The 144,179-nt window shown below is 39.0% G+C and overlaps 6 protein-coding genes and 1 long non-coding RNA gene across 9 annotated transcripts; 4 read left to right on the top strand and 3 right to left on the bottom strand.

Moving 5' to 3' along the window:
• Window positions 1-9,360: 9,360 nt before the first annotated feature.
• Window positions 9,361-19,933, bottom strand: LOC124137142. Its single transcript, XM_046503327.2, has 6 exons — window positions 19,736-19,933; window positions 18,349-18,381; window positions 17,440-17,769; window positions 13,403-13,750; window positions 12,862-12,942; window positions 9,361-12,252 (listed from the first exon to the last, which is right to left on the bottom strand). The coding sequence occupies exons 1-5, from the start codon at window positions 19,806-19,808 to the stop codon at window positions 12,899-12,901; spliced, it is 828 nt and encodes a 275-aa protein (XP_046359283.1). The 5' UTR covers window positions 19,809-19,933; the 3' UTR covers window positions 9,361-12,252; window positions 12,862-12,898.
• A 9,745-nt stretch (window positions 19,934-29,678) lies between these two features.
• LOC124137141 (membrane-associated tyrosine- and threonine-specific cdc2-inhibitory kinase-like) lies at window positions 29,679-31,061 on the bottom strand. The gene has a single exon (XM_046503326.2). It carries the CDS (start codon window positions 30,959-30,961, stop codon window positions 30,041-30,043), a length of 921 nt encoding a protein of 306 aa, XP_046359282.2. The 5' UTR covers window positions 30,962-31,061; the 3' UTR covers window positions 29,679-30,040.
• An 8,868-nt stretch (window positions 31,062-39,929) lies between these two features.
• On the top strand, window positions 39,930-55,434 carry LOC125373419. Its single transcript, XM_048384474.1, has 6 exons — window positions 39,930-40,104; window positions 50,775-50,807; window positions 51,029-51,346; window positions 52,064-52,360; window positions 54,010-54,085; window positions 54,363-55,434. The coding sequence occupies exons 1-6, from the start codon at window positions 40,047-40,049 to the stop codon at window positions 54,568-54,570; spliced, it is 990 nt and encodes a 329-aa protein (XP_048240431.1). The 5' UTR covers window positions 39,930-40,046; the 3' UTR covers window positions 54,571-55,434.
• A 3,470-nt stretch (window positions 55,435-58,904) lies between these two features.
• On the top strand, window positions 58,905-79,221 carry LOC124137139 (flocculation protein FLO11-like). Of its 2 annotated transcripts, none has more exons than XM_048384376.1 (7): window positions 58,905-59,207; window positions 69,051-69,126; window positions 72,598-72,630; window positions 73,297-73,614; window positions 74,006-74,479; window positions 75,372-75,450; window positions 76,895-79,221. In XM_048384376.1, the coding sequence occupies exons 1-7, from the start codon at window positions 59,124-59,126 to the stop codon at window positions 77,394-77,396; spliced, it is 1,566 nt and encodes a 521-aa protein (XP_048240333.1). In that variant the 5' UTR covers window positions 58,905-59,123; the 3' UTR covers window positions 77,397-79,221. The 2 variants fall into 2 exon arrangements, with proteins under 2 accessions (XP_048240333.1, XP_048240334.1); XM_048384377.1 differs by having other exon boundaries at window positions 58,906-59,202.
• A 5,695-nt stretch (window positions 79,222-84,916) lies between these two features.
• Window positions 84,917-103,278, top strand: LOC124137143 (mucin-7-like). Its single transcript, XM_046503329.2, has 6 exons — window positions 84,917-85,231; window positions 96,062-96,088; window positions 96,892-97,230; window positions 97,565-98,014; window positions 100,436-100,517; window positions 101,536-103,278. Exons 1-6 carry the CDS (start codon window positions 85,162-85,164, stop codon window positions 101,789-101,791), a joined length of 1,224 nt encoding a protein of 407 aa, XP_046359285.1. The 5' UTR covers window positions 84,917-85,161; the 3' UTR covers window positions 101,792-103,278.
• An 11,556-nt stretch (window positions 103,279-114,834) lies between these two features.
• On the bottom strand, window positions 114,835-129,384 carry LOC124137145. Its single transcript, XM_046503330.2, has 9 exons — window positions 129,284-129,384; window positions 122,654-122,737; window positions 122,299-122,361; window positions 122,067-122,126; window positions 121,479-121,538; window positions 118,522-118,587; window positions 117,691-117,989; window positions 116,394-116,498; window positions 114,835-115,508 (listed from the first exon to the last, which is right to left on the bottom strand). The coding sequence occupies exons 1-9, from the start codon at window positions 129,327-129,329 to the stop codon at window positions 114,975-114,977; spliced, it is 1,317 nt and encodes a 438-aa protein (XP_046359286.2). The 5' UTR covers window positions 129,330-129,384; the 3' UTR covers window positions 114,835-114,974.
• A 5,685-nt stretch (window positions 129,385-135,069) lies between these two features.
• LOC124150970 lies at window positions 135,070-138,841 on the top strand. 2 transcript variants are annotated; one of them, XR_007218362.1, is made up of 5 exons: window positions 135,070-135,635; window positions 135,761-135,838; window positions 137,675-137,731; window positions 138,115-138,373; window positions 138,579-138,841. It is a non-coding gene; the product is annotated as an uncharacterized LOC124150970 (long non-coding RNA). The 2 variants fall into 2 exon arrangements; XR_007218361.1 differs by having other exon boundaries at window positions 135,075-135,838.
• The last annotated feature ends 5,338 nt before the right edge of the window (window positions 138,842-144,179 follow it).

The raw sequence follows: 144,179 nt of genomic DNA, 5'->3' as shown, positions 1-144,179 counted from the left end.
AGTCCATCAAAGAAGGAACTTATTGATGAAAGAACTGATGATGCTAGTAATGAAAATACGGATACATGCTTCGTCGATTGTGGAAAAGTTGAGGCTGCTGCTTGTGACATGACAGAAAACGATATCTACTGTAGCGGACCCGCAACCCATGAAACTCCTGCCAACGGGAGCTTAGAATGCGGAGATATGCCCAAAGAAAAATGTTGCATGGTAGAAAATGACATCTACGTTTCGTGACTGACAAACAGTGCTGGTCATATCCACTGTACTTTTACAGTGTCAGATGCAGGGGATGGGCATGTGACATGTGCACAATTGAACATGTCTCTGACTTCGTCTGTTTCTGTAATGATTTAGCTTTTTCGATATTGGACAGATTTTCATAATATATTTTGACATTGTGTTTTCGATTATCAAGGCAGATACATCCTCGGATATTATAATTACTTATAGTGAACGCACCAACCCAAGAGAAAACTCGAGTCATTAATCACGTGCTTCGTTCAACAGGAGCAAAGCGTGATGTCCCTATTACCTATTTCCTAACTACACTCAGTTTCGAAAGCAATCACACGATATTTATTTGAATTCTTTTTGTAGAACTTATAATTTATCATAGCTACTTTTGCCCGTCGGTTTATGAATTAGACGAATCCTCATCTCCGGTCAAAAAAGTGTTTTTAATTTGATAATAACTGTGAGGCTTGTCAGTGGGCTGTCATTGGAAGTAGTATATTGATTTATTTTGATTTGATATTTGTTGTGCAATTGTAACATATAATGGTATGTTGATGTATAAATGTTTTTTGTTGCATGTTTTATTCTCAAATGTCTATTTTATTCACTAACACCGTTGTGCAATTCGTTTACCATAGGACTTGACTATGTGTCAGATATTTCTAGTATTATTCAATATAGAATGATATGTATGCAATGTTACACTCTGTATTAACTACACATAATTTGATAACACATGTGTCATGAAAAACTGAATATCTGAAACCAGCCTGCATGAATATCTCACGCAGTTGTATATTTTAATGTAGACCGAATATGGCTGTCTAATTTATTGTGTTGTTTGTTTCCACCGCGGATCCAAAATTACCGCCCCGTCCAAAATATAATAAAATCGTTTCGCCTGCATGGGATATCATTACTCTAAGAATAAAATTACGAATTTCCCGTTTGACAAAGAATCTAACTGAATTTCATCGGAAGGATATCCGCAATAGGAAATAACAAGACATGCAAGTTTATTCTGAACCAAAGGCGTCATTTTCCTATCTTTTCCTTTTGCCTTCGCATCGTCCAACCCCTCTGAAACTGAGAATGGAGATAAGCAACATACATTTTAATATGGATGGCCTAAGCTTAAATGCATGTTACAACCTGAACAATGATCCTTTCTGTCATGAAGATATCGGAATTGAATACCCTGGCCACGTCCCTCAAACTATGAACTGTTTATATGTCTACATTATGATCGTCATTTTGTAGCTCTGTTACAAAGTAGGATGAGAACTTACTCCCAAGCTGTTCAAAGTGAGTGAACGAGTGGGTGTTGTTTAACACCACAGTCAGAAATATAACAGCTGTATCATTGTGGCTTGTAAATGATTTCTGTCTGGGCACAACAGTTATTGAAAACATGAGCAAGTCACCCACTGTAAACATCGGGAACTAAAGAAAATTTATTGGCCATTTGTGACAAGCTTGGGAAAATCGGGACCTATCTTACCTAGGTGTATTTCAAAGAATGGTCGGATTCGTATGTAATCTCAAGATTATACTAACACGAAGGAGGTATTGTAGCACGCGATCACGTGCACGAGGAAATGATTGCACGGGCTGTGAGAACGCGTTGACTTAACGCTGTACAAATGTACATATATTAATAATATTATTATCATTATTATTATTATTATTATTAACAATGCTGTATTACTGTTTCATTTGTTCAACAGGCTATTAATAGAATTGACAGTTTTAATCAAACGGAACTTCAGTGTATATGCTCAAGATATGATTGAACTGACACGGAACATGAGACTAACAGAATTTTCCTGTCAAGATGTGTTTCGATTTGTTCGAACTTTCAAATATCAGGTTAATAAGCTTTATCAGGTTCCAAGGCACGAGTTTCCTCGTCTTTAGTATTGTCTACGAACAATGCATACAAAGGAAAGTATGAACAAATTACACTAACTAATACAATATTGTTATACGCGATGTTATAGAGCCCTGTTTGATCGACCGTGTCTTCACGCACATTGACAAATATTAAAGCTGGATTATTTTTGATAATGTGTCATATACTGTATTTTGCATTGATTTCGTTTTTCAATCACAAACGTTAAGCATTGGGCTCATGCTCTGTGAGGGTTTATGAAAGGTCATACGCTATATATAAGTTCATTTGAAGTTTGATTCTCTATTTTTGCACATATAATAAAACACAGTTGATAATGGAAGTACACGATGTAAATATGCTATCCGTAAGTTGTTCTGCACACTATATGATAGGGTTAGACATGAAGCGTGTAGTTTTATTCACTTTATTTGCTAACTGATTTCTTATGATAATGTACATGTTATTGTCGCTATTTTGGCAATCGTGCCGACTGTTTCAATTATAACATTGATGTCTTGCAGTGATGCACACACCAGCCACATTTCTCCTTATAGTCATACATCGTTAGGAAGGGGGATATTGTTTCTATTATTTTTCACAATAAAATAGTTTATGCAGTTTAGGCGTTTGCTCCTTTAATATACCGTATAGTTCAAATTAAAAGAGTGAGTCGGCGAAATTCCAGCTATATTTCTGGGGAGGACACTGCGCTGCACACACTATGGCCATGTTGGCAATAGGACGCAGTTTCAGTGTGGACAACCAAAGTATTAACCACCTGGATGTCTCAACGTCCAACACTCTCATGCACAAATAGACGTTTCTGTCATACGATTCAGTCAGTACTGCAAGTACAGACAAACGTTGACATTCAAAACTTTGACAGATAAGAAAACCTGTGAAAGGCAACCTTGCAAATATGATTTGTTTGTTTGTTTGTTGTTTAACGCCTCACTCGCAATATTCCAGTTATATGATGGCGGTCTGTAAATTATCGATTCTGGATAAGACAATCCAGAGATTGACATCATGAACATCGAAATACGCAATTGGGATAAAATGACATGCATCAATCAAGTTTGCGAGCCTGACCACTCGATCCCGTCAGTCGCCTCATGAGAAGCATGAGTTCCTGGAGACCAATTCTAACCCGGATCGTCACGAGTGGCGCAAATATGAAAACGGATGCACCTAGAACAGGAACACAGGAAAAACTCTGTAAAATGAACATACTGCATGTCTTCATGAACAACTAGTGAGCAAGTGAGTAACAGTGAACATTGATGTCAGCAGCAATCCAGCATTATCACGGCCACAAGCACATGATCGAGTCTTGACTAGACTAATAGCTGACGACTACTTACACAGCTCATTACACCAGCTAGTATCGATGGGCCTAGCAGATATTAACCCCTATACCGTGACAATGTGTCCATAATCGAACATGCGTTTCGAGTATTTTTGTTATTATTTTGTATAATGGCCTTTGCTGATAGCCTTATTCAGCTTTTGAATAAACTACTACTATTAACCCGTGGACTGTCATGACGTAGATCGACCTACTACCCACAGGTGCAGATTGGACAAAATGTATAAAGGAAAGTCAGGCAAGCATTGATTAAAACCTTCTAAACCTGACCTGACTGATAACGTTATTTCTAAAATTAAAATGAAAGTGGCAACACTTGAAATGAAAGTGAGAGATTGATTAACCTCCTGTTAATGGGTTGAGAAAAGCGTGAAACTTGTAAATGTTGGGTATGACAAATGGAACTTAAAAACAATACAAACGGAAGTTCAACATGATCTGAAAACTGTACAGACTAAGTCTTCAGTAGGGTTACCGGATTAGGAGTCACCGTCCACTAATATTATCATTCATGTATAGTTCCATTGAGCATTTGTCAGTTAATGTGACCATAGATATAGTTACATCTCAAGTTAAGGATAATGTGTCAAAATTAAAGAAAATTTCATCTGGAATATACGAAGAAAATAATATGTGAAATGTTTGACTTCCACGGAGTTAACATTTTTCTGAACTGTGGGAGTAGGACATTTAGATATTACAGAAGTTGGCATCCCCATGGGTACCGGTTGTATTCCCCTCCTTGCTCATCTGTTTCGTAATGCAGAAGTACTGTCTTGATTGGCAAAGTCAAAACAAGGGAATTTGGCCAAGAGATTAACAGAAATTATAATCGTCATGTATATCGATGATCTGATAGCCTTCAATAATTGTAAAATGGCTAACCCCGTTCCACTGATTTACCAACATAGAAACAGAAAATAAGAGAGACCCCTGAAACCGCGTATCATGTTTTATATGTGATTCATAAACCTCCATTGACTTCATCGCATTGTCATTTGATCTTTTTATATCTTCAAACAACCTATATTGATGTCATCCTATTATTTTACGGTGCCTTGTTTTCTATCTCCAGAGTATCCTTCTATCCCAGGGATATTCCATAGAAAATCCCACACTCCAATAGATATATTTAGCTGTTAAACAGAATTCATAGAGCACATAATATAATGATAACTTCAGGAAATGTGCGGATTAATGTTAAATCAAAAGACAAATGTAACTTATATTTCAGTGGCATCGAACCTACAAGCTTCGTATCAGTAGCGCAGTGAGTGATCCACTTTTGCTTTTAGGAATGTCTCTTTCAAATACATGTACGCTAGCAAGATATATTTTACTCCCGTTTCCTAAGGTTCATGAAATGTATTCTGGAAAATTAAATTATCGTTTCAGTAAAAACACTGTGCCTCGGGTTTGGTTAAAACAATGTAAACCCTCGGCGTTGGGAGCAACCTTTTGTTGTTCGGATCCCGTCACATTTTCGGGAAAACCTGGTATCCTCACTATTTAAAGTCGGAATCGTACGACAGATTGCCTTTAGCAGAGATTTTGTCATCATTATGGAAAAGGGTTTTGGGGTTTTGGTTACCTCACACATGATCCAAATGTGCTAGATTCGTTGTTGCACTTTACTCTGATTTTATTAAATATGGTCGTCACGATAAGGCTAAAATATTGCCGAGGTGACGTAAAATATTAACTGACTCACTATCAAATATGGCTCCCACCAGAATACGATTCGTGATGACAACATGATGCAGTTGGTCCTGGGGTTCAACTTTTAACATATCATGTTGACAGATAAATGTTGTATAAACGTTGATTTTTTAATCAGTTGCAACTTCCAATTGGATGTCTTTGCAGGATGAATGGAATGGAACAATCAGTTCTCATGATTTGTATATTTCAGCTTTGTAAATGTAAACCGTCAATCCCAGAGAATAACCAGTCTTGATTATCCACTGAAACAGATTCCACTTCGCATTGAGGGCACATAGCTGTGGAAATTACATGAATGGACCACTAAACATCAGGGATGACACCAGGTGATTGCGAAAAGAGTCAGCATGTCCTGCCCTACCGGTAGCACCCGCCATTCACACAATTTGTATCTGTATTAAGTAGTTATTGACAGACAGTATTCCTTTCATCCGACGGAGGCCTGTAAAACCAACATGTTTAACATCAAGGATGTGGATATTCATAGCTTCTGTGACCCCTGTCATAAAGCAGCAGAAGAAAATATGCGGTCCCTATCACAAATCTCACCCCTACCCCACCCCCAAATCTAAATTGGCCCGTCCTTAATATGCATATGTTATAACCTTGAAATCACAAGGTACTGGTTTAGATGGTCGCTCACAACACACACGAATAAACTTTTTTAAAAATGATTCTTCGTGTGGTTTTGATCTTTTTTATAATTATGTTTTACATGTTCACCTGTTACAGATGGAGGGGAAGTCGATGCCTGGGTTACTTTTGTTGTTGAATCCATTTACGCATCCTCTGACAGAACAAATACTCTCGGTATGCACAGCATGGTGCATTGATTTGTTTAAACATTGTGTATTCCGTATCATTTGAACCTTTCGAAATTCTGATCTAAGAAGGATGTTTCAGAAAGATATAATATATTCTTAATGAAATAAATTGGTTGAAATATAATTATTATTATTATTTGCTACTAATCTAATGAGTTGTCACGATGCAGCGTGAAAGATTCAAACTACTGTATACATAATTGTATACATGTATAAGTAAATCCCTAGCCTCCCTTGTCTACAGAATGTACAGGCGCCGTAAACTTTATATAAACTGTTAGCTTTTATTTTTAATTACTTTTTATCCCATCCATAATGTTATGCATTGTCTTATATATGCACGTAGGTGTGTAGGCGGGTGTGTTTATGTACGTTAGTACACAGTGCCTCTCATTTATATCATCTGTTGTATTTAATGTATGTTCATACTGTATTCAGTACGACACTTGTATGGTTGTATGTGTATATGTATATGTATATATGGACTGAGGTGTGAATGGATGGATATAGGTATGGTTGTATGTGTATATGTATATGTATATATGGACTGAGGTGTGAATGGATGGATATAGGTATGGTTGTATGTGTGTATGTACATATGGATCGATATGTGTATGGATGAATATAGGTATGGATGTATGGTCGTATGTGTGTTAGTATATTTGGATTGAGGTGTGTTTAAACGGACATAGGTATGGATGGACCTGTGTATGTATAATAAGGATTGATTTATGTTTGATGAATATAGGTATGTATATAGGTTGGTATGTTAGTATGTATGCTAGTTATACATGTAGGTTAGTATACACGATTGATGTATAAAGTTGTGTGTATATGGACGCATATGTGTATAAATGTATGACATGTATGAGAATGCCGTGAGTGTTTTGTATGAGATTGCTGCGAGTGTTCTGAATGAGATTGTTGTGAGTGTTCTGTATGAAATTGTTGTGAGTGCTCTGAATGAGATTGCTGTGAGTGTTCTGTATGAAACTGCTGTGAGTGTCCTGTATGAGATTGCTGTGAGCGTCCTGTATGCTTACCTGTTTGTATGCTTACCTGTTTGAATGCTTTGAGCGGGATTTTAATGCGGATGTGTGTGTGGGTGTATCGGTGTGAGTGTGGGTGTAGTAATATACAAAGTTGCAAATAATTTTCCCTTTTTTTTTTCTTTAATTTTTAATTATTTTTTTTAATTTTTTATTTTATTTTATTTTTTTTTATTTTTATTTTTTTTTTATTTTTTTTTTTATTTATTTTTTTAAATATTTTAAATGTACCATTATGTAATTAGTGTCTCGTAGGCCAACTGGCCGGGTGCTGTTTTTTAATGAAATGTTTATATGTCCATATATTTAGTACTGCAGCATGTGACACTTTAATAAAACAATTTTCTTCTTCTTCATAATTACTGCAAAATGTTGAGCAATTACTGACCCTGTTAAAGACTTAATGGCAGAATAACCAATGAATGAACCAGCTATCGTGTTGTGACGCCGTTTCATTTATTATGCATAAGTTTGTTTGGTATGAGCATGAAGTGTTATATGTACATAAATAGAATAGATGGACACATTTCATTAACGAGAAAGAACTGGAAATGAATTGGGTTTGATAAGAGTTGACACATAACCATTGTTTCTTTTCAGTTCCATCAAAGAAAATCAGCTTTGATGTCATGTTGAGAGACTACAAAAAGAAATTAAGTGATGTGGTAACATAACAAGTTTAACCACTCAACAAACAGGATACACCAACCAAAAAAAACCATATATCAATATCCACAAATTCTTATCAGAAACCATATTTTCGTTGGTGACAAAAAATGAACGAAACATAAGATAAATAAAGGACTCTGATACATGTCTCTTGTTATGACACGTCACTGCTCACACGAGTACATTATCTGTTGATTCATTTCCAAAACATAAAGGTTACACACGTAATAGTGTACATATACCTAAAACATAACTTACACCTTTAGGTCGCTGGAATGTATATATAAAATCTGCATACCGTGCATCGTATTTGTTTTTAAATGGGATTACCAATTAGCTTAGAAATAGTTTCCCTTTTCTCAAATAACAATCATAGATATTGATATCAAGAAAGATTAAATATGAATAAATGGCACTGATCCATGCCACTTATTACGCCATATAATTCAAACTAGACATTGCTGACAGACCTAGAGTTGCACACTCAAAGAATTGCAGCAAAATAGGAAGTGGGATTAAAACAGTGTTCCAAGTTCTTGCAGACGAATATTTATCTCACTACCAGGTTTGAAAACCGCAGGACCGTGGAAGGCGAATACGTTTAACCTTGTGAAAAGGAAGCACAGCCAGGTGAGATCGTTTCCCTTAAATGACTTTCAATGCCCACAGTTCGTTGCTGCAGATTTTCTTAACATGACCAATAACATTCATTTCAAGTAAGGCACGTGTGGAATCTAGTTGCCCTAAACCCAAAACCAAAACACCTGACGAAAGCTTCAACAATGTCTTGTCTACCATGTCAGGACTGGACCACGAGGATCTCAGCCTCTTAATGGGGCTATTCCCTGAGCCCCCTACCGGCTGGAGGGTAATGATTAATAACTACACATTTGTGTTCTATGATCTGTTGTCATGGCAGCAAAAACAGGTGATTCCATTACCATTGCAACAAGGACAATTGTAGTAATACATCAACAATAAAACAAAAGTTATTATTTTCCACAACGTGTGTGTGTATATACTTCATCACTTTTCTAAGGCTAACTGAGTAGCATGTTAAAGACTGCATACTTAATAGAAGGTACACGTGTCACTTGTTCCACCTTACCATGCAAAGGCAAAACAATAAATATACAGACATTAAGGCTAGATTGCCATTATCTTTACACACTGTGGTCAGATATGTTTTACTTCTGCACTGTTATGAATAGGTTCATTTAGTTTTGGTTCTGTGTTGTCATTCCGGTTGTATACAGGAGTGATGAAAAGATTCACACCGAAATGTGAGTTTGACACGTGAGGTTGACACGTGGTCATCGTGAGAATTACTTTCAAGAACTGGAACGAAATGCAAGTACATGGAAAACAACAAAACGATCATCACCAGCGGCCGTTTTGTTTCACTGGTTCATGTAAAGCAGGAGCAATTCTGATCAGCTCATTCATGTTCTTAAACAGCAAATTACATGTGTTTACGTAATAAAAGCAAGTTCTCAGTAATACTGTGATTTGTTGAGAGATGAAAAAAAGGCAATAAAATACAACAATGACAACAGATAGGAGTGTTTTAGTCAACATTTTATTGTACACACAATAGGCGTGTAAGATAAAACAAGCATCGCATAAGGGATACACAACTTATACAGGGTGTGATGTAAATGTACATCTGGCTCATAAAGATTTTGACACGAAAAATATTTCTCCTGACATAGTCGAACCTCTTTCTGTGGAACTTAGATGTGTAGAATTCATGGTTGTCGCGAATGCACCAACCGTTTCATGCGATTCCTATTATATTCAACATCATTTATCCTCGGATCTGTCGAATTGGATGTGTCGAAATCCTGGTTGTCTCGAACTCATTTGGGAGTCCCAAGTATCCATATTAAGCATACAAAACCCCTAAATGCTCGAACAGTTAAAAAACCCAATTAGGTCCTCACATTCACACTCGCATAACTTCCAACTTCCAACTGTGACGGCGCGCGACATTGCGATCGATGCTACGCCTGAGTTGAAACTCTCCTTTAGTTGCAGGCGAATTTCATTATTTGTTAAAACATAGACTTGAATACTAGCAATTGCTTACAAGAATGAATGGCCTAATTTGTATACATTTAAGAGGTTATTGTCCAGTCAAAACGCCAGAGATGTTATGAACCTGAAATATTTAAAGCAGTATGAAAAAGCAAAGCAGAAAATATATGATATAAGTTGAGTTGAATTTTTTGGGTTTAATGACTTCCTTCCATCAGTGTGAAAGCATCACCTACAGATCTCCAGAGAAGGAATGATTGAAGACCATAATAATTACCCTGAAGCACGAATACTAAGCATGATCACAAATCATATCTACAGTCAGACAACATGGCAATCTATATTCATTTCCTCCTTTGGTATGACGCGTCCGGGGATCAAACCCCGGACCTTCCGCTTTCCGGGCGGACGCTCTACCGCTAGAGAACGGAGGCGGCTTTAGTATAATAAGAAATATGACAGATTGTTTGATTTAAATGATTTTACATATTGAAAAGGGCGGGGATATTGATGACTTTATCTTCTTGTTCAGTGTACATACGATAGTCGATAGTATACAATAACCATGCAGTTTCAAAATAGTGTTCTATTTACGGCATATAATTTTATAATTAGAAGATAAACATACTATGTTTCAATAGGAAGATAGGTTACCTGTAGATGTCACCGCGCTTTTGCAACCGAACTCGCAGGTGTTTTAATTTTACTGGAATATTGGTGTCTGTTAGTAATGGAAATTAAGAATACGTCCCTTAAAGGTTTTGTATTGAATCTGTTTGATACGGCCCTTAAGCCAAACCATGTGAAAACTTTTACTGAAATCAATAAATATATGTATTGTGTATTGTTTGTGCACCTGTGCTGTTTTAACATCTTGTTCTTAATGTAAAATGTTGTCAAAAGTTTGCCGGTTGGAGCGAAGCCATTCTGGTTCGGGTTAATGAGGTTGTGTTTTGAAATTTGGAATTTGACCCTGTTTCCATGAATTTACAAGAACGTGGTAAAATTAAAAACAAAATGATTCCGAAACTGTTAGATGATCTGTGTCACTGATTATGTCTAAAGTGAAGATGGCACCAGCATAACATCGAACTCAATATTAACCTAAGGCCTTCTTCTCGCAGTTAAAGTTACACTGACATGCCTATAGCAATAAAACCTAAATGCCAGTAGCATACAAGAGGCGTGCACGTATTATCGTTGTATTGGATAATTTCCAGAGTCAAGATACATGTATCTTCAGATATTTACACGGATCAATGACATATGTGCAACACAGGACCACACAGTCTTTCTATGTGTATCATAAAACGCCCCTAACAATAGCTGGGTATTGGCGTCAACTTGTCGCGTAAATGAATTGATTTTTCCTGACACTTGCTTTAACATTTTATTTATTTAGGTCTTTCACAATCATGAATAGGTTTGAATTGAAGCAAATCGATTTCAAATAGAAGTATTTCCACACTTGGAAATGAAATATATGTATTCATTGTATACTTTTGGAATACCCTTAACATGAATTAAAAGTATATTGGGTATTGTAAAACTGTTTAGACTGACGAGAGAGGGAAACGATTTGGCAGAATAGATTAAGAAAATATACGGTTAAAAGAAAATATACGGTTAAAAGAAAATGTACGGTTAAAATGTACTTTCGCGTCACAAGTGCTATCAATACAAGTCAAAAGTAAGGCGCTTGATGCCAAAAGAGTAGTTGCTATTGATCTGTAGGTTGATTGCAATGCCAAATGAATATTGCAGTGTGTAGTTAGACATGTGTTTGTTCAAGCTAAGTACATGTCTTATACAAAAAAGCAACACAAAGTAAAGAAATTGAATTCCGCAGGTTATCTACTTCAGCATCATGACGACACTCATTAGGTAAGGCCAGTGTAAGTATGAAATCAAAATTAAATTAACATGATTTATTCATGAGGGAAAAAGTCATATCATCAATCAAATAAACATTGTATAAGTTCTACTAAGCCACATGTACATGTACACTATTGTTGCGTTACTTCGCCATTCATATACTTGTCTCGTGGATAAACGTAGTTGTCTGTTGACGAGCTATCCTGGTTGGATTGAGGTTATACATGTATTGTCCGTGTACTTAATTGTCCTCAGAAATCCCAGCTGAGACATCTCTCTCAATAGTACTGACCATGCATGTCAGCCGTTTTGTCGCCGTAAATAGTAACAATGTGTTTCATCAATCATAACAACTAAATGTCAAATATGAATTGTTGGCATTCCCGAACCGAATTTAGCATATTGCAGCGTTTAACAGACGTTATCGGATATATTTCGATTTGGGGGCAACTATTGATACATATTGTTGCATTAAGGAGTATGGCCATTGTGTTCTTGAAGTGTTGTAGATATAATTTATCATGTCCACTGCGAAAACTCTGTTCATCCCTGCATTTGACTATTCTGGATCTGGCCCTGAAAACAAAAAATGTTTTTGTGTAAGATAGTAAGTAGATATTAAAATGTTGCTCATTGTTGACGATACATATTATGTGTACATACACTCACTACATGATCGTAAAGATGACTGCATGCATTACATCGAGGACATTTCTATTCATCAAATATTCCTTCAATAAATTTGAAAGTGGAATTGAAACATGAATCAAGAAATGTGTGATAAGAAGAGCTTAAACGTGACCTCCTGGTGTCATTGTCATTTGTGGAACTAATGTAGGTCCTGCATTTTACGATTCAATCTTCATTTGACTCCTGGGGGCACGGGTGGCCCAGTCGTCTAAGGCGCCGCGATTCACTGTGCAGAGTTGGTGATTGTGGGTTCGAATCCCGGTTCGCCCCGATTATGTTTCTAGGTTTGTCAACACCATACCCGTTCTCGTGGGTTTCACTGAAGAGGTAAACGTCTGAGACCTGTCTCACTTCGGGCTTTTCTCCCACATTAGGGAATAATGTTAAAAGCGGCGTTACTCACACATTTGTCTCATTGTGACAGAAACACAAACATGAATACCCCTTGGAGATCTGCTTGAAGATCTGGATTGTTCGAATTTTTTAAACTCTTACCTGCATAAACTCCATATCCGTTATACACGTAGTTTCATTACGGCACGATTGCAGCAACGACCCCAACAACGACAAAGCTGACTAGAATGGAAAATGGAACACATTAATAAGACAACGCAAGAAAACATTAATTTTCATGTAACTTTAGACTCTAAAACAGTATCAACAATGGAAATTACCCGTAACATGTGTCTACTTTTATTAGTTTCTAATTATAAAAATGTTAAATAGTATTATCTACTACCACAGGCAGGCAATTCAAGATACTATAACTATACTTGACTTAAACTCCTAAACGTAGGTATCATGTTATTCATGTACAAAATGCTGGTCAGAATAGTTAGACATATACATTAAACTATTGAATTTCCGACATATGGGAGTACAACCAATAAATATAAACAGTTGAAATAGAAAATAACATGTTCGAAGACGTATATTTCCAGTACTTTGAATTTGTGTGAGGATTGTTTTCTAAATTGGATTTAGATAAATGATGACTCAAACAAAAGCTGTTAGTATATACAATGCTGATTCTTACCTCCAATAACTGACTGAGGGGTCGCTGTGTTATTATGACCTGTGATTCCAGAAGGTGTTATATGTGGGTTTTCCTCGGTTGAATCTTTGCTCTCTGTTACTGTCGTAGTAGTATTGTCCCCGGGTGAATCTTTGCTCTCTGTTGCTGTAGTAGTCGTATTGTCCCCGGATGAATCTTTGCTCTCTGTTGCTGTAGTGGTTGTATTGTCCCCGGATGAATCTTTGCCTTCAGTAACAGAAGTATCCGAAGTGGTGACGCTACTTGTGACGTTGATTGGCGGGGATGTTGTTGTTGAGGTGTTGGCTGATTTCAATGTGCCTCTAAAGCAGGCCAGATTAAGTGATCCAGCTGAAAATTATACACATATATGAAAACAAGGAACAATATGCAAGCACTGTCTCGCACTCAGCACTTAAACTAAACAGAACACAATACGTATACCACCTTGTAAAATTATAATTGGGCAATGCCACTGGTTAATTTTTATAACAAATGACTCTTATAAAAAGCAAACTAATCATGTAAACCATATAAACAAACCATAGTATTCTGCCTCTGGTACATTGCAAGATATTCCGTTGGCCTCATTACACTGTTATCAACATTTGAATTCTCTTCAAACAACATGTCCTAATATGATGTCACCTGGTCGTTATTTTGCTCGTGTCACGGTCGATCTCCCTGCTCCCCGCTTTTATTTCTGACACCTCTCGGCAAAGGCCGGCGGTCGTCGTTGTAAGGGGTCATTACATTCTGTTAGGGAATTAGTGGCCCGATTATTTCATTCTCTTGTGATTAAATGGCACTCTGAAACCATGTAATGACTTGATGTAAGTTATCTCTGATATATTCGCTACCTTATTCGTGTATTGCAAATGTTTTTGTAACTATGATTTTCAAACAATAAGTGTATTTATATGTACACTCATATGTTTCTCATGTATTTTGCCTCATCAATAATTGGACAGAGCTTGTTGTAAATCTGTAATGATGATACCATAGAATAGCTTATATATGTTCAGCGCATTATTTTGATACTTACATCTTCAGTATAGATATAGTATTTAGTTTGCTATTCGTGTTTTTCCAATGTTTAGAAACACAGTTTGGCCAAGCCCTCAGACTGTTGTTTTCCCCGGCTGTCCAGGAGAGATTGGCCTCTCTGAGGTTCGCGCGCAGTAAATGTAGACTTCTGTCAAATCTTGTGTCTTTACCCCCCAGGATTCATTAGGCCGCTTGTACGGGTCGGTATGGTACGGGAGGTCACGTTCGAAACTCAGGTTTCGTTAGTGGTTTCGGGACACGTTCCAATTCTTACAGACTTACTCTGGTTGTATTGAGCTAAACTTAGTAGCTGGGGTTTGTTATACTCAGTTTTTCAAGTAATCCGCAGAAAACCAAACTTTCCGTGATTGTCTAGCTTTTGTGGAATTCTAGTATTCCCTTGCTCATTCAATGTGATTCAATCTTTAGTCGATTAGACAAGTTTGATATTCAGACGTACGTGTCTGTTTTATAGTCCAAGTGAGTTATTTAGGAATAGGCCCTCTGTGTCTATTTCCCGTTATTTAACCCAGCCGAGATAATTCACTCATTAGAGTGCTGAGTTAATTAACTCGGGTGTTAATTGGTCGCAGCCGACTTAATTGGCTGTCTTCGCATCTGGCCATGGTCGGTATCTTGTCAAAGTGTTGTTTTAGCACTCATACTATTAACTGTAATACGGTTGCTTAGCTAAGATGCTTGTGTATTTATGCGGATTTAATTAATCAGTGATCTTTATCCGCGCAGATTGGGTTTATTTGATCCTTTTATTGTCTTCTATTGCTACAAGCAGTTGATAGTAATAAACTTGTGAACCTATTACCACGTTTTCTTTATTACTTTATTCTTGTTAAATGACACCGCTGATCATTGGAGCACAGCTCTGTGACATATGGTTTAACAGAAGCCTTTAACGAGGCAGCACCATTTTCTCATCAATCCCCGTGGTTCTTATCATTATCGTTGGTGACAATCTCGGAAGGCAAGACGTGCATCTCATAACCTCCTCAAACTTTCACTTCATGGACTGCATAAGGTATGACAGCAATGTTTCCCACAAAGGCTGGGAAAAGTTATCACAGACGCGTTTAGGAGACCACGCCGAAGAAATATCTAACCATAACACAAGAAGACTTTCATAATGATCATGTGACGTGACAAACTTGTATTTGGCCAGTTCTTACCCATTACATTAATTTAAGAAAAGTGCTCAGTTGGTAAGCAAGGCAAAGGTTATCATTGTATTGACAACATTATAATCGAGACCCAGCTGTGATGGGATCAGTAGAAGGGGTATGGTTAAAGTGGGTGTCCATAATCCAACCAAACAATCCCTTTGCCATTCACAGCTCGTAGAACAAGAGAGGGGCGTTTATGTACCAAGAAGTACCGAATTTTGTCAGACGGAGACTACTGTTCAGACACACGAATACCGCTCTCCATTGTTAGTCTATACATTCCCAGTCTAAAAGGATAAAGAAGTTTTGTTCGGTCATCCATATCAAATCTTGAACATTTTGTAATGGGGGGACCAGGTACTGGATCTGTTCGAATAGGATGTGCTACATGTATCTCAAGGACACCTCCTTTGTGATACCAATAAACCATGCAGACCTGAGGATCATGTTACACGGAAAACATCTATATGCTTCATGAACATTCTCAAACAGAAAATCCATTTGGATGGACTGTCAAAGCAGTATAGGTCAGTAGGAATGAATACATACTGATATCCTCTTGTTGCAGGAACCAAGTGTAGTGGTAAATGTAAGTGGAAATAATTATAGGATGGGGAAATCATAATATAAACAAGAAAGAAAGGTTGTCAATACTATAAACACTTCAACAAGAAAACACTTCAGGTTCAGGTGATCCCCAATTGTCGATTCAGTGCGGGTTTCTCCAGATGAACCACAAAAATGTTCCAGTGAGCCAAATGACCAAAGTCTTTGTGAATGCAGAGATTACACTGACTGCAAAAATCTCACCAGAGGAACTGAACGTACGGGCAGATTGGCAATCATAGAAAGTCACTCAACTTGGCTCACTCGGTATCTGGTATCTTGTATTCATTAGTATTAGTATAAGTGTTAGTAGTATTAGTAGTATTAGTAGTATTAGTAGTATTAGTAGTATCAGTAGTATTAGTAGCAGTAAAATGGTTATTAAAGTGCCACACGCACAACATGTACAATATAAAATTGATACACACAAGACAAAAGATGTATGGAGTGCGTCCAGCCAGACATTGGCTTAAGAGACACTATATACAATATAAACAAAACATATACATACATATGTGAGAGCTAGGAAATTTAGCTACGCTTTAAGAAGACCTACAGGAGACAATAACAATCGGCAAGCATTTTTTGTAAAATGTTTGAATCCATTAAGTATAATAAAGTTCTCTTCTTCGTATATGGCATTAAAATTTCATTGTAGTAAAAAGTGAAATTCATCTTCCACCAAATCACAATCGCAATATTTACATAACCTCTCCGATAGTGCTATAGAAGGCTCGTTGGAATATCTACCTGTCAACAAACAAAGGTAAAATTCCACCTCTAAACTTGGCTAAGATACGGCGGTGGTCTCTGTACATAATACTTTTAACATTGTAATCAACAGAAGGTGTACATTCATATTTTCTGTAAGTATGTAACTTATTTCCATTGACATTACCCGTATCATTCCAATGAGAAGTGTGCCAATTAGCTACGTCATCCTGAAATAAAACGTCATGATACCTTGGTCTGTTGTTCATAGTTTGAGGCTTAAATAAACTGTAACTGTATGGATATTTATGCATGCGTCGGTGCAGACAACAAAACGATTACAACGAAAACCTGTTTTGACATAATGAACTGTTTCGTCTTGTATGTAGTATTGATATCCGTCTGGTTCTAATCTAATCTAGCATAACCCATCTTGCTTCAACTTAATTATCTAGACTCAGACTGTGTTCAAGATTGAGTTAGAATATGTGAGCTTACCTGCTGATGATATCTGCACTAAATGGACACAGAAATCGGTGACCTCAGATCTTTTGACGAGAGTAAGGAAAACCACTTGTCCTGGCCCGATCCGGCCTGTAGTATTTGAGGATGCCTTGTCTGCACATTTATATGTGTAATCAATAGGCGGAGGGAAATACAGGATAGCGTCACAGTCTTTGTGGACTCCTTGTACTGACAACTGGAGATCAACAGCGCCACCTTGTGCCCTGAGGTCACATAGACAGTTGCCTTCATAGTTGACAGCCTTAAAGGTGTCCAGATAGATGGATGCTCCACTGGCAAAGTTGTCCTCACACACGTGTACAACTGATCATGAAGTACAATATAAACTGATGATTAATACATAAGCACCTAAAAGAAGTAGTACATTGTCTTTGCAGTTACATATACAGACTGTTGCTTCATTTTCAACGTTTATTGTTGTTATCTGATTGTTAAAATGAATTAATGACACCTTATGACATAGTGATTTTATTATTTTACCCTTTTCACTTAGAACACTTGTATATATTTCCTTTTATTATCAATATGATAGACGGTAAATGTAAACATATAGGAAGCATATTACAGATACATATGGAAGCATATTACAGCGCTATTAAAGATACTGTTGACGCATGACGTGTAGTGACATCACAGCCTACTTTTTTTGACGTCATGTTAACATTGTTGACATTATAAATACCATTACTTAGTCACTACAGCCTTTCCAAATGTGTATATTATTACACGTATTACCATGTGTGTGTAGTCATATTGACTTTATAATGACATACGTATGTGAGACTATTTCCTTGATCACAAGACTTGTTTTAATCTGTATTCGTCCACTATATGGATGACGTAAATGAAATTCATAATGACTTAATGTGAATAAGTACATACCCTTTTCTCCAGATGCCGTTGGACATATGTTGCCTGTAACACGGAATACCAAATTAGACAATGTCTACGTTTCTCACTTTTTATCCAAACTTCCCATAATCTACCATTATATAAGTAGCGAAACGCGAATAATACATTTAAAAGTTGTCAGGAGGATATTGTGGATACAACTGTACTTGTGTTGTGGTGTTAGTCATGAGTAAAATCTGAATAAGTGAAATGGTCTCCTCTGGTTTGTACCGAAACTTTTTTCAAAGATAGATGTGAATGTGATAATGTTTATAGAAATACATAAATGTTCAAATCGAAACAGAAGGATGTCAGTGTGAATTCTATTGCGCTATTGTCACTAAACCTTCAAGAAATACTCACACTTTTATACATGTAGCGGATATTCACCGCGATTCGAAATAAAAAGAATAATTAATAATAGTTACTCTTTTAACCATTAATGGAAAGAGGTTTATTTGCAAAAAAATCCCCACCATCTATATGTTATTGAGCTATTGTTTTGCGTAAATCGATGACGACATTCCCTGATGACGACTGACAGTGATATGACGTCACACGGCGAGGTTACAATAGTTAAGAGACTTTATAGTTTAAAGAACCCCCAGTTGTGTTTGTCATAAGCAAAATGTAACGCCTTATCTGTTTGATTTGATTTTTAGTCAAAACCTATCGGCTTAGACACTTATATTGCCAAGTTGCGCAATGAAAATTAAATGATACAAGCAGACACCCTTAAACGTGAACATAAACTATCGTAATTAGAAATTACCAGGCACTGATCATGATATTCATAGCAGAGATGGGAACAAATAAAGGACCTCACTTTATATAAACATTTATATTTTGGACAGTGATCACAAGAGCTGATTGCCTGTCTCGAAGATGAACCGTAATTATCATACTACCAAGGAAGAACATTCTTTATATTTACAGGAAATATTTGAGACAAGAGGAACCAATACCATGTTGCTTCTGCCCCCCCCCCCCCCCCCCCACCATTTTGACACATATGTTTTTCAACACCACTATCCCACAAATTTGATTTCTTGAACCTTTGGATTTTGTTACAACACGTGGTGACCATAAATATAGATACATCTTCAGAGGGTTCACCGCTATTTGTTAAAAGGGAAAGCAAATACTATCTGAAGTTTACCGATAAAACACTATGTGAAATGCTGGACACAAGATTGATGCATCAGTGACAAAAATGATTTCCGATATAACTCCCTACTTTCACATTTTAACGAAAATCAGAGAAGCGATCTAATGGCTGAGCATTAATTTTATGTTGAAAAAAATATATTCTTATGGATATTGTAAACACGACAACATAGACGATTGCAACTGAACACAATATCAAACAATCTCTTACCATGTGTGAAATATAAACACGGCAAAATAAACACGATAACTGTCCGGACACTGGTGACGATCCTGATGCCCATCTTTGAGAAGTAAGACCTAATGTGTTCCTTTCAGGAAGTTATTATCTGGGTGTTCAGAACAATTATTCATTTTTTCAATGCCAGCAGTCAGTGCGATCCAGCCACAGTGTATTGCATAACAGTGAACGCAGACACGAGTATATCGCGCAGTAAAACTACTATGGCAGTATACTGGTATCCATTAATTAACCATTATCCATCAGTTACTGTACACGCCTAGTGCATTAAAGGGGCATAATGCGTGACATCGTTATATACCACAATGCACACATTCGCAGCTCATTCTCTCTTCTCACACACTTAGATCAATGACAGACATTCGCAATGGGCGGAGTCATCAATTATCTGTTGATTTAAAAAGGTACAGACAATTACTGGATATTGACTACAACTTGTCACTTGTTAACGTCATTGATTTTTCGTCACAGTAAGCCTTCAATGTCAACATTATGCAATTGATTCCTAACAGTAAAACTATTTGGGATAAAATAAAAACTTTTTTCTCGAAGTTTGTGCGAAGGTTTATGCGCAACGTGATCGGCGTAGTCGCATTATGTGGAACGTATAGTAGTCATGCAGCTGTACAGTCGGTATTTATTGGAAAGTAATGGTATGTGGTTTGTCAAACAACACGACCCTCAATAGTAAGTCCTAGCCGAGTAAGCAGAAGTAGACGAATGGTACAAGCCTTTCAGCGAAATTATGCCGGGCGCATAATGAAGGTGATTTATTACACAATACAGAATAGGCTGTGACTCAGCTTTTCCTCAAGATATTGGGCAAGGGTGAACCAGCTACCTAAGGTGCCGTGAACACAATATGTTGGGATGCCTATGCATTCGACAAATCAATGATCATGCATTAATGATTCACCCTCATTATGCTCCTTCGTTTGTCAGTACCACACCCGTGCCCGAGGGTTTCACAAAATCTAAGGCTTGTATTATTTTGGGCTTACCTTGGACAGATTAACATACTGTGATAAAACTACAATTCTGAGCTAAGGGGCGAAATCACGACTAGTCTACCTTATTCATCGTTCATTATATCGCAAATATCAACGGAATACAGAACAATGAATTATCTAACACGTACCATGAATTTATAACTTATTAAATATGTATGCGAACCATATACTGTAAATCTTGAAATTAACGCAAGCGTGATGCGAAAAATGCGAGTTGTCGTTCGCATTAATTATATTAATTCCATTTATGTCTCCACAATGACTATCAACAATATGACGTTATTACTTGATGTGACGACTATGTAGACATATTTCAAATATTCCCACTATACAAATAATAGCCAGCTCAAATCTACCTTATCAGTTACAATGTATGAATTGTCATCTTGAAATAATTTATACAAATACTAGTCTGATAGCCATGTCGAGCTTAAATGATACCGACTACATTTGAAGAATGGCTGGGTTCAAACTTCACGTGCAACGGTACGAAAAAAGCTAAAGCATCATATGTTAACTTAATGTGTGGGGAAAAAATGACATGGACGACTTTGGTACCATGTACTTCTTTTGTATATCTTTTATAAAACTCCAGGCAAATGTATGGTAAAAGACCAAAGTTTCGAAAGAACGACCAGCTCATGCTAGGATCCAGGCAACACTACTCTGCCTAGCGAAGTGCAACATCGATTGTTTACGTTGGGAGATAAAAACGTTGGGGTTATATTTGCATGCCATCATAGTGAACAGCAAAAAGATGCCCAAGGCAACAACGCCATCGGCTAACTGCAAACAGGATAATCGGCTGCAGCTATAGTCAGGTTTCATTACGTAGCACCAAGCACCATTACAAGACTGTGGACAAAACGTGATATTCCCAGATCCAGACGACCACGTATCACTCCTAGAGCTAAGGACAGGTTCACACGGCTACGTCACGTTCGTGGAAGAATCACCCCGGCCACCTCAACAACTACGGCAATACCAGGATTGCGTTTGATATCAGCCCTGGCTGTGAGTTACCGTTTACGCGCTGAAGGTATTCTCGCTGGACGACCAGTTCCAGGTGTCAGTTTGACGGACCTGCATCGTCGGCTGCGACGGCAATGGTATCATGGTCACAGAGTATGGCAACGACTGCGATCAAACTGCGTTTGGTTTAGTGACGAGTCATGTTTTATGCTTGGCCGTGCGGATGATCGTGCCTACAGTCGTCGCGAGGAACGTTGTGCCCGAAACTGTATACAGGACGTGGACAGATTTGGTGGTGGTTGTGTGATGATGTGGGCATCCATCTCCGACACTGGTAGAACAAATTTGGTGCACGTTCTGTGGAATGTAACTGCACAATGTTATAAATACACGGATGAAATTCTTCGGGCACACATCCTTCCAATTATGCAGGAAACACCGAGGTCTTCGGGATTACATGGTTTAATTCGCAATATGAAACACGAAACAAACACACACGTACGCACGCACACACACGCGCGCTAAATAAACATGCGGATTAATAAATAATGCTGACAGATTTATAAATACATTTAATAACATATATTCAGAGGAATAATGCTTAATAATATATAGAAGAGACGCAGTCATGGGTTCGCGCTTAAGAGATATTAGTAATACTATGATACTGATAAATACAGTATTAAGAACAGTGGGTGTTGAATGCAGCATTTGTCAGACTTCTTAACTGGTTGAACTATATACAACCACACGGCTGTGATTATATGATGGAAACAAGGTCCAAGTGGTGCGACGTGATGTCCAAATTGAAACACAAAGCTTAACCCAGATATCGGTACCAACAGAACTAAATTGTGAAATGAGAAGATAACCACACAAGATCAATGAATAATCAATAACTTTGTATTGAAACACACTGTTTTAAGTAAATACTCGTAAAAGCAATACGATAGGTAAAATAAGCAGCAGCAATAAGTAACAGCCCAAGAATTCACGTGAGGCCAATCACAAAGGTTCACAGTCGAATTACATGAAACAAGCCTGATCCCCCAAAAGCGTCGGAAGCTTGTTGCATGTCTGTCAGGGCATTCAATTATCCACTAATGATGGGATCATCCAAGGTGTGTACGGCAACAACAAGAGAGAATCGGTCAAATTCAAAACGAGACGGTGCCCCTGACATCCGCAAGGGCAAAAGATCCGTGACAGAGGCAAGCAAATGAAGAGATGGGTTATGTACTTCTCAAATCTGCTCAAGGGAAAACGGCATCTCTGATTCTACACTTGAAGCCATTTAGCACCAGTGAGTAATGAAGGAGGAGGACAAAATATATCCTCCATGTAGGAGCTGAGCAAGGACGCGTTTGAGGTATTGTTCTGTTAATCTCAATTGGATTATACTGGGTCGCGTATATGTCTGCCTTTTCACACAAGACACTCACATTTGAACAAGTAATAAATAAAAAATACTAATTTCATGAAACTACTGAATAGTTCGCACGTCAGATACCAAAACAATCCACTCGTATAGTATTCTATATGTTGCTATCTAACATATCGTCCCAGCGTATTTCTAATGTCATTAATCACCGAGGGTGAGTATGTTTGTGGTGTTCAGCTACCAAAGTCTGCTGTTGTTAGGGAGGAGTATTTACCTTCTATTCCAAAACGTTATATTTATGTGCCTCTTAAATGAATCCTGATTACGAGCCATTACCATTGAGACTAGAGGGGCAGTCTTTATTGTTAGAAGGCGTCTTGTTTTACGTTTACAGAAGTGTCTTCTGCTAACTCAGATATTATATTTGAGGATATTGGTGGATTGTTTGTGCACCTTTTCATTTTGTTGATTTGCATTCAAATTTGTTGTCATATTTGGTGAATTAAAGTTTTTGTGAAGAAAACTGTCGCAGTTCCAGGAACTGACTTGGTTGTTTGTAGTGCGGTGCAAGGCATGGGCTGATCCGTGTGTTATCATTGAACCAAGCAGTGAGAGCACAGAATCACTTCAGGAAGAATGTCCAGGGACATGTCCTTACGTGCTGTGACTCGTTCTAGGCTAACAAGATCTTACACAAGATTTCGAAAGAGAATGATCTACATTGGGCATTTTCAGGGCCCCGACCCTGTACTCCCTGTACTCTCAGGAATATATAAAATACGTAAGCACATATTTTCAAAAAGGCATAACTGTTTTCAAGACAGCAGGTGTTCTTTATACATGTATTAGTTTATATATTCGCTTTTATTAAACATGCTGACTGGCTGTGCGTTTGAAAATAATATAGTGAACGAGTTTCAGCAATATCAGTCCGTGCCAGCTTGGTGTGGGAGAAAGCCCGAATCTACGTTTACCACTATGGTGAAACTAAGGAGCATGCCTGCCACAAACACTACCAAATGCTAACCCGCCTGCCCTAAACATCGCGATAGGCTGCCCTGCCTACCCTAAACACTACCATAGGCTTCAACTTTATTCTCAACACCGCCATGTCCTTCTACCAACCTAACCAAAATGCTTCCATAGCCTACCCCGCCTACCCCGAACACCACCACCGCCTGCTATAAACACCCAAATAGACTACTCCGTCAGCCATTAATACCTACATCGGCTATCCTGGACACCGATATATGCTATCCAGCCTGACCTAAGATATCAACTTTAGAGTAAATATATGTTTTCAACGTATTTTAAAGATTATAACGTTAAATCCTAAGGTTTGTCGTACTCGATCCTGTCGTAATCCTAAACCCAAACAAGCTCGGTAACCTAGTGGTTAAAGTGTTCGCTCGTCCAGCCGGAGCAATGACTTCTATTCTCCACATGGGTAAAATATCGAAAGTCCAATTCCCTGCCGTATTGCAACTGGACTATTGCGAAAAGCTGGGTGAAACCATACTCAGTCACTCGTAAGGCTCAGCCTAAGAGTCATTGTGAAATACCAGGTGTTTCATCTTCGGAAAAATAGTCTCAGTACCATCACCTCTAAAACGTTCTACAACCAAGACCAACAAAATATTTCCCCCGGAAATACAGATGTGACGAAGCGAAATAGGGTTTCAACTTCGCGTTGAAGATTATTTCTCATATAGCTCTGTGCATGCACGCATATGTGCGGTTGCTTGTACTAGACCTGTATTAGGTCGGTTTTACAGTGCTTGCCTACCGAGACACCATATTGCAGATTAACACGGATAGCATGCTCTGACTCATTATGCTGACTCCGAACTGACCAGTCCTTGATTTAGCCCAGCCGTGCAACAACAAGTATCATCTTTTGGTACATCGTTGACAGGGGATCGAACCACAAGCCTTCCGCTCTCCTCACAGCCGCCCCATCCACTACACCGTGCTGTTATACGTAAACAAATAGTTTCGCGATTAAGGATGAACGGTCATTGGGTCAAACTATCTTTATAGTTATCCCTAAAAGGATCTCCTACAGTTATCATCATTCGAGTCGAAATGGGCTCCAGCTAGAGCTGGCAACAGATGGCAGTCTGACGGAGCCAGATCTGGAAAATAAGGATGGTTCAAGGAGTTCAAAGCTACACTCATGGATTGTAGACATGACAAAGACTAATTTGTGCACTGGCGCATTTTTGTGAAGGAAAAGCGCACCTTTTCGCAGCTTCCCACGTCTCTTAGTCTTAATTTCACCCCTTAATTGTCTCAGTTTTGATTGTTGTTTGAACTCATTCGCCGGGCGGTCATTATCATTTTGTGGATTCTCTTGATCATTTCTGGTGTTGGTCAGGACTCCCTGAACGGGGTTGTTTTCAATGCTCTCCCTACCAGGCTTACACTCTGCTGACTACCTCATTACGGTGGGGGCGCGGTCGGGTAGCCTAGTGGTTAAAGCGTTCGCTCGTCACGCCGAAGACCCGGGTTCGATTCCCGACATTAGTACAATGTGTAAAGCCCATTTATGGTTTCCCCCGCCGTGATATTTCTGGAATATTTCTACAAGCTGCGTAAAACCATACTCACTCACTTTTCGGTGGCATAGGTAGGGGCATTCTTCCCTAGTCTTGTACTCATATATGTTCATGGTTGGCTTATGGTTTTGGGCCCTTTTTCGACAAGACCTCGATCATTCTACGTTCCTAAAGTTTATTCATTTTCAAAAGGTCACAGACCCCTGTTTATTTTACTGACTTGTCACAGCGAAACAATTTGCTCAATAGACTAAAGTTTTTGTGGATTTGCCTGTATGAAATCATGTAATGTTCACAACTAAATATATCACTATTACGCAATTCCGTCTATGTGAGGCCCAGAATTTATCACTCAACCCTCGTGTGGCAGTCTACAAGAAACAAAAATGGTGATTAATGTCAGGCATATTTACTTAAGTATCTTTACAGGATCCTCTGATCAAATTTTCGCCCGATACATTGAAACTGTACTGCCTTTGGTACTGAAGCAATACAATCCCGGCATAGGAGCCATTGCATGGCCTGTATAAACAAACCAGTAGTATCTCATTTGCAGAGAATCAATAACGCCTCGATTAACTTTCTATTCACATTGCCAGTAAACAGTATCAGTACATCGGTACCTGAGCGAAACAAGCCTTGGGTCGGTAACGGTTAAATAGCATGTAGTATTAACGCAATAAAACATGATAATTCTGTGCCGGTACAAATAAACCGGTAAAGACACATTACCATTATGTACTGTATTGAGCCGGTTTGGTCCAGAACTGTTATCGCTATGATCTGCAGGCAGTATTGACCAGATTATGTGTTCCTAGCTCGGCATTGTCTAAACTGTAAACAAGTGAAATATGTTAAAATTATTAGAGTTGATATTTTGAGATTTAGAGATTTTATAACAGGTTAGTGTAGTATATGTACTGGTGACGTTGAAAGGGAGGCTACCCATACACGACACGCCAATCTAAATTACACCCAAATCGCCCATAAAATATGTTATAGCTTTCACAACGATACACTTCTGCTATAAACTGCATTGCGTGAGAGAGTCAGGAGGGCCAATGTCCGCAGTATTCCAGCCATCCCATCAGTGAATACCAATAACAGGAATGAAGAATGTGTGACCTGGCTGAATGTGTGTCAAAGAACCCAGACAGCTCATGCTGTAAATACCTATATCATCCCTGGTTGGCCTGTGTCAGTTCTGAGTGTGTATTGACAGACTGGATACCATCTTGAATACTAGTACAACTGACTGCGGCACACTAGCAGATTCACTCACTCCATCTCAATATTCCGATAATAGAAATGTTCTTTGAAAATAAATAAAGTGAGTGCAGAAACACATTCCAAGGTATTAATGAAGTCTTGTGGTGTATATACTGTATGATGAAGATAAGTTTAATAAACAAGATAAGATAAGTTAAGCATTATTGTACCCAATAGATATGCTACGTCTTTAAATGTACTCCTCATTACCTTATTTCCATGTTGTAAACGTCAACGCATTGTATATTGTGTAGGTGTATAGTCAGTATCAGATAAGATATGTTTTAAAAGCGAGAGAAGATACATATTTTTAGGAAGATATTTATGGATGTCAACTTTTTAATTGTAAGGAACACAACGCTTCGGAGTATATACTTACTCCTTCATCATTCACATGATGAATGAATAAGTATATACTCCGAAACGTTGTGTTCCTTATGATAAAGACGCTGACATCCATAAATTCTCATCCTTATGTGTATCACTCCTAAATGCCTTTCAAAGATAAGCTTCTCCATCAGCGGCATGCATTCTATGTTGCACACGTTAACACACTGACAAGATTCCCATGTCCGTGTACACATGTGTTCATACTTATGTGTGACATGTCCCTGAGGTAAACTGCGACTGATTTGATACCCTTATTCACACGTTAACACACTGACAAGATTCCCACGTCCGTGTACACATTTATGTGTAACATGTCCCTGAGGTAAACTGCGACTGATGTACATGTGATACCCTTATTCACACGTTAACACGCTGACAAGATTCCCATGTCCGTGTACACGTGTGTTCATACTTATGTGTAACATGTCCCTGAGGTAAACTGCGACTGATTTGATACCCGTAAATAATGATGTGTGTTTAACTAGTTCACTAACTACATGTATATGGACAGTGTTTATAATTTATTTTAAAGTAGATTGTTGTTATGTTGTCCTTCACTGTATATAAAGGGCCTACTGGAGATTGTCAGGAATACGTGTTCAGTGCGAGTTTAAGTGAGTGAATTGGGTTGAGCACCATGCTGTACAGAATTTCAGTTAACATTACGGCGTGACAGCTTCATGCGAGAGGAAAGCCAAAATCATCACAGATCGTCATGCATGAGAATGTATATGGTGCTACCAAATGGAACCTATGATCATCATCGGGAATTCATCGGATCCTGGCATGGTTAAGGGGCACAACTCAGGACAGTCATTGAAAAACAATCGATTGTCGTCTCGATATCTGTAAGTTCATTTGAAACCAAACTCGTCGGTATGTGTACTATGGATACACAAAGAGCCCTTGGGTAGTCAGGGTTAGAACAGGTGGTTCCAAACATCCCATGCTTGTCGCAAAAGGTCACTGTATAGATCGGGTGGATAGGCTGAGTCATTTGGTAGATTGGGTGGCATCGTACCCCGACGACCCGAGACGTTGCTCATAATATCAGTCACTGGTCCACATCAGATCATTTTTTCAGGCCGCCGTGATGTAGTTACAGCTTTAAACTAAAAACAAAACCTCTGTGTACAAGGACATTTGAACCCTTGAGCCATGTATGATTACATGGAACACGTCAAATGAGACGGGGTCTAGCTGCAGGTCAATAATAAGTGGTCAAATATGTTCATGTTTCTACTTTGCATTAGCTTTCGATTATCTACGGTCAAATGATATAACTTGCCACTGTAATTTCTTTAACAATGAAGACAAAGCCCAACGGGCCATGGTAATATGTTACATCGTTTATAACTGTTTCAAGTGCTGCAGAGATTGTTTTAGACATTATACCATCCGTATTTGTGTAATTTGTCGTCATGTTACAAAGTATGAAAACATGTCTCATGTGTGCAGGCATGGAGTGAGTGAGTGCGAATTATGCTATGAATGTCTGACACAAATAGATAAATGCTTTTCACACATGTAGGCATCTTGGATTTTGAGGAGGCTGACATTTTGTTCTTAATGGACATACCTATAGGACTACTGATGTAAAATTTCGTCATAATTAATTGACAGTACCCCTATATTTGGCACGGGAGTATTCGTAGTCAAGTGAGGTATTGAAACAGTATCTTTGTGTTTGACAAACCAGTCAGTATGAGAGGTGAGGTGACATGTTGTTTAATGTTGCGTTTAAGATTATTTTACTTTAGGTTATAGTGTATGCGTGACTGCTCGTATTGATCCGCATTGATTTTATAGTGCCAGCCCACTGAGATACCATGCTGCAGTTTAAGATGGATACAGCACTCAGACACTAATTATACTGACTCCGAGTCGCCAGTCCCTGTTCAATCTCCTTAATGCCGAGCACCGCGTAGGGTAACAACAAGTATATTAATCTTTTAGCGTATTTTGGTATGACGCAGCCAGGGAATCGAATCACCGACATTCCGCGGTCCGAGCAGACGCTCCACATATTATACATATACACCACGGAGGCGGTTCCAGGCAGTATGTGTGTACCGTTATATCAACACACTGACGTACCCTGACTGCCGACATGGTTATGTCTACTACAACTGTTTATGTCTAACTCTTCCTCCACGTGTACACATCCAGACATGGCGCTCTCACATCTGATTCATTTGCCGATCTCAACAAACTTCCCTTGCCGTAGTACCAAATTAACTACACACGATGTATGTTATTCTAAAACCAAGGGGGATGTTCGTCCATTAAGGAAATACACACGGAGACACCAATTACAAAAACAAACACTTACATTCAGGAAGATATTGTATCCGGTATCGGGTCTTACTGACATTAGTACATATGAGAAAAGTTTTTAGCCATATGCCCATACATATGCTACCATATGCTTCATACTGTCCACATGAAATATGCTCACAAACATGACAAATTAAATACACGACCGGTTATGTAATATGTATGGATTCATGTGCTCAAACACAATTCCCATTTAAGTTAAATATGGGAAGGCCCGGAGAGAATACATGCATACAGGTATACGATCGATCACTCACGCTAAATTGAAACCCGCTAATCAATCTTTGAGTGTGTCATGCTGTGTTTGTATTTCACATGATATACAAATAAACCGTGTCACAGCTGCTGGGATGTTACTCTACTGAATATGTCCATTTGAAATACGGCACGTGGTGTTATCGTCTTTGTCGGAAGATATCGCACATGCAAATAATTCATACAGCTTCTCCAACACAGTGCAAATAGTGTACCGATCGCTAGGCGTCTTCTTCAACATCGAGATAACCAAATCTCGGTTAAGTTGACCTCGTATATATCGCTTGATCTCAGTTTCAACAATGCTGTCTGGGGCTGTGAACATAGGATATCCGTGAGCGTGGGGTTCGAGGACTTTCCGCCCTTTGAACTCTGTCACGTGACGCGAGTACATTACGAAATACAACATGCCAAGTGAAAATATGTCACAAGCTAAAGTATATAATCCAGACGTGACCTCTGGTGCCATGTACATCATTGGTCCGTCATCTGATGCTGGGGGATCGTTATCACATCGCTGTCCAACCACACCACCCTTATCACAATACCTGGCCAAACCGAAGTCACAAATCTTGCATGTTGGAATTCCAAACTTGCCAGGCGATAGCAACACGTTATCTGGTTTAATGTCACGGTGAACTATATTATATCGGTGGATGTGCTGCAGGCCTCTCGCTGTGTCAAACATAAAATACAGGAGTGCCTGGTCAGACACGTCGTTCCTTATGATGTAGTCATTCAATGTTCCAAGAGAACAAAATTCCAACACGATATAGAGTTTGAACTCACGTTTGAAACATTCAATGAATCTGACGATATTTCTATGGTAAGGCAGCTGTTCGTGGATGTTAACCTCCCTGTGTAAGGAGTCCAAGCCGTTGGGACTTTTTCCTCGGTAGATTTCTTTAAGTGCATATGCTTTGGCGTCGGTCTTGCTTTTTATTTTATAAACAACACCAAAACACCCACCTCCAAGTCTCGTGGAGACACGATATCCTGTTATCCTCGTGGAAGTATTTCCCATATTCACTCACACAGTCCATGCATGTTCGCCTTACAGCTGTTGCAATGACATTGTTGTCTCACGCCTGCGTTTTGTTTAATGCACTTCGACCGGCTCTCAGTTAACAATGGTGTGTTCTGGAGACACGCGTATCAGTTTGGAAACGCGTTTTACTGATATGAGTGAGTGAATGGGTATGATGCCGCTTTGAACAATATCTCAGATATATCACGGCCTGCCAACTTATACTCCAGCGTTACCGATATTTGGTGAAACCCAAGATGCTAAGAAAACCTTGGTTTTGAAAATGCGACGAGCTTATTTAGATGCGACCAAAGGGACGCTACCCTTAAATTCAAATGTTGATGTGTTATACTAATGGGCTACTCTAGTCTCTTCCTGAAGTCAATACATTTTGCTGACGTCACAGGGTCTTAAAACAAACATTTCGGCTGCATTTTGTGACAAATACGTCAAATGAACTAATATAATAAAAAAAACTCTCCTTCCCACGCATATTCATATTCAACTGTGGCGTTTTATAAAATGTCTCATTAAGAAGATGAACATAAAATAATATACACGTTTTCGTGAAAACGGGGCATAGCATTGCATAATATTTCCGATTACATGGTATGAACCACTTTAGATTTAATACCCGGTTGTGACAGCACAAACGCAACACCTTGTGGCCTATTTACCGCACGCAACAATTGTTTAATCTTGATGGCAGACATGAGAAGTCAGGGGTATCAACATCAAGTACGATGTAGTCTGTATTAAAACCAAATCTGGTCTACATATGCAGCCAGGTGATATATTTCAGAGATATTGATATTTTGAGGGTCATCGATTTTGCTAGGGTTTGGAGATGACAAATGATGTGTCAAGTAACTGTAAATTTGTTTTAGTAAGGATATACGGAAGGGACTCCACGTAATACCAGATTACCCACAATGCATTGCCGGTGGCCATTGGGGTAGGCTATCGAAGGTCAACGCACGCTTACTGTAGTGAATGTTTAAGTCATCCAATGCGCGATAATGACGACTACTAATTGTTTGATTGGCATTCTAGAAGTTGGTGAGTTAGTAAGAAAACGTGCAACTTTAGGGATTTGAACTTCTGGTTTATTACATATAGCGATGTTTTGATGTAGATTCATTCACCGTTATCCAGCTGGAGTGACAACAACCAAGAGATTAGACGTATATGTATGATATGTCGTGATAAGCAGAATATTAAGTTTCACAACAACAGATGATAGATAACAAGTAGCATACAGATAACTGGATGAAGCCAAAGGTACAGTAAGAATAACTAATAGCAAACAGGTAATGAAGCACACGGGTTTGTTGTTTGTTTGTTGTTTAACGCCGCACTCAGCATTATTCCAGCTATATGACGGCGTTCTGTATATAATAAAGTCTTGACCATACAATCCAGCGATTTACACCATGAGCATCGATCTACGCAATTGGGATACGATGACATGCATCAACCAAGTAAGCAAGGCTGACCACCCGATCCCGTTAGTCGCCTCTTACGACAAAAATGGGTTGCTGAAGACCAATTCTAACCCGGAATCTTCACAGGACAAGCACACGGGTAATGAAGCCAGACGTACAGTAAGGATACAGATTAAAAGGAGTAATTAGCGCAGGAAACAAACTTGGCTCGCCATTCCATTCCGATTTACCCATCTGATAAGGTTTTTCTATATCCGATAAACGCATTCCCCCAACCAATACCTGGCATGCACATGCTTATCTAAGCTGTGAGCAAACTTTTCCATCATACGATCATACAAGTTGTTGATGATTCACAAACACACGTACAACACGTATTTATACGAAAGAGTCGAGAGATATTCCTGCCGAGTGTTTAGTGTATTTGCCGGGTATTGTGCAGTACAATGTGAGCCGGGCAAAAAATGGCGGGTTACTATTTTTAGCATAAAACACGCAGCCTTTTATAAATTGTGAATTCACGGTGCAACTGAATCAGATTATCCCTGACCTTACGAAATCCCAATGTCCCAATGTTGCAAGTAAGCGATTAAGTGATTATAAGTGATTTGTCGTTCAGCGCCGCTTTTATCATATATTGGGTATTTCAACCGTGGGGAGACAGCCAAAAGTGTACCGGGTAATGCAATGATTCGGGAGTATATCGCTGTGTGTGTGTGTGTGAGAGTGTGTGCGTGTGTGTGTGTGCGTGCGTGCGTGCGTGCGTGCGTGTGTGACGACGTGAGCGTTACGCCGTGAGTGTGAGGACGTACTACGACAAGGATGGAGATATGCCATTATGTCGTTAGAATAATAGTTTTTTTCATGTACAAGCAAGGAGGAAAATGCACTACTCCCTGTTCCTTTGTGTTTAATCCGACCACGAAATTTTCCTTGTTAACTGCATAACTTTGCTGATTGTGAATTTTCATAATGCCCTCAGTGATATTATCGTGATGACCTACTTATTGAGGACTAGGCCAAGCACACCAGCGGTTGTTACAATGCCAAGGCCCCTGGTATACCAGGAAAGAAAGTGACAAATCCCTTCCATAGTCGATGGAATAGTTTATGAAATCGCTGCCAAACGCAGAGTCGATTGTATGACTCCGACTATATCATGAGTATGTGTTTTTGAATCACTATCAAAATAGTGATGATACCAGCTGTTCACGAAAAGGTGAACGCGTCCACCCCACGGTGACATCCGTCACAAACACCTGCAAAGGCAAGTCAATTGTTCACCTAACAAAATATTGTACAATTCAAAATAGGGAATTGCATGGGACATAAGTTTTGATATTTTGAAACAGACAACAGAAGTCAGACTAATGAAGCACAGGGACTCGATCACGGTGATATTGAGTAACACACTACGGCACCCCTTGTAATTCCAATGGGTTTATAAATTATGCAATCACATATTGTATGTGTTAATTATTTCGACAAGTGTGTACATACCTTATATTGGCTTCTTCTGTTGACATAATACGATTTCATGTCCTGTGGTAAGTTGAGCAATAATTCACCTATATCAGCAATAATTTGCATTGATGTAAATCTCGGCATTATTGTCCAGGTTGTATTGATGAGGATGTAGATACGTGCAACTCTACACCGGGAAATCAGGATGTATTCACAAAGATATAAATCCTGTTTAGTATTGACTATTTCTGTATTTACGATCTTCAGTGTGTTTCACCAGACGCAGAAACATACATTAAATGACGTGTGCAGATAACAAACGATGGGGCTATATGGTCTATGGTTCTTTACTACATTTATGACAAAATCTTAGTTTGTAAGTTCTCCACATGTACAGGACGCCTACAATGTACATTTTGTCTTTTAGAAGACACATACATATGACATTTTCGACAAGACCGGCAACTGGTTGTGACTCGAACAAATCGTATCACTATGTTGAGTAGCATCAATGGCTATTATGACCCCAATGTAGAAGCTTACAATTGCAACCATTTTCCCAATAAACGCATTGTGGCATCCAAAGAAGGGTTAATGTCGCCTGAGGATGTTGGTCTCCTTTGTGTCACGATATGCACCTTTACAGCTAAAATGGAGAGAATTATCATTAAACCGCCCGCATGTTATCAGAAATGAACGTGCCACTGTAACTTTATAATGCCCTCATATTGCTTGACGACGGGTCATTATCACGCCCGTTGTTAGGTGACGTTATAGGACAGGGATAAGTGACGTCACATTGAATAGCGACGTCATATGGTTTGTTCTATCACATTTTCATATTTGTAAAAGTGGGTCAGTAACATTCGTGTTGATTGCAGTAAATGTTTCAAAACCGATATTGTTGTTCCTTTTTATTTCATAACAAATTCGATCCATTTTAGCTATAATAACGGTACCGCTATTTTTCAGGGCACTATCATTTGCAGAGGCTCTCGGTCTTTTCAACCGCAGTTAATGGAATGGACCTCGGGCTTCTGCAAATGTTAAAGCTCTGAAAAATAGCGCTTCCTTTATATTAAAGCATACCACAAGCATGCATTGTCATTATTGTCAATCGATGGAAAAGTGTTCTTTGGCACGAGCGAATGACCTGAAATTGTGGTGACGAACATCGTCCTGATTGGGTGGTGGATAGCAATGTTTCTGTGTAAATGTTTGAAACCATTCACAATTCATGTGTTTGTGTCCCTTCGCACCTTTCAAAGGGTGCAGATCAGGGTCCAATAGTTGTTGCTATATAACGAGAGCTGATAGCCGTTTCCTGTGAATGAGTGAGTGAGTTAATATTTAACGTCACATCAGCAGTATTTCAGCCATATCGTGACAGTTAGGAATGAATCGGATCGGATACAGCTATGGGTAGTGCGGGTATTGCTAGGGATAGCCACGTATCTAGGTGGAGTAGACTATGGAAGCCCTGGTGGATGTGTAGCTATAGCCATGGATTAAGGTGAAGTAGGTAATGAATACCCTGAATACCGGTTTAACGTCGTGTCCAAGATTATTGCACTTATATAGCGCCGTGCATGCACGTGTGTGTATGCGTGTATGTGTGTGTATGCGTGTATGTGTGTGTATGCGTTTGTGTGTGTGCGCGTGCGTGCGTGCATGTTGCGTGCGTGCGTGCGTGCGTGTGTGGCTGCTGATGCCGAGTTATAGTGCTGGCCGCAGTTTAACAGACCAGTCCTTGTTTTAGCCCCTTAATGCCAATCGCAAGTACCATCTTTACGACGGGCCCGGGGATCTTCCCTGGACCTTCCGCTCTCCGGGCGGACGCTCTACCACTAGACCACTGAGGCGGTCTTATGTCAGTTATGAATGTCTTGGATCGGATATAGCGCTGGGTGTCCAGGTGAACTGATCTGTGAATGCCCTGGTCCTGTTGTAGCCTTGGTTGGCCGTGTATCGAGGTGACATAGGTGATGGAAGCCCTGATGGATGTATACATGTAGCTGTGGGTAGCCATGGGCACAGGTGAAGTAAGTGATGGAAGATCTGGTTTTGGCATAGCTATGGGTAGCCATATAGCCAGTTGAAACTGAGTTATTGAGGGTAGAAGCACGGTTAGCCATGTATGTATAATATGTGTAGCCATGTGACATGGGTTGTCATTTCCCTGCTTGGGATTTAGTTATAGATTGCCACTTTTCTTGGTGATGTGGGTTATGATTATTATACTGCCCTGCTTCGGATATCGCAATAGACAGCCATGTATTTTGTTGAAATGACTTATGAATGCCCTTGTGCGGGTTTGATGCTATTGGTAGCCATGAATCTAGGTGAAGTAATTGCTGAATACCCTTGTGTGGATATTTCTATGCGGATGCTAATCTTTGTGAAAGTGGCTGACTGTTAGTGATGATTGACCTTTGGTTAGCAATGTATCCAGGTGAAGTAGGGAACGCGTGCTCTGGTACTGGTGCAGCTATGTGAAGTATGTGACGAATGCACTGGTGTCCGTATAGGTATGGGTAGTCATGTGTCAAGGTTCGAAACGTAATAGGTCAAATAGTTAACATATTCACTGCCCCTACCTCCAGATCTGTCTCGGCAGCTTGAACACGTTTAGTGACCTTAGTGCTTTCGGATACAGGAAGTCCGGATTATTCACATTTTACTATATATGCCAAGTTGCTGATGAACGTAATCTGGATTAGCCCTGGTTTAATAGATTCCACTGATACAACAATAGTGTGACACTCTCGTCATTACAATAGTAACTACAGCGAGGGACTTTACATATAAAGAAAAAGTAAACTAAAATTGATAAAGCAGTTCATAATTATGATCACATATTCTCCAAGAGTAACGGAAATGTGTGTCCGCACAGAAAGCAAAACGTGCATACAGTATAGGGACAGAGCTGATTATATGAGTGTGTGTAAAACTAACTTTACAAGAACGAGATCAGGCTGAGAGATGGGCGACTGGGCGAAGGTAATAGTAGGATTCTGCCTCACGTTTTCTTAAATAGGTATGATCATGATACCCACACGAATGTTATATTATTACTGTCCCTGTTATAGTCACTGTTACTACAAAGCAGTGCTGCTCTATATGCGAGTGAGTGCGTATACATTGTAGGTTTGCCCCGCTTTTGTACATATGTGGGCCTGCTTTATAATGAGACGTTCAATATACAGGCAAACAGGTATATTCGTTACTCATAATTTCCGTCGAGGCTGCAATACAATCGGTCTGTATATGTTATGCGGTTTCATATTTATCCATTTACTCAAATATGAAAACCAGCTTCAAATTTAAGTATGAATAAATTCGACTACTGATACTGAATACACCCAGATAGACAACAGCTTGATGTACCAGATGCAGTTTCAAGTGATATTTTATTACCGCTTCTTACTGTTTTATTAAATGGACGTTTTGAGGGTGGTCGATCTGACTATAGAGGTATAACAATTTTGAGTGTTTACAGTAAAATATATATTTCAGTTTTGAATGCTGGGTTAAGATTTTGGTGTGATGCAGGTTTTGGTTTCCGGCAGGGTTATTCAGCTATTATTTGTGGATTTCGCTAAGGCTTTCGTAAGTTAATCGTTCTAAATTATGGTCAGTCCTACAACACATGGGCGTTTCGCCAAAAATTGTTGGGTTGTATCAAGTCTATTTATGAAAATAAAATCGTGCGTTAGATTTATCATTTTAGTATCAGACATGTTTCACTGTAGCGTAGGACTTCGTCAGGGATGTGTCTCATCCCCCTGCTGTTTTCATTGTTTATTAATGAACTTGTTGATGAAGTTGGAAATCATGCTGTCCTGGCATCGAGTTACATCCAGACTTGACTTATTTATTCTAACTTTTGTTTGCGGATGGCGTTGTCCTTTTATCAGGCAGTATTGCAGGTTTACAAAAACGAATTAACGTGTCATCACAGTATTGTCATCAATATGACATAAACGTAAATCTAGATAAAACTAAAGTTGTGTTTTTCCTTTCTAGGCCTGAGAAATGGTATTTTGAGGACAATCGCATCTGTCATCTTACAAATATTTGGGTAATACTGTCATATATTCTTGGAACTTAACCTGGAATTATTCTTCGTTGCAATCTAGAAAAGCATTATTTGGTTCTTAAAATATCGGTCGAAACTTAGACCCTTGCCATATGTTGTTTTCTTCAAAGTTTTAGATATTCAAGTGGTGTCAATTTTATTGTATGGTGCTGAAATATGAGGGACTAGAAATTGACTCATGTCCAGGCATTCAAATATTCTCTTGCTGTGAAGTCGTCGACTGCAAAGCATGTTGTTTGTGGTGAATGTGGGAGATACCCTGTATATATCTATGCCTATTGACATCATGAGCATCGATCCACGCAATTGGGATACGGTGACATGCATCAACCAAGACAGCGAGCCTGAACACCCGATCTCGTTCAACCCTAAAATGTAACGCATAGCTGTACTCTGAAGGACATTAATACAGGACATGTCATAGGTAACCCCGATAGATGCACCATAATCAGTAACAGTGAGTGAGTTAAAGTTTAACGTCACATCGGCAATATTTCAGCCATATCGTGACGATAATCAGTAACAGACAATACCATGTTGTCATATAAATTGGTAAAAGTTTAGAATTCCCTACTACATAACAATTCATATTTTACAATTCTAAATCAAGTGCTCTACTAGCAGAGCTTGTTGCAGCCTTCGCCATACCATTATAATCTAATCATAGCATCAAAAGTTAAGATGATCAGACAAAAGTAAGCCAAAAAAGAAATATAGTCAGATACTACTAAAATTGTATCACAACGTACAAATTTGTCTCTAAAATGAAATATTTTTTATTGTGCAAAATTTATATTTTGGAATATCAGTAATTATTAAAGTTATCCGCATATATTTACAATACAACGTATCAGATATGTCAATTAAAGCGTACGTAATATCATAATATTCCTTGAGTTCGAGCTGGACCAGAGATGGATGTCAACGATAACACGAGTTTCTTAGTGTAACAGACCGGATAGGGCTTATGAGACACGATGAAAACATATAAAACATATAATTCATAAAATGTATGAAGCTATAACAATTTCATCACTATATAAGTATTGTTAAAAACAATTCCTTTAAAAGATAAGAATCGTTTAATATACATTCCTAAAATGGTCTTAGATAAACAATACTTTAAGTCGTCCGATATTTTAATATAAGACATAACTTATGCATATCATCAAGGGTATAAAAACTCTGGGATACATTTAAAGCTTCATAAAATAATTCATATCTTAAATCTTCATAAACACATACATAACATATAAGAAAGTGCTTTTCATCTTCAACAGTGCAGATATTTAAAGTAATAAAACAGTATAAATTCTATTACATAGTAGGGTTGGTGGTTGAGAATAGCGTCCAGTTTTTAAAGCAAGCGGTTAACTTCCACATTGGAGCAAAGCTAAAACACGGCGTTGGGCCTTATATCTAAGCTCGAAAACATTATTTTCAACAGTCAAGTCTGATATATATGTTAAAGTCGACGTGTAAAATCAGTCAAGTTGATTCACAAAGGCAATTTACAAAATGCGTAAATAAGTTCAATCGTTTTACAAACTGACGAATACATTGGTCAGTATATTTGACAGATTGACTGATATTTATTACGAAGCTCAAGAGGGCTTAACGAAACCACAATAAACTAACCATGTTAGGAATAGAAGCCAGGTACAGGTATCATTGTTTAGCTAATCATAAACTTCACCGTAATCACACATTGTGTTGATAGCTAACTGTAATCTGTCTGATGTTGTAGCAACACTCCTGGACTATAAATACGAATACACCAATACACACTATTAACCTCCCACAAGTGCACTGCATTTGCTAGGATTGTCACTAGGTTGTCTACACTAGGATCTGTATCCATAAATAAATCCAATACTTCCGTTTAAAAGGCCCAATGCATTTGTCGTTCACGGTTGACTTGTGTACGTTGTAGTTTTTTATACTGTCTAGTTGAAACACACTGTTCATCTGTCCCACCAACAAGGAAGTAGAAGAAGAAATAGCTGCAGTATCGCTGTTGATGTTGTCATGTTGTAATAATCTGTGAAGGTAAAACGAACGTTCAAGATCGAGTATGACCATTCCACGCATCATGATTTGCTTGTTTCACCTGACAAGTATGATTAAGAAAGGTAATGTGAAATATCTCCTTTATTACTGATATGCTGTGAGGTGCTACTGACACGGTGAATGTTCATTGTTTGTAAAAGTGTTGATGTTTATGCTGTACTGTGGTTGACGGAATTTCGTATGTTAGTATAATAAGTATATTGTCTGTGTCTTCTTCATTGTCGTGAGGTAAAAATAAGAATATGTATGCGAGATCATCAACATGTCTAGTTTGTTCTTGTTTAACGCCGCACGCATCAACATTCCAGCTCTATGTCGGTGGTCTATAAATAATCGAGTCTGGACCAGTGATTGACTTCATGAGCATCGATTCACGAAATTCGGATACGATGGCATGCATCAACCAAGTCAGCGAGCCTGACCACCTGATCCCGTAGGTCGCCTCTTACGACAAGGATAGTCGCCTTTTGAAGCAAATATACAAGGGTTGCTGAAGACCTATTCTACTAGGATCTTCACGGGTGTGAGAATGTTAAATGAACACGTCCCATTTTAATTCTGGAAACCCAAAAGTCCAGAAACTCTACGGTCTTTGCCCAGTCTCGGTTAAAGGTATTTACAAAATTAAACATGCCGTTTTCATGGGAACATACCAAGGAAGAAAAAATGAAAAAAAAAATGTTTAAAAACTTAATATTTAGACTATGTCGCCCATGGGCGAGAATATGTTCCTTTACTTAAAACTCATGATTTTGTTTCGCAAATACATTAAATGTATTTATTGAAGTATCATGACACAAAATTTAACTCATTTTAACTTATTTCAACTATTTTATAGCGATATTGAAATATTTCGCCCATGGGCGAGAAAAAGGTTTGGCCCATGGGTAGGCCCATGGGCAGGCCCATGGGCGAGAATATGTTCCTTTACTTAAAACTCATGTTTTTGTTTCGCAAATACATTAAATGTATTTATTGAAGTATCATGACACAAAATTTAACTCATTTTAACTTATTTCAACTATTTTATAGCGATATTGAAATATTTCGCCCATGGGCGAGAAAAAGGTTTGGCCCATGGGCGAGAATATGTTCCTTTACTTAAAACTCATGATTTTGTTTCGCAAATACATTAAATGTATTTATTGAAGTATCATGACACAAAATTTAACTCATTTTTACTTAATTCAACTATTTTACGGCGTTATTAAAATATTTCGTCCATGTTTACGTCAGTCCCTTTCAAGCATCAACTAACTGTTTGCAAAGTATATTGTATCATGTGAAATATACTTTATATTATATCATTACATTACTATTTAAAAAGGGCATTTGGTTGGATGTTTCCTTTAGTTCTACAAATTTCACCTGTTTTACATATTGTAGCGATCTTTAATGAACCCGGCCTTACCTCTCAAAACGTTTTGACAGTTTATCATACGAAATCATGTGCGTGTACTCCAATTCATTGGAGTTATTTTCCACAACATTAAATTTTAGTTAGTTTCTATTTCATTTCCCATTTGATGTCCCGTTGATACATCACACTGGGCAATTACGTGACACCAGGTATGCAATATACAGGTACGCGTGCGCGTATTTTAATGAAAAAAACTATTCGTATTTTATTGCATAACGTTTGGCTGAATATCTTACATTCTAACGAAATCTCGAAATAATTATTTAATTACATGCGGTTTCGAACTGACCAGTGGGAATTATGTTTCAATGCGATTGAGGAAAACGTGAGTGAATATTGTGACACTAAAGCAACTTTTAACTGCATTGTCACTTTTGGTATGAAAATGGTAACAGTTCAGAAAAAACAACAGCCTCCTTATGATAATTCTCATTAGTACGTTGTATCTAATTACAGTGTCGGCCTTATTTACAGGTGATTCTACAATACCTGCTCTCGGTCAATTACGATCTACCACACCACGCGTGAATAAACAGTTATGCAGGTGTTGCTGTGGGCAAATACCTAGCCTGAAAATGTTTTTTTTTTTTAGGATACATGTTTTACAAATGTTCGTTGATATGTGGATATATTAAGCACAAAGACAAAAAAATGTTTATGAAAGATGAATTAGTGCCTTGATATATTCATCGAGATGTGTATTATCGTTTAAGGGGGTCATTCAATAAACGTATGTTTGGAGGAGATATCAAAGGAGCCGCCCAATATACACAGTGTCGTCCGGTGAACTACCACCCCACCCTGTCCATTAGAGTTATGTAATCGGTACACAAATATATTTGATGCGGTGTCAGTGCGGAAGGAGTTTGAATTACGTCCGCCAGTTGTCACAGAAATCCTCAAAGTATAGAAACAATAAACAAGGTCAATCCGTACTAATTACCTAGTGACGCACGTAACAACGACTGTCAATAGGGAAAATGGTGAAAACAAATTGAAATAGATTTTAATAAAACATTACTGTACTTCATAACTCGCAAAAGCGGTGCCTAAAATTTTTGACCGTGTTATGTGTGTTGTAAACTGACGAATAGCAAGTAATTGTCATGCTGTACGCATGGTTCCATATACAAATTCAGTTATACAACCGGTATGAAACTGAGAACTGAGATACCAAGTACAACCTGCATTCACACACGGAAGCAATATACTTGTGTGTATGCCCTCTCCTCTAAAAAATGTATCACTAAAGTATTAACATTGTAATAAATATAGTAATGATAAAACTTGGTAATTTGGTAGGTCTCCGACAGATATGATTTTCAGTTTTTTTACACCTTTGATTGATACGGATTACGTACCTGTAGTCTAGTCACTGTCTCTAATGTATCTGCTTGTTAGAAATTCCAAATGTCTTGTTATAGCACTGTTCCTAAAATACGGCAGTTTCTTTTATCGGGTATAAATAGTTGATTCGTCTTGTCACGCAGTCATTTTTTACTTGATCGAATGATTTCCACAAAAAATTACGGCAGAGAGTTTTGTATTTTATTATATTTTTAGAAGATTTTAGAAGATGCTTACATCACTGTATCTCAGAACGTAAAACTGATAACATTCAAACATGTAATTAGTACACAGTTAATTGTTACATATAATTTCCTGCATATTCCTTTTTGAACAAAAAGCCTACATGTATACTGATATCGGTGTCCACTGTTAAAAGGGTATTAGTGCAGTCAGCCATGGTAAATGGAGAGACAATAATAAGGTGATTAATTATAGTCTGTTGCAGAATATGCGGTATAAGTGTAGTCATTGATACATATACACATTACACATATACAGATGAAATACACGATATGATGCAGTGCAAGAACAAATTAAGATACGGTTTCTATTAAAAATAATTATAGGAATTTGGATTTAATTAGCATGTTTAAATTTTCAGGCCAACACGGCTGAGATACAGCATCGGCATACTCAACTGGAGTTGTTTTCTGCCGGTCGTAAGTTCTTTGTTTGACTGAGCACACTCGTGTCGGGGTTGCGATATTTTCTTCTCTTTGTTGGCAACCTGCCACCGGTCTGAATTTTGAGAAAGGTCTCAGCATGGGACTGTTAATTACTTGTAGATGTTGGGTGCGGTTAGGACCAAACTTTTTCAGCTCAGAGTGTTAGTGGTCCTGGAACCCATAGTGTCAAACAGGTTCTGCACAAAACGTCCATCAGATTCTATTGTTCAGCAACATTGTCACTGAATTTCAGAACTCTGGCATGATATAATAATCAAGGATTTCGAAGGTGAACGAGGGGAAAGGCAGACGCACGTGGATTTACCCTCAGGTTATTATTGTCTGGAGTTCACATTTTGGGGCATTTCATATACTAATTGAACAGAGTTCACCTGCACATGTCCACTTTAGTGATACAGACTGTAACCAAAAATGCAATGAGCCGTAGCTCTTAATCCCTTATAACAACGGTAACAACAACCAGGGTGAGGACACAGTAAGGTTAAACCGTGTCCAACAGACAATCTGAGGTGGCTATCTCCCATCAAGTCAGCTCTGTTTTTAAGCGCATAGTTATGTTTTTACATATTGAAATAAAAGGAATGAAAAAAATTATATTTAACAAACCTACACATTACCAAATACAAAACTGTATAACCCTCTCTAGACTTCGTTCCAATTAACCTGGATCATTCAACTCGCTCGCGAAGGTCGTATGCGACTTTAAAGTGAATACGTCTACAGTGTACAAGTAACTTTTAACTGTATCATATATACTCATGATAAGCAATTATTTTCGTTCCTAATTCGAATGAGCACATTCTGAGGCTAAATCTGCAAAAGGACAGATAAAATATTTCTTTGTACAATGCAAACGATACAAACGTAGCGGCTGATAATAGAGACAATGATTTAATAATCTGCAATATATCAAGTGTTCTCGTTCAATCTATTGTACATATTGAAGTGATTGTAAAGTTTCAAGGAGTACTAAAATGTTGTGGTATTATGAATGTATTTAGAATATGAATAGCGAAAAACAGTCACCATATCGGATGTACATGTATAACTTGTCTTCCAACACCACGCTTGTGCCGAGGCCCATGGTCATAAAACTAATCGGTCCCATAAAAGGAGCAAATAGTTTCGCAGATACTTCTTGCTATGGTTCACTCACAATTGTCAGACGACCTAATCATCAGTCAGACCAGTCAAGTGTGACCAGCGTACCTGCCTGGTTTTGGCTCCTAATTACTGAACTGCCCAATACTTTCATACTGTGGGCAAAGTAAGCGGCCTCGTTGAGTGATACAGACTAACCAGATTATGATTGTGTTTGTAAGTGCGTTTAATCTGTGTCGGGTTGCAGTTGTTTTATTAGTCAAGACTACGGGTAGTTTTTTCAATGAAACCTTTTAGCCGTTGAGTTTGTTTTGCATTCATTTCATTAAATACATTGTTAGGTAGAATAATAACACGTTATACGGATAAAACATCTCCCTAATCTGAGTATAATCTCACATGTACTCTAAGTACCGTACTATATTACTTTGCGGAGACACTGAGTATAATTTTTTAGTTGGCATTGTATGCTGTCTGAATGACTTTACACAAATCCCTGCATTCAATAGACCCGTGAACAATGGTGAAGATCTTCAACAAACCATTCTTGGCGTAAAAGGGCGACAGCGCTTGTCGTAAGAAGCGACTACCGGGATCGGGTGGTCAGGCTCGCTGACTTGGTTGATGCATGTCATCGTATCCCAATTGCGTGGATCGATGCACATGATGTCAATCACTGGATTGTCTGGTCCAGACTCGATTATTTACAGACCGCCGTCATACAGCTGAAATATTGCTAAGTGTGGCGTTATACAACTAACAAACAAACAAAACACAAAAAGAGAAAGTGTATGAGTACTAAAACTTGCAATAGATATGCCTACCCTACGTACACACATGTGTCCCATTCGACAGTCTACAACACACGAATAACTGTCAAACAAGTTTGGGTACCCTTTCTGTTCAGGCAAGTTATTTAGTTCGATAATTTTATATTAAAATCCTTTTCAATTTGTTTTCATCCTTTTTCCCTATTCCATGCATGTTTATGTTGCTACATCTTATTGCTCATGTTTCCAAGTATTGTAAAACACTTTAATGTTTCTCCTTCTTAATCTAACGAAAAACGAAATGAAAATTGGTGTTAACGGTAATTTTCTTCAAGCAGTCCAGGCAATGTATGACGATACTTGGTCATGTGTTAGAGTAAATGATCACCACACAGACCGCTTTCCAGTTGACTCAGGTGTACGCCAAGGGTGTGTTTTATCACCAACTTTGTTCTCTGTATTTATAAATGATTTAGCTGCTGAAATTAATAGCTTACACTGTGGTATCCACCTGGACACTGACATGCTGAGTATCCTAATGTATGCTGACGATGTTGCTCTCGTAGCACCTGACGAGCACTCTTTACAGCGGATGTTAGACTGTGTAGCAAACTGGTGCGCACGTTGGCGCTTACTTGTCAACATCAAGAAAACTAAAGTTGTGCACTATCGTCCCAGTTACATTAAAATGTCCGATTTTGTGTTTACAATTGGGTCTGACCAGGTTGAAAGTACTCACGCTTATAAATACCTAGGTGTCTGGCTACAGGAACATCTTGATTTGAATTTTACAGTTAAAGAAATAGCTAAATCTGCAAATAGGGCACTTGGTGTTATAATTTGTAAATTCAAAGCAGTTGGTGGTTTAGCTTATAACATTTTTACAACTTTGTACAATAACTTGGTCCAGCCTATCTTATCTTATGGATCGGCAATTTGGGGAACTAAGGAATTTAGCTGTATAAATGCTGTCCAAAACCGAGCGTGTAGATTTTTCTTAGCAGTCGGTAGAAAGACTCCAAATTTGGCTGTCCGTGGTGAAATGGGCTGGACATCCTCATTTACAAAACAAAAGATTGAAATTCTTCGGTTCTGGCGCAGTTTGCATGCTGCAGATCAATCCCGAATGCTGAGTATTATTTGCAGATGGTCAGTAAAATTCCGTAGATCCTGGAATAATACAGTTTTCAACTACTTTGTCAGTTTACATTTACCAATTTATGATCTAAATAATATTTCTACTGAAGAGTTTAACTTGTCTAAAGTATGTCTGTTATCCTTAGACCATTCTGATTGGTTACATGGACTCTGGAACGATACGGGCCAGGTAAATGGTAATAAGTTACGTACATACAGATTATTTAAAGATTCTTTATCAGTAGAACCCCATGTCAGTTTATTGATGAACAGATGTCAGCGCAGTATATTAAGTAAGTTTCGCTGCGGCTCATTGCCATTAGAAATAGAATTAGGAAGATTCACCCGCCCGAAAACACCGCTTATTGAACGTATGTGTAAATTCTGTAATTGCAATGCTGTTGAGGATGAAATACACTTTTTTGCTGAATGTTCTCTCTATACAGATTTACGCTATGATTTATGGAATTTAGCTTCTCAATCAAATCCAAACTTTATACAGATGTCCGCTGCCGACCAGACCGTGTTCTTTATGCGGAACAATAAGGTGGTCAGACCCCTAGCCGCGCTTCTTCACCACATGTATGAGCGAAGACAACTGTGTCTTTCGTCTCTACCAGCCTAGTTCCATGTATCTTAGTATCAGAATGTTCTGATAACTGGCGATAACCGGTGATAACTGGTGATAACTCATTTTTATGTATATGTATGTACTGTGATAACTGGTGATAACTCATTTTTATGTATATGTATGTGCTGTGATATTTCTCATTTTTACTTATATGTATGTGACGTCCTGCGTGTCTCGTAGGCCATAATGGCCGGACACTGTACACACTATTTATGTATTTTTATTGTCACTGCTGTACAGTGTGTGACACGAAAATAAAATAATTTTCTTCTTCTTCTTCTTCTTCTTCTAACGTTATAATATTTCCGGTCATTGCCATCATCTAATACACAAGAGATGATACCAAGACATATTTTATTCGGTTTTATGGTCTATGCGGTCTTACAATTGATTTTATTAGTCTTTAAATCTTATGTCTAGTAAATATTTTCACAAACAGGGCTGTTAACTGATGTAAGGAATGTAACATCCAGTTGAGGACTGAATACGACGTACGTTAGTCTGGTAAGGACATTTCTACAATTAATATTTTGAATAAGCCGTTAATACGCCAGTTGTGACAGGGATGATGGTATGGTAGATGTAGCAGACATATTGACAGCCGTTGTTACGCGAGTCACTAGGTTATTAGTACGGCATTGGCCTTGTTGATTGGTACTATACTTTCTGTGGCCACTGGCGGACGTAATTCAAACTCCTTCCACACTGACATCGCACCAAATATATTTGTGTACCGATGACATAACTCTTACTGACAGGGTAGGGTGGTAGTTCACGCGAAACGGACGACACTGCCTATATTGAGCGGCTCCTTTGATATCGCCTCACAACATACTTTTAATGAATGACCAATTAAACGATGATACACATCAGGATCGCGGAGAAAATACAAGCTTCGTTCGCGTTGAATATATATATCAAGGCACAAATTCATCTTTCATAAACTTTTTGTGTCTTGGTGTTTAATATATCCACATATCAACGAAAATATGTAATACATGTATCCACAAAAATATACATGTACAGGCTAGGTATTTGCCCACAGCAACACCTGCATAACTGTTTATTCACGCGTGGTGTGGCAGATTGTAATTGACCGACAACAAGTATTGTAGAATCACCTGTAAATAAGGCCGACACTGTAATTAGACACAACGTACTAATGAGAATATGAGAATTATCATAAGAAGGCTGTTACGTTTTTCTTAACTATTACCATTTTCATACCAAAAGTTACAATGCAGTTAAAAGTTGCTTTAGTGTCACAATATTCACTCACGTTTTCCTCAATCGCATTGAAACATAATTCCTACTGGTCAGGTCGACACTGCTTGTAATTAAATAATTATTTCGAGTTTTCGTTAGAATGTAAGATATTCAGCCAAACGTTATGCAATAAAAGACGAATAGTTTCTTTCCATTAAAATACGCGCACGCGTACCTGTCACGTAATTGCCCAGTGTGATGTATCAACGGGTCATAAAATGGGAAATGAAATAGAAACTAACTAAAATTTAATGTTGTACACGCACATGAATTCGTATGATAAACTGCCAAAACGTTTTGAGAGATAAGGCCGGGTTCATTAAAGATGTTGGGTGCGGTTAGGACCAAACTTTTTCAGCTCAGAGTGTTAGTGGTCCTGGAACCCATAGTGTCAAACAGGTTCTGCAAAATACGTCAATCAGATTCTACTGTTCAACAGCATTGTCACTGAATTTCAAAACTCTGGCATGATATAATAATCAAGGATTTCGAAGGCAAAACCTTTTCTCGCCCATGGGCGAAATATTTCAATAAATCTGTAAAATAGCTGAATTGAGTAAAATTGTGTTACATTATGTGCCATGAAAATAGTTAGAACTCCTGCATGTATTTACGAAACAAAAACATAAGTTTTAAGTACAGGAAAATATTCTCGCCCATGGGCCAAACCCTTTTCTCGCCCATGGGCGAAATATTTCAATATCGCTATAAATCGTTGAATTAAGTTAAAATGAGTTAAATTTTGTGTCATGATACTTCAATAAATACATTTAATGTATTTGCGAAACAAAATCATGAGTTTTAAGTACAGGAACATATACTCGCCCATGGGCCAAACCTTTTTCTCGCCCATGGGCGAAATATTTCAATATCGCTATAAAATCGTTGAATTAAGTTAAAAAGAGTTAAATTTTGTGTCATGATACTTAAATGAATACATTAAATGTATTTGCGAAACAAAAACATGAGTTTTAAGTAAAGGAACATATTCTCGCCCATGGGCCTGCCCATGGGCCTACCCATGGGCCTACCAATGGGCCAAACCTTTTTCTCGCCCATGGGCGAAATATTTCAATATCGCTATAAAATCGTTGAATTAAGTTAAAATGAGTTAAATTTTGTGTCATGATACTTCAATAAATACATTTAATGTATTTGCGAAACAAAATCATGAGTTTTAAGTACAGGAACATATTCTCGCCCATGGGCGAAATATTTGAATATCGCTATAAAATCGTTGAATTAAGTTAAAATGAGTTAAATTTTGTGTCATGATACTTCAATAAATACATTTAATGTATTTGCGAAACAAAATCATGAGTTTTAAGTACAGGAACATATTCTCGCCCATTGGCCAAACCTTTTTCTCGCCCATGGGCGAAATATTTCAATATCGCTATAAAATCGTTGAATTAAGTTAAAATGAGTTAAATATTGTGTCATGATACTTGAATGAATACATTAAATGTATTTGCGAATCAAAAACATGAGTTTTAAGTAAAGGAACATATTCTCGCCCATGGGCCTGCCCATGGGCCTACCCATGGGCCAAACCTTTTTCTCGCCCATGGGCGAAATATTTCAATATCGCTATAAAATCGTTGAAATAAGTTAAAATGAGTTAAATTTTGTGTCATGATACTTCAATAAATACATTTAATGTATTTGCGAAACAAAATCATGAGTTTTAAGTACAGGAACATATTCTCGCCCATGGGCCAAACCTTTTTCTCGCCCATGAGCGAAATATTTCAATATCGTTATAAAATCGTTGAATTAAGTTAAAATGAATTACATTTTGTGTCATGATACTTGAATGAATACATTAAATGTATTTGCGAAACAAAAACATGAGTTTTAAGTAAAGGAACATCTTGCCCATGGGCCTGCCCATGGGCCTACCCATGGGCCAGACTTCGCCCATGGGCAGGCCCATGGGCGACATAGTCTAAATATTGAGTTTTTAAACAATTTTTTTTTCATTTTTTCTTCCTTGGTATGTTCCCATGAAAACGGCATGTTTAATTTTGTAAATACCTTTAACCGAGACTGGGCAAAGAGCGTAGAGTTTCTGGACTTTTGGGTTTCCAGAATTAAAATGGGACGTGTTAATGGCAAATAACGTACATTAATAACAAATACAACTGTGACATACATAAAATGTAGAATGTGATCATGTAAAATTACAAATCATTGGCAAATCAATGCATTAAATCTGATGCACTCAATAATATTCTGATTTGTACAACGTAGTATTATGGGTATGACCTATTCCCTACCCAGATCTTCACGGGTATGATAAAATGTGCCCTCGTACGTCATATAATAATATTAAGATGGACATAATTATTATTTGGTGTGTCTATTACAGTGGGAGCATGTGGAGGAAATTCGGCATTGGAAGGTAATAACCCAACTATTTAAATGCGTAATGATACTGATATTTCACCACATTAATGGTAATTGCAAGGCACTTCTGTAACAGAGGCGCTATGGTAATTAGAATTGTGATAAGATCGCTGATTGATGTCAATGAGTAAGATTATTAAGAAGAATCGCCTTCCTTCGCTTTTATCGTAGTTATAACATATTCAAACGTTTATGTACTACCAACATTTGTTGCAGTTGTAGAGATGTGTAAAGGAGGTTCCACCACGGCCCGTCACTTCTACCTACACGGGTCTCCAGCAGGTGATGTACAGCGGTGTGACTGTAGCATGGCTATCACAGGTACAGCATCGTCAGTGTATTTTACACGCGCCCCCTTGACTGACACTACAGCAATCTGTGGAGGAACACTGACACTGCCAAATGGTGCTACAATAGACTGTACACAGACTCCCAGGACAGATATATTTTTGTATCCAGGTACCTGGGTGGTTTCCTTTGCCTGCAAAACTGCAGATGTCAGGAACTGTGTGGAGGTAGAGTTAGCCACAAGCGGTAGGTATACGTATTCACTGCAATAATGTCTGTACATCACATTATATAGATCATAAATGGGACAAGAAGATAAAGAACAAGTGTAAAACAGAGGAAATCATTGCCAGTGCAGTCGTTCCATGTAAGCGAGAGGGAATACCACACGTATTGCTTTAGCGATAAAATGATTTCGTGTTTGGAGGTAGACGCAGGATTTCAATGTCGAGATGATATAAATCTTAACATGCACACACACACTGGGGGTACATGTAATTCACGGAGTTACAGTCAGAATTATTCCCCTTAGGGAAAAGTACATGTGGCGGTGAGAGTGACGACCCCGCCTTTTATTCCTCCTGCACCCAAACTTTTAATGTTATTGATTGCGATAAATGGCGTCCAGTTTGAGTTTTTCATTGTGATAGGATGATACAATTGCACAATAGTCACATATATTTATTCCAGTCTATAATATTCCCGATGAAGAAACACGTGATAACCATGAGCCATCTCTTGTCAGTACAAAAACAAAGGAAGTAATGGTTTATCAATCAGTACAAATGCGACATAATGCGATTGATTGAGTAAGCTGGTTTTAATACAAAAAGAAAGTAATCAGAATGTTAGAATGACACACAAGAACGACAAAAGGTAATTGCTTTGTAACATAAAAATAGAACATTAAGAAAAAGAGAGAAAAAAATCAACTTGGCAGTATATTTTCACTTTTCTTTATAGCATCAAGCCTGTTGATGAAATGTCCAAATAATCAAACAAAGGCACTTCCAACAGTGAAGAGTTCATTTCCACCTGATTCCTCCATCTATGTGTACACCTCTCAACCTTCCTCAGTAACTGCATCTACACGACGATTACCTACGACCACAATAACATATACAGCAAAGTTTACAAAGGTTCCAACAACAACTGTAACAACGACTCAGACATCAATAAGGACATCAACGCTGCCATGGACGTCATCTATCAGTGAGGGTAGCAGAGAGACAGTGCCAGCTGAACAAACGTCTGTCACAGGTAAAACAAATCATCGTGTGATTCGTGGTACTAAACAGTCGGCTTTCTGAGAATGAGATATATAGATGTATGTGAAATCCGAAACTCAGTGAGTGAGTTGGGTTTAACGCCGCTTTTAACAGTATTCCAGTTACACGTCGGCGTGTCAGCCTAATGTGGGAGGAAAGCCCGAAGTGATGCAGGTCTCAGACGTTTACCCCACGAGCACAGGTATGTTGCTGACAAAGCTAGAAACATAATCGGGGCAACCGGGATTCGAACCCACAATCATAGGTTTCTGGCTTGCCCTAGGGACGCAACTCTGCACAGCGAATCGCGGCGCCTTAGACGACTGGAACACCCGTGCCTCCCCGAAACTCAGATTCAAAGAGGCGTACATAATATTAAAGGCCGACCAATCCTTCTTGTATCGCCTCAATGCCGAGCGCCAGACAAAGTAACAAGTACCGTCTTTCAACGTACTTTGGTGTGACCCGTCCAGTATACCCCCATCACACCACACTAGTTCTCAATACGTTCGTAAAACTTTTGTCGAACGGGCTCCAACTGTGTATGAACGTAGTGGACGTTGTAGCAACTATTGACAGTCTTTTTACGAACTTCATGAGTCTGATTGACAACGTACTCAAAACGAGAAAGACGCATTATGAACGGAATTGCCGTACTTCGAACCTACTAGGGACGTGTTACGACGTGGTGCAGTCGGACATACATTTCAGTACCTGTGCACACCGACCGGGACGACTTCTCTTTGGCGGCATGATGTGTACAGCTCGGATTCCTGAACTTGAATCAAGACTGACTACAACGCGCTCGGTATCCATAGGAGTCGGGCCAGGACGCGAATAAACACGCACTTGGGACGAGATGAGGACGTACTGCGAACGAGTTGGTCGGGTTAAGAATTAGTTAGAACTGGTTAAGAACGGGTTCAGAACGGCTACGGACGTGCTCGAACTGCTTCGAAACGTTGTCGGGATGAGGTGAACGGGCACTTTTACACGATCTGAACTGGATACAAACGGACTGCAGACTGGCTACGAACGAGATAGACGTATTGAGGACTGCTTATGAACGAACTAGCATCGTACTGTATGCGAAACTACGCGCTCTGCCGTGATCACAGCCCGTTCTAGTATTGTGTTTAGAACGGAGTAGAACGGGATAGAACTACTTTGGTGTGATGGTAGCATTAGATACGACAGCATGCAAAAGTTGTAAATTGAAGAGAGGAAACTGACATGGTTTCCCGTGACAGCTCTGGGTGTTGATGATGCCCCATTGTAATATTTCAATCTATTGACTATTTGCATTCTACACCATCGCAGAGCAACGATACCAAGTTAGGGCATAAGTATGTTCAGGCATCTAAACACGTTTAAATTATGGGACGAGAAACGGGATTAGCTTTGGGTTTGGGTTCTAAACACATATTTTACAGTTGAGACCAGTTGCGGGTGTCTAAGCTGTGGTTAGTGTTTCACAACGTACTCAGTGTTGCAAGTATCGCAAGGAAACTGACAATGTATCCATCGATATCGATCCATCGATATCAAAGTCATAATGTCAGTAAAACGCCAATATATGGAATATCTGTACGCATCTGAAAGGGATACAAATGCTATCTTACGTATGGTGTTCAATTTCAGGTTCCCTCATTGCCGGATGGGTGATGGTGGCGATCCTTGTTGCTGTCATTATCGTGGTGGTTGTGTTGCTGATAAGGTTCATGATTATCCATATTATTAATAAGTGTTGATCTCAATCAGACTGACTTACTAGTTTCACGTTGTGTTTATTTGATACGTACCGCAACATAACTACTTGTCACGAAACCTCAAATATTACCCCTTGTAATCCCCGCACTAGATTACATATCTGAAAAACTTGGGTTAGATCTTTAAGATTATGTTAAACAACTTTCATATTGTGGTCTAGGGAAACCTGTTGTTGCTATACTCCGGAAAAAAATTGTATTACACAAGTGTGCTTGTCTTTACAGAAAACAAAGGGAGTCCAACTATAAACCTAGAGATACTTGTCAAAAGTCTGTGTCAACTCAAACAGATGGTGGCTCCATCTATGAAGGGTTGGACCGGAGCAATGTGACAACACCTGACACCATGTACGAGCGATTTGAAACACAGCCTACAGAACGTGGAGTGAAGGATTATTACAACATTGAGATGGACGACTATGCTAACCCCTAGTTTTTTCCAAGTGTGACCATGTATTTGGTTAATGTCTGATGAGGTAAACAGTTAAACGTCACTGAGTGCACTGATGTATGTCAGGAGTGTGTATATTATATATTACAGTGCCTAGCGTAGGGTGTAGTCTGCATCAATCTGTCCTCACTAGGTACCTTATAATCAGACTCAGATCACAAGATGACATTTATCATGCATGATACAGACCTTTCTTCTAATTAGTTATATCAAGGTGTTACAAACACATCTTTCGCAGTAAGTGACATACTAGTATTTCATTTGCAGAAAGTGCAAAGCATACAGGTAGTTGTTTTTTTCAGCTGTATGTTCATTTTGAAAACGGGAAGTCACATGAAGCACATGTAAAGCAAGTGGACGTTGTCCGGTGACATTGTTCATGAAAAGGCTCTCACTTCATCAAGTAAAATAGATCGGAGTGACTTCTTGCACACTAGGAGGACTATGTTATCTGATATTTTACAACTTATATGTATAAAGCAACTATATATGTGTGTATGTGTAATTTCTATGTCTATTCAAGCACTATTTCATGCCTGTGGACATCCAGTCATCAGCGGTAACGGCATATGCATTGATTCTAGTGCGTATTATGAACTTGTTTAATAAATAAACAAAAACCCAATTTGACGTCTGCATCATGTCAGCCACAAAACGTGACCATGATTAGTTAGAGGTAAGGTCGTATCGGCTTGGCTGAGTATGATCACGCTATTCTAGAACATATTGAGATGGGTGTCTATGCTAACCCTTAGTTCACCCATTGATAAATTCTGTGACGTGATTGGTTTATTTGCTGCTCACATGACCCGTTCATTTTACAACAAATTTCAAAAAGTGTCGTTACTTTTCATGGGGAAGCCCCGAGTTGAACATTTCTCTGAGCTGTCTCCCTTGCGCCTGAGGATCGGCAATATAGGACAATAAATAAACATTTCTTTTTCACACAAGGTCTCATTAAAACACTTAATTGCATTCCTGTATTCGCATTACCCCCCTTGATGCCACAGGGACATATATGTCCCTCCTCTTCAATCCTCACTTTGATTTGGTTAGTTTGTTGTTTAACGCCGCACTCAGCAATATTTCAGCTATATGACAGCGGTCTGTAAATAATCGAGTCTGGACCAGACAATCCAGTGATTGATATCATGAACATCGATCCACCCAATTGGGATCGATGACATGCATCAACCAAGTCAGCGAGTCTGACCACCCGATCCCGTTAGTCGCGTTTTACGACAAGCATAGTCACCTTTTACGGCAAGCATGGGCTGCTGAAGACCTATTCTACCCCGGAATCTTCTCGGGTCCCTCACTTTGAAGTCGAATTACACGTACATACACAATCTCAGTTTCAAAAATAGCACAGTAGTGGCCACAACTGTATGTTTATTTATTATCAAATCACCAGTGATCACGACGCCGATAAATCTAGTATCGTTTAGAATGTTTGGGAACACTTTCCGCCACATTGGACAATGTTTACAAAATGACAGTCTATGCCGGTTTGGAGGCGCCTATGACATCACGTATATTTAAACACAGCTGCGATACACGCATCCCTGAATTCCTCATACGGTTTAGAATCAAAATGATATTCAATGGTCTTTGTCACCAATACAAACAGTCTAGATAAACTCAAGCGAAATATATTTGGTGTGAAAATGAAAGCTGTTCCCGGAAAACTGCACTTGTTTGAAATGTAAACAATGATTGATTTTTCTCCTTTTTTTGAGAGACCCATTGTTCTATTCGCTGCATACAATGGCGCAATATTTTTAGGATATACATGGCTAGAGTATCGTAGCAAGAATTAGGGAATTAAAATGAACGTTATGTTTAATAGGACAGCGAGGTTGGCAGTGCACATGACAGGCAATATTTAATGTGTCTCTCCGGATTCCTGTGTACAATGGCAAAACTATTTGTTGAGCAAACAAATTGGAAAACACATAATGACGTGCCATTATTTTGACACACGTTTCGAAAGTCACGCGACGCTGTTCACAAACAGTTCAAAACAATTTGCCATATTTTGTTTTTTGTACTTAGGAGACCGGAGAAAAATCTATAAAACATCACGAGAAATATATTGTTTTCCTGTTCATCCGGGAGCGCTACTATTTACAACGTTTTAAAGTTGTGTGACCCTGCATGGCACTAGTCAGGTCTGCATTACTACACTGACTGGACGTTGTATATGGTTCAATCTGTCAATACAGAGATGTTTATGCACATATCAACCATGCAACAAAGACACGTTCTTAGCATGCTACTTTGTTTTTATTCTCCATATTGACACACCCAACATTGATTGACTTCCGATTCACCACTGGGGATTTGAACATAAATGGTAATGTACGTATTCACGTGATCATCGAATAAATCCAAAAGGTTAATCTTGACAATAAAATATGGGAAGACCTAAAGTGTGCTTAATGTGATGCTGATTGCATTATCTATATCCTCTTCTGTTCAATGCAATCGTCACAGGTTGTTCTTTTACCTCATCCTTCAATTAACGTTATTCTCCATCCATGCTGGCGTCGTGATAAGGGTCATATAGCAGTAAAACGTTGTAAATAGTAGCAACCCTGGACGAACAGGACGACAATAGATTACTCGTAATGGTTATTCTCATCATCTTAAGATAGACAACCGGAAGATAAAATTGACTGTAATATTCCTATTACACCCTATTGGCTCAGACATATTGTATTAGTTGTCTGACCGCCTCCGTAGTCTATAGGTAGAGCTTCTGTTCGGCGAGCGAAAGGTCGGGGGTTCGATCCCCGGCCGCGTCATACCAAAAGACGTTAAAAGATGGTGCTTGTAGTTTATGAGTTGTATTCATGTCAAAACTGCGGCATTGTATCTCAGTGGGCTTGCATTATAAAATAGGCATTAGTCACACACACACACACCCGTGCGCGAGTGCGCACGATGCCCATTGAAGTAATCCAGAGCGCGAGGTTAATTAAATCCCATTTAACCTCACCTATTTGTTTTTCAGTTACAATTATGCTGAGTATGTGAAAAAGGTAATGTTGAAGACGAATATCTTCTTGAGATGATCTGTCTGAAATACAATCTTCACTTTATAAATACTTATCTAAACTCTTTGTACAGCTAAGACAGCTTAAGTTACACATGATAACGGCGTTTACTAATGCAAATATAATTACTAAGTTTACAATGTTTGTGTATAAAGTGTATTTGGTTAAGGCCTACATGTATAGCAATACATATGCTGTCCTTTGATATATGTTGCTGACCAACACACTCTGCCAAGTTTGTGAATATGGGCCAATGATCTTCATGAATATAAATTGAAAGCCACACGTTTTTCTGTCACCATAACAACATTATATTAATGAAAAATATCCAAACAAGACGAAGGCAATATATTAATAAGTAATCACTGAAAAATGCACATTGACGATACTAGGTTTTTCCAAAACGAGCCTCCCCAACCTTTAGCGACCGTGGTGGGAGAAGGCGAAAGGCACACTACACATAGTTCTATTCTGCCTAATGATTGATATGAGTCATGTAATAAACTTGGCAGATGAAATCAGTGACAGAGTGGGATAGAAAAATAGTTTTTTTGACATCAGCACAGTGTAGGGACAACTGCTCGTGGAAACCTTTCCCCTCTTCCATTCCTCGGCTGCAGCCTCTGACACCAGCATCACCTTAGTTTCAGGGTAGCGATGTATCCAACGATGTGTTAGATACAAAGTAATTGTCATGACTGTTCGCCACACATCACGATCAACTTGTGTCGTCACGAATGTCCTAGACTATAACTCAGGTCTGGTACATGTGGCAGCATGTGCAGCAGGCCGCGGTATGCTATTTTCAGTGATTATGCAAACCAAGCATGTACACATCAGACAGTATGTAGGATTAGAGAGTAAAGTTAGTTTAGCGCAGTTTACGACTTTGGTGAAACCCGAGGGCATGGGTATGGTGCTGAGAAATCAAGAAACATAAGTCGAATTTGTGATTTGAACCAACGCACAAGGAACACAACTCAACAACAACGAATGTCAGAGTACAATATTTGCTGTCCCACATTTAAATATTGTCTGCTCATGCAGCCCCCTGAATTTACAAGCTTGACAAAATGCACCCCCTAGACTGGTTTGTGTCAGTGTGGGTCACGACGACCGAGAAGAGTGTTTCATCACTCGAGAATACAATATACAAGGACGTTAAACACGACGAGCGATTCAGTGTGGTATTTTCCTGCTTGAGTAATAGGAAACATGATAAGAGAGTTAGTGTTTATCAAATATACTAGTAGATATATAATAGTTTAATAGTAGCTGAATATGTTGTAAGAACGACTAACCGATGATCCTTTTTTTCTTGGTCCGCTCGTTTATGGATGACTTGAGTACATTATATTTGTTTACATTGTCTTGTTAAACACACTATTCATGATCAACTGGCCTTGGGACGTCAACAGGGAATTAGAACAAGAGGCAGTTACTGTATCGCTGGTGTTACATTGTTGTAGCCTGTGAATGAAAGACGAACTTGGATCAAGTATGGCATTTCGACGTATTATGATTTGTTTGTTTCATCTGAGTATGATCAAGGAAGGTAAGGTGAATTCTCTTATTATATTTATAGTTTCTACCGACATGCTGTGAGGTGCTACTGACACGGTGTGCCCCCCCACTTTCCCATCATTGGTAGGGGTATAACAACATACGGATTAAGTGGCGGGTGTTGCCCACTACTTCCTCAGGGGTCTTGATAATGGGCTTATTTCAGTGAAATAAGTGAAATAAGACTTAATACATCAGTTTTCTATCAGTGTTTTAGTACATGTAGATCACAATACTTAACATGTAATATTTATTACCAATTGTGTATGGTTTTATTCTTATATACAGATCACATAATTCTGATCAACCAAAATCCTGTCTTCGGCAATCTTGTCATGGCCAGGCAAGTGGTTGTGCTGCTTCTTGAAAGCAGTAATGATACTATTATTGGTGTTAACTGCATCTCTACATGTACACCCTCTAGTGGAACACTCCCAATAAAAACAAGTTGCTCTCCTCGTCTTAACTCTAAACTTATACCAATCATAAACTATATGTTCGCCACCAAGTACATACTTAACGTAATTGCCATTGCCATAATTGCATAATGTGAGTGTACAGAACTGGTATATTGTTTGTGTCTTCTTCCTTCTCCTACAACAAAAAAATATAAATGACGTTATTTTCTTTTGTCTCTTACAGTGGGAGCATGTGGAGGAAACTCGGCATTGAGAGGTAATAACCCAACGATGTAAATATATACATACAACTCATTACTGATATTTCAACATGCATCATATCAACGGTAATCGCTTGGCCCACTAGTAACCGAGTCGATGTCGTACACATTGTGATAAAGATCGTTTATTGTGTGTCAGTAAGATTATAAAGAACAATCGTCTTACTTCGGTATATATAATCGTTACCATAACATATTGCAATACTAGCATATTTCGTAGTTGTAGAGGATGTGTAAAGAAGGCACAACCACGGCCCGTCACTTCTACCTACACGGGACTCCAGCAGGGGATGTACAGAAGTGTGACTGTAGCCTGACTATCACAGGTGCTGCATCGTCAGTGTATTTTACATCCGTCCCCTTGACTGACACTTGACTCCACAGCAACCCGTGGAGGAACACTGACACTGCCCAATGGTGATACAAGAGGCTGTACACGGACTTCCAGGGTCTATGTATTTTTCTATCCAGGTACCACGACGCTTGCCTTTGCTTACAACACTACCGATGTTAGATGTTGTATGGAGGTAGAGTAAATACCATCAGGTAGGATGTCACTACAACACATAGCACTTAGTACATATTTTGGACTTAATTGAGGTAACAAGATCAATGTCATTGCTGTCGTAACAGAGATAATACCACACGTGTTTTTTATGTCGATAAAATGATTTCGTGAACAGATCAATGAGTGAATGACACCCCACCTTTAGATATGATTGTATCATGATTCAATTAATATTTATACCATCACCAGAATTTAGATGAAATATATCTAAGTGTTTTTCTGGCCTCCACTGCAGATGTCAGGCATTGTGTGGTGGTAAAGTTATTCACTGCAACGATTACAGAACGTGTATACATTGTAGATCATACAGGTGGTAAAGAACAAGACTAGTGTAATACAGAGAGAATCAATGGCATTGCAATCGAAACACGACACAGAGGGAATACATGTATTGTTATGTCGATATAACTATATGGAAAATACACGTACATACACAATCTCAGTATTCACGGTATATATTCAGGCTTTACATTAATATAATCGTCAACATAAATTTTAAGTAACAATCGTATCACCTCTTGTAGTATATTCCTTCCACCTGCAGAAGGATCCATAAGTATCACATGCCCTGGTTGCACAACGAAACCGACACAATCGTCACCAACAACAACAATGACATCGATATCGTCACCTACATCTCCACTACATTCGGATAACATCACTTTCTCTTCCACATCAATATCTAGTGCAACTTCATTTTCTACGTCGACATCTACAATTATGCCGACGTCGACAATGACGTCATCTTCGGAAAACCATCCAACCTCATACGTCACGGAGACTCAATCAGGAACAGATAACAATGACAGAGACTGCACAACAGTGGCAAGTCAGACTCTTTCATCTTTCCCTGGTATGAACATCTCAATCTAACCGACAAATAATAATTACAATTGAAACTACAACCTAGATAATATGTAGAATGTCATGATGTATTATTACAAATCACAACAAAATCAATGCATAATTCAATCTGTGGCATAAATAAATATACTGATTTGTACAAAACTGAAGGATAACGTTTAGGTTAGGCGTATTTGCTGTTTACACAGGAAGACCGACAACCTTATACGATATGTCTATTTTTCGTTGTAAGATCTGATTTGTTACTGAAAGGATGAAGCCAGTCGCAAATATGTATCGGTAAGTGAAAGGCAATTACGAGCATGTGAACCCATTTTTTATTTGATTTTGCAAATCGCCATTCTTGACAATACGATACGAAATCTGTGCGTAACTTTTGCTTTCAAAATTTCAAAAAATTGCTATATGTAATGGAATATATCTATGCCGTTAATCACCTGTTTTTAAACAATGCAGTTGTTCAACAGACAGTAGTTAATCACTTGCTATCCAATATTTGTCTTTCAATAACATAGATAGCCTACGTGTTGTTTTTAAAAGAAAACAAAACACAATTACTTTTTCTAGAAAAATATTTTATATATTCTTCATTCGAATATACTACACAAATATTTGATCACATGTATTTCCTTGTTAAATCAGTAAATATTACACTGTATAGTTAATATTCAATTGTTAAAACCGCTCGTCCCACACCATTTAGATGTAAAACCTGATGATAAACGCTTATGGTTTTGCACTTCATCACACATGTAGATTGAAATAACTTTATAAAATGCAAAAATATAGACTAAAGCATTGCGCATATGCGATCCAGAAAATATAACAGCGGAACTCTGCGCTTTATGAAAACTGTAACATTGAGCAAGGCCTAGACGGTCGAATATAAAGGGAAACCACTCTCAGGTAGAGTATGAACTAATTAGCTTCTCCTGAGTTATCTATAAGGTCACGGTCATTACTATAGCCTGCCGACACCTTCCGTTTTTATCCTTCCAAAATTATCGAAAAGGTATGTTGTTTCACACTTCTTCAGCATGGTCTCGGAAAGAAATATATTGTAAGCTATCGACTCCATAGTTATGTGGATCGCTGTCGCGATTAAGAACATTTCTGACTTGAAATCTTCGATGCGTTCTTCGTGTTTTCGAAGTGTCTATTTGAATCACACAGTTTAACAAAATGAAATGTCAATGTTTGAGCGTAAAGCAGACTAATTGTTCGACAAAATATCTATGGCAAAGAATGCTGCCATCTTGGACGAAGACAAAATAAATTTACGACAGGTTTTGGGCTATCTTAGATTTACGACAATCTTAAGATATCTTAGAGCTACGATAGTTTCTAAAATACGCTACGATAGCCTACGATTTCCTTACGATAGCTTTACGATAATTTTAGGGCTACGATCGTTTCAAAAATCTAGGCCATGGACCGCATTCTCAGTGTCACATAACTCTGACAGAAACTGGCAAATTTATCCATGGGACATTGTTGATAAAATCTAATTGTCAATAAAACACCAATAAGGACATCGCGTCAGTATTTGCAAAAGTGGTTTCCCATTATAAAATCGAAACACATATAAATGTTCTTTTACGTGTGGTGTTCAGTTTCAGGTTCCTTCATTGCCGGATGGGTGATAGTTGCGATCCTTGTTGCTGTCATTGTTGTGATGGCTGTCTTACTGATAAGGTACATGATTATCGATATCATTAATAAGTGTTGATCTCAATTAGACTGACTTGCTAGGTTCACTTTATGTCACACTAATATTACAATAGTTGCCTTCAATGTGTTGTTCGTTAAGTGAATACCACAACACGAACGGACATGTCACAGAGGACCTCAAAATGTTGTCCCTTTTAATGCCGGCACGTCCACTACAGTGCACGTATCTGAATAATATGGGTTAGATGGAAGATCATGTTAAATAACTTTCATACGGTGGTCTTGAGAGTGACATCATTGTCAAGCACTGGATATCGCCGGTGCCGTACACGTGTTCTTGTCTTTACAGAAAACAAAGACAGTCTAACTATGAACATAGAGATACTTGTCAACAGTCTGTGTCAGCACAAACAGATGGTGGCTCCATCTATGAAGGGTTGGACAGGAGCAATGTGACCACACCTGACACCATGTACGAACGACTTTAAACACAACCTGCAGAACGTGGAGTGAAGGATTATTACAACATTGAGATGGACGACTATGCTAACCCCTAGTTTTTTTCCAATTGTGACCATGTATTTGGTTAATGTATGATGAGGTAAACAGTTAAACGACACTGAGTGCACTGATGTATGTCAGGAGTGTGTATATTATATATTACAGTGCCTAGCGTAGGGTGTAGTCTGCATCAATCTGTCCTCACTAGGTACCTTATAATCAGACTCAAATCACACGATGACACCATCTCTCTATGTCTACATGGAACTATGACAGGACACCAAGGCTGGTAGTGCACATGTTAGGACATATATATTGATATCGGTGTCTCTCGGCAAACGTGTGTGTGTGTAATTGCAATTTACAATGAAAAAAACTAAATATTTGTTGAAGAGTGAGTATGGTTTTACGCCGCTTTTAGCAATATTCCTGCAATATCACGGCGGGGGACACCAGAAATTGGCTTCACACATTGTACCCATGTCGGGGATCGAACCCGGGTTTTCAGCGTGACTAGAGACCCGACCGCCCCTATTTGTTGAAGAAACAAATGACAAACAACATGTTAAGTAACATCAGTCTGACACACATTTCGAAATTCACGTGACACTGTTGACAAATTGTTCAACACCATCTATCTTATGTGACATAAGGAAACCAGAGAAAACTCTCTGAGATCATTATGAATGAGTGTGTTCCTGTCGTCTGGTGGTGCTGCTACTTACAACGTTCTACAGCTGAGTGGTTCTGACCCGCACTACTCCTCCCTGTATTACTCCATTGTCTAAATGCTGCATAAAGTTCAATCTGTCAATACAGAAAAGTTTATGCATCTTATGCATCTACGCAACAAAGACAGGTTCTTAGCTCGCTATTGGTTATTCACATCGCCATATTGACACACCCAACATTGATGGATTGACTTCCGATTCATCGCTTTGGATTTGAAAGGAAATAGAAATATACGTGATCATCCAAACTAACACGCGTACACATACTATATGCACATATTTCATAATATCGCCCAGAAGATATTTCTTGAAAATAAAACACGGGACGACTTGAGGCGTGCTAAAAGTATAGCTGATTTCAAGGAACTTAAGGGCGACGAGCTAGCCAAAGTGATATTTATCCGCTTGAGTAATAGACCGCAAGAAACGCCACAAGCAGTGTTATTTTTAGAACACAAAATGTTTATTAAATATGTTAGAAATAGATTTGGTTGCATCGCCAGTGACGTGTACATTCATCAAGCCATTGAGAAACATAAACAATTATGAAATTATATCTTCTTGTTTTTAATAACACAAAATTAATACACTATCACTTTAAGGAAATCTTTACCGTGATACTGTATCGCAGTGATGACTCTAGAAGATGTCCCCAAGAGATGAAGATCCGTGTTCGCAAACCTTCATTGTCTTAGGACTACAGCAACCCATGTTTGTCGTAAGAGGAGACTAAAGGGATCGGGTGGTCGGGCTCGCTGACCTGGTTGATGCACGTCATGCGAAGATCGATGTTTATGGATCAGACGCGATTAATTAAAGAGCACTGTCATACAGATGGAATGTTGCTGAGTGCGGCGTTAAAAAACAAATAGACAAACATTTGATCTATATGTGTAATTAAACCATCTTCTCAGTGATCCCTGAATTCGACCTTTTAACCTACTGAATATATTAGGTGAGGTGAGGTGAAATTGGGTTTAACGTCGCGTCCAAGATTATTGCACTTATATAGCGACGTGCATGCACGTGTGTGTGTGGCTGCGTGTACTAGTCCGGACTGATGCCGATTTATAGCGCTAACACACTGAGATACCATGCCGAAGTTTAACATGAATACCCCACTCAGACACAGTATACCGACTCCGAGCCGACCAGTCCTTGTTTTAGCCCCTTAATGCCGAGCGCCAGACAGGGTAACAACAAGTACCATCTTTTAACGTCTTTTGGTATGACGCGGCCGGGGATCGAACCCCGGACCTTCCGCTCTCCGGGCGGACGCTCTACCACTAGACCACACTGAATATATTAGACTCAACGAGTGCTACTTCCCTAAATATTTCCGCTATAACCAAAGAGTTTGCTTTGTCATTGTCATGGTAAAATGAAGATAAACCTGGTGTGTTTTCAATGAAGAGGTTTCCAGCTTCGATTAATACTTGTCATTTTCCAAATCCGAAAACTCAAGTTCGGTATCCATACACATGTTTATGCATATCATGCACGGTGTATCATTGAGTCTTCATATTCACATATATACGTACACTCCTTGATATTTACATTACACTCGACAAGCATTTACGACAATCACCAGTACACAGAATTGGTTGTATCATTCAAATATAAACAAACCCTAGCATCCCAAAATTAATGTTCGCGTGGCGAACACTGTACGAAATACATTCAAATACCCCGAGCGCTATACGGAGATATTCTACACATGTACGCCAATGACAATGACGGTTGGCTGGCAGGTACAGTAATTTCCAAGTCTGTGGTTGCAAAGCGTTTATTTTTAAGAAGGATGGCAATGTAAAATCGTGCATTTACATGAACATAACGTGAAATTATGACTACAGCAGAATGTTCAGGAAATCAGGAACTGAATTAACCTGCCGCTTGAGTCAAATGTAGCGTATTTTGTTCACATGTTACAGAGACTTATTTTCAGTGTGATAGATTAGATTGATATTTTTCCTGCAACAGGGCATTCATATGGGTGAATTAGTGAATTAGTCAAGTCACAGTCAGTTGTGACGCGACATATATGTAACATCACAATAAACAAATAACATTAAAATATACCTGCAGTGACGGCAACTGTAATATTTGATATCTTGATTAAATGATTAACGAATATACAAAATCACAAATTAGACTTGTTGTGATAACTAATTTGCGAGTACTTCATAATAGTAAACACAATTTCACGAGATTATTATCATTATTCATAAGAAGAAAGAGTTACACATTAGTTTACAGTGTCAATCCAGAAGACATGGTCGATCAAAAAGCGATGCAAACAAAGAGAATAAGTTGCAAGAGAAACCTCTAATAAATACATATGGAAAGGTTACATGTTTTGTTTGTTATGTTTATGGTGTGAACAACGAATAATACTTTTAATGGCGTTCTAAATCTTCAAATATACAGGTAAATTGTAAGGCATGGTTGCCAAAGGCCAGTACAGCGTTGTGACGATGGAAATGCTGAAATAAATGCCGTCGGTGAACGTAAAAACCATTGTGTGTTGACTTGAAACTGAATACGCCCATATGCATAGCCTTTGCATTTCCGGGTGACTGGCTTATTATGTCAGTGTATTATATATCCCCGGTGACACATGGTATCTTCGTAAAACTGGCTTGTACACACACACACACACAAACACACACACAAACACACACACACACACACACACACACACACACACACACACACACACACACACACACACACACACACACACACACACACCCACACACACACACACACACACACACACACACACACAATGGAGTAGATGAAAATAGTTATATACATGTTTGTCACGTCAACAAACCGTGTCCTCGTTCAGTTGTGGCTTGGATAGTTTCCATACATGTTAAGCTTGGTTTGTTTACCTGATAGCTATGATCATATGGAATAATAAAAACTAATGCGTTGTCGCCCAACGCACTTTGACAGAAACATACAGCACACTCGTTTTATTGCTTTCTCAATTGATGCCGGTCTCCAACAATTTTACAAATCGATAATTGGCCCAGTCATTAGGCGGCGCAATTCCTTGTGCAGATCTAGAGTTGTCGGGTTATAATTATCGATAATTTTCAAAATAGATGTTCGTCACATCCCTCGGAAATTCGACCTTGTATATTTGAAATAGGATGATAGATACTGTTTAGACTGTATTACATTCAATTTGAATTTAAATAATATCAAAATGTACTTGCTACCAAACCATGTGAGTCAGTTTTATATCCAATAAAACACAAATGTCATAATTACGTATATGGGTTAAGGGGCATCAGTTATTTGAGGGTTGATGAACTAGTATTTTTATATATATATATATATATATATATATATATATATATATATATATATATATATATATATATATAGATATATATATCAAAATCATTATTGTGAAATCGATTCTTATTTACCAAGCTCTATTAGCGTCGTTTTGTCAAAAGGGGTATTATGATTGAGTGAATATTGGTTAACGCCGCTTTGAAAAGTATTTCAAACATTTCATTTCTTGTCCGCTTCATGTGGGAGGAACGTCCGAATAACAGTAAGACATTGTTTCCGTTTAAGTAATGGAAATAGTTGTGTCGGGAGAATCTATATCAACATACAAACGGAGAATTGAATAACCTGAGCTTGTAAGCAGGGTATATTCCGCTTCACGTAAGGGACACATAGGCTGGATGTTCAGATAGAATTATTTCAATGTGTTTTGTTGGCAATTGTTCAGTTTTATAGTCGATGTAATACAGAAGCGTTCAGTGTATATGCATGTATACAATATGTGTTACAATAGCGGGATGAAGGGGATATAAACAGTTGAATGTATCTTTACAAAATTTTACAAAATTACAAAATACCAAAACTAATTTCGTTGAAATATACCAGTGACAAATATTATTAGATAAATATTTTTCCTATACGGGCAACAGTGACATTAAGTTAATTCAGAGTCAGTTGAGACCTGATCACGATAAACAAGTTGTTTGACATCAAATTAATGTATTGTGCCATAATGTAGGTACAGGCAACCTACAAGAACGGGATTGTACGAGACGGCAACTCCTCAATTTGAGTGTCAAACTCAATGATAAACGGATACACAAAACCTGAAAAATATGCATGCAATGACAATATATATTTTTAATAGGACATTTACGAATATTTGATAATATTTAATTATTACACATGGTCATAAATGTAAAGTAAACTATAACGCATGCCACTATGCAAAGGTGGTTAGCTTGTCAATTAGGTCCTAATACAACATGCTGATGGAAAAAACAAACATAATGTATTTTGAGCTTTGTTATGAACACCGAGTGCGTCAGCAATATTCCAGCAATATCACGTCGGGGGAAACCAGAAATGGGCTTCACACATTGTACCTATATGGGGAATGGAACCCGGCTCTTCGGCGAAAGCTTTAACCACTTGGCTATCCAACCGCCATTATGAAAAACGAACAACAGTGTCAATGATATACTTAATCTTCAATTTTACAGGACAGGTAAACGATCAGAAATAAAACATCGCTACCATAAGTGGCAATGTCGGCAATCGCATTGCTAGCATATTTGTGTTCGGTAAATATAAAGGCATTGTTTGTCTTGTTCGCTTGAAACTATACACAGCGCTTATATAGCCGTGACATTTCCGGGTGACTTGGTAACGTCAGTGTAATATACCCCACGCTATCTCTGTGTAAGGCTGGTCTGTACGTAACCCACAAACAAGGAAGTAGATGAAGATAGTGGGTACATCACAGCCATAAGGTCGTATGCGTTGTATTCCAGAACAGATGTGTGGCAAGGATGATCTCTCTACATATCACACTTGGATTGTGTCACCTTATGTTTGTGATCAAAACAGGTAATGTGACCTATCTTTCTTTTATATCTGTATCAGTATCATGCGAGATGTTGAAGGGATATAAATAATGTTGTGAAAAGTAGAGCAAGCAAATTCACTCATGTTTATCAAACTAAGCATTAATACAGGATGTAAAACGCACTGAGATTCATCAAATGTAAGCGTCTTGGAGGTGTATTACGTCATTGTTCATTAATTTTGTTGTTGTTTGATACCCTTGATTAGAAGAGATCCGTTGGTTGCTGGGTCTCGATTGGTAAGTCTACGGTGAAGGTTGCATCTGGGCCCACTTGCACAAAGCGATCTTAGCGCTAAAATGATCGTAACTCCCATACTTTAACATAGGCTTACAATAGCCGTAGCGCTAAGATCGCTTTGTGCAAGTGGGCCCTGGTCTCTGCCCGTGTTCAATGACATGCCTATTAAGTCACACTGAACCACCGTCATGTATGTTATCACATCTTATAGCTAAAATGGATAGATAAAGAATACTAAACGAGCTCCCATGTAATACCAATTTTATGAAACGAGTGAATAGCTCTGGTATCTGACGAGCGAAAGCGAGTCAGATAGCACAACTATTCACGAGTTTCATAAAATTGGTTTTACACGGGAGCGAGTTTAGTATTTTATTTATTACTTGCCATTTACAACGTTTTTAGATTTATACTGTTGAGTATGAATAGGCTAGCTGACACCTACACGATCCACGGCATAGTCCAATTGAGTTTAACAGAATAATACTTCAAACACGTCAAAAGTTGAAAGGTATGAATTTAATACCATACAACGGTCCACCTTTAGAATTCACAAAATTATCGTAGGGCTTAGACTATCGCAACTCACATACTTTAACTTAGACTAACGACGGTCGTTGCGCTACAATACGATCGCCTTGTGGAACGGGCCTTGTACCTCAAACTTTACAATAACGTCACAATACCCGATGACGTAATTTGTGGAATGTTGTTGCAAGACCCATCGGCGAAACAATGCCATGTGACGTCAGCCTAGCAACAAGGTTGCTGGGGTCATCGAGTGTGCATAGGCTCCTCTCAGTGATCTATCAACTCCACACGCAATGTCTTTGAATAAGCCAAGAGATGTTGAGAGCTTTCAATATTTGTTCGTGAAACGTGTTCCGATAGTACACAAGCACGCGTTTTGGTATTACACAATGTGTAATACAGCTGTATGTTTATTAGACGGGTGATCTCTTCACGGGCAAGTAATAAAATTATCATTAAACCGCCCGCATGTTATGAAAAATGAGCGGGCCACTGTAACTTGATAATGCCCTCATATTGCTTGACGACGGGCCATTATCACACTCGTTGTTAGGTGACGTCATAGGATAGGGATAGATGACGTCACATTCAATAGTGACGTCATTTGGTTTGTTCTATGACGTTTCCATATTTGTAAAAGCGGGTCAGTGACATTCGTGTTGATTGAAGTAAATGTTTCAAAACCGATATTGTTGTTTCTTTCTATTTGATAACAAATTCCATCCATTTTAGCTGTAATAACGGTAACGCTATTTTTCTCTATCATTTCAACTGGCCTCCTTCGTCGGGAAGTTAATGGAAGACCTCGGGCTTCTGCAAATGGTAATGCCCTGAAAAATAGCCATTCGCCCATATACAAACACACATGTTTATCAGCTTAAATTTGTTAGAAACAGCATAAAGGTGGCTAAGAGTCATAGTTCTGAGTGAGGGCGGGTGGGGAGTCGTCGGGTAGACATCATATTCAACATGTTACTGTATAAAGTTGCATAAGAATGATGTAAAATTTGATTTTGAGTTGTTTTTAACATGGAAAAAGCGTATATTTTACAGATGTTTTGTTTCAGATTTTTTAGAAGTTTTCTTTGGCAGGCCCTAATATGCTGAAGTTTCCCTGACATCCTCAAACATATTACATGTTACCACCCAAAGTATCAACTTTTAGTAGATATGAGTTACGAAAGCAGAATAATCTGAATTCGCCGCAATGCACGAACAGTCACATACCAACAATCATTTATACCTTCTTCAATCAAATTATGGAATGAGTTACCCCCTGAATACAGAAGTGCAACATCATAATCAAATTTTAAACACATGATTAAAACAACCATTACAGCTCCACCTCCATACTTCTCAATCGGCAACCGTAGAGCTAATATTTTACATACACGCCTAAGGCATTCTTGCAGTTCCCTAAATGCAGACCTCTTTAAAGTAAATTTATCTGATACTTTGTCCTGCTCTTGTGGAAACCCATGTGAAAACAACATACACTTTTTTCTTGAATGTCCCAATTAATCTATTCCCAGAAAGATCATGTTCGCTAACATTATAAAAGCTGGAACTACATGTACAATACAAAATATTCTCTACGGTGATGTATCCCTATCTGAAAGTCACAATAACCTCATCTTCAACAGCGTTCAAAAATATATACTGTCGACTAATAGATTCGAGTAACCCTTTATCATTAATACAGAATATCGCTCTGCGACCATTTATTATTAATTACGCCATCAGTGAATAAACTGCATGCATGTATATGAATACATGTGTATCTCTGCCTCCTTCTGTAAACATAATGTTTACGGGTATACATATCCTGGTGTATGTGTGTAAATATGTGTATGTATATATATGTATGCATGCGTATTCAAGGGTATATGTGTATGTATGTACATGTAGTGTGTGTAGGAATGCATATGTGTACATGTACATAAGTGTATGTATGATTGTGTAATTATATTATGTAGTTTTGCATGTATTTTGGATTAATGTGTACATACAAGTAAACTGTGTCTATAGACAATTCTTATGCATGACTGTCTATGTTACTCTTGCAAACATTATGTTTATGTTCTTGTGTAAATATATTTCTCTTTGTTACTTCTCTTTGTAATAAGTGTATATGTATCTGAGTATGTGTATGTATGTATGTATGAGTATGTATGATTGTGTGTATATATGATTATGTGTATATGTTTGTATTTCTGTATACGTATGTATATGTATGTGTGTATGTATATGTGTATATATATGTATAATCAATGTCTGTACATATAGAGTAGGGAAAGGGCCACCTGAGTTGGATAACTTTTGCCCAATCCCATTGACCATATATGTCAATAAAATATGTTTAATACAAACAAACAAGCATATTATCGATAATCGAAATGGAAAAGTGATTCCAGAAATACATACAACGGAAATTGTCTACTTGCGTGCATCGTTTGATATTTAAATATAAAATCTCACTACGGTTAACTGAAACATTACCGATAAGCTTCAATGTTTGTTTCGTGTAATTGTTACAGGGATGTGAAGACAAATACCCCTGGGCCTCGGTCTTTTGACATAGTTGCTCGGTGCATCCGGACTTCAACCGATAAACAAAGGGAATATTATTATATTGGCCATGTCACATTGTATATTTATAACATAAACGTTTTTTTCTGTTTAGGGAGCTCCTGTGGGGGAAACTCTGCATTGGAAGGTAAGAAAACACACCTCTACTTATACATATCAGTGATTACATATGTAGAAATTACACCGGGAACAGGATGAAACAATCAGTACGTTTATTCGCCTTAGAGTATTATATAAGTCTGCAGTGCAATCAATAGACCCATCTGACAATAACATACACACAGACACAATCGGCTTAGCCCTCTGTAACACGTCATCCCTCTCACAACCTTTACCCAAAATTAACTCCCCGACTATGTCACACAATTAGATCACAATCTCACAGAATCTATATACATATACAACATAGATTGTAACAAATGCAAGGATACCAAGTTGACAAATCTCGAGCGTCAAAAGAAACGGGAAGCAATATTGTGAAAAATACGAAGGGAGATAACTCCGCCATGGCATAACGTATAGGCCACTAGAAAATATGGTCTGAAATATAACTTTACATCAACATAACCTCACACAAATAAACTAATGTCCGAATGGCATTAGAATGTTGATATTGCAAGAAAATAGAACAAAATTGAATGAAGCCAGTTCAACATGTAGTGTCTTGTCAGTTTTGTAGACACACTCATGTCAACAGGAAATGTTTATCTTGGACGTCAGTTAATATAATTATAGAGATTTGGATCACTTAACTGCATTTTTACTACTGCCCTTGAATATGACTATTTTGCAGTTGTAGAGATGTGCAGTGGAGGTTCATCCACAGCCCGTCACTTCTACCTACACGGGTCTCCAGCAGGTGATGTACAGCGGTGTGACTGTAACCTGACTATCACAAATGCGTCAGGGTCAGTGAATATTAAACCCGTTCCCCTGACTGACAAAACAGCAACCCGTGGAGGAACACTGACACTGCCCGATGGCGTAACAGAAGACTGTACACGGACTTCCAGGGTAGTTAAATTTATATATCCAGGTACCACGACGCTTGCCTTTGCCTACAACACTACAGATGTTAGATGTTGTGTTGAGGTAGAGTTACAACCATCAGGTAGGTAGTCACTACAACACTCGTAGTACATGTATAGATCATAAAAAATATAGTACAAGTGTACAACAGAGAGAATCAATGTCATTACAGTCGAAACAGAGATAACACCACACGTGTTTTATGTCGATAAAATTAGTTCGTTTTCGTGGACAGATCAGTGTGAGAATTGCAGCTCACATCTCCATATGATTATCACATAAATGTCAGGTCAAATATAGGTTAAACACGCGTACCTACACAATTTCAAGTTTACAATTATTTGCCGTTTACATTCGCACCCGTCCTTTCTTGAACATAATCATTGACACAAATTACAATATTCGTCATGTCTATATTGTGACATCACATGAAATAATGACATAACCTTGCAGTATATTCCTTTCATCTGCAGAAGGCAACATAGCTATAACATGCCCTAACTCTACGACAACACAGACACAATCATCGCCGACAACAACTACAACGGCATCTGAAAGGACACCATCAGCATCAGCGTCAACATCAATTTCGTCACCAACCACTACAACAATGGTACAATCGCCGCAACCATCAACTACAATAACATCGATATCGTCACCAACAACAACAACAACGGTACCAATCACGACCACTACAACGAAAACTACAACAAGAACATCACTACATACCGATGAAATCGTTTTTTCTTCCACATTGACACCTAGCGCAACTACGCATTTGTCTACGTCGACATCTACAAATGCACCAAGGTCTACCCTGACGTCGACAATGACGCCATCGTTTGAAAACCGATCAACATCGTATGCCACACAGACTCAATCAGCAACTGATAACAGTAAAAGGGACAGCACGACAGTGGCAAGTCAGGCCGTTTCATCTTTCCCTGGTATGGGCATATTAAATGAACTGACAAATAACGTATATTTAAAACAAATATACTAAGAAATATAGAAAAAATGTTGAACGCCATTATGTATTACTACAAATCATAACCAAATCAATGCATTAAATCTGTTATATTTAATAATATTCTGATTTATACATTGTCAATATTGATACAGTTTCGGTTAGGTGGATTTGCTATTTACATTAGAAGACAGGTAACTTTATACACTACCCTACATATATGTCTTATTTGGGGCGTGCATAAAAGTTAACTTTTGTTTGGAATACATGCTTTTCTGTAGCAGTTGCGTTTTTGTGACTTGATTCCATACATGTACTACAATGTTGAAAATCAAACTTTACTTGTTTGAAAAATACACTAAAATATTGGTGTCACAGGAACTTTTGTTGTTAAGTATACATATTATTCGTAATCAGATCAGTTAAGCGACATCCATATCAACGGCGAAATAAAATGAAGTAAATAGAAATCTAATGTGGGGAAGATGTTCATGATCGAAAAATGTCTCACCCGACGCCTTTCGTGAGTTTAAAATAGTCAAAGCAACGGTTAAAAGTATAGACCATCGTCTCAGGCGCCTTGGTGAGATATAAGTGTTAATGAATCAGGTCGTAGTTAATCCATCAAATGTCACAGCACACGCAACAATGATCAACAACACAAACATATTTTGCTTATTCAACCTGACAATCCCCATGCTGTCATTGGTTTGTAAGTAAAACCTTGTTCGTTACGATCCAGCTATTAAGCACTGGCGTGTTCATGTCAGTAAAATGGACAATCATGATCTAATTGCGTAAACACGTCTGAAATGAGTCGTCAAGTTTATATATATGCCTAACAGTAAAAACTACAATGTTGCGTGTTTCAGTCGCTGCTGTTGCCGGTGGTGTTGGTGCTGGTCTCCTGATTCTCCTTGTCGTAGTCGTTGTAGTGTTGTGTCACTGCAGGTAAGTTAGTGGTTGTATTAAAGGCAGTGTTGAACCACAGTAAGGTTAGTGATTGTATTAAAGGCAGTTTGTCTCCGCGGGTAGGTTGATGGTTGTATTTAAGACAGTGTTTCACCGTAGGTAGGTTGTAGGGTATTTTAGGCAGTATTTAACTGCAAGTAGATTAGTGGTTGTATTAAAGTCAGTGTTTCACCGCATGTAGATTGTGGTTGTATCAAAGGCAGTGTCACTGCAAGTAGGTTAGGGGTTGTATTAAAGGCAGTGTTCCACCGTAAGTAGGGTTGTGGTTGTATTAAAGGCAGTGTTTCACTGCAAGTAGGGTTGTGGTTGTATTTAAGGCAGTGTTTCACTGCAAGTAGGGTTGAGATTGTATTAAAGGCAGTATGTCACCGCAGGTAAGTCAATAGTTGTATGAAGGGCAGTGTGTCACTGCAAGTAGGTTGTGGTTGTATTATAGGTAGTGTTTCACCGCAGGTAGGTTGTGGATTGTATCAAATGCAGTGTTTCACGGCAGGTAGGTTGTGGTTGAATGTATTACATGCAGTGTTTCATTGCAAGAGATTGGTGTTTGTATTAAAGGCAGTGTGTCACCGCAAATAGGTTAGTGGTTGTATTAAGAGCAGTGTTTCACGGCAGGTAGTTTAGTGGTTGCGTTAAACGCAGTGTTTTACTGCTAGTAGGTTGCTGTTGTATTAATGGCAGTGTGTCATGCCATTAAAATGAGTTTTCACATGTCCGTATTGGAACTTATTTTATAAATTGTATTAATGGCAGGTGCTGTAAGTAAAGCCTGACATGTTTACCCTTTTTGCTTACACCTGGTATCATCACAGATTTTCAGTTATCCATTCATATAACGTTCCTCAGTCAAGTTTACCTTTCACGCGTTAAGGTATCTCTTCAGAGATATTCGAGACTGATTCTCTAATGTTGAGATTTTGAATTCACTCTGTTACATTGCAGGGAATGCATTTCGTTTGTAATGTCAGAAAGCAAAATATTTTGGCTCCTAGTATTAATTAAAAACATGTATAGTTTTTGTATCTTAAGGTGAAGAAAATTTCAATTGCCTCCAAACAAAATCTCAGCATATCCAAGAACCCCCCCCCCCCCCCTCCCCGCTCCAAGCGAGCCCCCCCCCCCTACACACGCACGCACACACACACACACACACACACACACACGCACGCACGCACGCACGCACGCACGCACGCACGCACACACACACACACACACACACACACACACACACACACACACACACTCCCAACATTAAGAATATCAAAAGATCGGTCCCTCAGACATTGTATTTTAGAAGTTAGCATTATTGACAAGTGCCAAATTTATAAATATGCACCTTCGACTAAACTGTCACCATGAAATTGGTATTACATGTTCTTATGTTCACGGCAGTATTAGTATGCAATGTTGTAATTTCACTCAGGGGTCGTCATGTTGACAAACAAGAAGAATTGAAAGGTCCGACCAGCGTCATCACAGTTACAAACAGTCTATACGAATCCTCAGCAGCGATCAATTACACACATCCAACAAAACCACTAGCCATTGCTGAGCAGCAGGACAACACCCCAGTGGTTGAAGACCAAATTTCTCTGGGCCTGACATCTGATGACCAAGGCGGAACACCCGGTATTGCTGACCACCATGACGGAACACCTAGAATAGCTAAACAACACGACGAAACACCTGCTATTGATGAACACCGAGACGGGACAACTGACATGTACGCCCTTGTCAACAAGCCAAAGCCGTCGTCAGAAGCTACAACCACTACGGAACAACCAGTTCACACTGCCCCTAAAAAGCCTCTTCCCTACGTTGATTCTGACCTTTCAAAAGCCACCAAGACAATATCGCCTCCTCCGATTGGGGAAAATGATATATATGCAAAAGTTGACAAGTCATCCCTGAAAAATAAGCTATAGATTTGTTGATTGTTGTAATTTAGTTTTTTTCGAAAAAACAACAAATTATCAAATAACAAACATGTGACCATGTAACGTGAGAAAGATCATGAAGATGAACAAGTTCCATTTCTAAATCATGTGACAAATTTCAAGGTCGACTGTCGGTCTATGTTCACGGAATTGAAAATGTTTCTTATATGTGATACGCATAAACTCTGCAAGTATAATCCTCCCCTAAATGTATGATTACAAATCTGAATCCATGTTGCAGGTTAGATAGATATTGGCATTGATAATCCATCAGCAGCTTAACTTTCATAACTTTCTGGATGACCTTTAGATTAATAATTTTTATTTATTTTATTTTTTATTAATTTGTAATATTCACTATTTTACCCGCTACTGTCACCACTAATATCACATAAACATGTATAAACATTCTTAATAGATTCAACACACTATACGTTTTGTTTGTTTGTTGTTTAGCGCTTAACTCAGCTATATTACAGCTACATGAATGCGGTATGTAAATAATCGAATCTTGACCAGACAATCCAGTGATTATATGTAATATGGAAAATGAAGTGCAAGTATAAACATGTACGTTGTATTGTAATGGAAGGTTCAAATAAAAACATTGTTAAATGTATAAACATTGTCGAACTTAACATTTGTCTGCCCATCCTGTATATATGTCTTATGAAAGGAAGCACAACAGGGTTAGGGTAGCTCGAGCGACCAAGTCATCTAAGCTGCTTCCTTCAGTCTCGCAAGAAACCTATGATTTTGGGTTCGAATCCCGCTTCGCACTAATTCCAGGTTCATTCGCACTATGCTATTTCTCATGATACGTCATGATGTAACTAAAATTGTGTTCAAAGCGGCGTTAAACCAAAGTCCTTCGCTTACCATGCAAGTAATTCGTAATGAACCAAACGTCGATGACGAAGACATTCAAAATGCTATATACTGGTACATTACAAGCGTGTATCAGATATATTAAAGTTCAGAACTACAGAACAGCATCATTGTACATCTTGAAATTTAATAAGTACCTCTGAGACATACACGATTTAGAAATAGTGGCCAAAGAGGATTGTTTTAGATTTTTGTTTAGTTGACGACCCGATGATTGGACTACGGAGACAAATTGACCTATTACATCACTTAGTTTTGCAAATTATCGGTTCTTCAGGTTATTAGGCGAAAATAGCAAATTTGGATTTTTCAACGAGATCGAACTCTGCGACGTAATGAAGAAATGGTTCTTGGATGGTAATCCTATCAAGATCTCTTACTACAATGTTTAAGTATATCATTTTCACAAACACCTTTAAGGACCAAATGTATTGATACATGTACACCAGACGTCAAAGCTAATAAGGCACTACTTGCTGTAAACGAAATGCAATTTAGGTCTGCTAATATATCAGTTAATATACTGTTTAAACTCTTCGATATTTGTTCTTTATTGTGTCCAAAATTGGGGATACTCTCTTCGACAGTTTGTTGAATCATACAATTTGTTTTTGTAAATTTGTTTTCTCATTAGCACGGTGTTGCAAAAACTTTATCCAGTACAGTAATGCTGGGCAATATGGGTGATGCATAGTGTTTCTTTAAATATCGTTAAACAACGTTCTCGGCATTGAATGTATCATGTAAAAATGTGTGAATCATATTATCAAATCAAATCATTATCTGGTGTAGAATATTATGTAACCGGTATAGAAAGTGAATATTTTACACGCTTTCTTTGTTATTTAATAGTTTGTGAATCATTGTAACTCATGAAGACGATTTGGTATTGATTATGCATATGCTTGATTGATTTGTAAAAGGTATAATTATGGTTGCATTAAAGATGCATACATTTCTTATTCACTTTGTCATAACAGTTAACATGTCATTTCGTTAGACATAGGCCACAGCCACTGATTCCAAATGCTGAATATCAGCATTATCTATTTCGTGTTGTATATTCCCGTTCTCCAACAGACCATCTTCATGTTTCAGACCGCCTCCGTGGTCTAGTGGTAGAGCGTCCGCCCGGAGAGCGGAAGGTCCGGGGTTCGATCCCCGGCCGCGTCATACCAAAAGACGTTAAAAGATGGTACTTATCGTTACCCTGTCTGGCGCTCGGCATTAAAGGGCTAAAGCAAGGACTGGTCGGCTCGGAGTCAGTATACTGTGTCTGAGTGGGGTATTCATGTTAAACAGCGGCATGGTATCTCAGTGGGCTAGCACTATAAATCGGCATCAGTCCGGACTAGTACAAGCAGCCTCACACACACACACACACGTGCTTGCACGTCGCTATATAAGTACAATAATCTTGGACGCGACGTTAAACCCCATTTCACCTCACCTCACCTCTTCATGTTTCACAGCTGTACACTAACAGACAAGGGAATATCGTAGAGCGAACTATGCCATTGATATCAAAGTGTCATGAAATATACTTCCATACATGTAACTAGAAATGATAATTAATCATCAAACAGGGCAAGTAGTTACGCATGGCGTGGTGTCCTGAGGAAAGTGTACTAGGGTAAGAGGAAGTAACGCGATAACAAAAAGGCGTTGTGTGATCAAATTACAACAATGTTGCTATTTTTGTGATACAATCTATACAGGTAAAAAGGAATTATTCAAGCATGTAAGTCTGCATGTATATCTAGATTTAAAGGAAATGATAGCTATCCGTCCTCTGTATGAAACATGTTAAACGGTTCCTATTATAATATCTATTTTGCAGTCAGGTTTTAGTTGATATTTGAAAACATGAGTGAACAAACAATGTCTTGAAATAAGATTATATTTTGTCATTTTATTAATCTACCGCATGTATGGTTGACACCGCATTTCTCTGTTCATGGTTGCGTCCCTTAGGAGCACCAGAATGCTATGATCGTGTGTTCGAATCTCAGACTCACACTGTTATATTTGCTTTGTCAGCACCATACTCAGCCTGCTCGTGGGTTTCACCAGTTTTAGACATCAATACTGTTTTGCACATAATTACGGACAAATATGACCTTTCTCCACATCTTAATATTTCCCACAGAAAATGGTTTGGCTGAAGGCTTATTTTATATTAAAAACAGAAATACAATATCTCATTGAGATCCACTAAACCCATGCAGGTGGATTCCAACAAATTTCTAAGACCTGCCTCGCTCCAGGTTTTCTTCCAATACTAAGCTGATATGCCATGATATAACTGATTCTGAAATACTGTCACTGTCAAAATGTTGATAAACCAAACTCACTCAACCGTTCACTCAGTCAAGTAAACGGACAGAATTTAGCATGGATATCAACTTCTATACATAGTTCTTGTGTCCACGTTTCGGAGTCACCATCAAGGGATCCATTTCCTATTTTTACATGAATAAAAAAAAGATCAGGTTCAACAAACCATCGAGGTAAAACTACGAAAATTACGAAGTATGGTTGTAGTGAGAAACGTGGTCTAGTGGACAGGGTGTCTGCCCAGAGAGCGCAAGAGTGGTGGTTCGATATCCGCTTGCGCCATTCAAACGACGTTAAAAGATAGTACTTAAAAGATAGTTTTATCCAGCCTTGTGCTAGTCATTGAAGGAATAAAGAATGACTGGTTGGCTCGAAGTCAACGAAGAGAGTCCGAGTTGGGTGTCCATTTTAGACTGAGGCATGGTATATCAGTGTGCAAGCTTTTTTAAACCAGCTTTATCCGAACTAGTACAAACACCAACAAACACGTTATATAAGTGCAATAATCTTGAACGCAGTGTTAAACCCCATTTCATCACCTCAGTGGGGTACAAAGGACACTGGTGTCATTTCGTAATCTGTTTGTTTTCATCTCAATTAACACATTTCTGTCAAACGAAGCTATATATCCTGGTTCAAAATAGTAACTTCTTCCAGATCAGTACGATTGTTTTAACGGAAACGAGTTCTATTAATTATGGACAGCTCGTATTGATCAAAAGTGACTATTTTTTTAAATGTTGTAAGCGCTCATGAGGGACAGACGAACAAGCACCAGTAGTTTTCTCATTATATTGTATAAGACTATGACGACATGACAAAGAAGACCTTTCGTTCGATCGACATACATTATTCGCAACAAAGCACTGATATAAAGTTACGTTGTTTGATCCGCTTCGCAGACAAGCTAAACAACAGAACAATGTGCGTGCGTTAAGTAAAGCATAGATTTATCAACACAATTGCCACAAGATCCTGTTACAAAATGGATAACCTTGCAATTGCAACTTGATAAACCTCAATATGGTGACAGCGAGATGAGTGAGTGAGTCTGTTTGTAAGCAGCTTTTAGCAGCATTACAGCAATATCACGGTGGGGAGACCAGAAATAGGCTTAGATATAATACGACTTTCATGAATAACCCTGAGGCTTTGACGTTATGATGAAAGTATATAATTAGTCTAAGTCTCCCTGTTTTACGACATGTCTTAGAAATTAAAAATATGTATATCTCCGCAGGGGAGGTCAGGAGTAAATCGTTATTCCGGCTACACTTACCCGAGCCGAACCGTGAATCGTAAAAATCCCTAACCACTGGCATTGAACACAACCACGATGGTAATACATTAAGCTTGACCCTTCACCGACCTACAGGACGACAATGGTCACAGACCTCTCCGTTATGTTTCTGCCATCACCCAGACAAATGCTGCTCTCAGACAGAGAGGGTTGGTTTGACCTTGTTGTGACCGTACAGTAGTTAGTGATTCGTACTTCGAACTACGAGGATTAGTGGAATTCACTTTTCATGTGTACCTAAAGTCCTTGGATTAAATATGAAAAATCACTGAATACGTTGCAAACACTACAACCTAATAGCCTTTTGATGGCTTATTTAATGCGACACATTGTATATCAATTGAATTGTTCCAGAAACCTTGATATTCGTCAATATTTGAATATAGTTTATGAAACGCTTCTTATGACACGGAAACAGATGGCACAAGCAACTGTTTCATGACGTTTTTCATATGTACAGCTCGGTGAGGAAATTGAATTTCCGGATAACGTCGTTTGTTTTAGAACAGTTCCCGGGCGACAAAATCTCAACAGCCTTTGCAAATTGAAAAATGCATTAAAACAACAATTATAATTACCGGCCCACATACCTACAGGTTGTTGTTCATATCATTCAAGAATTCACCAGTTAGCATACAAATGTAACTCTAATCAACTGGTGGGCACCCATATAAAATTATATTAAAAATACAGTATGACTATCGTACGGAAATGTGGAAAAGCGTTGATGTAAAATGTGGAATGTATGTTTTGCTCCATGGAAATCGTTAATAGGTTTAAGTACTGAAATGTTTCTAACATTTTTGCAAGTCACTACACGTGCAAGTTTTCCATAGTTAAGTCACTACTAATTTTCAGTTATAGGCACTTAACATTTGTGACACAATGCTTTAAAAACGAAATGCGTCAGGCAATTTCTGTATAAAGAGAGGGACAAAAGAAAGTATACCCATATTGTGCTTTAAATGTTATCGTGTTTCAAATGTTGTAAAGTTGTGCCGATAAAAGCAAATTCATTGATTTGGAAAGACAAGATGCCTAAGATAATTATCCAACAGCAGTTGTGTATTATGCGATTTTCTTAAAAACAACTTCTAATGGTCAAATTTATTTTAAGAAAACAAGACACGTGGAATTATTGTTTGTTGTACAGTTCATGTGGGAATATACATATCGCTAACTTAATATATTTTCAATTGAAAATCAAACATATGGTAAAATCCACTCAGATTTATAGTTTATTTGGCTCCTAAGTTCGTTTGGTAAAACGTGTTGTAGTATTGTTTTGTTAAAATAGTTCAGTAACACCATAGAGTGGGAGGTGAACTGTCGGTATATATAAATTAATAATGTATCCTTTGTAATGTCATATTTATGTCACAATATTTTCACAAAATATCTTCAGGAAGCACAAAATACCTATATGCATGATCGATTCTATGTTCATCAACAATATGACTGTATATGTGTGCACAGTAGCTCAATGGAAGATGTGCTCAGAAGGTGCTAGTTAAAAAAAATGATGATATTATGAACTACGATCCATTTGATTGTTTAAGGGTTGTTCATTTTATGTGTAAAGCTTTGACTTCATAAACACACTTTGATTGTATTGAAACATATGATAAGGAATACACCAAGCTGAAGATAATACGCTGAAGAACGTGGCTGTCAACAGTTGCTCACCCATGCCTTATGTCAACTGTAAAATCCCGTTGGGATTCCGATAAGTGCTGGTCCACTGTTATTAATATTCTCTCGTAAGAGTCTTTTGAACTGAATGGGTCGTCAGTCACGGTGACTTGGTTGATTGCTTGTCATCGTACCCTGACAACGTAGGCTGTTGCTCATGTTTTCAGTCACTGGTTTGAATGGTCCAAACTCGATTATTTACAGGCCGACGTGCAAAACCTGGAATATCGCTGCAAATCAAATGACAACATAGCACGAAAACGGGAAAATATACTGTTTGGTATTTGATATACAAGTGTTAATGGTTATTACATGGTTTACAAGTCAAGGTTACGTTTGATGAAAACTAATTAGTAAGTGTGCTGTTTTTTCAGCTTAAAGCGGGAAGAGAGACCGAAGTGATGCAGGTCTCAGACGTGTACATCTTTCGTGAAACCACGAGCACAGGCGTGTTGTTGACATACCTAGAAATATAATCGGGGCGAACCGGGATTAGAGCCCACAATAATAGGTTTTTGTGCCCAAGGGACGCAACTCTACACAGCGAATAGCTGCGTCTTGGCCACACGTGCCCCTCAAAAATAATTAAATAACGGGTATCACACATTAAACGAGTCTACCAAATAACCACAAGTCTTGAGTGGCGAACACAAACCACAGATCTCAGGTAATGTGGAACTTAATCCTTTCACTTGGTCAGCATCAATTATGCAACAATTATTATTATTTATTACGTGCATTTTGACATGAACCTGATTTCCTAATTATCCATGTATTTCACAAAACGGTACACTGCCACTAAGCTTCCCCCGCTTTTGTTTTTGTAAAACGTATTAGCCGGAGGGTTTATTTCAATAAAGTATTTAACGTGAAAGGCATCAGCGTCTGAACAAGCCCTCCGTCTAACAGTTCAGCTTCTCTTGTTTGTCAACGCGTCAGAACACAATGATTCTTAGCAATGTACTTATTGATCCAAGCCTTCAGCCGGTTGACATTATATTAATCTGTGACCGGACAGGTACATTTCAAAGCGTAATCAACGCACGTCACGCTTCAATGTGCGTGGCGTCTATTTTCATTTCCACCCCAGAGTGTCCCTTGCGCCATTTAGTCTGCGCAACCGGTTCTGGAGCTAAATATAGCCACGTCCAAGGTCCTGCCGAGGTGTAAATGTTTTAACTAACAAAGAGCCAGAAGTCTTACAATGCATGTTCATGATTCACACAGTTTTTGATCATACCAAGAGGGTTGATTGAAGCGAAACGCCCTGCAACGCTCCTAGCCTCCCAGACCCTTCTCCTTTACATACCGCAGAGTATAGCCCACTATTCTTCTTGGGATCTAGAGCGCGCACTCAATAAGCAACCTGTTTGGCGCATCAGGGCTGTATTGTAAAGATCCTGTGGTATAGTTAGAAACTTGTTGAACGGGTGGTTTGCTTGCTGGATTTGACGAGTTTATCCATCCTCTACCCCGCGGAGTGGACTGAATTTTCGTTTCGTGGTTTACAGAACATTTTCGAGTGGACTAGTAAACATGGCTAGACAGGCCATGTCCTTCTTTGTGAGTCTTTTGACATTGTTTTCCTTATCAACTGTAACTGAAGGTGAGTTCATTGTTTATATTTTTCTCTAAAAATTCGTATTAATGGCGGCGTGACCCTTCCCGTGTTTACTGACAGACCGACAGCAACACTTCACTACCTTTAAACACTGTGATACACTTACGTACTGTGAATTTTGCATAGTTGATCGGGTTATTGCGCAGCAAGCTCTATAGTTCTGTATTTGTACTCACATCTTCGTCTTTGGAATATTTGGAGTGATACATGGAGTGTTATATGTTAAACAGACGAAAATACATTAGGTGAGGTGAGGTGAAATTGGGTTTTACGTAAACTTATGAAGTTTGTTATCGATGACGCGATATATTCCGCCATTGTGTTAAACATCGTATATAGGACCCTGCAATGACGATATACATTCGCATATAGACTGGACTTTCTTCATAAGATGATTTTTCTGAGCAGTTTGATATCACACAACAAAATTACCATTGTGGATTTCAAGGTTCCTTTTTTTAGGATAGAGTCTTAAAGAGAGACGTACGAAAACACAACCGGAGATGACAGTGAAGATTGAATTGGGGGCTCCGATGTGTGTTCACCTCTTTGTTACTGTACACAGGGAATGACTATTTACCTTTCTACTCTACCCTACCTTTTCATACATGCAAATAGAAAGAAAACGTGGACGGTAGAGGAACGCTTGGCAAATATTTGTTTTCGGAGGAAAGGACGATTTCTATTATATTGTCGACGTGTTCTGGTATCCATTGTGTGTCACTGGAGAGGTTGAAGTATTTTCCCTGTGAAGTGTGACTACATGTATGGTTTTAATTTGTTCAACAAAAACAAAATTTCTGTCCAGTGAATATTCGTCTTCCATGTCTTGCTTACGTCAGACAGCTGTGATGTTTGTACATCTACTTGATTGTATCAAACCCAGTTCTTCTAACCGGAGGCGTCCACACCATTTGTGAGACGGGCAGATGTAAACACATAGTTTATGGGACTACTTTAAAATGAAAGTTGATAAAGACACTCTATGAGATAGCATTGCTATATTCAAAATTGAAAGGCTCAATCATATGTAGTTTTCATTGTATACATTTATATGATTGGAAAACCGACGCACTAAAACATGTTTGGTATTATTTTGTCACGCTTGATGGGAGAGGGCACAAACGAGATGAAAGGCCATTGCTAAGTGGAAAACTAGGATGTCTGAAACGATTAATATAGTATGTGGTACGCCATTACAGCGAAATTATTATTATTTAAAAAAAGCCTGTTTATTCACTTAACTTGTGAAACTTATTTTGAAGTTATTTTTCAAAAGGAACACTGTAAACACTGTATGACGCTCTTTGAGATCTTGGCAGAAAGATCATGTTCGATTGTACATTAGAAGTTGTGAAATGTAGACACCAAAAGATGGAACTGCTGGAATACTGCTCGACATAAAGGGGAAATTTGACTATTGGAAAGTTGAAGTCATCCCTTGTCTTGTTGAAAATGTGGAAATTTTCTTGTCACGCTGAATCTTAATCTATGCATAGACCTAAGCATGAAACAGATGAGGCGTGATCATTGGTGTCCTTTGTTTTTAGTTCAGTTGGGTAAATCAGTTGAAGGGAATCGGTCATATGACCGTTATTGAACGATATCAGATAATCGCTTAAGTTAAACTTCTTAGCCAAATTGCCTTGTTTTCAGTTTGACTTAACAAATGCAAGGGAGAGAAATATATGAACAATGACTCTTGATCATGACTCCTCTCTTTCTAAGTCCCTGCACACCTGTATTAATACCAATAATCATAGATTATTCGGCAAAAGTCCTTTTTAGCACTTTTGTTTACCACCCACCCCGTGTCTCTAATTACTGCAACACCTCCCCTGAAATTCAACCTTGAATGTTACGAATGCGCTGGTGATAAACATTTCTTCAAACGTGTGCTTCGCAAACTCTACGCATCGCATAATGTACACGGTGTTGTTGTTTGAAGATTCCTTGGTCAGTGTCCGGAGCACGCAGGTAGAATGGAAGCATTTCGAAGATGCGCTGCGCTAGCTTCGCTTCACAATTTGGTACCGGTCTTTAAAATAATTTATTAATTTATTACGTAGATTGAGGCGCTTGCTACGGAAACGAATTTTTTAAAGAAATATAGCTGAAGAAAAAGATCAAGGTGTCTTGGATTTTGTCATGAGTATGAAATGGAGTTTTTTAATTACTTCGGAGCAGAAAATTGAGGACAGATTTTATTATTTCACATCGGAATGACTGAGACAAAATACGGATAACTTAGATCTGTACGGACATCATGGCGTAATAATGTTAGAGGCGATGTCGCTTGCTTGTCAAGTCACAATTGCCTGCTCTTTTGGTTGCCATGCCTAATGCTTTCACACACATGAGAACGTAGCATGCCCAGGTTATGACCAGTGCATGGATTAGAAGTGACGTAACTGAATGACATAAACAGTCATATATATTACCTGTTCTGACGAATGTAATCACGAAATCTCGGAGAATTGCCAAGTAGGCGTAATGTCGAAAGTGTACGGGAGACAAGCAGTAATCACCGAAGTTACACAACTTCAGCAAGAAGGTCGATGACCTTGGAGTAATGACCCGTGACATTGTGCAAAGCATTGTTATACCAGTTTTAGTCCGGTTTAGAGGTTGTCGGAATGGAAGTGAACAATAGCAGTCGTGCGATGTTAGATGGTGTTACACAGAACGTCCTCTATCACCCGATCACCCCGTCTTACTGGCAACAGGTTTTATTGCAGCTGGACTTTTATACATGTCTTTTTAAGTCTAGGGTAGAGGCAGGATAACTAACTGACTTAAAGTTTGTCCAGCTAGATAATTTATCTTTTCGATTGACAAAAATGAGCATTTAGCAAAATGTCATAGAGACGGGATCAAGCAAACCATTGCTGACACACGAGCAATGTTCCACGCCGTCGGGCCACGATGACACACAGATAGACAATCAATGAGATGATTGGGGCGACTGAATGTAACCAGTATCCCTTAGGGGTACGGTTGTCAATAAAACAAATGACATATGACATTCAACATTCTGTCAATGACTGTATGTGCATATGTGTCAAATGCAATCTTACATGAGTGTCTTGTCTTGTCTGATTATGTAATGTACATTGACTACATACATTCGCAATGCATTACTCACACTGTTTGAGCAAATGATTGTATAACTGATGACATCTCAACAATCAAATTCTGAAGGATAGTAATACTCATATGTCTATCACAGTGCAGTGGTCTTCATCAAACAAGCTGGAAATTATAAATTCAATAATTGGCATTAGTATTACGTCAATCAAACATGCAGTTAAGTTTTACCAGGGGGTCTGTCTAAGAAGACTAACATTGTTTTAATATCAGCATTTTGAAGTTTGATTTTCATGATTAAAAGTTGCTGACATTTAGCGCCACCTATCAACGAACACCTCAAAGTAAACAATGATATTTGGAATGACAGCTTCATAAAACGCCAATAAAAGCGGGGCTGCTGCTTCAGAGGATGTACTAGTGTGTAATACTACATAATTATCCTGCCTTGCGACCTTCAATGTTTTAGCTATTTAAAAATAACACTTCATAACCGTTTTAATTCAAGAGCAAAAGTGTTCGGTATATGTACACATTTTCACATTCAAAAGAATAAGAACATTTCGTTTTGTTATATGTACATAATATATCAATAGTGCCGTATTTCACCTATTCTTCCATGACCGTAGAAAAGGCTTGATTCAGAATAGTCCGTAGAGGTATAAAATCGCAATATCAGAACTCTGATTTTTCAAAGGCTATCAGAGATGTAATATACTATGCAATAAACGAAGGGGATATTTGAGGTGAAACTACAAGAAAATACACCAATGTCTGTCGATTAAAGTAAGTAGCCTGAACATTTCTAAGGTAATCAGCTACAAAACACAACATTGTGACACTCATGAAGCACGTGACCTCGGCAGGACGCGTGAGGGGTGGTATGTCAATTTACCATTGTCACGCGGTTGTCAGCAGATTGTGTTTTTGGGAAGCAAACGCTCAAAGACAGACTATTTTAAACACATTCAATCATTAAGGAACCAACAACATTGATCATGCGCACAGGTCAGAATATTGATGCCCAAACGCTGCAAGTTTCTCAATCTGTCATCAGCAAATTGTGGGCCTGATACCAACAAACACATAACGTCGATCATCGACCCCACTCTGGACGCCAAGGGCAAGAACTCCAACCCATACCCACCACTCTCAATGAGTTCTATGTAGTTCTCACTGATGAGTGAAACAACATAGGTCAGGTTGACAGTGGTCCGAAACATGCCCCCAAGAATTCGTGCATGTCTGTTCAACTGAGGTGGTTTTACCCGATATTAATGACGTGGGCTGCAAAATGCAAATTTCGAATTTGACCCCGACCTCTTTAACGACCTAGTGCGCCATAATCTCACTACACCAACCATTAGAAGTCATCAGATCTGATCGCCAAACCACCAGCAGATATGATCATATCATTCCGTTTCATAAATGAGCAGTTTTGCAACTGTTGGAAATATTTCCTCTGCATATCAAACATCAGCATTCGCTAATGATCAGACTTTATTACTTTATAGCCTTTATAGCACCAGAATGTGGCTTCACACATTGTACCTATGTGGGGAATCGAACCCAGGTCTTCGGAGTGACGAGCAACCGCGTTTACCACGAGGCTACCATACCGACCCCCATTGTAGACTAAGCTACTCAGACATATTTGTGACAATATTATTGTGAATACACTCTTCAACAAAAGAAACGCACAGGTGGACTTAAATTTATTGTACCTAATAAATTGATTTATTTGCTTTATATCCTAGATACAAATATGAAATTTGGGAGCTCGATTGTCACATGTTGTTGTACAAAGGCATTGAAAACTGTTCATTGTCATGTCACATAAGGCCAGAAGGTTGCGCTGAACTCGTATCTCGTGGGACCGCCCCGGGCAGCAATCACGGCTCTGCATCTCCTCGGCACTGGCTGGATAAGTGTACGAATTCTGTCCCGCGGAATTCTGCGTCATTCTGCTTGTATGAGTGGGAGTGTCTGCGGCGTGGTCTGACGTTGACGTACACGTCGATCGAGTTCATCCCAGAGGTTGAGATCTGGAGATCTCGACGGCCAGGGCAAGACGTTGATGTTGGCATTATGAAAGTCGTCTACCGTGACACGAGCTGTGTGCGGTGCAGCGTTGTCCTGTTGAAACAGCTCCCTCCGGCGGTCAATGATTGGAAGAAAGTGAGGTAGAAGAATTTGATTCATGTAGCGATTTGCTGTCAAATTTCCCTGAAGCACCACCAAGTCAGATCTCGTGGTGTAGGACATGGCCCCCCACACCATGACACTCCCGCCACCGAAATTGTCGAATTCACATACACAATGTGGGGCAAAACGCTCGTGATTCATCGCTAAAACGCACTCGTCACCAGTTTCTCTAATTCCAAGGCAGTAAGGTATGGCACCCTGTTGCAAAACAGGGACGATAACTGGTCTTCTAGGTCGGATTCCAGCTTCGCGAAGTTGGTTCCTGACATTCTGGTCCGATATCCACCCCAAACTGTCTCCGTAGCTGTGGCACGAGTTACGAATGAATAACTTGCACGTGTGTTTACTTTACTGTTTTACTCCATGACATTCTTGAACAAGGGTGAAAACAATGTCGTTTAAGACATTGCAAATTGACAATGGCTGCGTTTTGACGCACCGTTTGTCGAATATCATGCCACCAACATTTCTAATAACATATATCCAATTTATATACCTGATTGTTTGTGTAGTCAGGTTCAATGAACTACATACTACCCTTGCTTTTATTTTTTTTGAAGAGTGTACATTGTGTGCGCTATTATATTCATGACCGTTTTAAACATTTTAGTTCATGGACCTGTGTAATAAGTTCATGACAACCAATTGACAATTTTATGTTCATTCCGATCATTCAATTTACGTACTGAATACAAAACCCCCCAACATAAATCTATTATGTATGTGACATTGTTGACATCAATAAGAATTACTTGACATCGATCGAACATATCCTCGGGTCAAATGCTATTATCGTGTGACAGTCCTTTTTACTCTGCAGGTATAAGTATTGATTGTATTGTCTATCACCACAATGTCAAATGCTGGACAATATGGCCTACACATCGATAGCTCCATTCTGACGCTGGTCCGGAATTTCTCGTCGTGCTGTTTACCTACACTATATTTGCCTTAACACTGACTACAATGAGGTACCATGATATTGTCCGTGGCTTCAATATAATACCAGCCCCTGTACCAAGCTGTACGACTTAAGGATTTCCAATAGTAAATTTCCCCTGCTATATACCTTCAGCTCCGGCTCATGGCGTCTACATTTATCAGTTGCTTAGGTACCGTAACGTTAGGACATGTTTATTTTATTCAAACTGAATGGAAAGAAACATTTGCTTACAAGTATACATTTTAATTAAGGTTTCACTGGCCCCCTTAGGTCATTCAAAAAAGTTTATTGTAGACATTCACAAGAATTTACCAAATCAGTGTTTTCACTGATTTTCAGTTATCCATTCACATGACTCATCTTTATTAATTTTTTTACGACCGATGGAATCTGTTTCGACAGATATTCGAGACGATTTCCTTGATAAACAAACCCGAATCAAACAATGGATATATAACTCTCGACGAAACTGAATCCTCATTGTTCAAAGATAAAGTATCTCTGTCTCATAATCGCAAACATTATTTTCCTGTAGAACGCCCGGGGTGAGTGAACGCAGTCAAGGATATCGCAGCTACATATGTCATGTACATTTATGTAACGCTAAGTTATGTCATGACGGACTGGACCAGACAAACCAGTGTTGACATCATGTTATGGAGAACAACCCACGGTGTAGAAAGACACGCAATCAACCATATCACCAGGCCTGACCACCTCTTTCAAATTAGTCACCTATCATTTTACCACAAGCCATTCTCATTAAAATCAGACCTTAGTTCTCGCTACCGCTAAACAAAGATCTGAGGACATCCCATTGGGGGTCACGTCAGAACAAACTTTCATCCAACCAATCAGAGCGTCGCTTACCAGATCATGAAAGTGACAGTCGGAATGTGATATCTAATCATGCAACCTCAAAAACTTTAACACGGGGAATTCCGAACGATAGTTACGGTTTAACGACTGAATCCATACCATCTGGACCATCTATTAACCATTCACAATGTTCTTTTGTTCAGGTTTCAAATTTCAAAAAGAGAATTTGTCGAAATATGTTTCGAAGTGTAGTCGCCAATTTGAAATAAGTGCCGTAAAGCACGAGACAACTGTCTGACGTGACCCGTAATGGGATGTCCTCAGATCTTTGTTTAGCGGTAGAGAGAACAAAGATCTGGTTTTAATGAGATTGACGACAAGCATTACAGTTATAGATCTATTATAACATGGGTCACCACATAGGAATCAGCATAACTTATTACAAAATAGATTTATGTATTAAAATTATAGAATTAAATTATACATAGCATATCTTGGTATCACAACATAGATATCACAAGATATATATGTTAAAATATAAAACATAAACCATTATGTGTTATAGTCTACAAAGTGTGTGTATAATTGGTCTACATCATTCCAAAATACATGTTCATCTTTGTACAAACTCATTAAATTCAGATCTAAGTTCTCGCTACCGAAAAACTTTGTTAACGATAGCGAGAACTAAGATCTGATTGGAATGAGATTGATGTTTGTACACACTAAGATCAAGTATGTATGCGTTTAACAAACGTCAGGAAATACGATAATATATTCGATTTAACAAACTACGCGGGTCATCAAGGTGCTCACCTCGTTTAACACTACTTTGTGTACCTCAAAGATTTTCCATTGCAATGTAAGCTTGTCGTGGGAATATATTCCGCGTGAGAAATAACTCTTCTGAGTTCATAACACCTTAACTAAAACATGCATGTGTAGTAAGTCAATTGATCAGTGCATAGCTTACAGCTGGGTTTAGACATGCAGTGTTTTGTTGTGTTCGTTGTTGTCTGACGTCACACCCAGCAATAGTCATTATGACGGCCGCCTGTATATAGTCTAGCCTTGACCACATAAACCAGTGAATGATAGTATGAGCTACGATCCACGCCATCGGGCGCTGTGATGCACAATCAATGAAGTCACAGAGCATGAACACCCGATCCATCAAGTCACCCCTAACGACCAACATAGGTTGCTGGGGATCTATTCTAACACGGGGTCACCATGGTAGGCCTCATTGTGAAATAACAATAGATTATGTCAGGAACAAAAGGTTCAAACTTTAGCCTGCGGCTTACTAAAACCGAGCTTGTAGAGCTAGAACTAGTTTACCTAGTAAGGCAATCAGATAATTCTTCATACACATCGGTACTTCAGAAGACACAATATATACATTGATTCAACACCTACATTAAAAATCATTCACAGGAAGCACATATATAGACAATGTAGGTCCCTTTTGATCCCCTGTTTGGGCAATTAAATACCACAATGAATTCTTTTTGCGACGTTGGGAATACAATTGCTCGCAATATTCTTGTAAAGCATGAGAACTGCAAGAGATGTATACAAATAATCAATCTTTTCAATCTGCCCATATCTTACTGCTTATAAACATGCAGACGCAATGGGACCGATACAGCCCTGGTCATGGGTTCGAATCCCAGATGCACCCGGTTTATCGTCCTTGTTCTGTCAGCATTGTACCCAAGTGAGTCAATTTCATACTCCCACAGTAAGCTGACGCTATTTGAAGAGATGACTGAAAACATTTTTAAAAGCATCTGTAAACTGAACTTAATTAAAAAACCTGTAGTTATATCTTCATATTACATGGTTAAAAAGTGAAAACAATATAACAATGGTGATGATAAATTAATAAAAAATAATCAGGATTTATTTCAGCAGATCAGCAGGTGACTGGGTGAAGGTGTTCTGTATCATAGACTTTCGTGTTATCTGTGTGATATGTCACAATTGTGTGAAAAAACCTCGATTAATTAAATCACACACGGTTCCTCAATGTAAAACATTTTTTCCCTGAAATGGGTTAGAAAGGTCGTGATATATGATATATCCACTGGTCAAAACATGAACGTTTGTATGAATTACATTTACCTTCAAACACGTGTGTGCGCATGCTAATAATTGTCTTGATTAAAAGAGCAAACTACACGTATTAACTAAATTGAAAACTTACATTGTGACCCGGGTTAGACTAGACCCCCACAGTTCTATTGATTGTTTTTAGAGATCCCGAAATTTGATCGTCTTGTCTGGCATGAGACTGTGCTGACTGTGTGTCATGGTGTCCCGATGTTGCGGTTCAACGCTCATGTTTGGCTTGCCTGGTCCTGTCTCGATTATTAACAAGCAGCCGTATGATAGATGAAATACTGCTGACCGTATCGTCATACAACATGAACCCACTCTCCCTCTTACCACATAAACGTAGTTTATCGAATATGATACACATATGAGATTACTCAGACGAGTATATTTCTTTTACAGATATTTACATTTCAATTCATCGCTTCCAACTATTTACTTATTTAAAAATGAAATAGCCTCACATTGGCTAAGGAGGCAAATGTTTTGTTGCGCGAAATGCCAGGTCAGTTGTCCCCGTCCACGCTTCGATACACTCAGATAAACACAGTCCTCCAGTATCAGTTAATAAAGGCTACACTTTCTATGTCCATGAAGCCAGTAGGACATCGGATACGTAGACCCCTTCTTGTCAACTGTCTTCTACACATTTTTCGAATGAATCATGGAGTTTATCATTTAGAGCGTGGAAGGGCCCAGATAGCGTCCAGTGCCTAGAAATATAACTGCGTCTGTTCAAGTTAGGTTTGAGTTAGTTCAAATAAACACAGGAGTGGTGGGTTGGGCCGTGGAGTGGTACGTGTGACCGGAGACCATATAATAGATTATACGGTCTCTGGTGTGATGCAATAATCCGACTTGATAAACTGGTTTGGTATGGTTGAGGCAAATACCGACGGGCGGGTTTTGCGTTGGAATGTGCGCATAAAACTGAGATATATATTGCAGTACCCGGTTGAGGATTACATAACTTTGTGTCCTGAGTATGCAAAACGCCGGGGCGAGTTTATGCTGAATGTTTAATCTATTCAGTGTTATATAAACAAATGAAAATTAGATTGACTGTTAGAGAAAATGTATTCTGAAATATGATGGCTTCAAGTGTTTTCTGAGAATGTATACACATGCGTAACATAAAGTTATCAGTCTATATGAACAAAAATACTTTATTAGTTCCCAATGAAACAGAACGTGAGTGAGTGAGCATGGTTTTACGCCGGGTTTACAACATTCCAGCAACATCACGGCGGGGGACACCTGAAATGGACTTCACACATTGTACCCATGTGGGGAATCGAACCCGTGTCTTTGGGGTGACGAGCGAACGCTTTAACTGCTAGGCCCCCCAACCGCCCCCAATGAATGAGGGGGCGTATCGGTAGCCTAGTAGTTCAAGCGTTGGTTCATAGGCAAAACGAGTAGAGCTCATTTCATGGACCCCCCCCCCCCCCCCTCCTTCTCTTTGCTATTGCTGGAATATTACTATCTCAATTACTCACTTAATGAATGACAATAAGATTGCATTAACATTTAAAGTTGTTTGGTCAATGACAGTATCATGATGATGTTTGATATAGTTTAGCCATTATGTATAAGTGACTTCGTTTTTATGAGTTATTAATCACAGTGTTTCCTTGTTCCAGCTGCCTGTTTCCAGGACCGTGATAAAGGTAAGCTGCTGTTCAGATATTTCTATAAATGAGTGCAAACGCCTACATGAATGCTGCAGAAATATTGTGTTTTCCCCTGATTCTTCTGTTGTTAGCTGCATTATACTTACATGTATACTATATGTGAATAATGCATTGGCGCAAAGAAACGTCTACAGCCATATTGTTCAATCGTCAACAGTTGCTGCCGTATGCCTCCTTGTATTTACCCTGTTTAGGTCACATTAATATATGTTTTGAAGTTCAGATGAGTGTTTTCATCCCCCGTCCCCCCACCCCCCCCCCGCTTGTAGACATTCAAAGTGTTATTTATGTTCCCGCCAATGAGAGGTAGGTTTTTCAGATACAAATGACATTGTCTATGACCAATAGTATGAGTGGACAGTGTATTCAGAAAACGACGGATTGCATATCGTGATAATCTTTTATCACATAATATCATTCATGACTTCTGTCGTCGAAAAAGTATTCTCATCTCTTACAAACGATACCTTACTTTGCAAGTTTACCTGTAATGACTAGTTAATCGGTCAGTGACAAGAGTCAATAGAATGTATAAATTACCACTAAAGACAATAAATAGATCTTAATTGTGCACCCCCCCCCCCCCCCCTTTTCAAAAAAGCTGTATCCGCCCATTACATGTCTACCACAAAACACATGCTCATGGACTATTTCAATGCAATGCATATGCTTACAAGAAAAGGGTTTTGTCGCTTTTATCTAAACGTCACCTGCATTGTGGAAATGAAAGTTGTGATTAATTAATACACACATGTCTTTGTAATGTGTTTGTATTGCAGTTATCCCAATGTGTGAGAGCAAAACAATAACGGGGAGCACCCTCTACATCGAGGCCAACACCACCGTCCAGGGCAATGAGCTGTGTTCCTGTACCGCCACTAGCTCTAGGACTGGAGAGGTGGAGATATATGCTATAGTGGGCACTACCTTCAGTGACTGTTCAGTACGAGTGGACGTGTATGAACGCATGTCAAGCCAGGATTCAAACATCTACAGCATACACTGTCTGCAGGATGCATCGTATAGCAGGAGTATGGCAGCAAACACGGAAGTCATGTATAACCTGACTGGTCCCGGAACCATCGACTCCTGTGTCATGATGCGCACTTTTGCCACGGGTATTTATCACTTTAGTCTTTTGTATATGCTATCAACATACTAATACATATTGTTAAACTTATTATGAGTATATATAAACTTATTATGGTTATAAGCAACGAAACGATTTCACAATAATAAGAAACATCAAAATAAATGTAAAACAATAAATAAAATGTGACTATTTATCTGTACAATGTAGTTACTACGCTATAGATTTTGCCCGCTAGGAAGCATATGCAGGCTTTGTCCTCTCTCAAGGTATGATCATCATAGTTCAATAGATGAGCTTTGTTATATGTTTGCATTGATAGCTTTAGTTACCTTTGATCGTTATTTTCATGTTTTCTTCAGGGTCAACGATAACGATAACGTGTTCACCAAAGATCCAAGTCGCCACAACCATTGCGCCATCAACTACGCCTGCACCTACGACTCAAGCCGCTACAACACCAGCTCCAACCACACAGGCACCGACCACACAAGGACCAACTCAGTCACCCGGACCAACCACACAAGCACCTGTAACATCATCACCAACCACACAGGCACCTAGTACACCCGGACCAACAACACAAGCACCGACAACACAGGCACCTAGTACACAAGCACCAATCACACAGGCACCTAGTACACAGGCACCAACCACACAAGCACCGACAACACAGGCACCCAGTACACAAGCACAGACCACAAAAGGGCCTACAACACAGGCGCCACCCACACAGGCACCGACCGGACCTACCCCGACATCCTCAACCCCTGTCGCAGGATCAACGCAATCACTGTATGACAAGTTCCCAGGTACGTTAGCTATATTGCTACTTAAGATGACAATTGTCCAGTTATGTTAGGCATGCTGTTATTCGAGAAGACAAGTTCCCAGGTACGTTAGCTATATTGCTACACAAGATGACAATTGTCCAGTTATGTTAGGCATGCTGTTATTCGAGAAGACAAGTTCCAGATACGTTAGCTATATTGCTACCCAAGATGACAATTGTCCAGTTATGTTAGGCATGCTGTTATTCGAGAAGACAAATTGAAGGTACAAATGTACGTTAGCTATATTTGCTACTCAAGATGACAATTTTCCAGATATGTAAGGTATGATGTTACTCGAGAAGACAAGTTCCCAGGTACGTTAGATATATTGCTACTCAAGATGACAATTGTCTAGTTATGTTAGGCATGCTGTTATTCGAGAAGACAAATTGAAGGTACAAATGTACGTTAGCTATATTTGCTACTCAAGATGACAATTTTCCAGATATGTAAGGTATGATGTTACTCGAGAAGACAAGTTCCCAGGTACGTTAGATATATTGCTACTCAAGATGACAATTGTCTAGTTATATAAGGTATACTGTTATTCGCAAGAAGACAAGTTCCAGGTACGTTAGATATATTGCTACTCAACATGACAATTGTCCAGGTATGTTAGGTATGGTCTTACGCAAGAAGACAAGTTCCCAGGTACGTTAGATATATTGCTACTCAAGATGACAATTGTCCAGGTATGTTAGGTATGGTCTTACTCAAGAAAACAAGTTCCAGGTACGTCAGATATATATGCTACTCAAGATGACAATTGTCCAGGTATGTTAGGTATATTGCCACTCAAGATGACAAGTGTATAGGTATGTTAGGTATGACGTTACTCGAGAAGACAAGTTTCCAGGGACCAGTCTCCGGAGATATATGTTTGTCAATAAGAATTATATATACCAGTATATTTGTTGTACGATGTCTGCAACTTTGAATGATTCCTTTGCTTTTGCTTTTGTGATACTTTGTTGTGAACAAGATTTGTCCAAGTGGATAATGTTGGTAAATGGTACCTAAAGTATATAATATATAGTCTGACCAGAAATTATTGAGAATGAGAACATTGTAAATTATAGATTTATTGAGTCATACACCAAGAGATGTACAAAGCAGTAAACTGTTCAATAGTGTGTCAGACCACATGTTTTGCCACTACATGCTTCAATGCGACGAGGCATACTGTCTATCAAGGAAGTGATATGTAGGACTGTACATTTGTATGAAGTTTGGATATAGCCACACGGAACATTAACCTGAGAACATTGTCTCATTGTCCCAATTGAAATTGAAATGTCTATGATTCAAACATAGTCTATTGCATGCAAATGCGTTCTTAATAAACATGAACTGTTCCTCTATTAATGATTTTATGCTTAACATTTTCTATGCTCATGCGTCTGTTGTTAGACGCCAACAGACACAACAGTCACTTTCTTTGACCTAACTGTTCCCTTTTTGCGCTCAATTCCATCTCCACTCTCAATAATTTTCAAAACACGGTACACAGTTGATAGTGGAATGTCTGTTCTCTCTGTAATCACTTGTGCTGATCTGATTTTTTATTGTATAAATCAGACATAATCTCTCTTTTTCCAAAAGCTGCCATTTTCTCAGTGGCCTTGTTTACCGTCTGCTGACTTTTTTCCCCAAGGGAGACAACTCTGGTCATGCTTTACAAATATGACACGCGGAGTCGGAATTGCGGTTTGTCTGTCTCTCGTGAAATGATGTTCAATCACTGCATAGTTATTTGACGGGACAAATAATATGTCATTCCTCGTAGCTCGTTAGTTATTTTCTTATCAATTTCCAGCACAAAAAATCGCTTCCATGACACACATTTTCTTTATGCAATGAAACCAAATTGAAAATAACATGAACAGGCAGGCGAAGGTTATTCACACGGTGAATTGGGACTAAGGGTGACATAACTATCTGTTCTGAGCAGTTGAGAGTATGGTAATGAAACTTAGAAACTAGGATGTAAAATATGGGTTCGTGTTGACTCGCATGAAATACAATTGTTTATGAAAGTTATTGGACATGTTGATTTGGAAAAGAAATGTACCGACATGGCTTATGCCGGCTCCATTTTGTTAGGTACTTGTCGTCGGAGCCAACTTATGAGGATCGAGTGGCATTGGAATATTGCTGGTGGTCGCCTAAACCAGCATTCATTTACTCACTGACAAACTCATTTTTGTAATATTCGCCAGTGTAAACATAATGATTTTTGTCTCTCTTCTCAGTTATATGGAAACCCGCTACGTTGTAAACGTTTCCCTCTTGAACTAGGCGCCAAAGACAGATATCATTCAGCTTCGTTTAAGATCTATATCTTAGGGCAGCACATTCTGTTATTTTGCATCGATGTCATGAATCCTATATATTCTGCAGTGCCTGAGGTTGCTGGTGGAGTGGCTGCTGGCATCGTCGTCATCATTTTGTTGGTCATCATCATCACATGCTGCACGAGCAGGTAAGACAAGCATAATTATATGGCAAGCAAGCTTTCAAAAGCCTGATTGGTAGACATGTGGAGGACATGTACAGATTTGACGCAAGATGATGTGAGATACAATTCTCTAATATTATTATTTTGACTTGTTACCATATGTTCCCGTGTTTTATAGGATAAGCAACTTGCTTGCCTTTGCATGTGTTTTCATGGGTGCCGCCGTTGGGGCAGGATACGCTCACTTTTCACGATCACTTGGTGTCAACACTATCAGCTATTCATAAACACATGCTAATAATATAGTCGGAATCGTACAATATGCTTAAGTTTTCCTATGGTTATGGAAAGAGTTCTGTCGCTTTTATTCTCGTGTGGAATAAAAGAAAAACTGAATTAAATCTGCGATACAGTGTCTGCCAGTGTTGTAGCAGGGAGAAAGCATGCGCTAATGCATTAATAGGGTGCACACTTTATTATTTATTTAGTTCCATAACACGATGCATGATATTTACAAAACATGAGGGTTGACTGTGGGTAGACAGATGATGATAAAGCTAACATCACCTCATTAGTTATCCTAAACTAACATTTGTCGATTAAGATAAAACAATGGCCCCCAAGAAGGGAATTCTGTTCAAAGAGAAATGACATAAATAAATGAAATGAAAGAATATGTACCTGTATATACATATTTAGAATGATAAAGTTCAAGCAGACTTCATATTGAATATCCAAAGGCTACAATGGTGTTCGACAAGAGTGGGCCAGTTCGTTTGTTTTAACGTCGCTCTGAGGGCTGTTTATTTCTAGTTTCCTCATAGAGGAGGTATCTTCAAATTGACACAGGTCGTAGAGTTTGATCATTTGGTGAAATCCTCGAGCACAGGCATGTGACAGACTTTCATGTCCAGAATTACGGTGACATTGCGGATTCGATTTTTTTTCATGGGGCTTTTCTGGTGATACTTGCCAAGTTATGTACGTGTTAGAGACTCATATGTCGGTCCTAGGTTCTGACAGACTATGTCCCACGTTTCAGGAATCGGTCAGAAGGGAAGTCTGACGAAGAGATGCTAAGAGGTCGCGAGAGCCCAGACACTGAGATGACAGAGAAACAGGATGGAGATGGCTACGCCTTCGACAACATCCTCTACCATGCCACGAACAGCACCGGCAAATCTGTGACCCCGACGGTGAGCGACGCAGATACCCAGGATTATCAGGCAACCAAAGGCCTTGAGGAGTTGTACGCCTCTGTCAATAAAACCATCACTGACTCAACTGATATCATGTAAAGTGCATGTATGGTGGTTTAAGAGGAAACTGGCATTGATGGCATGCGGAAATAATTACCCCCACGAGAAGGATTATTGTAAGATATTGAAACTTCTGTGAGATGCACGTCCACTTTTGACGATTATTTGTTTGTTTTTAACTCCAGTTTCTTGCTACTGATACTCAAAAGGAAATATTCTGACATGGACATGAGATTATATGCTCATGCAGTATGGATAAACATTGCAATGACACAACGTCGTTATTTCGGCAATGCTGCATTCTATACAGCGGCTTATTTTACACGAAGAACGCAAATACGTTGTTACACCTCGTTATAGTCACTTTTCTAATCTTGAATGAGTTGATAATCAAAGTGTCCCATTGCACAAAAGGTGTAGGAAGCAGTTGTATATAACTCATCGCACATTGTTACGTTAGTGGCATGTCTTCGCATCTTAACATATTATAGTTCACGGTTTGTATACACTGAACGTTTCACTAATACCAATGAAAAATCAACAGCAGTGAAGCAGTATCGGGTATCTATGTTGGGCACGCTAATAAAATATTGCCGTCAGAACGCATGGAAGGCCAAATGAACCTAATGGTGAAGGGACGTAGCGTGTACAAAGTATTGAAATATTGATGATCAGAATCTTACATATCAGAATACACACCAGTTCTAACGTCAAACCACATGACAATATCATGACAATGCCACGGTGTACATGTGGCACATCTGTGATTTTGTGATCAATATCTGTGTCTGTTTCATCAGGCAATTGCTTAAAATTAGGCATTATCTATGACTAAGACATAATGGTATTAAATATTTGATCTGAAGAACAAAATGGTATCAATGGATTCTTTAAGATACCAGTCTTTGTATGTTACTAGTGATTACATAATGGCATACTTTTAATAAGTTAATAGCAAGAATACCGTCATCATCTACGCAGATTATATTCTTGTTCGATGCAATGTTAATTTATCATAAACGTCATCCTAAACTTTACACGAGCACAACTCTTAGAAATTTACAGTCAATCGTTTCTTGGGAGAAGACATAATTACTAAACCATTGGATATTTTTTACTGGGTAAAATGTGAAAGAGATACACATGTTGAAATCTTTGTGTGTGTGTTATAGATGAATCGGGGACCAAGTGAAGAACCCTTTGTTCGGCATATGCGAGTGCTCTGTTAAAGTGCTTCATGACTTCTAAACCAGACTGCTGTAAATAAATTTATATTACAAAATTGTTAAGAAAATAGTCTGTGTAAAGTCATTGGCACTGTAATATTCAATATGGCGATTACCTGTGTGTTGTTTTAACATTGTCAATCCTTTCGCTTATGTTGTCCGGCAGACTGTAATATAAACAAGCTGTAGAGATGTGATATTAACCACCACCTCGTTTACATGTTTTCTTAAAAAAAATATATATATATGAATCATTTGTATATTTTTCCTTATACTTTAATAAAATATTACACCATGGAACCTGTCTTCGTGTCATTAGAGCAGACTTGCAGAATATTTCCTTTTACAGCAACGATAGAGTAGTGATCACAAGGACGGTTCTGCCTTCGCATATTGCACATAGTCCAGATTTGATCTGAACATTAAAAGCTCAGTCTCACGCAGTGATATCGTTGCATCTTTTCGACAAACCACATTAAATCCATCTAATTACTTCAACACCGACAGCTTAATGCGTCGTGGCTTTATGCGCTGTTAAATATACACTTACATACACAAGACACTCTGCTTTTGACAAAGCTAATCCTAATGTATGCCAAACTAAAACCATTTATCAGTGGATATAATACTACATTAAAGAAAAATAAAGACCTTTTTGTGTTGTTTTGTGTTTTGTTTAGTGTTTATGTATTGTCTATGCATAAACCGTCGTTGGAAATGGCGTGTTAGAAATGATTACAAGTGTTAGTTATGCTTGTCGTACGAAGCGGCTTAAGGGATTAGGTGGTCAGGCTCGGTGATCACCATGTGATGATTTCATGTCAATGTTACCAGACGGCGTGGATCGTTGCTAAAAATATCAAGTGTTTGTCTCGACCAAATTCGATGAGTTACAGCTCTCTGTCATACAGCTGGATATTGCTGAGCGTGACATAAAGCAGGAAACGTTTATACCTGGTAAAATTCTAAAAACATTGAAACAAACAGGTAGAAATGCAATCACAGCTAATAACGTGCAACCAAGGACTCAGAATAAAAAAAACACAGTACATATTCCAGTGCTCAAATGAACGATGTAAATACCTTAAATCGATGAAGTATTAGACATATTTATACAAACAATGCAACTCTGTCAAAAGAAAGTGACAAATTCACTTTCATATTCAGGTATATATATTGACCTGTAAGTTTTTAGTACAATGTGTGTGTGTTCAGTCAACTTAGAATATATAACCTTTCGAATTCCCTGACGATGGTAGGAAAGGAACGTTCTTGTACATAACAGCGAACTTACAATATTTTAAAGTACAGTAAACTACGGTTATAACGAACACCTTTATGACGAACTGACGGATATAACGAACTTACCTTTTTGTCCCTAAAATCTGCTGTAGTAAGAGTGAGAGCAGGAGGATAGATGATGGATTAAACAACAAGTAAGGTCATCTTGAGCGGGACGGTTTTCGTAGATGGAACTATGATTCTCTTTAGGTAGAAAATAAAGATCCACGATGTTCGACCTGGTAGAAGTGTGTAATCAAACCGCACAGCATTGGTCTTTGATTGACCGGGGCGTCAAACCAAACTCATTCATGTACTTGATCTGAATGTTCATCTTAATTTTTATGGATAGTCACGGAGCCGTGATCCAGAGAACAGGATGAAGTAATAATAGGATTACCAGTAAAACGGGGTATAACACTCAAGCCAATAAGCTTCGCTCAGGAACACCAGAGTAAGGCAGTACACGATTGAAAACTGTCCCATAAGTATGTATGACAGGCTAGTCGGGTATTGCTACTTGTATATATAAAACAAAGTTATGCTGTATATATGCTTATTACGAACTACGGTTATAACGAACTAAAACTAGTGGTCCCTTTGAGTTCGTTATAACCGTAGTTTACTGTATCATGTGGTTATATGTTGTGCAGGGTTGTCTTTATCTGAACAGCGCGCTGTGTATTCATTATGCAGCATAATAACTCTGTATCGAGTCTTTCCATAATAGTGTGAATATGAATCTCTTGTTACGCATATGGTGATAGATTGGTTGGTTGGAAGTCACACGGTTTATACAAGCTACTGAATAGTGTTACGCATGAGTTTTCAGAGTTATGAGGACCCAGGGCGTTTGTGCTGAAGTTGTATAGAAGGCGTCAGAGCCCAAGGAGATGGGTAATTATACTTGGGTGACGTCTCAGTACACAGCTTTACATAATAGAAACACCCCACCCCGAGGACAACAGAATACCATCGTCATTATCCGGTGACGCGTGCGATGTATTACATATTTCCGAGATAAAAAACTTTTCATTATCTACAAACTTGAAGCTTCAGTGTTAAGTTACCAAGAATCAGTAAAACACATTTCACATATAGAGCGTACCTTACATTAATTACTACACATTACCATAATAACCTCTACGTGTTCTCTTATGTGGTAATTTAAATAACTTCAACTATGTACAAACTTTAAAACCTAAGGGTATCAACTATCAAGAGGCTTTATTTAATTTAAGTGTGTCAAAATGACCTGTTGTCGGTGAGTCATGGCAACTTATTTTTACTCAGGCATTCACAACGTAAACATAAATACTGATTTCGTGCCTGAACACAAACTGTGCAGTTGTGCAGTGCTATTTAATAAGCCACTATGAGGCGTCTGGTTTTCCTTGTCAACCTTTTCTATGTCTAGTTCGTTACGATTAAACAGTGTTAGAATGTTGTGGTCAGGCTGTTTAAGATATCTTGAAACGTCGATACCAACGAATATGGAAACTAAAAATAGATTGGGATATCCGTCCTTCAATCACAGGAGGCCATTCGTGATATAACAACAACAGCAGCTACATTATCATAAAATAATAATAATATGACAGACATGACCAGGATCATCTCAGAGGCGTCAGAGAGCCAACCCGCCTAGCCGCTGTCCAAGGGCCAAGTTCCAAACTAACACAAAACATTCCAGCTTCAACTACCAGTCAAATCACCCAAAAGCTGCTACGTATCGATCAACCTCTCTGGTCTGACAGCAGTACCCCACGCCTCATTCACAACGTCATGCCACTGTCTGACAGACATATATAGTAATAATAGCCAAGCTGCTGTTTTGTGATTTGATATTGACTTCACTGTGAATATATATATACTCAACACATGGAATATATCGTATATAAACTGCCTGTTAAAACCCATACCCTGCCAAAGTACCTACGTTGCTCGCTATTCACACAGCGGGAATATTGCTGAGCTGATCCACACACACACACACACACACACACACACACACACACACACACACACACACACACACACACACACACACACACATTATTCAACACAACTTATTCAAATTACCTGTTGTAAGGCATATTAGCAATTTGAAGACGGTTTCCAATTGAAAACCTGAACAAGTATTGACGGATCCAGATCACAGGGAGGAAAAAAATGCAATGTACATGCAAAATTGCAACACAAGTCAAGTTTATTCCTAAATCTATACTTTGACTAAACATCTCAGCAACCAAATGACTGAAGACGCGCTCGCTGCTAGCCTCACATGAAGTCAATATTTACACAGGCGATAATTTACAATACGTGACAAATTTACAACTACCTGTACCTGTTGTTGTCTAACAATTTGACCAAGGCGATGAACTTCATGCGAGCGTTGAGTAAAACACCAGATCACTATCGGGCGTTCTGGTGTTTCGTATCATGTCGGCGGACCGCATCCGCGTCATACCAAATACGTTACAAGATGGTACTTGATGTTAGACTGCCCGGCGCTCGGTATTAAGGGGCTAAACCGGCTCTCTGAGTCAGTATACTATGTCTGAGTGGGGTATTCATGTTAAGGTGCGGCATGGTATCGATCAGTTGTATAAATAGCTGTATGAAACCGGCAATTGCCCGGACGAGCACACACACGCACGCACGCACGCAGGCACGGACGCAGGCACGGACGGACGCACGCACGCACGCACGCACACACACACACACACACACACAGACACCCGTCCCCCCCCCACCGACCAAAAACACGCCACGCCATAAGAAACCATACCAGTAGTTGAGTACATCGGTACAGTACCGCTCAGGATTACAGTACCGCTCAGGATTACAGTACCAAGATGGCGGCACTTCCGGTCACGTGACCTGCGCGGTGCATGATGGGTCCTGCGTGCGCATCCAAGATGGCGGCACATCCATTTCCGGTGGCGCACACATCCAAGATGGCGTCGCATCCGTTTCCGGTGGCGCACGCCTCCAAGAGAGCGTCGCATCTGTTTCCGGTGGCGTACGCCTCCAAGCCCTCGCCTCCGTTTCCGGGGAGGAGGGGAAAACCCGGACAAGCGCACGTAAAAGGTGAACAGGATCGACATTGAAAGAAGCGCGTCAAAAATCTTTTGTTGTTGTTGTTGTTCTAAACATAGAAAGGGAGGGTGGTGGTGAAGGGGGGAAGGTGGGAGGAGGAGGAGGGAGGGAGGAGGAGGGAGGGAGGGAGGGAGTCCACCTGTTGCATTTTCGTAAACTCGTGCTCCCACAGGGTGACGATCCGTTTCACCTGAGGGTGTTGACTCATGAGACTCAAGTGGTAGTGGGTGTCGGTGTAACGGGCTGCCAACGACGTGCCCAGGACAGGATGCGGTTCTCCACGTTGGGTCTTGTGACAGGCCTTGCATCCATGCCAGAAACAGCCCAGGAATTCGTAGATGGTGCCTGTCGCTGGATCGTAGCCATCCACACTGTACCGATGTTGGCCCTCTCCACACGTGAACTCTTTTTCACCTCCATTCCTGGCGTGCTGGAGGTGCAGATGGGGGTCCGTTTCCATCAGATAATGGAGCCAGTGCATACAGGCCTGGGAATAGTTTCTCTTGGGTTGGTAGCCTTGAGGTGGAAGAATTGCGATGGTATTGGGCTTCAGGTCGTGTTTTCGGAAGGATTTCATGGTGAACGCAGCAGCTGTCATCACTTCTACAAAGGAATCCATGCCAACCGAGTTGATGGCGTTCTGTCAGAAGTCGGCGCATCCTCGTCTCAAAATTATTTTCTTTTCTTTGTTGGACCCACAAGTGGTGCCACGTAGGGCACCCAGATGACATACCCAGATGGCTACACGTACCGCTTCGACGATCCTTGTCTTGTCATTAAGCTTGGACATGATGATTCTTCTTGGACAGCAGCAGAAAAGTTTTTCTTCCCCAAAACGGCCCTTTTCAGGGCCACCCATCTCACCCAAAAGACTTTTCATCCTTTGCTTTGCCCACCCCACAATCCAAAACAAAGAACCCACACCCTCCCCCTAGGTCTCTTGGAGGCATACGTCTACGCGTGACACCACCATGGTACGTCTCAAAATAAAATAAATAGATATATAAATATATCAATAGAGACACGTAGTACACCACATCAAACATCACGTGTGCATGAAAACACGTGTCACAGTACGTCTGTAGACCTACACGAGTGTCAACACCTCGGTATCATTAAATAATAATAATAATAATTTGAAGACACACACACACACATGACACTACGTTTGCATGGCAACACACAAAGTACATGACGTTCACATCGCGACACAAAGTACATCACGTGTGCAAACGTCACGCATGTGTATCGATCTTTCTCTATTCATCTCAATACTAAATCAATGTTTGTAGTCACACACACACACACATTACACCACGTTTTGCCCGACAACACGCGTGAAACACCACGTGTGTCTGGCAACATGACGTACATCGCGTAGGCATGGCATCATCATTCAATGGATCAACGTCAACGTCTGTTTGAAGACATACACACTCACACACACACATGACATTCCGATTGGCATGGGGGTGACACAACGTACATCACGTAGGCATTCCCACGTCCATGTCTACCTATTAAGGTCCACCTTCCTTTAGCATTCAGACGACCGTCTACCTAAAAAATACCAAGGCTACCCAAGAAAAAAACCGGATCGAAATCGGACCAATCCGAAGCCTGGGTTGTCGACCAATCAGAGGCGGCGCTCGGGCCATGCTGGGCTCTGAATGGCCGAACTGGGGTTGTGCTTTCTCTCCCATGGTAAAATCCATTTCCTATTGAAAAGAAACACAGGGGTCGGTCCGTTTTGGAAAACCGAGGTGCTGACCAGGCACTGGAACGAACCAATCGGAGCTGCTGCCTGGCGAACCAACCAGGAAGCAGGATGTCATGATCAGTGCCTCTCCTATAAAACAAGAGTGGATTCTCAGTGTCACTTGTAAAATGTATTTAGTACATCATGAGCAGCAACAGCAACAACTGGGATCTAGAGATCGCTACAGTGACACAGCCTTTGCCCCTGTGGAAAGAAACATCACCACCATTGTCTCCACCATGGCAATGCGGCAGGTGCCAAGGGTGCCTGCCTGTGTACGCCCTTGGTACAAGGGCACGGGATGGCACTTTCAAGTGCGTTTATTGCGGTACTGTCCTGAAGGACACTTACGTGAGGCGTTTAACGCACACCAGTAAGTGTCCTGTCAGACGCCAAATGACAGTCCGCCCGTGCCTTTGCACCGTTGCGTGAACCTGCATGTAATCATCAAAACGGCCTTTTTCAGGGCCACCCATCTCTCCCGAAAGAACGCTTTCATCCTTTGCTTTGACGACCCTCAAACCCAAACAAAGAACCCACTTTGTACTGTACCGATGTACTCAACTACTCACACCCTATCCCCTATGTATTATAGCGATGGTTGAGTAGACTAGTTACTTATTTTTCTATCCTGTGTGATTGTCGATATCAGAATCCCTTCTCTCTCACTCACTCAGAATATCAAATACGTTCATATATTGTTGCAACTGTTTTACTGGAAACATCATTTTGATTTATGTATCAAACAAGTTCTCACGACATATCTTTCCTCGAATATTATTGCTGTATCACTTGAAACCATTACGTACATTGTCAATAAACTTAAAACATGCTTGCCAGGGTCACCCAATACAAACGTAACACAAAGTAACACAGACTGAAAATCGCTCCATAAGCCGACAAGGCAAAATTCAACAAATGTTATATTTGTTATATTCGACCACTTTCTAAATGAGATTGGGTATTAACAGAGCAAACGATGCTCTCGTAAAATGACTCATAAACCATACATGTATCATGTCGCCATGTCACACATAGCAGGTGAAGCGTCATGAATATGTTTTCATGTATTTATGTATGCATATGCAGATGTAACAGTTAAACCTTCTGTTCATACTTGCAATTTTCATTCGAAACCCGATACTTAAGTATATATACAGAGGTGAGAATAGCTAGTGTACATTAGTAATCACTCGACACGAATTGTTCTACATGTTTCATTTGTGACGTCATAATAAAGTCACGAACAGAAATAACTGCCACTCTGAACAAAATGACGTTGGAAAGTGTTATTTATTAAAGGGAAAGATTCTGATTATTCAATAGAATGCGTTTCCAAACATCCATGATAGCAAATCAACTGTCCTCCAAAAAAAATATTTATCGACGAAACTATATGATGAAAACGAGATATGTCATTCTGTTCAGCTGGAGGTTTAAGCTGTGTCAAACCCAATTCACTCACTCACTGCATAAAGGAGGAACAGATGTCCTTGATGTAGTATATCACACACAGTTTGGAACACGGTAGTAGTGCACGTTTCTACGTCTCACATGCGTTGATCGCTTTACATTTGTACTGATTAATCAATGTCTAAAAACAGATTGATCAATAAATTATCGGAAGCAAACGTGAAAATGTATGATTTAAACAATATATATTTAAAAAAAAACAGGAATGGGATTGGTGAACAGCTTAATCCTATTTAAACACCTCTCCCGATTAAGGACATTTAACAATTAATAAGTGTAAACTGTACATAAAATAATGAATTTAGATTAATTGTACCTACTGTTGCAAATATTATGATGCGATGATGCGGTATTATAATGTGAAAATGTATTTGATTATAACGTTGTGAACTATGTCGTGTACGTGTTGATGTGCTAAATTAAACAATACAAAACGTGACGTGTCTTTGCAGATAGGTAAAACCAGAAAGAGTTCCCCAGCAGTTTCAATAAGGTGGCTGTGACTGGACATGTGCTTTAGTCGGTTTGGTGCTTCATACCTAATGTGAAGGGACGCCAGAACATTATCTCTCTTGGGTTTCCTCTGTGAACCGCAAAGGCACCCGCGTCGATGGTGAAAGGCATTATCAAAAAGGACAAACTGTGGGGTGAGGTGGTTTTAACGCCTCATGAAGATTATTCATACATGTTACGACCTACATGTACGCGATTCTTTATGTGTGGCTGCTTGTACCTATATGGACTAGGGCCAACCCACTGAGATATCATGCCACAGTTTAACATGAGTACCTCTCAGACACATTATAGTACGTGCGGTTGATTATTAAATATTGAGAGACGAAATTCTGATGGGCCCAGTTGAAGTGAAGTGAACAACTCTTAGAGCAGACCACATACAGTTTTTAGTAGATTATTTGATTGTATGAGATTCGTAACCTGACACGCAAGATTTGGTTTTACAGTTTATATGTTTATAACGATGTGTAGTCTATTCAAAATCATTCAGTGTTACCTTATTGATTACACGAGATTACTGCGCCGACACTGACAATACTATGAATAAATACGTCAGCACTTATGGATGATAACACCTTAGAATGATATTCAGAATTGATGAGTACTGCATTCAAAACGTAAAAAGATTGCCCAGCACAATCACTAAACATTTTCAAGAAAATAACAAGATATGCATATCGAACTTGAGAATACAAAATTGAAGAAGTCCTTTTAAAGGTTACAAAAACGCTGACATTGAAAAAAATCAAAATAGTCAGTACGTTTTATTTAAAAGATATTTTACAAATACTAGTATATAAAAACCCCATCTTCAAATAAAAGATAAACTAATATTCGCCTTTAATGATACAGTATATTTACAGCTTTTACGGTTTCTAGGTGAGCGTCCAAGCCAGGAAGTAATGTATGGTCATTAATCATCATGTCACATGCATGTTTCTGTGTTGAAGTAACACTTAGCTACATGTCATAAACCATTGATGGAAGCCTGGCGATACTAAGTCTGGGACATGTGCAGAGCTCGATAAGGCAAATTGTAAAAGTAATATGCACGTTGTTGCTCAATGTACGCACATACTGGCCAACGTCATCCACATATATAACTCTCTCCAGAATCAGAATTTTAGTCAAATCCTGTATTAAAATAAGTTTTGTTTCAATAGTATTTGATAATCCGACAGTGAGTCGGCTCTTGAAGATAAAAACTAGCAAAAGTTGAATCAACTGAATATCACCAGTACATACATGTAGCTATTTTACTATGACTTTTCTCATGTAGTGTCATTCATAAACACTGTCGGGAAAGGCACCACAAACCCCTTTCAGTCTTGACAGCCCACATGTATATTAATCGTGCAAAATACTTTTAATCTTGCTCTTCACCACCAAGGATTTTACATCAACCTATAAACCTTGATTTTATGATAGACCTATTGCACGGTTTTATTCTTTCTTTACTCAACCCATCTTCAGATATATTCATTTGATTCACAAAGCAAAATAGCAAAGTTATTTTTCTTACCATTCATGTTAGCGTGTGGAATATGTTGATGTCACACTGTTTGTTTGAAAAGTCACCGCGTGAGCCGTAGAGACTCGGGATTTTGTAGTAATGAAAAAACTTTCCACTGTGACATGAGCATATCGCGGTGACCCCATTGAAGGCACAGTTATCTGACAATTTTTCAAAACAAAAAGGTCACCCCCTCATACGCGTGGCATACTGCTCTCAACATGATACAATCACCACGTTGGAGATGAATCAGTTACTGCATCTCGTAGCCTTATAAGTAATACACAACAAAATATTGTCATAATAAAATATAAGCGTAGATCACATAATGTACACCAATGTATGTGAGTGAGTGAGTGAGTTGGGTTTAACACCGCTTTTAACAGTATTCCAGTTATATCGCGGCGTGTCAACTTAATGTGGGAGGAAAGCCCGAAGTGATGCAGGTCTCAGACGTTTACCACTTCGGTGAAACCCACGAGTACGGATATGGTACTCGCAAACCTAGAAACATAATCGAGGCGAACTGGGATTCGAACCCACAGCTATAGGTTTCTGGCGTGCCCAAGGGACGCAACTCTGCACAGCGAATCGCGTCGCCTCAGACGACTGGGCCACCCGTGCCCCCAATTGTATGTCAGTACTGATGCTAAACTTTTCTTCACAACGCACTTGTTATAGATTGGTTTCTGATATGTTACACTGCCTCACCTTACCAAATACGGTTTATTTTTTTAATGAAGCCACAAATGTTTTCCTTATTTAATATGGAACAATGCATTCAACATGAACTGCCGAACAAAAGAAAGCAATCATTGTTAGATTATGAAAAGGTTTTTTAAAACCTTGAGAAAAGGAAACTGAATTATTATTGACAACGACTACCCCAACACACCCAATATCGTCTGACTGTTAGAAATCCGTGCAGTTTGAGAAAACATGTTAGCAGGAGAAGAGAAAATACATCGAGAAAAATAATAACAAAATAGCATGTGAGAAGAATGTCAAGGTTATCAGGTGAATAGAGAGAGAGCTGTCTTGGAATGGCGTTGATGTGGGCTGCACAGGACCATATTGCAAGAACACTTAGGTGCAGTCGACTGACCATTGCCAGACTGTGCACACAAGGAGCATGGCACGAACCGGTAGACCAGGTGTCACTACCCTACAAGGGGACCGTCATCTGCGCAACTGCGTCCTGACGGTTACGTCATTGGTGCTCATAGACTGGGATGCCTCATCAGCAGCCACACAGTGTCACGACGATTACGACGTCCTGTGGGAATTCGGGCCTACAGAGCCCCTCGTGGAATAGCCTTGACCCGCCATCATCAGCGAAATAGACGTCAGTGATCTTGAACTATGCGACGTTGGCTGCTACCTGATTTATTAAGGATAATGTACAGTGAGGAGATTAGATTCAGCTTGTGTTCCAACCTGATGCGGATGCGGACGAATCGATGGATAGGTGAAGTATTGGCTCAAGGATTCTTCTAGGAGTTTAACCCTTCTGAAGACGATGGTTATGGTGTGGGGCGGGCTTTGTGGTTAAAGAAGACACGTCTTTTCATCATCCGTGTAAATTCGACGTTGCAGGGATGTCGTTCTGCAGCCATTTGTCCAGAATAGATACTGTGTAAACAGATCAATTCCAGGCCGCACACTGCTCGAATTCTCCAGGATTTTCTGAACACAAATAACGTACTCTATCCTGGCCATCCCGCTCACCCGACCTCTAACCGATAGAATATCTCTTGGATCATCTGCCGGAAATCCTACAGCAGCTGGAACCGTATGTCAAAATGACGCCAAAATGAGGCTTACGTCCTTGATAAGGCGTCATGTCCAGGCATGTGTGGACGCTCGAGGATATTGATCAAAATATTTATGCCATTATCGAGGTGTCATGGAAACGTTCAGAAGCAAATTGTATGAGTGGCGGGTGCTACCGGTACACACCTGGTGTCATCACTGATTCAAAGTGATGCATTCATACCATTTTCACAGCTATGTTTTCTGTTACGCCCAATGGAAGCTGTTTCGTTTGCTAATCGAAAATGCCTATTCTGCCTGATGTTTTATGTTTATAGAACTAACCTACTTGGATATAATGACTCCGAGCCAATCAGTCCTTGTTTTGTCCCCATAATGCCAAGCGACCTTCCGCTCTCCGGGCATAGTCTCTATCCACCAGACTACGAAGACGGTCTTATACCATCATAAACACATTTAATTTACTGATAAATATACATTAAAAACATCCAACATGTCAGAATGGACCAACGCTCCTATGGCAACTGCTCCTACATAACACGGTCCAACGAGACGAGATGGCCACTTGTCAATGAATTATCATATTTTTCCTGAACTGCTTTTTCGCTCTAGTTCATGAAAGTAATTATCACGTTGATCACGCATTAACATTACTTTTGGGTGCATGCCGTATGTCGAATAAAATGTAGATGTGCGACCGCGAAATAGTTTGGTAAGTATGATATTGATAGCTGACTGATCAAATCGATGACACTTATTGTAATTGTGGATGTAAATATTACAGTGCAAGTCAAGATGTGGGTCTCGGGGACACATACACTTTGGACTCATGGCACAGGCCACCCAGGGTTTGACAACAGCCTCTCTTATCAACAGTTCGTTCCGAAACACCATGAATGTTGCTTGGTGTTCAAGGACTGGAGCGAGGCTGCAGATGTCCTCTTTCATGTACTTCATTGCAACCTGTAGAGTATGTTGTGCCACCGAGTTCACACCTGGGTATATGACCATGCCACGTCTTTCTACGTCATCCAGCAGGGGTTTGATGACATTGTTTGAAAATCTAACAGAGGCGTCCATCCATACCAATATGTCTGCTTTAGGTAGGTTAGCCTGAAAACACAAATATATAACCTTTTCTGAGACATTCACAATTCACGAAGTATTAAAATGGATCATCAAGATTTCGCAAGATAGAGATACTGCTATCACCATTTCAAGGTATTCTTGTACATGTAGTTGAATATGCTGTTTGGCCAATTTATCGTTTGACAAAATTTGCAATAGCAAGGAAAATGGTTTCAACCTTTAAGGATGGTATATTTTGGTTGATTTGGTTTGGTTGTTGCTCTTTCTGCGACACCTTTATAGAGAGTTACTATTGCTGAAATGTTGTTTGATCAGGATTACCCCATTCTTGGCCCCGAAATACAGCTTTCAAAGCGTGATTATGGTGAAGGATGTGAAGGACATGTCAAAATTTGATGCATGAGTGACGAACACGATTCCCTGTTTTGATTTGTACCATATGTTTACGTTTTTGTTTATATAAACAATTTACTTGTCTTTGCATGTGTCTGTGACGGTGCCCTCCGTGGGGCAAAATACGGACATCTTCTTTGCGAACACCTCCTATCATGACTATGTTATAGTGATGCGTACATGCTTATAATAAAGTCGGAATCGTAAAATAGACTACTGTTTTAACTCAGATGTCTTATGATGATACCGTTGACTGTGGCTTGTAAATCAACATGGTGGTTGAAACATTTAGATAAACATTCAGGTAGGTATATGTTCATTTGAAAAGTTACAGAAAGATAATTTTTAGTATTTAATTCTAATTCCATTGTATTGTCCGCTCGTGAACTAATCTTGTGATGTAATTGTGTTCATTTGACATCAGCTTCGATCTTGTAGCTACTACTTGACATATATAACCTGCAATTGATTCTACCAAAATGAATGTACGTAGTTTCATTACAACAAGGAACATACTTGCACAATCATTGGCTTCCACGTGTAGCACTTGAGATTCTGCAATCTGGATGGCATAAACTTCAACGGAAAGCTTCTCACTTCACAACGACAATGTTTCTTGAGCTGAAGGAATGAGAGAAAGTTACGAAATAATCGAAATGTTTCAACATATTAGTTATCATTAGATACATAGTTACCAATCAAATGTATTTTAAATCTGGTACGTTCGTGCAAACATTTGGATGGGTTGGGTTCGATTCTTGGAAATGATAGGCCACGCGTACCTCATGCTTGTCTACACATTTAACTGAGTGGGTCGGGCTGTTTTAATGTACACCAATGTCATGGTGATGCGGTGGTGTTGAAATTTGCTGTTTTATTAACTGGTTTGCCTGTCCAGGCTTGATTATTTGCAATCTGTCGCACCTTTAAGCTGACTATGGCTCAAACCAGATTCACCCACTCCAATACTTTGGTTGGAATTCTAAATGGATATCTACTGGAAATTACTTTAATACGTTTTGACATTGGTATGTGCGATAGTATGGCTACTACGAAAAGGGATTATGTTTACATTTTCTGGAGGACAGTGATTAGTTGTCATGTTTCATTTGTGCATGTACTTAATGTTTTTGTCTGCAGACGGTGATTTGTTTGGATTGCGAAGTGAAAGATAATCTAATTAGCATGTGGGTGTTTGTAACATGAACAACATAGCTTCTCGAACACTCAAATTGTTTGCCAGTTCTGTCTTCCAAAGTAAAACACATCACTATTACTGCCTTCGAAGTGAACACAATTGTACAGGTCTCTGTTAAATGTGATGTTCCGGTAAAGTTTGCGTATGCATTCCATTGTCAGTTTCATGCATAAATAGGGATTGTTAGTTATGAGGTTGCTTTTGCAGTAGCTACTGATATATTGGTATAATTCATATATATCTGTGTATATGTGTATGTGTTCCTATTTGTAGATACTTGGTGGCATTTACTTGACTTCACTTATGTACTGGTATGTTTTGCTTCTGATGTGCTATGAATATATAAATATAGTGTTGTTGTTGCTTTGTTCTCATTCCAAAGTGAACATATTATCGCGTTTGCATTGTTCGTGTCGTGTTAGGATATATATTGCTTTGCCGTTGCATGGAGAGGTTGAGCAAGTGACACTTGTGCCTATAAATATGCAGCCTTTCACATGCTACTCAGTTAACTGTAAGAGAGGGATGAAGCAATCCAACCATATTCTTTCCGTGAATTTCTGGATTTGAGATTTAGAAGTTAGTTTCATAGTTAACAACCGTTACTGAAATCACCTGTTGTCGTTGCCATGGCAACAATCCGAGATCATAATATACAAATGTGTAGTTATTAATCAGTGGGAAGACATTCTGATGGAGGTTCCTGATCAGACCCTGAGATTCATTGTAGTGGTTGCTGGAAGCGGCAGTGACGAACATTGCTCTCCTGTCGGTAGGGGGCTCTGGGAACAGCCCCATTAAGAGTCCGAGATCCTCGGGGTTCAGTCCTGACATTGTGGACAAGACATTTTTCAGGCTTTCTTCGGGTGTTGCAGGCTTGGGTTCGCGGCAAATGGATTCCATACAAGCTCTACCTGAAATGAAATTTATCAGATATAAAGCTAATCTGCAATAAATTCTGGTATTGAATGCTGTTAAGGGATTATAAAGTCAATATACCAAACGCTCCAGCTCATGTCGTCTACAGTTCTTGATTTGTATTTTGTATTTAAAAGAATGTACATTTTATCCAAATTGCATGAAAAGACTCATGTTTCACCATCTGGTTAAGTCATTCCAGAAATGTTATGCTTAACATCCAGAGGAATTAATTGAATATGACACGTCTCTTGTCAACATCATGCGTGATACGTATCCCCTGCTTTGAACTTAACATGGAGTTTTCACGCCTCCCAACTGACTGGCACTTTCTATGAAAATTGTGTGAATGGTGTGTGCTATCAGTAAAGCAGAGCTTGCTTATATTATCCTTTCGCGAACACCTCAGGGATTTTCATTGATCTATTCATATTATTTTTCATACTGCTTTCCCTTTGCGCCCTTTGGAATATGTTTCAGCAGATTGTCAAGACTGAGTATTCTCTGGCGTTGATGTTTTGAATTTACCTGCTTGGTTTTCCTTTTCACACGGTTTAACATCATTCACCTTCCATAGTCCTGCGGTTTGTAAATCTGTGGTGAAAATAAGATAAACATGAGTTTGCAACAGTGCACGAACGCTTTCTTAATCGCACTTGTTATTGTGCTGCAACTTATTCAAATTACCTTTAGTAAGGCATATTAGCAATTTGCAGACGGTTTCCAATTGAAAACCTGAACAAGTATTGACAGATCCAGATCACAGGGAGGAAAAAATGCAACACGCAACACAAGTCAAGTTGATTCCTAAATCTATACTTTGACTAAACATCTCGGCAACCAAACGACCGAAGGCGGCCGCGTTGCTAGCCTAACATGAAGGCAATATTTACACAGGCGATAATGTACAATACATGACAATGTTTTTTCTGTTTTACGCTTTCCTGTACCTGCTGCGCGCTGTCTAACAATTTGACCAAGGCGATAAAGTGTATACGAGTGTTGAGTAAAAACACCAAATCACTATCGGGCGTTCTGGTGTTTCGTTTCATGTCGGCGGGCCGTCTCCGCGTCATTCCAAAAGACGTTTAAACATGGTACTTGTTGTTATCCTGCATGGCGCTCGGTATTAAAGGGCGAAACCAGGGACTTGGGCGGCTCGGAGTCAGTAAACTGTGTCTGAGTGGGGTATACATGTTAAGATGCGGCATGGTATCGATCAGTTGGCACACACACATACACACACACGCGCGCGTCGCTATACAAGTGCAATAAACTTGAACGCGACGTTCAACCCCATTACAACTCACCTCACCTTTCATGTCTGTGGTGCGTGGATGAGATTTTCAACAAATTGATTTCGGAGTCAGACGTTAGCATTACTCAAAAAAGGAAAGGCATTCACCATCTCGGGTGTCCACCATTAGCATAAAAAATTGCGTGCGCATGGACGAAAGTACGGATCACATATTGGGCACTATCAACCTACATGTACTTTAATGGCGTTGAGATCTGGTGATATAGGGTGCCGAAAGAGGATTTGTACATTGTGGTTCTTAATTAATATGTTCGAAAGTACCCTTTCCATAATTATAAGAAATCTCTGCTAAAGACAGAGTCCATTGTACGATTCCGGCTGTTTCATATGTGTGTTTATGAATCACTATAAACCATTCCTGGTAACAGGTGTTCCCGAAAAGGTGCGCGTATCCTGCTCAACCAGTACCTACCATCACAAACGCATGCAAAAGGCAAGTCAGTTGTTCACGTGAAAAAAAACACACACGGGAACGGACAGTATACATCAAAACAGGGAATTGTATCCGACATCAAACCGACGCCTTTTCACCCACGCCTTTGTGTTACATTATCAGTGGCAATGTGGCAATGTGAACTTTTGCGTTGTCTTTAGTAAACTATATATTATTAATAAAATGTGAGAAAAGGTTTCTGATGATGCTATAAATTCATTTGTGATAATTGGTAAAAAAAACTAGATACGCACCACAACAGCGAAAGTCGAAGTATATTGTCCGATACATGTGTATTAACAGATTTACCTTCCCGACTGCATTACAAAGAGGAATACACGCCATGTTGGATACATGTATTTTCATTTGATAACCTACATGTATATAACCATCTTCTGTGGAGTCCGGTCACGCCATAACGGGAATACGCTCATTAATGTTCGGGTGATTCCGGAATAGCGTAAAAGGTGTTCTAAAAAAGTAATATTGTAGCAAAATCTGACATGAAATAATGATATTCGACGACTAAGAAACAACTTTGTGGTAATGGCAATGTGTAACTTGTCTTATTAACTGATGGGCGTTGTCATGTTGAAAGGTAATGCCTTGGCCACGACGACGCAAAAACGGTAGAACAACAGGGCCGATGATCTCGTCGCGGTAGCGCTGTCCATTAAGATTTCCCTCTACCACTGTCTAGCTGTAATCCCACCCCATACCATAACGCTTCTGCCCCCGAACCGATCTTCTTCCATGACACAATAATTGACGTAACGTTCACCTCAACGTCGGTACACTCGAATCCGTCCATCGCTGTGGCTGGGGTGAAAACGAGACTCGTCAGTAAATAGAACTTGTCCCCACTGCATGGCTGTCCAGCGTTGACGCTGTCTGCACCGATGCAGACGTGCTTGACGGCGGTTTCCTGTCAAAATGGGACGTCTCGCGGGTCTTCTGGCGACAATCCCTGCACACCAGAGGCGACGACGTTCGGTTTGTGAAGATATTCGTCGAAGGCCAGGGATGCTTGCAGTCACTGTTGCTGGCTGGAATCGATTTCGTAAGTGTGTTGTTAGAATCCAGTTGTCTTGTTGATTATTGGTTACGCGTGGCCTGCCACTCAGAGGATGGTCTCTGACTGCATTCGTCTGTTGCCAACGTTGCCATAAACACCAAATGGTGTTTATGTGGACGTTAAATGGTCTTGCAACATCACGTTGACTCGATCCTGCTTCAAGCATACCAACGGATCGCAGACGCTCATTTTCGGACAGGCGTGGTTGTTGTTTTACTGAGTGGTTGTTGTCAGCACGATGTTAAACAATGCATATGTTTTTAAACCCATTCTTGGGTAGGGAAATGCATAGGGCTTGCATAAAAGTCAACTATTTAATGGAATGCATGCTTTTCTGTAGCAGTTGCGTTTTGTGACTTGATTCCATACATGTACTACAATATTGAAAACCAAACTTTACTTGTTTGAAAAATACACTAAAATATTGGTGTCACAGGAACTTTTGTTTTTGAGTATATTTACACAATGTACATCATTTGTGTCAATATGCACGTTTGCGTTGTTTTTAGTAAAATATAATAAAATCTAGTTATCTGAAGAATATCTGGTTATTCGGTCTCCAGTAACAATTTAAGGATTTGAATACGGGCTATTGTTTTTTGTTCAGTGTTTTTATCATAACTGCTATCGAGTGGTTAAGCTTGTACACGTTACCTTACCGTTTAATTTCTTTTCGTAGTTTCTCAACATGACATCAAAGCTGACATTCTTTAATGGAACTGAAAAGAAACAATGTTTGTTTTGTTATCAAGACCAATTCATTTCAAGTTCTTTCTCCTGAATGACAGTTATGCAGCGTTTCTATTTCTGTTAAAATTACAATTACACCCAACAAACTTATGATACAATAAATGACATGGGGATCGCGGGATTATTCATTGATTGTGTTGGTGTGAGTCGTTATTTGGTTAAGTAAGGGATACAGTATGAGAGGGACAGTGAAGATAGTCGAGTGGTTTATAATTAAGTGTTCCCGTCACGCCGAATACCTTGCTGTGATTCCCAACATTCCCTACCATATGGGCGTGCCTTGGTTTTGAATCCAAGATTTGCCCAGATTATCATAACAGGATTGTCAGAGCTTGGGAGTTTCATCAAAATAGTAAACGTGTAGGACTTAATTCCTCAAGCTGAAAACTGTCCAGAGCGGCGTTAAACCAAACTCTCTCACTCGCTCATAAACATGGTTCTATTGCGCTTGGTCTTTTTTCAGGTCAAATACTATTAGGAGCACCACTTATCCGTACCTTTTATAATACTGGAAACACCTCTCAGCAACACAGAGAAGCTGACATTCCCAAGGGGAACTGGAAAAAAAATCAGGTTATTTTGATAATATTCAACCTTTCAATACAAACTAAGTTAATTAGAATATATCGTATTGGTTATATACACATTATGCCTGCGTGTGTGTGTGCATATGCGTGCGCGAGGGTCTGTCTTTCGACAGGACGGTGTTCAGAAAATTTCACGTCTTACCTGATTCCCTTTCCCCTGGTAGATCTGCCAGATGTGTACAATCATTGACATGTCTTTTTTCGCCTGAAACCAAAAAACAACAGTCGATAGCGATTTCTTGTCTGGTGTAAATAGTAGCAATAAGGTCATAGTAAAACATAGTCCATTTTCGCTCGAATATAAAAGAAATAACTGAGTTGCTGGAAACGCTTTCTGAAAAGAATGAATGTACATAGATATATGTCTACATGTCGATTTACGGAAACCTATTTAGGGAATAACAATTATTGATGTTCAAAGGACAATGTGTTCAAAGATTACAGATGACTATAGCTGTCAGTACAACGAGTTCAGATGAATGTTAAACACTACTCACATGTCCATACATATGCGCCTGCATAAGTTTTGATGTTATTCCTGAGGAAGATGACAGCAGCCAACAATATGACAACAGCTAAACCTGGAACAGTTAACCTCCACATTATTACTTTCACACAAGTTCCATATGTAATTATATTTTTTTTATAATAAACATATAATTATTCAAATGCTCCTCCATGATGATTGAGTTTAATTGTATTTTCAATATTTTTAATACAGATATTATATGTACATCATTCACTCTGGATACTACTTACCATCCTTAAGTACATGTATGGCACATCCTATTCATGCTTGTGGGTTTTATAATTACCGAAGTGGAAACGTCTGAGACCCGCATCACGTTCCTCTCACAATACGCTGAGACGCCTTAAAATGCATAAATGTACTGCTCGAAACCGAGCTCCTCAATTTTAAATGATAAAGATTGAAGACTAGAATAATAAATCCTCAAACATCGGAGGGTTCGCATATTTTGACTGGTGTAGGTGACCTTACATGTACTTGTCCATTAAAATATTATTTAAGGGTCCCATATACTTGGTTCCTATTTCAATAAATTTCTCTTTTCACACACATCCGTGAATGTCCAAGAGAAAGCATGTCGATCAAAGTCCATAGTCTGAAAATAACGTGTCGTATCATGACTGGCAGCTTGAAGTTGACTGTCAACACCAATCCAGGTTTTCAAATGAAGTGTACAACACCTTGTACCAATTTGAAGATACCCAGAGCTATTGGACAGAGTCTAAGATAAGAAATGTTATATTTTCTTAGTAAAGTACAGAGTATCGTACTGAGTCCAGAATTCGAACCCACATCTCCAGAGTAAGACACCTAATCGCCAGCACACAAAGTCAGCGATATAACCCACTCAGTCGCCGAGGCTTCCACAAAATGAAAGTTCAACAACAGGTAGTCTAGATCAGGTACTTTTTGTACCCCTCTGACAAGTGAAATGAAAGTAAATTCATTCTTTAATACTTTTGTAAAATACGTGAATAGCTTCAATTATTTTGATTAAGCGGATATGTATAAACTCTCACCAACTGATCAGTAACATTCATGTTAATATTCAAGTTATGAACTTCACATGTTCTTTGTGTGTGTGGCGTGCACAAATGTATTATGACCTGTGTTCATTTGTAATCCATCAGCAATAGTGAAAGCATGTCCTAGCACATCATGTATAGATGCAGCAAGATAAGGCGGCATATATATTCATATATATTTGTAAAAACATAACAAAACCATGGAGACTAGCCCGAAAATTTCCTCGAAACCAGATTCAATATCTTAATTAGTTATGTCACAAAACATTTGCCAATGTGTTTATTCAGTGAACAAAGATCTGGGCTGACAGAGATTGAATGTCCTTAATCAAACACACGTAACGCTGAACACAGCAGGTGACATCCTAACCTCTCTTGGAATAACGCAGTTGTTAGGCTAACAACGAACAAGCACTTGTTTGGCAAACAGGTCTCGTTAAGACTTGAATTGTGTTGTATTTTGCCTGCATTCGATTTCCTTATTCACAGGCACATAGGCTTGAATCCATTAACAACTTTTATAATCATTTTTCACATTTGTTTCCTTTTCTGTAGGCATATATAGTGTCTCACGTGTCTCGTGAAATATCATGTTTTTCTCATCCAGTGACGGGGGGAAAGGAGATGAGAGAAACATTATATTTCAAGAGACACATGAAATATACTATTTATTATATACTTTTTCTGTAGTTGTCTACCGGAAATCTAAATTATTTTATTACAAATGTAAAACCTTGAAACTTTCATTCTTCCTACCTACGATGTGCGTTCAATACGTTTTGCAACTTGGGCATTTGTGTTTACACAAACTATCTCAACTTGTGTTAGGTGTGACACTAGTCAACATCACGTTGACACGTGTCATAACAAGTTCCAGTCACAACAATAAGTTAGATGTGAAGGCTTCATTCACCTGAGGGTGGTCACAATCATGCATTCTCTCAAACGTGAACAAGGCGCTGTAATAAAGTTCCTCACCAAGGAGGGATGCAAAGCAAAAGAAATCCATGATCGCATTGGTAAAGTGATTGGTAAGGATGCTCCTGACTATTCCACAATTTGCTGTTGGTCTCTACAGTTTAAAAGGGGTATAGGGTCCATAGACGATGACCCAAGGTCAGACAGGCCTTTAGATACCACCCAACCAGAAACGATTGTTGCTATAGAGATAAGAATTTTGTCTGACCGACGAGTGAAAGTATCTGAACTTTCTAGGGAATTCCAAGTATCAGTTGGAACTGTTGGAACCATTATTCATGAGCATCTTAGTATGTCCAAGGTATCTGCAAGATGGGTACTTAGAAACCTCAGAGCTCAAGATCGCCATCAGAGAACTGGAAGTTCCTGGATCTCTATACTGCTGATGAAGCTGGATTTCTTTCTCGTCTGGTGATAGGTGATGAAACATGGATCCTACACTGGGACCCAGGAACTAAATTGGAATCCATGCAATGGAAGCACCCCAATTCTCCGCCTCCGAGGAAGTTTCGCACTCAACCATCGGCTGGCAAGGTAATGACCACCATATTTTGGGATGCAAGAGGCATATTACTGATTGATTACGTGCCACCAAAAAACTACAATCAATGGTCAGTATTTTGCTAATGTAATGAAAGAATTGCGAAACTCTAATAGCCAGAAACGCCGTTGGATGTTAACGCATGGTATTCTACTTTTGCATGACAACGCTCCGGTTGACAAGTCGAGAATTGCACAGGACGTCATATGTGAATGTGGATTCGAACAGTTAAATCCCCCACCCTACAGCCCAGATTTAGCCCCCAGTGACTATTTCCTGTTCCGGTTAGAGGGCCAATCTGCGGATTTCTATAAAAGTGGTATTAAAAGCCTGGGGGACAAATTGAATAAATGTATTGATGTGAATGGAGATTATAATTATATTGAAAAATAAAAGTGCAAAATTAAGATGGTCTTATATTGAAGTTGCAAAACGCATTGAACGCCCCTCGTAACACACAGGGGCGGGTCACCATCCTTTGAATTTGGGACTTAAAAAGTAGTCTCGTTGTTGAAAAATCACAAAAGATTATGAACAAAAGTAACAAAAAGTATTTAGCGTCGCGAAAATTCTGTGTCACACATGTAGATTATATACAAAATCAACTTTATCTAAAAATATTCTTGAAAAACTTCAAGACCGCTGTTGGAAGAGAAAGAATACACGCTGATTAAGTAACAAAATGGCGCTTTGCGAAACTAACGGTCTCGATTGACGAGTTAAGTGAGAAATGTACTGTTCATAACGGAACATTTTCAAGAGAATAACAAACGCCATGGAGCGATAATAACTCCATAAATGACCGTCTGTCATTTTGCCTTGTCAATGTGTAAAAAAGTGTAAAAAGGACGTCAACAGCTTCTGAACGGGCCAGACACCTACGATAAGGGGTGACACTGGAATAAGGAATATAAAATAAAGAATATACATGTATTTGTATGCCGCATCAGACATTTGCTGTAATTCTTAATGTATCCACATGCACATTTGTTCGTTACCATAAAGACCATCAACTTTTATCAACACGCTATACAACGTTGTACCCCCCAATCAAACTAGAGAAGTAGGGCAGCAGTATTCCTGTGTGCAATAAATCTTGAACATACTGCATGATCCTAAACAGTTATGAGTGTAATATATTATGTTGATATCTTGTTAGTACAAATAGATTTGTAAAACACACTTATTCCGTATTTTACCTTTTAGATGGTTATAATTTTCGTCAGTGGTGACGGTTTGTAATTAGCGACAAATGCACGCTATGCGATAAAATACGCTTAGAAACATATTCATAAACAGAACCAAAACAGTTCATTCCTCCACAATTTTCCTTGTACCGGGGATATATTTCTGTCTAACCTCTCTACTAGTAGCCAGGATAAGTTGTGACCTGACAGTTATCACGTATGACTATGTATGGGTCCCGCCCATTGGCGTGTACCAATGTGAAGAAATGGGTAGCGAGTGGTCTGCGACAAGATACAACGTAGATGGATATGTGCGTGTCCAACGGCAACAGTCAGTTTGCATAGATGGCAACAAGTGAGAAGAACTGTGATAATAAAGGGGATTCATTTGCTGTGAAAAAATATTTTCACCCGAGAGAGCAATAATGCACTGAACATATACTTAAAAAATTAAAACATTTTTTTCTAGATTAATATTTCCAAATATTGATTTTTTTTCATAATATATTTTTCCAGCCGTGGATAGCTGCAATATTACTGATGCAGCTCAAAGCAATATTTACTTGTTAGTACTCCCTTTGAAGAAAAAAACCCTACACAAATCAGTTCTGTTTAATCTTTGTTCAGAGCTGTATGTTTCCTATAAGCAATGTACCTGTCCAGCAATACAGTCAACATGTTCTCAAAACATGCCGGCGATTCATATAACACTTGTTAAGGACAACAGCCACGAAAATGTGAAGAGCCTTGCAATTGTACCATGCATTGTAAAGATAAGTTTGTGACGGAGTTTAGCAAATCTACATAAGAAAGACCTCCAGTTTCCTTTTTCAAATACACTCATGGTAGCAATGTAACGGCTTTTTTTCTAAATTGTGAAATACTCGCACCTTGAACAAAAATATTGATAATTTTGAAATATAAATACCAGGATTTACTATTATATTTCCAGTCATCTTATTTTACTTACGAAAACAAGATACGCAATGAATATGGATGGGAAAGAACAGTTATATAATATCCAGTGTCAACGTAACAGAACAACTGATCTCCATGATCCGCCGAAACAGATTACATTTGTGGTAAAAGGCAAATAACGGTCAAAAATATATGAATTGATCATAGAAAAACAATGATGACACCAGGTGTTCGCGAAAAGAGTAAGCATGTCCTGTCCTACCGATAACATCCGCTATTCAGACAATTCGCACAAAAAGGCAAATGTTTGTTGCCTGAAACCGCACAACAATACTGCGATGGTGGCCTGTAAACAAACCACACAATCAAGTGATGGACAAGAACTGTAAAAGTCTGTGTATAAACACTGCCATGTAGATATCTGCGACATTATATAAATCTATGTATAATTGCATACGTGTATATCAGTGTAAATCAGTGTGTTTTGTATATATGGGATATTGTATAATTAACGGTGCATACAATTGAATACATCTGTGACATTGTGTATATCTACGTATACAATCTAACATCTAAGATCTGTTTAGTTTTGTGTACACAAAAACTGAAATAAAAACAATATTTACGATTAATTATTAGGTATATGAGATAAAAATAATTCATTTAAAGTTGTATGCTGCTTTTATGTGACAAGGGCTTCAACTGTGGAAGAAATAATATTTTCTTTTGGTTTTGGGATTGTTTTGCAATCTCAAGATGTTGGTGAGACTAAATGATTCTTAAATGAGTTTATCCATAGGGTTAAAGATTGTCATTCACAAACATGGTATTCTGAGGTGTCAAAACTAGAATTATATTCAGTGTTAAAGATTAGAGCCATTCTTACTTTATTAAGGATTGGTGAATTGTAAATGATGCATGATATCGGGAAAAGAAAGGGCATCGATATGACTTTTTTTGTCAATTTTACATAATTGACAAAAACATGTAAACATGTAATTAAAAATGAAATCAATTTTATGTTCATATGCCTCGCATATGTTAATATCAGTCCTCTGAAGTAAGCATTCTAACTTTTTTAGCACATTACATCAAAGGTGCCATCAAACTCCGATCTTCACAATTGTAAATATTTGTCGTTGCGTTCATGTTCGAAATGGCTTCATTGTATTAATTGTACTTGAGCCAGAGGCCTTAACACTGAAATAACTGATTGAAGAAAACATTAACTTTGAACCAATATTATAAAGCATTGTGTGCTGATGAACAGAATACATGTAACCACAAGTACATGATCACTGCACATCCCTCAAGTTTGATCATTATCGAAAGGTCACAAAGCCTTGCTTATTTTACTGACTTGTCGCAGGGAAACCATTCTCTCAATTTACTCAGGGGTTTGTGGATAAATGTCTATGACATCAATTCATGTCCACAATAAAATATTTCACCATCACCCAATTCCTTGTGTGTGAGGCTTTGAATTTATCAAGCAATCCTCTCAGCAATTAATATTTTACTGAGTTAAACTATGATTAAACCTTATTAAAATATTTGCCTTGTATTCGTAAAATAATGATACAAGATTATTACCTTTCCTGATAGGGTTCAATGGGCTTTGTTAATGTTTGTTAATAATTGATTGATACTGGACGGGCTTCCTGTAAATGCGTTTTTAGTGTCTTTTCACAATGTTTATGTACAACATACAAGCTGATTTGTCGATGGTTTCTCCGCATTTTGTTTTATTTATGCATATATAAGAGTCTTGAAAAAGACATGATTGTGAACTATATAGATAAAGTGAAAATGAATATGGAACAATTTCATCATGAATTACAGAGGATTACACGAGCCAAATAAAGTCCACATAGTAACAGGAAACTTTTATATGTGTGGACGTATATCCAGGTAGATAATACTACGAGAAATGTGCTTGATATACTCACTCAAAATACGTTTTGTTGTAACTCTTTTGATTATCCAGCGAAACATCTTTCCTAAGGTGTATGAAACCAATGAATAACATAAACGCTGTGCAAACCTTATCAGCGATTGTTTTTTTGTGTGTGTGATAAGTTTATCACGTGTCACAAGAAATTTCGTTTACCGTACATATAGCAAGAGAAAGGAATCTTACGCGATTATATTCGACTCTTTAATGTCATTCAGATAAATTAAGATACTATTTTTCATAGATGAACGGAGAAAATAAATTACATGACACTTGGATGTAAAATCACTAATACTGTGTTAAGTCTATGTTAAAGTGGAGTATGACAGTGAGTGTTCTACAATCACTTTGTGACATCCACTGTGGGATTCCAGATCAGAATAGGTAGGTTCCCAGCAACTCGGGATTGTCGTAATACTAATATCGATTCACCAGTTTTTTAACGGGGCCGATTGCGTTTCATTGTTATCTCTATTCTGCAGATCATGCCGGTATATTCATACTCATAGATCGAAATAAGAGGGATCGGTCAAACGAAAAGAATGCGTTGTATCCAGAAACCCAGATCGTATTAGGAAATATCGTGTAACCATGATACACTGACATAACACACATTATTTCATTGAAGTTCTTTTGTAGTAAGGCGTCACATCTCACTTGGGAGAGTTGTGGCTGTTAGCAACAGGTTGACGACAGCCACTATGATCTTTGCATGTTAGCACCATTACAGTGAAAACATTGGAAATTGCAGTTGTTGCATAATACATTTTACTAAAAAATAGCTATGCAGACAGGATAGGCAAAATTGGCTTCTTACATGTAGATTCATGTCATTTCAATTCCAGTTATTTGCTTCTTCTAACTCAAGTGTCATGAAGCAAACCACTTGCCATGTTTTGACCAAGCTTGGCCATTTGTTTGGCACCAGACAGTATTTTTTCCCCAGAAGCTGACACACTGCATCGGGGTATTAAACCACCCATTTCAGTCACTACTAAATACAGAAGTAAACATTAATCTTTCAATCTACAACTAAAAGTAGCAAATCACGATTATCATTCGATTAATCAAAATTAATTTCCCCAATATCTCATGCCTGGATTTGTTTTACATATGGAGATATAAACAGGTGCATTACTGAACAAAATCAATCCATGATCTAAAAACCAAGATATACGAGGAGAAAACACGAGGTTGCAAGCCACCCTCGTAAAATAATAACTGTTACGGCAGGGCGGGACAACTTAGGAATGGCCAGGAGTCCGAACTTGACCACACAGAAGGAAGCGAGCTACAAAAACATGTTTTATATCACTGGAAAGCTCTCGAGGAGACGAATCCAAATAATGTGTGTCCCAGTGTGTTCACATGTTCATAAGCTCAAAAATTGGCTCAGAAAATGCATTAATGCAGAAATTTCTGGCCGAATTTTTTTTTTCTGCAGAAATTTCTGGCAGTATTTTTTTTTTCTACAGAAATTTCTGGCCGAATTTTTTTTTTTCTACAGAAATTTCTGGCCGAATTTTTTTCTGCAGTAATATTTAGCAGAATTATTTTAATTCAGGAGAAATAAGATTCAATCATTGGATAGTTTAACCTGGAGATGCTTCAAATGACCTTTTTCCTCAAAACAAACATTTTTAGTTCACATGATTACAAGCAATAAAATAAAACTAATTTCGTGAGATATTTCAAAAAAATATTTATTCACATGCTATATTACAAGACAATTACTTGGGAGACTTTGCACTTTTCATTCTCATGAATGAGTCGTATTTTCTTGGGTGAGGTGATTTTTTCAGAGATGGGTCCTGTCACAAAAGAAAATAGATGTATAGATGAGTGGATCCATATTGTCTAATATAATGGATAATGGCAGCCTATACGCAGCTAGAGTTTAACTTTACAATAGAGCCTGCGGAATAAAATGTATTATGAATGTAAATAGTGTGCTTTACTTACGTTTTCTTCTCAACATACTTGAAATGAATTCTTTTTTTCGTCTGGTCATTGAAAGCTATGTGCACATATTCTGAAAAGATATGAAAAAAACATTAAAATGCTTATTTCAGTAATTGACACATTCCACAAGCTTTAGGCACATGAACAAATTAAGGTAAGTGAGGTGAGTTGAAATTGGGTTGAATGTCGCGTCCAAGATAATTGCACTTATATAGCATGTGCGTGCGTGCGTGTGAGTGTGTGTGTGCGTGCGTGCTTGTGCTAGTCGTCTGCATCTTCCGTTTTGTATAGGTCACTCCATAAGTTGTCAGTGACTACATACTTGTGTAGGGGGCACTCAGTGTTCACACTGTCATGAAGCTGAAATTATATAAGGATGAGTATACTGCGAAAATTAAATTGTATTAATTCGTTAAAAGAGACTTATGTATCATGTTTGGGAGAGGCATTCAGATAAGCAAAATTTGCATGTTTGCCAATCCCTCCACTTTATGGAAATAAATATGTTTATATCAAGAGACTTCTAAACCATAACCGAACTCAAAACTAACCCCATGTGTCGTAAATGGGTGCTCTAAGGTAAAAGGATGGTAAACACGTGTTTCATTGGCAAGGGGTACTCAAGCCTTATGATCGGAAAGGGGGTCCAAGGACAAAGGAGAGACCAGACCTACTACCCAGAGGGGACAGCCTGGTACAAGACTTAGTGTAAAGCTAGCCTAGTCTATGTCATCAGCAGCTGGTCACTGCGGCGGAATGTGGTTTTGGCGTTGCTGTTCAAGTTCGAATTTCCGATAGGCCTGTCTTTTCGGACAGCATAATCTGATGTCAGATCTTAAAAAAGTTCCGAACGACTGTGAAACCATGGTAAGAAGAATTATTATTATTGAAGCAACCTTCCCAAATGTGTGTGCTGCATAAGCCGGAGTGGTTCCCCTTCCAAAATATGAATCGACAGACGAAACGAAACATATCCAGTTGGGGGTTATTCTTTTTTAGTTTGGTGGGAAAATGATATGAAACACTGGGGTCTGACTGACTGATATAGGAGATTTAACGTGCGCTTTCCGACTGTAGCGTATTTCGCACACGGGACTGGCCGGACCATTTATTGTATTCCGAAAAGGGTGAAAGTGATGTGTGCAACCCAAGAGGGGGGTTTTAGGGGTTGCTTATATTGAAGTTGTGGAATTTTTAAATTTGGAATAAATGCCGAGGTGGGTGGAGGAGGGAACTAAGGGAGCCGGGTGAGGTGGGTGTTTGTATGTTTATTGGATTTTGGATTGGTGGAAAAATTGGTTTTTAGATGCGCTTAATTAGGTCTGTTTTGATTAGGAATACGCCTAGGGCCTTGAAGTTTTGAGGGTTTAGTATTTCATCTAGAGTAGGAACCTTATTTAGATTGAGGGTGGTTTGTAGTGTGGTTCTGTGTGTTTGGTAGTGGGTGCAGTGGATGAGTGCGTGTTCTGTGGTTTCGGGTTGTTTGCAGTCGGGGCAGTTGCCTGTGATGTGTCTTTTAAGTTTTTTTAGGTGGTTATTTAGGTTCGTGTGTCCTGTTTGGAGTTTTGTAATAAATCTGTCAATTTTTTTAGAGAGGTGTAGGATTTTAGGTTTTGGCTAGTGGTTTTCTGAGCACTTTTTTGATTTGGCTATTTGAGTTTTGATATTGATTATGCCATTTTATGGTTATTTTTTGTTTGTTTACACTTTTAATTTCTGATTTTGAGATGGGTAGGTTTAGGCTTATTACTGGTATTTTGAGAGATAATTTAGCTGCTTTATCGGCGCTTTCGTTGCCGTAAATTCCTACGTGGGCGGGGATCCACAAGAAGGTTATTTGTTTGCCTGCTTTTGTTAGGTCGTCGGAGCTTTTAAGTATTTGGTTTATTAATTTAGGTCGTTTTTTGGTATTTTTGTTTTGGAGGGCTTTTAGTCCACTAAGGGAGTCGGTGAGAGTTCGGATTTTATTGTTGTTTTTAGATTGGGGCTGCCCAAGGACTAAATATATCATACAATTATTGAAATACCGGTATACATTGTGATTGTCGAGTAACCCTGTGAACAACCAACACCCTCCTTTAACCCCCCCCCCCCCCCCCCCCCCCCCCCTCCCTTAAAGTAGCACGCTAAAGGTTTTCAATATATTCGATAACATACTACTTAGAACTGTTTAATTGACAGCTGTTAATTGGTAACGGTCAAGCCTCAGTGAATTTGCATTGGGAGTGTGTGTGTGAGGGGGCGTCTGAAATAAAGGTGGATTCAGTCGGAATAAAGATAAGATAATGATCTCATAAATTTTATTGAAGGCTTTGAAAGTTTAGGATCGGCGAGACCGTAACACAGAGTAATTAACAAAACGATCACGTGATCGTGGCGCTGATAGACAAAACCCACCGACCACGTGCGCGAGACAATGTATCACCGTATGAAGTGACAATACCCGAGGATATTTAATTGCCAAGTTGGCAGGAAGTCTGGCGGCACGGCACGTACAATATGCGTCGTTTGGGTATTCTATATTGTCTCAGCACCAGCTTTGATGGGGCAATAAGAAAAGATGATATATATGTTTATTTTAGGAAAACATTAATACAACAATTTGTTATATTAATAAACATAGGGTCTATAAAGTTATTTTTATCTAAATATTTCTAACGTTATAAATAATAGAAAACTCGCATGTAAATCATCAAAATACTGCATGGATTGGTATTTTGTAATTTTCCGTGTTTTCACTTTCACTGATCACCACAGGCAAATTCATGGTCACATAGATACACTACAAGTGTCGCCATACAGCTACAATAAGTTGCCTAATGTACATGTAGACAGTATACAAGTCGCAATAACACCATAGGGGATGGAGATATCTCCTTTTCAGATTAGATTGTTTGCGTATTTTTATCAAAAGTGGTAGAAATAAATACACTAAAATTAGACTCTTACAAAACGCGTTTCGCATGGCAGCAGAGCCACACATTCACTGTTCGGAGTACAGGTTGTTATTTGGTTGTTGTTATATGAAATAACCGTGGTACCAAAATTCCACGCTCTAGGGTCGGCGTTTCCAGAAATAAAACAATAAATATTTTGACGTCTTACCTGTGTCGTAACTGCAAGACGGTTACCAGACGCTGTAACTCTGCTGACTGCACGTGGTTCGGGATCTTTGCTGTGGCTGAAATAAAGAGTGCTATGTTTTACAGAAAGAGACCACGTTGCTTGTGCCATTGTTCAAAGACATTGTGCGTAGGCACGATTCTGAATATACACGAATATATACAAGTCACATGACAAAGAAGGTAATTACATGAAAGATATTTCAAATCTCGATGTTAGAGACCTTGAGAAATGTAGATTTAACTGAATCCAATCCGATTTAGTGTTACTATCATTCATTACAAATGGATAATACGACATTGCATTATAGAGAGGGTAATTATAGCTACCTGAAGGAGCAACCATATGTCCACTCTTTGAAGTTGCCGCCAAACCGGACGCGTTATTGTAACTCGCAAGAACACTGTGTACACAGCTTCTTTCTAAATTTGGAGAAGCGTAAGTGTGGTGAAAGAACAATATGAATGTAAGTCAGGCATGAAGTTGCACGGAGGAACCAACGTGAGACTTTATAATCACATGGTTGTTCATATATGTTGTTTAATGCGTGATAGGTATTACCGCTTAAAAGGTGGTTTTGTATTTATAATAAAAACTGATCGTTTACATTTAACATAGAATATAAAAATAGTTTTGTCTGGGTAGCAACATAACTGTTGCATAGGGTATGTTGGTTAATGATAATACTATATGAAAATTCCTCGAGCCAGCTGACTTACACTATGGATAGTGTACAAGACAACAGTTATAGAACATCACGTGATAAAGTTGATGGAAACGGCAAAATATTTATTTACAATATATGTGTTTCCAGGGGAAGAGCCTGTTACAAAGTCTGTGTCTAAAAAAAAGTAAACTCGCTCCTTGTCGGACAAAACTGAATGTAATTAAGTTAACTACCTATGTACATTATCAGTGGAGTACTTGAATTAATATCAAATTGTAACCCGAGATGCTGGTGCCACACCTTATTACGTGACCACCCAGTGAGGCGTGAACACTCAGGGGCATGATATACACCCTTGTGTTTGATTTGATATACCAATCAGCCGTGGACGCCCGACCATAAAAATGGTATATATAGATTTAACCCTAATCAGGTATCGTTAAATATCGTTAAATCGTCGAGAACGTTCTGTCAGACGATCAAACGATAACTATTCAACAAGTCGGTAAATCACATCGAAAGTTCTGGTCGCAGTGAGAAGCTCTGGATGCCTTGAGGAGGGTTCACCAGCTCTGCTTCAACAACGTTGACATGGGTAAGGCATTTTATTCTATTTTTGTACACCAAACACTGTATATATCTTGAAGAACCTTTGCCTTCTGTTTGGGTCATGGTTTCTTTATGAACATATTCACTGAACATGTTGCTACCCTATTACAGATCTTACCAACGTCATCAACAGTCAAGGCAGACATCTTTCTTCAAGAAATCTGCCCAAAAGGAAAAACACTGAAATTGGTAAGTAATGCTTATGTGCAATGTCGTTAACTATAGTTCATTTATTGCATCGGCACTATTAGGTAGAGTTGAGCTACGAACGCGAAAATAAACTGGTACGGCAAATGTAGGGGTGAGGTACTCCATCGGCTTCGTTGCGCTGGGTTTTTTTACCACCACCGACTGTGTTGCCAATTTAAATTTCGTTTCGGAATCAAAGCACGGTGCATGTTTTTTTTTTATCAAAATGTCAACATGAGCTAGGAAAGGAAGAGCGGAAGAGCCAGGGCTCTGCGAACATACGCGGATTGTGTAGCCTTTATATATATATGGCTTCGCGTGGCATTATATTGGTGTTACGTACGTAGTATACCAGGTAAGTGTTGCCCTCGTTGCCCACAGGGCCATGACTTAATTAGGGTGCGAGTTGGTGGGTGGCTCGGTCTACTCGGTGATGCTAACAGTAGGCGTAGGGCTAGGCAAGTTTACGAGACATACTCTCGCGTGGACCTAGTGATAGAACCCTTTCTTCGTTTTGAGAGGACATGTCGATATCGAATTTCGCGAATTTTCTTCTCGAATTTCTGGGCAACAATGCAGTTTACCGGGCGCAGCCCGAGCTCTACCATCCGCTCAATTACCGCGCTATAGTGCCACGCTGTCTCGTTATACCGTTACCGTGCCTCACGCTCTGGTGACTCTCGCTTAACGATCCAACACCCGTTTTCGGTCTTAGGGAAACTTACACATCTTTACAATCAAACACCCGTTCTCGGTCTTAGGGAAACTTAGACATCTTTACGATCAAACACCCGTTCTAGGTCTTAGGGAAACTTACACGTCTTTACGATCCAACACCCGTTTTTCGGTCATTAGGGTTAGCTGGCTTTGGGCAAGGGTTAGCCATAAATTTTTACTTTTTCAAGCGTTAATTCAGTTAATCCCATTGGTTGTTGACATAAACAATTGCGGGTGTGGTTTCAAGAAAAGATGAATGGGAAAGCGGGCCGTGACGTCACACGCATGCGCAATTCATTGTTTACTCAATTACACATGCATGTCAATGGTGATTCTAATGACCTGTTAAACGAGCACTGATTACAATGATAGCGCCTGTGGTCCAGTGGTAGAGCGTCGGCTAATTAACGCATTAATTAGCAGAGCCGGTGAGTCGGCGAAGCGCGTTCGAGCCCCAACAGCTCTAATTGGATCTGAAAAAGTGCGCCCGGTAAAGTGCACTAATCCCCCAGTGAATTCTATGCTTGTCTTAAGAGGCGACTAACAGTATTGCGTGGTCAGGCTCGCTGACCTGCATTGATGCTCATGATATGAATCTCTGAAATGTCTGGTCCAGATTCGATTAATTACAGACCGCTGTCATATAGGTGGAATATTGCTGAATGCGGCGGTAAACAACAAACCAAACCAAAACATATATTACTGTCTACATATCCTATTGGTAGGGAGTTATGTAGATTCTTATTTAGAAACCAGTGGAGCTTAGTATCCACAGTGCACATATATGGGTTACGTTATTGTAGTTTGTCCAATATTATTAGTAAAGGATGTAATGGGATTTGTTTTGTAATGGGATCGTGCCATGTATGTCAAGACATTTGTTTGTACATTATATTTGTAACACACGTTTAGAAGGATAGAAATTTATCTTTGTCTTAGCTAAATGCTTGGTACGGGCCTGTTGAATAAATTCAATGTTTGTCTGGTAGTCTTGTCTAATTTTGGAGGAATTGTGGATTTTTGAGAATGGAAATTGGCAATTGTTATATTTGTATGACTATCCAATTACATTAAAGTTGCAATTTATGTATTGTTCAAATATTTATTTGACATTTCCAGGACCAGTAAAGCTGCAAGACTTTGTCGGCCAGTCAAAAGTGGACGCTGCAATCCAAGGTATCACTTTTAGTGCTATCATGAAGATAGTTATCAATGAAATTATTGGTATATGACTCCACATACAATATCATGTATAGCATATTTATTCCTTGAGGCTATACTATACAATTCAAAGTAAATGCTGAAGTCACATGTGGTTAATATTTTTATAATTTATGTAAATTGTTTTAAACCACATTAGAATTGTTTTGAAGCAAGTATTTCATGTCCAGTTGCTCATCCTAAGTATAAAAGAATCTGCACACAATGTTGAAACTTTTTAAATGCACAAGACTGATTTTTCTCTCAATATTCAAATCAATATTCTGTAAAAATAAACAAGTTTTGTACAATTTGATTTGTTTTCATAGTGATAATACTGATGTAAATACTATTTTCAGGTGAAACTTTCTTTCTCATGGTGGGGCACACGCATGAAGATTTGGATCAACTGTTTAGTGTTTAGTGCAAGGGAACTTAGACAGAAGCCTGCAACAACCCGCGATGCCCTCCTTCAAGATTGGGGACATCCGGACGCCCACCACCAAGCTATCAGACTTCAAGCCCTTCATGCCTGCCCCAAGGGAAGCGACAACCCTCCCAACTAAAGTTCAAGAGGCAATAGAGAAGAACAATGAAAAACTGCAAAAACAATCAAAGGTGATTTCAATAAATATTGCATTTCTTTTGAAATATGTATTGTGATGTGTAATATTAGGGTTAGTCAGCGTTACTTAGAATATGTGTAATGTGGGCAGAGAAACAACCCAACTTCATGAGGTTACTATTTTTGCTTTTATTGTATAGATGCACTGTGATTTTAATTATGTTCTCATATTCTTTACATTTTTTTCTTTACTTTCAGATCACTCTGACAAAGCACCGAAGACAAGCGTCAGTATCAGAACAATAAAGAAGGAGCAGCAAGTTTTGCTGAAATGAACATATTTTTTGTCTAAGCTATGTGGCTGAGATATTGCCGAGGATTGCATTGCAGGAGTTTTGTACTTTGTATGTTTTTGTTTCTTAGTAAAGCTGTGTATTTAGAATTGTATATATATATACATATATAAGATGAGATGTGCACAATGAAATTTACGAAACAATATATGCAGTTATATTGTAAAATCTTGGTTGTGTTCTATTTTTTTCGATGTCTGAAGTTAACCTACTTTCAGAGTACCGTATATCACATGTAGGTTGTTTCTTTGAATTCCAACTGGGGATTATATATTTGGTTGGCCCCATGGAATAATTATGAAATTTATTTTTTGAGAATCACATTCACCTTTAATGTTGTACACTTCAAAGTCGTCAAAAGGCCATTGAAGATGGTCACTGAAATTCTCATAATAATTTAGATAATTATAGGGTAAGCTCAAGGTTCAATGATTTGCATCTGTCTAGTATACAAAGGTATGAGGCCAACATGTTGTTCCATTGTTTAATTCGAGTGACGTCAACTTTTCTTGATAAATTTGGTAAATATAATACCAAGATAAATATCTTCAATTGCTGAATTCAATTCAAACTATCCAATGATTGAATCTTATTTCTCCTTAATTAAAATAATTCTGCTAAATATTACTGCAGAAAAAAATTCGGCCAGAAATTTCTGTAGAAAAAAAAAAATTCGGCCAGAAATTTCTGTAGAAAAAAAAAAATACTGCCAGAAATTTCTGCAGAAAAAAAAAATTCGGCCAGAAATTTCTGCAGTAATGCATTTTCTGAGCCAATTTTTGAGCTTATGAACATGTGAACACACTGGGACACACATTATTTGGATTCGACTCCTCGAGAGCTTTCCAATGATATAAAACATGTTTTTGTAGCTCGCTTCCTTCTGTGTGGTCAAGTTCGGACTCCTGGCCATTCCTAAGTTGTCCCGCCCTGCCTTAGGACTGTGAGTGAGGCTGAGTGTATTATATCATTAGTATAATAATCAAATTCAATAATAATAATAATAATACTAATAATACTAATAATAATAATGATAATAATAATAATGGATTTTGAGGTCACTGGAATTGAAACTACTTGTTTTACTCAAGTCTTTAATGAATTGCTGGTCAACTCAACTTGAGATGTATTCGCAGGGGCAGGTGGTGACTTCGGAACCCATTTCTATCAGAAGAGGAATATTTCATGGCGATTCTTTTAGCCCTTTGCTCTTCTGTTTGTCACTAAATCCTTTGCTCAGCAAAGAGGAAGGTTATCACCCGGGACCTCCTAAGCACAGATCCCCAACACCCCTTACTCACCTCCTTTACATGGATGACCTTGAACTTATTGCCAATGGAGCTCGAGGATCTACACTAAAAAACAGATTCTCCTTGACGAGTCCTTTTCTAATGATATCGGCATGTCCTTAGGACTCGACAAATGCAACATTCTTCATTTGAAACATGGCAAGGTAGAAGAGGGAGGCTCAGTCACTATACTTGGAGGAGGTGTTATTGACCATCTTGTGGAAGGTCAGCCGGCCTATACGTACTTAGGGATGCAGATTAGGGACAAACTCCAGAATGCTCATATCAAGGGCAAACATCGGGCAGAGTACAAATGTAGACTAAAGAAAATCTGGAGTTCAGAGTTGAATGCTCGCAATAAAGTCAAAGCCACAAGTACTTATGCTGTGCCCGTCCTTTCGTATTCTTTTGGTGTTGTTGAGTGGACGAAACCAGAAATTCAGAGTATTGACACCCTCACACGAAAACCATGTTAGACAATAGATTCCACCACCCTCGCTCTTCCGTCAATCGCTTATATTTACCAATTGGTAAACACATTCTCCGAAAAGTTCTGGGTGGGTTTTACTAGGCAGCGCTACCTGGGAGAAGTCCCATTCGCTGTCTAGGCTGCGTGTAGAGGGGGCAAGGGCCCTGAGCTGATGATGAGCCTAACAGCGATGTCGGGCTCTATGATTTCTCATACCACTGAGTCATTTAGTTCGAGCCTACTTGAATCCACTTTATAAATACAGTGCACATTCGAATTATATAATGTAATTAATAATTTGATCTTTCACTGGACCGTTTTGTCGAAATTGGTGGGTGCCGGAGCATCCTTGGGTGTTCGCAACCCATTTCAGTCCTCGTTCATTTTTGAATCCTGAAATGGTTTGCTTGGGCCAACGCCGTCTGCCATAAATATGAAGGCACCGATTGCGGCATATCACCGCTACTGAAATGGCATGTGCAGGAGGGTCCCAGGGTGTCTTAAACACATTTCAGACCTCGACCATGTTCGAATCCTCAAATGGTTTGCTTGTACCAACGCCTTCAATAGATAGTCACCGCTTGCAGAAAATTGTCGATACAAAATTGGCCTTTGCCGGAGTGCCAGAGGGCTACTTAACTCATTTCCGACCTCGACCATTTTCGAATCCTTACATGGTTTGCTTGTGCCAACGCCGTCTAATGAATACAGCGCTTGTTGAACATCGCCGCTACGAAATTGTGCCTGCGTGTCCAATGGTGTTTTAATCAATTTCCGACTTCGGCAATGTTCGAATCCTCAAATGGTATGCTTGTACAATCGCCGTCAAATGTAAGGAATCGCTTGTGAGACATCACCACATGTGTCCCAGTGAGTTCTTAACCCATGTTTGACTTCGACCATGTTCGAATCCTCAAATTGTTTGCTTGTACCAACGCCGTCAAATGTAGGCACCGGTTGCGGACATCGCCGCTATGAGATTTTCATTTGCCGGGTGTCCAAGGCTGTTCTAAACCTATCTCCGACCACGAATCCTCATGTTCGAATCGTCAAAGTGTTTGCTAGTACCCTCTCATTCAAAAGATAATCACCGTTTTGCAGGACATAACCGCTACAAAATTGAAAAACCCATTTCCAACCTAGACCATCGTCACGATATGGCTAAAATACTGCCGATGTGACGTTAAATCTTAACTCACTCACCTAGACTAAGTTCGAATCCTCAAATGGTTTGCTTTTAACAATGCCGTCAAAAATAAGGTACGACAGCGTTTGACAATTGGGAAATGAAGTAGCAAGTCAGGGAGCCTGACCACCCGATCCCGATAATGGCTTCTTAAGACAAGCAAGCGATGTTATTTTTAGCATGCAACCAAGAAAAAAAAAATGAGGTACATATGTGAAACTAACTCCATACAAACTTTCAATAGTTTCTGTCAAGAACCTTACAAGATATGACCTTTAAAATGTCGGTGTAAAAAATGATCAAAATCAAAATCCAATATGGCCACAACTAGAAGAGTTATCCAATGACAGCTATTACAGTTATGATGTGTTGTGAATGGTGACAATTCTCAGAATGTTTGTAAGCATTTCATTTAGTGGATTCAGAGTTCTATGCTTTAGAAGACATGTACCCAAAAAACACTGTGAAAACCTTGAATTTAATATGGCTACTAAACCACGTTACCAATGGCCAAAGTCACAGAACACAAAAGCACCTAAAGCAGCTAACACATGCAAATTTTGAAAGTAATCGGATAAGAGGTTGGGGAGCAATAGGGCAAAATAAATCTTAAAAAAATACTTGTTTTTTGGTTATCCGCCCTTGGTCGTTGGGCCTACGGCCTTGGGATTTTTGTGTATCTGCTTCAAGACATTGGGAATCTTCGTGCAAATTTTGAAGAGATTCTGAGCTGTAGTTTTTGAGTTATGATTGGACCAAAAAACGCCGACGCCAACGCCGTTTAATGAATGCAGCGCTTGCGGGACATCGCCGCTATGAAATTGATGGTTCCGGGGTGTACCCTTTACCTTCTAAACCCATGTTTGACCTCGACCATGTTCGAATCCTCAAATGGTTTGCTTGTACCAACGCCGTCAAATGTAAGCACCGGTTGTGGACATCGCCGCTATGACATTTTCATTTGCTGGGTGTCCAAGGCTGTTCTCAACCCATCTCAAATTCTCATGCTCGAATCCTCAAATGGTTTGCTTTTAACAATGCCGTCAAAAGTAAGGTACGGTAGCATTTGGCAATTGGGAAATTAAGTAGCAATTCAGGGAGCCCGACCACCCGATCCCGATAATCGCCTCTTAAGTCAAGCATGGGCTTAGAGCCCTAAATCGAACGATTACAATAGGGCCCTTCCTTGCCTTTTAGGCATAGAACCCTAATAATAATATTTACATTTGTATAGCGCAGCATTCACTGTGCATAAGTTATCTGTGCGCTGCAAAGAAACTTATAGTCATTGAGAGTATTTTCAACAGGTCTGTCTTGATGTTTTTCTTGAAGCAGGAGAGTGATGACGAAGTCTTTATGGAGAGAGGGAGTTCATTCCACTTGGAGCTTGCTGTGCAGGCGAAGGATCTCATGCAGATTATGAGAATGATGACGTCTTCACAGGTGGCAATGTTAGAGGAAGCTGATTTTGGGGCCGCAGAGAGCGCACATTCTTGTAAGGTGGAATCAGTTCTGTCAAGTAGACTGGAGCTAGATGGTTCACACATTTGTAGGCAAAGAGGAGAAGTTTGTAGTCAAGGCGTGCACGTATCGGCAGCCAGTGTAGGTTCTCTAGAATCGGGGTTATATGTTCAAATCTGCGGGTTCTTGTGACGATTTCTTCAGCGGCATTCTATAGTAGTTGAAGTCTACTACCGGTTTCATTCTATGGGGAAAGGGGGGTAACTCTGTCTAATTAACGTGCAGTTGTCACCTGTTAATCCTTGCCGTTCATGTTGCGCTAAAGACAGACACAACACATTTTGCACGCTCCGCAATTAAGCAATTTAGCCATTTTATATCAAGATTAACAGTCTGCCAGTTCGATATGCCACGGGAAAAGGGTATACCAAGATCCTCAGGGTCGGCAGGCAGGGCTAGTTGTTCAGACTAGAGGGTCTGGCAGAAAGAGGAAAGTCGTTCAGCGAGGGGGTAGCGACGTCGGCGAAGCACTGCACCAGCTGTTTGCAGTGTTTGTAAAAGTAGCAAGTTTTATGCACTGGGCTACTCAACGCAGGTTGAAACAAGGGGCATTACTTCACTTTTTGGATGACTTTCTTTTTGGTAGCTCACCCAAACCTGGGGCGGTCGGGTAGCCTAGTGGTTAAAGCGTTCGCTCGTCATGCCAAAGACCCGGGTTCGATTCCCGACATGGGTACAATGTGTGAAGCCCATTTCTGGTGTCCCCCGCCGTGATATTGCTGGAATATTGCTAAAAGCGGCGTAAAAACCGTATTCACTCACTCACTCACTCACCCAAACCTAATCATTGCCAAGGCGCTCTTGACACCGTCATGTCGCTATGTCACAATTTTGCTAGTGAGAAATCCCCATGGGACGCCTTTTTCGAGGCGATTAAAAGATTCAACAATAAATATAAAGAGAGCAAATTATCATATCAGGCTGACTAGAGGGATGAAGGAAGATATTAATAAATGGCTGTAATTCATCAGCTGTCACAATGGAATTACAGTGTTCCCAGAGTTTTCCCAAATATTTGTGTCAGTTCATGTTGGGGGGGGG

Source organism: Haliotis rufescens, unplaced genomic scaffold, assembly GCF_023055435.1.
Source record: "Haliotis rufescens isolate VD_foot unplaced genomic scaffold, xgHalRufe1.0.p SCAF_5, whole genome shotgun sequence".
NCBI classification, from domain to species: domain Eukaryota; kingdom Metazoa; phylum Mollusca; class Gastropoda; order Lepetellida; family Haliotidae; genus Haliotis; species Haliotis rufescens.
The sequence above is the reverse complement of the archived record's forward strand: the minus strand, read 5'-3'. Positions and strand labels throughout refer to the sequence as shown.

What these genes read in the sequence shown, in the direction of transcription:
- LOC124137142 (XM_046503327.2), bottom strand. Translation starts at nt 19,808, where the DNA reads ATGGGCATCAGGATCGTCACCAGTGTCCGGACAGTTATCGTGTTTATT. An exon ending in AACGGCATCTGGAGAAAAGG is followed by an intron (nt 17,770 to 18,348) that starts GTATGTACTTAT and finishes CTTCATGATCAG; the next exon opens with TTGTACACGTGTGTGAGGAC. An exon ending in CCCTCAGTCAGTTATTGGAG is followed by an intron (nt 12,943 to 13,402) that starts GTAAGAATCAGC and finishes TTTCCATTCTAG; the next exon opens with TCAGCTTTGTCGTTGTTGGG.
- LOC124137141 (XM_046503326.2), bottom strand. Translation starts at nt 30,961, where the DNA reads ATGGGAAATACTTCCACGAGGATAACAGGATATCGTGTCTCCACGAGA.
- LOC125373419 (XM_048384474.1), top strand. Translation starts at nt 40,047, where the DNA reads ATGACCATTCCACGCATCATGATTTGCTTGTTTCACCTGACAAGTATG. An exon ending in AGGAAATTCGGCATTGGAAG is followed by an intron (nt 50,808 to 51,028) that starts GTAATAACCCAA and finishes CATTTGTTGCAG; the next exon opens with TTGTAGAGATGTGTAAAGGA. An exon ending in TGAACAAACGTCTGTCACAG is followed by an intron (nt 52,361 to 54,009) that starts GTAAAACAAATC and finishes GTTCAATTTCAG; the next exon opens with GTTCCCTCATTGCCGGATGG.
- LOC124137139 (XM_048384376.1), top strand. Translation starts at nt 59,124, where the DNA reads ATGAAAGACGAACTTGGATCAAGTATGGCATTTCGACGTATTATGATT. An exon ending in GGGAAACTCTGCATTGGAAG is followed by an intron (nt 72,631 to 73,296) that starts GTAAGAAAACAC and finishes ACTATTTTGCAG; the next exon opens with TTGTAGAGATGTGCAGTGGA. An exon ending in GTAGTGTTGTGTCACTGCAG is followed by an intron (nt 75,451 to 76,894) that starts GTAAGTTAGTGG and finishes AATTTCACTCAG; the next exon opens with GGGTCGTCATGTTGACAAAC.
- LOC124137143 (XM_046503329.2), top strand. Translation starts at nt 85,162, where the DNA reads ATGGCTAGACAGGCCATGTCCTTCTTTGTGAGTCTTTTGACATTGTTT. An exon ending in GATGCGCACTTTTGCCACGG is followed by an intron (nt 97,231 to 97,564) that starts GTATTTATCACT and finishes TGTTTTCTTCAG; the next exon opens with GGTCAACGATAACGATAACG. An exon ending in ACTGTATGACAAGTTCCCAG is followed by an intron (nt 98,015 to 100,435) that starts GTACGTTAGCTA and finishes TATATTCTGCAG; the next exon opens with TGCCTGAGGTTGCTGGTGGA.
- LOC124137145 (XM_046503330.2), bottom strand. Translation starts at nt 129,329, where the DNA reads ATGTTTCGCTGGATAATCAAAAGAGTTACAACAAAACGTATTTTGA. An exon ending in ACCAGGGGAAAGGGAATCAG is followed by an intron (nt 122,127 to 122,298) that starts GTAAGACGTGAA and finishes TTTTTTTTCCAG; the next exon opens with TTCCCCTTGGGAATGTCAGC. An exon ending in TGCCATGGCAACGACAACAG is followed by an intron (nt 116,499 to 117,690) that starts GTGATTTCAGTA and finishes TCATTCCTTCAG; the next exon opens with CTCAAGAAACATTGTCGTTG.